General features: G+C 33.2%; 14 protein-coding genes and 3 long non-coding RNA genes across 25 annotated transcripts; 8 read left to right on the forward strand and 9 right to left on the reverse strand.

Annotated features, from left to right (window-relative positions):
* The first annotated feature begins 3,139 nt into the window (after positions 1-3,139).
* On the forward strand, positions 3,140-11,500 carry LOC146957496 (long chain acyl-CoA synthetase 1-like). 2 transcript variants are annotated; one of them, XM_085736825.1, is made up of 20 exons: positions 3,140-3,235; positions 3,573-3,737; positions 3,825-3,888; positions 4,011-4,100; positions 4,407-4,463; positions 4,573-4,621; positions 4,707-4,783; positions 4,927-4,966; positions 5,073-5,167; positions 5,794-5,961; positions 6,069-6,179; positions 8,276-8,363; positions 8,512-8,578; positions 8,923-8,998; positions 9,094-9,211; positions 9,490-9,735; positions 9,957-10,096; positions 10,205-10,387; positions 10,941-11,060; positions 11,261-11,500. In XM_085736825.1, the coding sequence occupies exons 2-20, from the start codon at positions 3,592-3,594 to the stop codon at positions 11,312-11,314; spliced, it is 1,989 nt and encodes a 662-aa protein (XP_085592951.1). In that variant the 5' UTR covers positions 3,140-3,235; positions 3,573-3,591; the 3' UTR covers positions 11,315-11,500. The 2 variants fall into 2 exon arrangements, with proteins under 2 accessions (XP_085592951.1, XP_085592954.1); XM_085736828.1 differs by having other exon boundaries at positions 3,140-3,196.
* Positions 11,501-13,334: 1,834 nt separating this feature from the next.
* On the reverse strand, positions 13,335-18,366 carry LOC146957497 (putative pre-mRNA-splicing factor ATP-dependent RNA helicase DEAH2). The gene is made up of 7 exons (XM_085736833.1): positions 17,918-18,366; positions 16,831-17,033; positions 15,614-16,698; positions 15,081-15,206; positions 14,742-14,980; positions 14,513-14,631; positions 13,335-13,915 (listed from the first exon to the last, which is right to left on the reverse strand). The coding sequence occupies exons 1-7, from the start codon at positions 18,182-18,184 to the stop codon at positions 13,789-13,791; spliced, it is 2,166 nt and encodes a 721-aa protein (XP_085592959.1). The 5' UTR covers positions 18,185-18,366; the 3' UTR covers positions 13,335-13,788.
* A 17,996-nt stretch (positions 18,367-36,362) lies between these two features.
* On the reverse strand, positions 36,363-38,700 carry LOC146957498 (putative glycerol-3-phosphate acyltransferase 3). The gene is made up of 2 exons (XM_085736837.1): positions 37,916-38,700; positions 36,363-37,471 (listed from the first exon to the last, which is right to left on the reverse strand). Exons 1-2 carry the CDS (start codon positions 38,636-38,638, stop codon positions 36,566-36,568), a joined length of 1,629 nt encoding a protein of 542 aa, XP_085592963.1. The 5' UTR covers positions 38,639-38,700; the 3' UTR covers positions 36,363-36,565.
* A 10,658-nt stretch (positions 38,701-49,358) lies between these two features.
* LOC146957499 (uncharacterized) lies at positions 49,359-52,995 on the reverse strand. The gene is made up of 4 exons (XM_085736841.1): positions 52,868-52,995; positions 52,053-52,602; positions 49,733-49,876; positions 49,359-49,604 (listed from the first exon to the last, which is right to left on the reverse strand). Exons 2-4 carry the CDS (start codon positions 52,600-52,602, stop codon positions 49,588-49,590), a joined length of 711 nt encoding a protein of 236 aa, XP_085592967.1. The 5' UTR covers positions 52,868-52,995; the 3' UTR covers positions 49,359-49,587.
* Positions 52,996-56,766: 3,771 nt separating this feature from the next.
* Positions 56,767-60,891, forward strand: LOC146957500 (uncharacterized). 7 transcript variants are annotated; one of them, XR_015023211.1, is made up of 7 exons: positions 56,767-57,188; positions 57,369-57,439; positions 57,523-57,628; positions 58,000-58,095; positions 58,513-60,030; positions 60,130-60,276; positions 60,657-60,891. It is a non-coding gene; the product is annotated as an uncharacterized LOC146957500 (long non-coding RNA). The 7 variants fall into 7 exon arrangements; XR_015023209.1 differs by having other exon boundaries at positions 56,768-57,188; positions 58,513-60,129; positions 60,222-60,276; XR_015023212.1 differs by having other exon boundaries at positions 56,768-57,188; positions 58,513-60,129; positions 60,222-60,276; positions 60,663-60,891.
* Positions 60,892-61,854: 963 nt separating this feature from the next.
* Positions 61,855-63,175, forward strand: LOC146957501 (protein RISC-INTERACTING CLEARING 3'-5' EXORIBONUCLEASE 1-like). The gene has a single exon (XM_085725866.1). The coding sequence runs from the start codon at positions 62,317-62,319 to the stop codon at positions 62,938-62,940; it is 624 nt and encodes a 207-aa protein (XP_085581992.1). The 5' UTR covers positions 61,855-62,316; the 3' UTR covers positions 62,941-63,175.
* Positions 63,176-64,897: 1,722 nt separating this feature from the next.
* LOC146957502 (uncharacterized) lies at positions 64,898-65,784 on the forward strand (the record flags this gene model as incomplete). Its single annotated transcript, XM_085750634.1, has 2 exons — positions 64,898-65,018; positions 65,054-65,784. Coding segments are annotated over 2 exons (714 nt in total), but the record flags the coding sequence as incomplete, so codon positions are not given.
* Positions 65,785-67,407: 1,623 nt separating this feature from the next.
* LOC146957503 (uncharacterized) lies at positions 67,408-70,527 on the forward strand. Its single transcript, XR_015018786.1, has 2 exons — positions 67,408-67,534; positions 70,313-70,527. It is a non-coding gene; the product is annotated as an uncharacterized LOC146957503 (long non-coding RNA).
* Positions 70,528-72,718: 2,191 nt separating this feature from the next.
* On the forward strand, positions 72,719-73,569 carry LOC146957504 (uncharacterized). Its single transcript, XM_085726013.1, has one exon. The coding sequence runs from the start codon at positions 72,743-72,745 to the stop codon at positions 73,361-73,363; it is 621 nt and encodes a 206-aa protein (XP_085582139.1). The 5' UTR covers positions 72,719-72,742; the 3' UTR covers positions 73,364-73,569.
* Positions 73,570-76,294: 2,725 nt separating this feature from the next.
* Positions 76,295-78,958, forward strand: LOC146957505 (uncharacterized). Of its 2 annotated transcripts, none has more exons than XM_085736866.1 (5): positions 76,295-76,567; positions 77,232-77,275; positions 77,706-77,885; positions 78,374-78,500; positions 78,601-78,958. In XM_085736866.1, exons 3-5 carry the CDS (start codon positions 77,782-77,784, stop codon positions 78,721-78,723), a joined length of 354 nt encoding a protein of 117 aa, XP_085592992.1. In that variant the 5' UTR covers positions 76,295-76,567; positions 77,232-77,275; positions 77,706-77,781; the 3' UTR covers positions 78,724-78,958. The 2 variants fall into 2 exon arrangements, with proteins under 2 accessions (XP_085592992.1, XP_085592996.1); XM_085736870.1 differs by having other exon boundaries at positions 76,310-76,567; positions 77,750-77,885.
* Positions 78,959-81,322: 2,364 nt separating this feature from the next.
* On the reverse strand, positions 81,323-83,288 carry LOC146957506 (WRKY transcription factor 23-like). The gene is made up of 3 exons (XM_085736879.1): positions 82,768-83,288; positions 82,186-82,329; positions 81,323-82,063 (listed from the first exon to the last, which is right to left on the reverse strand). The coding sequence occupies exons 1-3, from the start codon at positions 83,160-83,162 to the stop codon at positions 81,619-81,621; spliced, it is 984 nt and encodes a 327-aa protein (XP_085593005.1). The 5' UTR covers positions 83,163-83,288; the 3' UTR covers positions 81,323-81,618.
* A 13,230-nt stretch (positions 83,289-96,518) lies between these two features.
* On the reverse strand, positions 96,519-98,458 carry LOC146957507 (uncharacterized). The gene has a single exon (XM_085726116.1). The coding sequence runs from the start codon at positions 97,480-97,482 to the stop codon at positions 96,523-96,525; it is 960 nt and encodes a 319-aa protein (XP_085582242.1). The 5' UTR covers positions 97,483-98,458; the 3' UTR covers positions 96,519-96,522.
* Positions 97,556-98,569, reverse strand: LOC146957508 (PKS-NRPS hybrid synthetase cheA-like). Its single transcript, XM_085750643.1, has one exon. It carries the CDS (start codon positions 98,567-98,569, stop codon positions 97,556-97,558), a length of 1,014 nt encoding a protein of 337 aa, XP_085606769.1.
* A 2,450-nt stretch (positions 98,570-101,019) lies between these two features.
* LOC146957509 (heme binding protein) lies at positions 101,020-108,561 on the forward strand. Its single transcript, XM_085736883.1, has 8 exons — positions 101,020-101,578; positions 101,660-101,727; positions 102,507-102,573; positions 103,869-104,023; positions 104,141-104,217; positions 106,126-106,194; positions 107,465-107,565; positions 108,177-108,561. The coding sequence occupies exons 1-8, from the start codon at positions 101,321-101,323 to the stop codon at positions 108,477-108,479; spliced, it is 1,098 nt and encodes a 365-aa protein (XP_085593009.1). The 5' UTR covers positions 101,020-101,320; the 3' UTR covers positions 108,480-108,561.
* Positions 108,562-109,393: 832 nt separating this feature from the next.
* Positions 109,394-109,762, reverse strand: LOC146957510 (uncharacterized). The gene is made up of 2 exons (XR_015023222.1): positions 109,680-109,762; positions 109,394-109,604 (listed from the first exon to the last, which is right to left on the reverse strand). It is a non-coding gene; the product is annotated as an uncharacterized LOC146957510 (long non-coding RNA).
* A 1,293-nt stretch (positions 109,763-111,055) lies between these two features.
* LOC146957511 (pentatricopeptide repeat-containing protein At1g02370, mitochondrial-like) lies at positions 111,056-113,992 on the reverse strand. Its single transcript, XM_085736889.1, has 2 exons — positions 113,696-113,992; positions 111,056-112,850 (listed from the first exon to the last, which is right to left on the reverse strand). Exons 1-2 carry the CDS (start codon positions 113,945-113,947, stop codon positions 111,660-111,662), a joined length of 1,443 nt encoding a protein of 480 aa, XP_085593015.1. The 5' UTR covers positions 113,948-113,992; the 3' UTR covers positions 111,056-111,659.
* A 2,870-nt stretch (positions 113,993-116,862) lies between these two features.
* Positions 116,863-118,845, reverse strand: LOC146957512 (pentatricopeptide repeat-containing protein At1g02370, mitochondrial-like). The gene is made up of 2 exons (XM_085736896.1): positions 118,437-118,845; positions 116,863-118,207 (listed from the first exon to the last, which is right to left on the reverse strand). Exons 1-2 carry the CDS (start codon positions 118,686-118,688, stop codon positions 117,020-117,022), a joined length of 1,440 nt encoding a protein of 479 aa, XP_085593022.1. The 5' UTR covers positions 118,689-118,845; the 3' UTR covers positions 116,863-117,019.
* Positions 118,846-120,947: the final 2,102 nt, after the last annotated feature.

The raw sequence follows: 120,947 nt of genomic DNA on the forward strand, positions 1-120,947 counted from the left end.
GCCAGTAGGGTTTGCAGATGTGGCTAGAGCTTCTGTTGCTGCTGCCACTGCCGCTGCTGTTGCAGTTTGGACAGATGCTGCTTGGCGAGTTCTGAAGCAGTTTTAAATTCAGACAATATAAATGCATTCCATCCAACTCCATCACATTCCATCCAACTCCATCACATTCCATCAATCAAACATAGCCTTAAAACTGTTGCTAACAATGTGTTGGGGTTAGTGTGTAATCGTCAAACTTGTTTAGCTAACATGGCCTGATTAAAATCATTCATGGATTTAAATCCCAGTCCAACATCACATTGTCTCTCAACAACTTTTCCTTTCTGACCCAATGTATCCTCCTTCTGTCTTCATCACTCCCCCGCCAAAATCTGCAGATAACACTCTCTATATGGTCACATATGCTTTAGGTATCTGGAAACAACTCATGACATAGACTAGGAGAGCCTGGACCACTGCTTTAATTAAAACCTCTCTACCAACAAGAGACAACTTTTTTCCTTTCCAACCCTTCAACTTATTCCTTACCTTATCCATAATAAAACTAAAAGCTTGTTTCTTGGATCTACCAATTTGAGTTGGGAGCCCCAAATACAATATTGATTTACTTGATTCAATGTTAAATTTAAATTTGATTTATTTTTTTAATTTTTCTCGATTTATTACTGTTTTTTAGAATTGATTTTGTTACACTTTTTTCCATAATTTAATTTATTTATTTGGTATATATTTTCTATCACTATCTCATTGTTTTTATTTTAGAGCATGTTATAATAAAATCTATGGAAAAAAATTCATTAGAAAATTATTGTTATTTTTTTACAAAAGAAAATTATCATTATTGTTACACTTTTATTCTTATCAAATAAATTTTATCGTCACCCATATTTATCGATTTGACAAATTTGACCTTTTTTAACAAGACAAATTTGATTTTAATGTTTTTAATATTATTGTAATGCATTTTATTGTAACATAAGAAACAAAGATTTTTTTTCACAACTTTGAATGTAGTATAACTCTTTAATATATAATGTTTATTGCGATCTATTTTCCCCCCCTTTAAATAGCTTAATGGCTAGAAATTCACCATTAAGGCGAATAAGTGGGGAGGTATGCTCATGGCGATGTGATTTATATTATTCAAATTCAAATGTCTTTTCATATTTGTTTTAGATGTTTAGGTATTAGTTTTTTCTTTTTACAAGCTTTGAAATGGTGTCACGTCAGTATAGACCTCTAAATAGACTTTAATATGTATGTACTCATTTAGATTAAAATTATAAGACGTTTTGACTATTTTTCGCACTTTAAAAAAGATAATTAATTTTGTATGGAAGAGAGAAATTGTGTGGAAAAGATAATTAATAAAGACACTTTTCTTTTTAGCTTAATGGTGCTAGCTAGAATCATATCATATTATTATGGATCTTCCTAAGGGCATTGGTTAAGGAAACTATAAATAAAAAATTTATCTTAAAAATATAAGTTTTAACTTTTGATTGAGTAATAATTACCCCATCTTTTTATAAAAAAAAAAATTTACTTATTTTGATTGCTTAACCAATGCATATGCCTGAGTAGGGTAGAGCATCGGACGGGTTCGGGCGGATCCGGGCTCGAAAACACGATACTGGATGAAACCGAATGCACAGAATCCAGACCCAAATTCGACCGTATTTAGGCTCGGTTTTGGCGGGTCTCGGATGTGTCGGTTCGTCGGTTTATACGGGTGGGTTGGATCGGTTATAGATCTGAACAAAGGGAAGAAAATACAGAAAAATGGCAAAGAAGAAGTGAATGAATTGGCTGAGACAGCTTTTCTGGGGTGCTTGTTTCTTCTATGTTTTTCTTTTCTACAAGGTTCCTGTTCCTTCTCTCTAGTTACCTGAGTTTGGTAGTGGTAAACTCAAGTATCAATGTATGAAATTCATATACTAGTAAAATAAAATAGGTGAGAGAAACAAAGAGAAACATGACGTGCCAATTACAAAGACAAAGGCATGTCACATGTGTAGTGCAGACATTGGGTAATGTGTTGACTTCGGTATGTCCCACTCTATCACATTTTAGAGTGAATAGCTGCTCTGTTGAAAGTAAATATCAGTAATAAGCGGGTACATTCGGACACCGCTTGTTCTAGTTCTCTGAACCGACTTCGACCGTTTAAATCCATATGTAACTGATTTTATTCACCTGTGTCACCCGTGACCCATATCAACCCGCCCGATGGACTCACGGTTGACTCGGATATATCGGGTTGCGGGCGGGTATGGTAATTCTGCTCAGTCCTATGCCTGAGAGCAATGTTTAGCATTCTCCTACTATTATATATCAAACTCAAAAACAAAGCATGAAATTCAAACTTTATCAAAGAATGTGGTGAATGAACATCATGAAAGAAATAAGACACACACTCAAAAACTAGCTAATTGCTCCAACGAGAGAGTGAAACTGTAGTTGGAATTTGAGGTGTGAGACATGCAATGAGATACCATTGATGATTGAGACTTGATACTGAACGAAGTTGAGAATTTTCTTATTATACCATAAAAAAGAGGTGCAGTAGTAAATGTGGTGGTTAGAAAACAAATAAATATCAGTTCTATTTTACCAGATTATCTTTTATTACAAATATAAAAAAATAAATTAAAGAATTAAATAAAGAAAGAGTAACATGTATTCAAACAAGAAAGATAGAAATTATGTATTGAAAATTATCAATTTACTATAAAAATACTTACCCAAAATGGTTTTAAAAAACAAAAATGATAGTACCAACTTCTAAAAGTGAAGCTTTCAATGGCCGAAATGTACGAATTAGTAGCACGTGTAGTATTTTTGTTGGCTGAACTTTTTTTCCATCACCTCAGTGTATGTATGGTCACGAAATCCTACTATTGATTGTTTGTAAATTTCGTACTCTTTTGTAAAAATACTGGTAACTTTGGTCTTGGCAAAAATGGCATAACACTATTATGCTTTAAAGAATGACCAAGAATTACACTGTAGGATTCTCCGAATACAATGTTAAGAGGTGGTGTCATTACTCACTATTTATTTGTTTTCTAACAACCACATTTACAACTACACCTCTTTTTTATACTATAAATAAATGAGTACAATTCTCAACTTCTTCGTTCACTCTCAATCATCAATAGTATCTCGTTGCATGTCTCACACCTCACATACTAAGGTTTCACTCACTCTTTGGATCAATTAGCTATTTTTTTGAGTATGTATCTTATTTCTTTGATGATGTTTATTCATCACATTCTGTGATCCTTTTCATTTTATTTTAAATATAATCTAAAGTTTGAATTTCATGCTTTATGTTTGAGTTTGATGATATATATATAATAGTATGATATTTTAGTTGAAAAAATATATACTAATAGTGTATGATTCCAGCTAGCATCATTAAGTTAAAACCGTCTCTAAAAAAAAAAAAGTCAAAATAAAGATTGTGATCATTATAGTAATTTAGTAAGCAACAATAAATGGACTAGCGAAATTAATTAATTCTTTAGAATGGACTTTTTCTAATTTTAATTTCTTATTGTCTTGTTCAGATTTTTGTTGCAAAGAAGAATGAAGAGCTTTTCAATTAAGGTTGAGGAAGGAAAGGAAGGAAAAAATGGCATGCTTTCTGTTGGTCCTGTTTACCGTAACCTTCTCTCCAAAAATGAATTCCCTCCAATGGATCCTGATTTCACCTCTGCTTGGGATATTTTCAGGCAATTTATTTCACTGTTTATAAGGTTTGGTGATTTATCAATGATTTTTTATAATGTTTTTGAATGATTTTTCTTAAATAATTGCAGTACGTCTGTCAAAAAACATCCTCAAAACCGCATGCTGGGATGGCGTAAAATTGTTGATGGAAAGGTTCATCTTAATTAATTAATTTATTTTTTAATTTTTAGTGTTATGTAACTTAGGATATGTATTTGTCAAAGAGACGAGACGAGGTAATTGTTTTTTGTTTTGTATTTGGTTTATGTTCATAGATAGGACCATATGTTTGGAAGACATACAAGGAAGCTTATGATGAAGTTTTACAAATTGCTTCTGCTTTAAAAGCATGTGGTGCTAAATCTGTAAGTGGTTGCAAAAAGTGCTTCACTCATAATGTTTGATTTGAGTTGTGTGCAATCATAATCGTGTGCCGTGTGACTGCATGCATTCAACCACACTGATAATTGTTCAATCAAGATCAGACGGTCCAAATTTCGTATTCGTGTTTTAGATTGTAAATCTAGACCGTCCTTATCTTAATCAAATGGTCATCAATGTGGTTGCCTCACTAAATTGTGACTCCATGTCTATTTACATTATAGTAGATAATAAGTAGTTTCTCTTCCAATGAAATCTTCTCAATGTCTATTATTGATGGTCTTATATAGGGTTCAAAAATTGGAATTTATGGATCTAACTGTCCACAATGGATTATCGCAATGGAGGTTTGTCACTTCTATTAAATCATTGCTTTCTTAAACATTTCTCTATTAATTGTTTCTTTTATAAATGTCATCAAAATTCATAATCATGTTGTTTATAATATTGGCATAGGCTTGTTCTGCACAAAACTTCATTTGTGTGCCTCTCTATGACACACTTGGTAAGTTCTTAGTTCTACTACAATTGAAATTTCTTCTCTTTAACTTATGGTTCACAATTTTCCTGATTAAGTGCTTTTGATGCAGGTTCTGGTGCTATAAATTTTATCATAGATCATGCAGAAATAGATTATGTTTTTGTTCAAGATAAGAAGGTTAAAGAGGTAATTAAGCATAAAAATTACTTTATTTTTCCTTGATACAAATATTTATTAATGTTAGTTGTATTTCTAAATGAGTTTATATAACATAGATTCAGAGCAGCAATTAATTTTAAGTACTGACCAAAAACATATATTGTCTGCAGCTTTTGAATGCTGACTGTAAATCCTCTAAGAGATTGAAAGGTAATTTACTAAGTTTCAATTTCAATATTGGTATGCTCCAGCTAACAATTGAAGGCATTTATGTATGTTATCTAAGTTTGGTTGTTGTATGTGGCTACACTTACAGCCATAGTGGGCTTCACTTCATTAACTGAGGAAGAGAAAGATGAGGCCACAAACGCTGGAATTAAACCATATACATGGAATCAATTCGTACAAAAGGTAGGTGTATGTTATTTAAGGAATTTACTATCATTTAATTTATTGAATGATTTATGTTTCAACTTCTTTTTTATATTAGCTATTTGGAAAAATTGAAAAATAAAATAATCCAACCTGAAAGGAGTGGTATAGGGGAAAATGAATTGTCTACAATTGAGATTTCTCTGGATTAAGTTCATAAAATATGCATTTTTTTTTAATTCACAATATAGCGCCTGAAATTTATGCGATCAATGATGTTTAAGGGTATCGCAACTGGGAATCTTGATCCACAATAAGGGAGTGTAACTTTATATATTTGAAATTAAAGTGATACATACATACCTTCAATCAAATCATGCAAGTTATTATTCTATTCTTTAAAAGTTTGTATGACCCGTGAGTTTGACAAAATTAAAGTGACGCGTACTTTCAATTTAATTTTAATCTTCAATCTAATCATGCACTCCATTAGTCTATTTGGAGTGAGGTAAACGTAATTTCTTCTTTCGCACATACTCTTTAATCCCGGAGATCTTAGAATTTACTTTGTACTGGCCTTATCAAAAGAAGAAATGTCCAAACATGCATTATAATGTTTCTTCTATTTCTCTATCATTATGATTAATACGAAACAATCCTTACAGGGAAAAGAAAACCCGTCAAGTATTTGTCCTCCTTTGGCTCATGACATATGCACAATAATGTATACAAGTGGAACTAGTGGAGATCCTAAAGGTGTTGTTTTAACACATGAAAACGTACTAGCTTTAGTAAGAGGAATGGATCTTTTCATGGAACAATTTGAGGACAAGGTAACCTTAATCTTTAATTAATTCATAAGCTGATCCAATGACAAATTGAAATTAATTATACCATTTTTCATATAGTTTACATGTAACACATATTTTGCTTTGTGTAGATGACTGTGGATGATGTGTATTTATCCTTCCTCCCTTTAGCTCACATCCTTGATCGTTGTATTGAAGAATATTTTTTCCGTAACGGTGCATCCGTGGGTTACTATCACGGGGTACATTCGTCATCTTAGCTCTCATTAATGTCATGTCACAACATTAGTACTTGTAGAAAGATAGACGGCACGTTGGCCCATTTATTGACCAATTTATTTTTATTTTTTTGGGTTAAATATGTTTTTGATCCCTATAAAATTGGGAAATTTTAAGTTTAGTCCTTACTTAATTTTAATAGATTTTTTAGTCTCTACAAAAGAAAATTAGTTCTAATTTTACTCCCTGTTACAACGAAGTTTGTTTAATTATCCTTAAACTTTTAAATTTTTGAACGATTTTTTTTAGGCATGTTTAGAACACTATGAAAAATTCATTTACTAAAATTTAGAAATTTTTAACATGAAACGAATTAAATATAAATTTTTTAAAACGGCAAAAGTTAAAGATAAAATTAACAAAATCTTGACGTAGAAATCAATTTTTGCGACAATTTTTTGCAGAGAAACTTTTAGTAATGTTTTTAACACGTATGCAAAAAGTTGTTCAAAAACTCAAGAGTTTAAGCATAAATTAAACAAATTTGATTTTAGGAGGGACTAATACTGAGTGCAGAATTTTTTTTTATGGACTAAAAGAACTATTAAAATTAAGTAAGGACTAAACTTAAAATGTCTCAATTTTATAGGGACCAAAAACCTATTTAACCCTATTTTTTATGCAAAATGCTAACCGGTGCCTCGAGCATGGGTTAAGGATACTAAAAAAAATTATATAGTAATTATTGTATTGAAAATTGTATAATTAATCATGAAAAGTCAAAAAAGTTTCTTTTTGGTATCCTTACCTAGTGCGCTAGAGATATCAGTTAACATGACCCATATTTTATTACGTAATATATGTTTTAATTTCCTTTATTGTTCTTTCAATTTAAATTATCTTTATTATCTAAATTTCAGTTTTAATATTCATCATTATGTATTTGAGTCAAAATAATGTTCAGAATGTTTATAAAATTACGTTTAAAGTTGGAAAAAAAAATGTTTTTAAATAAAAATTGTAAAAGAAATATCTAATGTGGTAATTATTTTTGGAATTCCACTTAAATACTGTGTGTGTAGATTTTAAATTAAAAAAAAAGTTTGGTTGTTAAAATAACTTTTAAAACAAATATTATTGCATTTTGTAAAAAAAAAAACACAAATATTATTGCATGTGTGATGTGTCATTCTCCTTAAAAAAACATTTTGTGAAGAGTCATGAGATGATAAGGAGATAAATCATACTCATAAGAATACTAATGAGACAAAAACTCATAAGAAATGATATTGATTGATAAAAGATAGATAAAGTGTTTACGTAGTCTTATTTATAGAACTTTATGTAAAAAGAAGTCTTTCTTGAGAATGGCTCATATATAGATACAAAATAGGGACAGAGGCACAAATTGAGCTAACGGAGTGTTGGAATAAAGATCAGTTGACATCTTTAATGTGTATATTGAAAAATTTCAGTTAATCAATTATATAGTCCGTGTGACTACATTTTTTCAATTGCATGACCATATTTAGAAGTTACAAAATGTAGTCACGTAACTATAATGCGCGTGATCACTATTTTTCTACTTAGTTAACCAAATAAATTCTGAAAAAATAGTAATCACACAACTAAAAAATGTGGTCACAGAGACTATACATTTGATTAAGTTAAATTTTTCAAAGTGTACAAATAAATATGGGTGTCAACATGTGGAGGGTTGTGACTTGTGAAGCTCCCGGATAGCACTTGTGTGACATAGAGTTGGGTGACATTGATGACATTGGCCAATCACAATGTCACAATGCTTGTGAAAAAGAGAGAAACACAAGCATTGTGACATTGTGATTGGTCAATATCACCCAACTCTATGTCACCCAAGTGCTATCTGAAGCTCCCTTTATTCCTTACGTATTTGGCCAAAACATGCGTTAGGCGCACATGTGGTGCCGGTCCAGGGATATTAATCTATATATATTAATAGAACCAGCTACACTAACTAATAGAGTAAATTCTGTCTAAAAAAAAAATAGAGTAAATAACTCCTAACTAACTAACACTATAATACTTATTCGGTAAAGTGAGTTAACATCTTGTAATTTATGGAATGGTTTGCATGAAGGATCTGAATGCGTTGCTGGAGGATTTAAGTGAGTTAAAGCCAACATTGTTTGCTGGTGTACCACGGGTTTTTGAAAAAGTTTATGAAGGCAAGGTCACACTACAATATAATTTTTTTTTTTGTTTTGAAGGAATAAAATTTATTGTTTTTTTTGTACCAAATTTTTTTTTTATTGTTTTTAATAATTGATTTTATTTGGAAAATAACTTTACAATTCAATCAATTTTTTGTTGCAGGTATCAAGAAAGCAGTGGCACAACTAAATCCAGTGAGGAGAACAGTTTTTGGCATGCTCTACAACTAGTAAGTGGCTATTCTATGACCTATATTTTTTTTTTTTGACAAATTCTATGACCTATATTTATTTATAACTCTAAAAAAAATGGAGAATTCTTTCAAAAAAAAATGGAGAATTATTTTGGGTTAAATATAATTTTCATTCCAATACAATTATTAAATTTATTATTTCAGTTTCTATAAAAAAAATTGTAGCAATTTTTTTCCCATTAATACCTAATGTAACAAATATAAACGAATAGAATTTAAATAGAAATATATTAAAATTATGGATTTTTTTTTATGAGTTTGTTTGGTGATTAACATCTTTTTTTTCCCCAAAAATAAATCCTATTTTGTGTTTTATACAGTAAACTTGGCTGGATGAACAAAGGATACAAACAGAGAGAAGCATCACGTCTTGCAGATCTACTAGCCTTCAGAAAGGTTGTGTGTGTGTGTGTTTGTATATATACCTTCTCTTGCATGTACTAGTAATGTTACAGATCAATTTCTGAACCTTCTCCTTTACACACCATTAGGTCAAAGCAAGGCTAGGCGGACGTGTTAGACTAATAATATCTGGAGGTGCAGCCTTAAGCTCTGAGATTGAAGAATTCTTGCGTGTCACTACTTGTGCCTTTGTATGCCAAGGCTATGGTAAGGACCTTGGAACTATCTCAAAAATTGAAAGTTTTTTTTTTTTTAATCACTCTTGTCCTTTTTAGTTGGTCCATCGAGTCATTAAAAATGTATTAGAGGACAAATATGATATGTGATTTATATAATTCTGAAATTTAATTAATTTTAGAGGCTAAATTAGTTAAATTAACTAGAATATTATTATGACATATTCCCTCTGAACTTAATTTGGACCAAATACATACATGTACTTTTTACAATACAATGATACACTGACATTAAGGTTAATATTCCAGGTTTGACAGAAACATGTGGACCAACTACTCTTACATTTCCAGATGAAATGTGCATGCTAGGCAATGTTGGTGTTGTAACTGTATTCAATGAATTGCGGCTGGAGGAAGTTCCAGACATGGGTTACAATCCTCTTGGAACTCCTCCATGTGGTGAGATATGTGTCAGAGGCAAAAGTGTTTTCACTGGTTACCATAAAAATCCTGAGTTAACAAAAGAAGCCATAATAGATGGATGGTTCCACACAGGTTGATTTTCTCTTCTCCTACCTCAAAATATTTCTATTATTTTAGCCCATCTCGGCACGTTCTAATGTGATTTTTGTTTAATGACAAATATTAGTACGCTAGTTGTTATGTTAGTATTTTCTACTTTACGAGGGTTCAAACCCTTAACCTTTTGCTACTACTTTCTTCTTGGTATGATCTAATGCGATTGTGTTGTGTCATTGTTTGGTATATATCCTCAGGGGACATTGGAGAAATGCTTCCTAATGGTATTATGAGGATTATTGACAGGAAGAAGAATCTTGTTAAGCTTTCTCAAGGAGAGTATATAGCACTTGAGTATCTTGAAAATGTTTATACAATCACTCCAATAGTTGAAGATGTAAGTATTTATTTTCACAAGTTCAGTGAACACTTTCTGGTTTTTAGACACTTTTGTCTTCGAGAGTTTTTATTTATTTCATTTTCATATGTATGTTTTTTATTTAAGATTTGGGTATATGGGAATAGCTTCAAGTCAATACTGGTTGCAGTAGTAGTTCCAAATGAAGATGTTGCTAATAAGTGGGCATATGCAAATGGTCACATATCTTCCTTCTCCAAACTATGTTCGCTTGACCAATTGAAGAGATATGTGCTATCTGAGCTCAAATCTACAGCTGTGAGAAACAAGGTAACACATAGGATAAAGATTAAATGTGTTTTTAGTCTCTATAAAATTCACAATTTTTAAGTTAGCCCATGCATAAATTTTGTTCAATTTTAGTCATTATTTTGTTTTTGAAGGCATTAAATGCAGGAACAACAAGTAATATATTTTTTTTTGTTTTTTTTTTTTTGTTGCAAAAACTAATAAAAGTAGAGACTAAAATTTCTACAGGGATCAAACATAAAAAAAATGTAATTTACTACAAATATATTTAACTCTTAGGATAATAAAATGTAAATTGAGTAGTGACTCTGTGATTATTTCTCTACCACTATATTGAGTATATTTCTGTATCTAGTGTTATGTGGTAAATCCTGTTACATTAAAATTTTCTTTAGGTATGAACAAAGAAACTTTAAGTTCTTTTTTTTTCAAAGATTTTCAAACCATGCACTATTGATGAAATGATAGACAAAAAAGTTAAAAACTTTGATTTTGCAAATTTGTACTACCAAGTTTGGTATGAATCTCTAACTGTTTTGTTTCCTTTTCATTTTTTCTGCCTCTATGAAATTAGTTGAAGGGATTTGAACATATCAAAGGCGTAATATTAGACCCGCTTCCATTTGATATGGAAAGAGACTTGGTAACTGCAACATTGAAAAAGAAAAGGAACAACATGATCAAGTATTATAAGGTATTTGATATTCTCTTTCTTTTCCCTTACTAAGATGTTGTCTCTTTATAATTAGATTAGATATATATCTTATGTTAAAGAGGGGAGTAATAAGGTTGATATTGGGTTCGATTCTCACCTCGAACAAATAGTAACAAATTACAAATTTAAAAAGAAAGATATATGTTTATGTGCTCACAAATTTGTTGACATTGTAACAGGTTGAGATAGACGAACTATACAAAAGTTTGACTGGAGATAAGCCTAAATTTTGAGGTTTCTACCTTCTAGACTCGGATATGTCTATGTAATAGTCGTTTGCAATAGTTTGTTGTGTGATGTACCTAAAGTTGCTTGTTGTACTTAATGTTGAAAGTGTACACGAGAACAACCCATGTTTGAAGAAAACAAGTGTTTGAATTTGATAAGAATTTTCACATGCATGAGATGTGCTACAAGCATACTATTGGTGTTATGTTTGGATCCTACTAGTATGGTGCCGTGCTGTAATAGCATATTGGCTGATAGACTTAAAAGAGAAAATGAATTGCTCTTTAGGCACTATAAAGAAACACTCGAAAGGTAATTAATTACCCTTCATCACTTTTTAAATCAATTTAATAGATTTAAAGTGATTAAACCGATTTAAAAATGGACGTGAATGGTAGTTGATTGTTGTTGGGGTGATTTGAGGTGTTTGTGAACAATTACTAAGTGTCTAAAAAACAATCGTCAAAGAGAAAAACCCTTGGAATTGTTTCTTTAAATCTAAGAGTCTCTATAACGGCTGGATTATAGAAAAATACTTGTTTGGTCACAAATATTTAGACACTCCATTTTGGCATACACATAAATTTGAGAAAAGATAGAAAATAAAAGAAGTAAATAATATGTATTTCTTAAATAATTAAATAATTTGTGATCATGTAAGACTATATTATTGACATCGTTGGCGTTATACTCTGAACCAAAGACCTATATATACATGCATGCATTACGCACTCATTTCTTTTGGAAAAAACTTCAATAGCATTCTTTTGAATGGCTGTTGAAAAGACCAACTACAGCTGAGAAGGTCCCTTTGAAATTAATTTTCAACTGAATTATATCAAAAATAAAATATTCAACTGAAGGATTTTAACTATTCTTTATTTGGACAAATACTCAAGGCATACCCGCAATTGCATGTTCTTCTAAATATGAGGCAAGCCCTTGCACTGGGCATATGTGAGGCTCAACGGATCCTATTCTTTCTTTAGGACCTACAAATGTTTCAATTTAACTGCTGCAGTTATCTAATGTGATAATTAATTCTCTCATAAGCCAACAAACACATCAAAATTTCCTGCTACATGGTAGGGTGAAGATTAAATTAGTAGGTGACACTTGTTTCCTAATGCCTTTCAATTTTAAGTAGATGACATTCTCACAAAAGCTCTTCCCAGACCCTTCTCAGCTGTTTGTGTCCAAACTTGGAATTTTGGATATTCATATGGTATCAGAATTGCTTACTTGCATATTGTGAAATTCCATGATTTGCAGCGGTTGTATTGTGCATTCTTCTTCAAAACCATTATAACTTATAGGAGAAAATATCCAAATCAAATGCATCGGTTTTTTTGCAATAGACTGCACGATGTAGGATCATGCTAACAAGTGGACACTTGTGAAAGAATCTAAAAAGGAAAGTTTTGTGTTGAAAAGAATGGTTTAGATTTTTTAAGAATTGGGCACTATATTTGATTCCTTAACAAGTTTCGTCAACTAAATAGTGGATTATCATAGTATTCTGGATGGTCAACTTTATACAAAGCACTACCCTTCATTCTGACATTGCCACATAGAATTCATTAAGATATGTAAAAACATCAAGCAAGTGTTAAAAATCGCTTGTGAATTAAACAAACAATAACAGGGGAATGGCTATTCAAAGTATAAATTCTGTTACATAAAACTTGAAGGTTTAGTGATGCATCCAATCAACCACTGAAGAATGAACCATTTCATTGTAGAATAAAAAGAATTATGCCAAATACATCTTTTGATCCTTTAAGTTTGACAATTTGAGTTCGGTAAAAATATCATAGGTTTTGCGTGTTTGGTGATCAAAGAAACAACAACATCAACCTGCATCGAGTACAGTGAGTGCGGCTGCAGTTACCAACTTTTTGCCAAACATAGGCTTGATCACTTTAAAAGATGGTTCCATCAAAGAAAGAATGAACACAGTTAAACTGAACTTATATGCCCAATAGTGTTGAAAAGAAATGTTTTGGCGAATCTGGAAGAAGCAAATGCAGAAAACGGAGCTTGACATTACTATAAAGCAGAAATTTATAATTCCAGATGCTTAATTATCAATGTTACTAAATATACCAGTCGAATAATGCAAAATGATGAGGCATTTAGCCTTTGACGACACTAGCATCCCAAAAAACAAATTTGAAGCCAATAAATAAATCTGTAAGGTACAACAGAACAAGGTCGAGGAATATAAAACATGTCACTACTCTAATAGTACAAGGAACTCTGCCAATTCTTTCATTAAAATTACTGACAACCAGCATGTCCTTTAAAGGTAATAACGAGGTAGTACTAGCGAACATTCCCATGATGATATTTTGATGTCAACTTGCAGAAGATGAAACATCAAAATCCCAATCCGGAACATGACGACATTTTGATGTCAGGGTGCAGAATATGAAGCATCAAAATCCCAATCTGAAGGCAAAAAAGGTCAGGTAAGGCTTCATTTACGATTCCGGGCTTCATCCTTTTCCTTCTCTCGTTTCTTGTAAAGCTTTTCAAGAACACGCTTCGCTTCACATTGTGGAAAATTAGACAAATCATAGTAATGTGGTGCTATATCAACCAACCTGTCAGATAATAAATGATCAGAGTTAAGTACATCTCAATAACATCAATGAAAACAAGAACCACAAGATCCGTAGTATTATTACTGGCTCTCTTGTCTTGCAACATTAGATCCATAGTAATGAGTAGAATTCAAAATAACAAATTGTGTCTACTTCTGCACTTAATATACTCAAGTTAATTCATGATAAGAATTACCACCAGATGTTTCAGTAATTTCGGATTATAAACAATGGTCCAGTTCAATAGCTTACGTATTCATTTTCCAACTAATTAAAAATATTTAGGTACTTGAGTAGAAGTTAGATGAGGGACTTTGGAAAAGACTTGAGGTATACAAACTGATTTAAAGTTCTGCTAGAAGCTCGAACACTTAAAATGAAATCAATCTTTCTTTCCCCATCAAGGCTTGTAATTTTTTTTATCTAAACTAGGTCCAAATTTCAGATTAGCTTCAGCATATTTACTGAACACAAGTATCCCAGTAAATATCATATAAAAATAATTTGCATTTTGCCAGCTCAAGGTTTCAAAACTAAGTCTTTTTCTAGGACAACCATAGGGTCGGGATATTACAATTTACAACAATAAAATCTTACCATTCACCACGAATATCCGTCACAGTACGTATGAAATTCCGACTCGTAAGAACATATTCATTATAGATAACCCACTCGGGCTTGTGGTCCAGGCAATTTGATGGATGCAAGTGTACCACCTATACCAGAGCAGAATCGTTAAATATGAATGCAAATCTTCGGCTTAGACAAATAGCTATTTTGGCAATACAAAATGAAAAACAGAGGAATATAAATCAATTTAGCAAACCTGGTTGTCTTTAACTGTCAAGTAGTGTCCTGTGCGCTCAAGATGAGCCACCTGCATGAAATATCCTGCTAGCATTGCCTTTCTTATGTTGACGTAGTAGTCGCGACTATTGAAGTCAGTGCTGCATAACTTCAGGTTAAACCTAGCCATGATACGCACCAGCTGTTGTCGAACATTATCAGCTGATTTAAGCGCCCTATTATTAACGAAGTTGTCGTAGCACCAAGAAGCATCCTCGTCTGAAAAGCCATTTGCATACATTTAATAAACTTCCAATCAGAAAAAAAATAAACAGCAAGATTGAGAATAAAATGAAAAAAAGTAGGAGTATGCACTTACTGTTTTGCTTGTAGGCATGGTATACATTCAAGAGTGTGAGATGATCTCCATCGATGTGTCCAAACCTAGCTTTGGCTTCATCCGCAGCTTTTTGTGCCTCCCTAGGCCGGATAAAGCAATTGGGTACTAAAGAAAGAAATTGATTATCACAGACGAGGTCCACGGAAGAAGGTCAGCAGATGCATAGAGTCGAGAGCACACCATTTTCTTCATGAGAGAATACTGAGAAACTGCAACTATCTGCATCAGCACTTACTTAGAATCCTATGGTACATGCCAACCGGGGGCATGGAACCCAAAGAAGACAGCTGCTGATGACTACCTAACTGGACACACTCCACCAACCGCATTCATGTGCAACTGAGCACACATGTAAGCAGTTAAACATCTTGATCATGTGCACGGCATTGCCCGCACACATGAACAAATGCTGGGCTTCCATTTCAAAAGAAGCCTAACTCAACTAAGTTCCCTTAGCATTATGGTGGGACTCTGGACAGACACAAAGCAATAATAATAGAAAAGAATCATACCTGATAACATTGCAGAAATAGAAAGAATCTCATTCGAACAGTTGAACTCCGGACTAACAACAAGCATCTTTGACATCTGAGGGTCCAACGGAAACTCACTCATAATCTCACCAAGCTTTGTTAAGTTACCTTCATCATCCAGTGCACCCAAGTAATTCAACACTTCCAAAGCACGCATTAAGGTTTCAGGGGCAGGAGGGTCCATGAAGTCAAAATGAACTAAATCATCTATGCCCAGTTTCTTCAATGTAAGAACTGTGTTGGCGAGATTAGATCTCAAAATTTCAGGATAAGTCTGCGGCTGAAGATCATTATTGAAACTTCTTTCGGTATAAAGTCTAAAGCATTTCCCCGGTTGAGTTCTTCCAGCACGTCCAGACCTCTGGTGTGCACTAGCTTTTGATATTGGAGACACCAACAAAGACTCAACCCGAACTCGAGGGTTATAGACCTTCTGCTTAGCAAATCCGGGGTCAATAACATAGACTATGCCATCAATTGTCAAGGAAGTTTCTGCTATGTTTGTTGACACCACAATTTTCCTTCCAGGGGGGCCTCCCTCCTTAACTGGAGGTGGAGCTGGCTCAAAAATCTTCTGCTGCATAGCTGGGGGAAGAGTAGAATACAATGGCACAGCTTTCACAGGGCCCACCTGGTCCCCCATATTTGCAACTTCTTTTGATATTTTGCGGCATGCATCTTCTATCTCTTCCTCTCCAGTAAGAAAAACAAGTATGTCTCCAGCAGGTTCACACATGTGAATCTGCACCACTGTCCTAATAGCAGCCTCCAAGTAATCTCTTTCCGGTTCCTGAGTATAAAAAATTTCCACTGGATGCAGCCTTCCAGGAACTTTCATAAGAGGGGCACCAAAAAAATAGCCCTGAAACTTTTCAGCTTCAAGTGTTGCACTCATAACCACCAACTTCAAGTCAGGTCTGTTTTTAAGAACTTCCTTAAGAAGACCGAATAGCACATCAGTAGCCAAAGTCCTTTCGTGAGCTTCATCAAGAATTATTACTTTGTATCGCTCCAAGAGTGGATCCGTCATTGCTTCTCTCAAAAGCATACCATCTGTTAGATATCTGCGGTGGGGGAGCAAAAAACATTACATTTCAGAATAAAAGAGATGGGGAAAACAATTTAATGTAAAAATAGTATAACAATGAGCTTCAAATCAATTACACAACGTAATTTCAAGGAAAAATAAAACATACTTCAAAACTGTCCTTGCACTACTGCAATCTTCAAATCTGATGCTATAACCAACCTCTTCCCCAATACTCACATCCATTTCTTCAGCCACACGGCGTGAAACAGACATGGCAGCCACTCTACGAGGCTGGGTGCATGCAATCATCATCTTCTTGCGCTTATCTGGAGTCTCTAAGTCAACAGCTTCTAAAACGAACTGAGGGATCTGTCACCCAAAATTACACACCAAAGAAATTAAATTAGCAAATTACAAACTTAAATAACCGATCTAACCCCATAAAAGGACAACAATTAGCTACCAAATTCTCCTCTATTTTTTTTTTTTAATATATATACAATTCCACTCTAATTTTTAGTGCCAATTTCAGCGGAATATATCATCAATATTAGAAACCTGCACACTTATATAACAATTCTTATCCCATAAGATATCTAGTATTCACTCCAAGCATCTTATCCCATAACATATCTAGTATTCACTCCAAGCCCCAATCCTACAATTAGCTTTTTACTTCATCAACTTCAATTTTTAGTGCTAAATTGAGCTAAAAATATCACCACCTATCATGAAACGACTACATAGTAATGACTGCATTTTAAACACGGCGCCAATTAGTGTTCATATAATTTTTAGTTTGTGTTTATATATGATTTTGTATAGTTTAGGAACTAAATTAATGGATTTCATATACTTAGGTACTACTTAACGTATCAGCATTAAGGGCCTGTTTGGATTGACTTATTTTTGTAGCTTATGCAAATAAATAAGCTTTTATGTATCATTCAAAAGCTTGTGGATGTAGTTTATGAAAAATCAGCTTATGAAGCCACAATTTTGGTTTGTGAGAACTTATGAATTAAAATAAAACCAATATTTATTTGCATAAGCTATTTTTCATAAGCTAGAAAATAAGCCAATCCAAATGGGCCATAATTCAAAAACATATAAACCCTAATCAGCGCCTTGTTAAAACTGCAGCCATTACTTAAAGGGATTAAATCTATGGTTTATTCATTAATCAGTTATTTCCAAAATGATCTAAACATAACCAAATAACAACAAAACGAAGTAAAATCTTTGAAACAAACCTGTGTAGTTTTTCCACTACCAGTTTCACCAACAAGAATCAAAGTCTGATTATCCTTCAAAACCTTCAAGAAATCCTCTTTCTGATGCCAAACAGGAAGAGTTTTCCTCTTCTCCAAAATCTCATGATACCTTTGCGAGTAAGGTTTTCCATTCCAACGGTTAATGAGATTGTTACCGATTAAACCGCCGTTAGTTTTGACCATCTTCGCGGCAGCGTCGTCGACGACGTCGAATAAACTCACCTTCCTCTTCCTCTCTGTACCCATCAAAACCCTAATAATAATATTCTTGAATTTTTCTGCACCGTTTCAATGAAATACGAAGAATATGCGTTTCACAGATTCCACAATAATAAATTGGGAATTGTGAGTGAAAATGAAGACCCTACAAAAACACACGCAGGCCCTGGTTTAAGGTTAGGGCTAAGTTGTGTTTGTGAAGACGAGGCAGTGGCTGCTCCGAAATTTTAATGTTTTGTTTATGTTTCTTTGTTTTTTGTGGGCTTTTTAGTTTGGGCTTATGCTTTTGTCTTTGATTTAGAAAAAGAATTACTATTAGCTCCCTTTTTATGCACCACAATTTATTCTTCGTGCTTACCATTTAGATATTTTTACTAATTGAGCTACGATGCCGAAATTCTATATTTCAACTAGCAAAAAGATTGAAATTGTTAGGTCAGATGTTGTAGCTGGGTTCAAACTTCAGCTCATCCACTTGTTTTGAGTTTTTAGTAGTTTTGTGTTTTTATCTATCTAAAAAAATGTATAATATTTTGTGCTAGCAAACTATTTTTTCAAATTTCATTATTGTGCTTGGACAATTGAATTGAACATTCTAGAGAATTTCAAAGTTTAGGTAATTCAAACAATTATGTTAAATTTTTGGCCTATATATATTAGATAGAATGATTAAAATTCTTCAATTTTCATTTTTCTTCCTTTGGATAGAGTAATTTCATACTTTAAATTTTGCGTTTGTATACTGTAACTAAAATTCTGAATTAAATTTAGTAACATATAAATATTAAAATTTGATATTATTTACAATTGGTTCGTTTAAAAAAACAAAACTAGTTGGGTAAAAAATATAAGTAAATATCAAAAGAGAACTCTATTTGGGTAAAAAAAAAAAAAGTAAACATCAAAAGAGAACTAGACTGAAATAAAAACATAATGTTTCAAAATTAGATTAGGAATAGTTGAGGGACCAAATTGTAAAATTTTAAATTATATCGGGACTAGTCTACAGAATTTGAGAAAATAGAGACTAATTTGTAAATTTTGAAAAAAAAAAAATGGGTTGATGTCCAATTTTTTGAAGATGAATGAAAAATAGGAATCAAGATGAATAAACAATATAAATGATAATATTATTACTGTAACTTATGAGGTATTGCATTCACTCTATTTATGTAGAATTTTCTAGGGGGCGACAATGAAGAAAATACATCTTGGAGTTTTGAGAGAAAATTTGTTATCCTAACCATTTGGGATTGTTCCAACCACCTATCTTTTCGTGCACCTCCATATTTCGAAAGTACTTTATTTCGCTTATATCATCCAAACACATTTTTGAAGGGTATGCATACAAGGTTACTTAGTATGCAAGTTACTTAGTTTGCAAGTTGTGTATAAGGCTATATATAGCCAAACCCTTGAACAATAATACACTTGAGTATTTTGCAACTCAACAAGTGGTATCAGGAGCTTAGAAGGGCCCTGATTTCTTTCTCACTTCAAAAGAAAAACGCAGTTTTGTTTGAAGAGAGAGAGAGAAACAGAGTTTGTTACGACGGTTAGGAGAGAGAGAGAAAGAGAGAAACAAAGTTTGTTACGGTGGTTCTCAAACAGTTACTGCGGTTTCCACCCTTCTTCATCTTCTACCTTGGAACCATGACGGAATCTTCATCGTTTCTCCAACCTGCAATACCAAAGTTTGACGGATTTTATGATCACTGGTCCATGTTAATGGAAAATCTCCTTCGTTCCAAAGAATATTGGAACCTGATTGAAAATGGAGTCACGGTTGCACCTCCAAATGCAACACCAGAACAGAGAAAGCTTGCAGATGAAAGCAAACTTCGTGATCTGAAGGCGAAGAACTACCTCTTTCAATCCATAGACAGATCAATCATGGAGACTATTCTTGTTCGTGACACTGCCAAAGATATATGGGATTCCATGCGAAGGAAGTATCAAGGCTCAACAAAGGTAAAACGTGCTCAATTGCAAACTTTACGTAGAGAATTTGAAGTTTTTGCTATGAAAGAAGGTGAAACTGTGAATGAATACATCTCAAGAACTCTTGCAATTGCTAATCGTATGACTGCTCATGGTGAAAGATTAGAGCAAATTGTGATTGTAGAGAAAGTGTTAAGATCTATGACTTCAAGATTCAATTATGTTGTGTGTTCAATTGAGGAATCAAACGATGTTACAACAATCTCTATTGATGAGTTACAGAGCAGTCTTCTTGTTCATGAACAAAGAATGCAATCTCAGCTTGTTAAAGAAGAATAACAAGCACTAAAAGTCTCTGGAAGAGGTAATGGGCGTGGAAGGGGTGCAAGAACTGGATCCAGAGGTCGTGGAAGAGGAAGACAAGGAAAGGAATATGTTGAATATTTCAAGTGTCACAAACTGGGTCATTATCAGAGTGAATGTCCAAGTTGGGGTGAAAATGATGCAAATTATGCAGCATTTGATGATAGTGAAGAAATGCTCCTTATGGCACAGCATCAGAATCCAGTTCAGGCCAAAGATGAGGTATGGTTCTTGGACTCAGGGTGTAGTAATCATATGGTAGGGTCTAAAGACTGGTTGTTTGACTTTGATGATAGCTTTAGATCCTCAGTGAAGTTAGGAAATGATTCAAAGATGCATGTTATGGGAAAGGGTAATCTAAAATTGTTCATTGGAGGAATAGTTCAAGTGATAACAGATGTGCATTATTTGCCTGGTTTGAGCAACAATCTTCTGAGTATAGGTCAGCTTCAACAAAAGAATCTCACTATTGTGTTTCAAAAGGACTCTTGTAAAGTGTTTCATGAAGAAAAGGGATTGATAATGTCTACACATATGTCATCCAATAGAATGTACATCATATATGCACCTGTTATTATCCCTATGTGCTTGAAGACATCAAGCATAACTGAGACAAAGTTGTGGCATGATAGATATGGACACTTGAGCTTTAAAGGTTTGAATACATTAGTGAAGAAGGAAATTGTGAGAGATTTGCCTGTACTGAAGGAAGAAACTGATGTGTGCTCTGATTGCATGATGGGGAAGCAACATAGAGAGTCAATTCCTAAGAAAGCAAAGTGGAGAGCCTCAAAGAAGCTGGAGTTGATTCACAGTGATGTGTGTGGACCTATTAATCCACAATCAAATGGTGGAAATAGGTACTTTGTTACTTTTACAGATGATTTCAGTAGAAAAACATGGGTTTATTTTCTGCATGATAAAGCAAGTGTTTTTGAAGTGTTTAAGAAATTTAAAGCATATGTTGAGGGTGAATCTGGATGTAGAATTCAATGCTTAAGAACTGATAGGGGAGGAGAGTTTACTTCTAATGAGTTTAACAACTTCTGCAGCAATCAAGGCATCAAAAGACAGCTAACAACTGCTTACACACCTCAGCAAAATGGTGTCTCAGAAAGGAAAAACAGGACTCAGATGAACATAGTGAGATGTTTGCTTAATGGAAGAGGTGTGCCTAAGATGTTCTGGCCTGAAGCAGTCAAATGGGCAGCATATGTGATGAATAGAAGTCTAACCCTATCAGTCAAAAACATTACCCCAGAAGAGGCATGGAGTGATGTCAAACCCACAGTAAAACACTTTAGAGTGTTTGGTTGCCTTGCATTTGTCCACATTCCAGATGTGAATAGGAAGAAGCTAGATAGCAGAAGCACAAAATGTGTTTTGCTTGGTGTCAGTGAAGAATCCAAAGCCTATAAACTCTATGATCCAGTTTCAAAGAGAATCATTATCAGTAAAGATGTGATATTTGAAGAATCAAAGGGTTGGGATTGGGATGAGAAAGTCACAACTAGAATGATAGAAATGGAAGACAGCTATGAAAATGGTAATGATGGCAACAATGAACCCACTGGTGATGAAGAAAATGTAAATGAAGATGATGAACAAGTCAGCAGTGAATCATCAGACAATAATAGCACAGTTGGGGAAGATTCTGAAGCTGAAACCAGTAATCAACCAGATGACAGAAGAGCAAGAAACAAGCCAAGGTATCTGCATGATTATGTCACTGGTCAAGAGCTAGAAGATGAGATAGAACAGCATAATCTAGCTGTGTTTAGCACCAATAATGACCCTATTACTTATGAAGAGGCTGTGAAGCATGAAGAGTGGAGAAATGCAATGGATTAGGAGATTGAATCCATTGAGAAAAATGAAACATGGGATCTCACTAGCTTACCTTCTGGTGCCAAGAAAATTGGTGTTAAATGGGTTTATAAAACCAAGTTGAATGAGGAAGGGAAGGTAGAAAAGTATAAAGCTAGATTGGTAGCTAAAGGTTACTCTCAACAGTATGGAATAGACTATAATGAGGTTTTCGCACCAGTTGCAAGGTGGGACACAATAAGAAGCATATTGTGTGTTGCTGCTTGCAATGACTGGAGTGTATATCAACTAGATATGAAGAGTGCTTTTCTTCATGGTGAGCTGACTGAGAATGTGTATGTAGAGCAGCCTGAAGGGTACCAAAGAAAGGGAAATGACAAAGTGTACAAGTTGAAGAAGGCATTGTATGGTTTGAAACAAGCTCCAAGAGCTTGGTATAGTAAGATTGAAGCCTATTTCTGTCAGGAAAAGTTTGATAAGTGTCCTCATGAGCATACCCTGTTTGTAAAGCATGTTAAAGGTAAAACACTGATTGTCAGCTTATATGTAGATGATTTGATCTTCACTGGAAATTGTGAAGAACTGTTTGAGGAAGTTAAAGGCTCTATGAAGAAGAATTTTGCAATGACAGATCTGGGAAAGATGAAATATTTCCTTGGAGTAGAAGTAACTCAGAATGCAAAGGGTATATTCATACATCAACAGAAATATGCAAGAGAAATTTTGTCTAAGTTTGGTATGGAAGTTTGGTATGGAAGGTGTGTTGATGTAACCAGCTTTAAGCAAATGATAGGGAGCTTAATGTATCTTCTTGCAACAAGACCTGATCTAGCTTACTCAGTGTGTTTAATAGCTAGATTCATGGAAAAACCAACTGAGATTCATCAAGCTGTTGTGAAACGTATTCTTAGGTATCTTAAAGGTACTGTCAGTCTTGGAATATTGTATGAAAAGAAGAAAATGAGTTACAGACTTGAGGGATGGACTGATTCAGATTATGCTGGGGACTTAGATGATAGAAAGAGTACCTCAGGCTATGTGTTTAAGCTGGGAACTGGAGCTTTGTCATGGTCATCCAAGAAGCAACCTATTGTTACCCTATCTACTACAGAAGCTGAGTTTGTTGCAGCCTCATCATGTGCCTGTCAAGCTATATGGTTGAGAAGGATTCTTCATCATCTCAATCAGACACAGGAAGAGAGCACAAAACTCTTTTGTGATAACAGTTCATCCATCAAGCTCTCCAAAAATCCTGTCATGCATGGAAGGTGCAAGCACATTGATGTCAGATTTCACTTCTTGAGGGATCTCACAAAGGATGAAGTGGTTGAATTAGTTCACTGCAAGACTGAAGATCAAATTGCTGACATATTCACCAAGCCTCTGAAGTTAGAAAGCTTCTGCAGATTGAGAGCCAAGTTTGGAATATGTGATTTTGATAGTCTAGACTGTTAATATGTGTTTCTGAGTTGTATTTTTCTGTTGTGTCTTTGTTTGCCTTAATCTGTAATTTTTCTAGTAGATTTCAGATTAGGGGAGTGTATTGAAGGGTATGCATACAAGGTTACTTAATATGCAAGTTACTTAGTTTGCAAGTTGTGTATAAGGCTATATATAGCCAAACCCTTGAACAATAATACACTTGAGTATTTTGCAACTCAACAATTTTTTGGTGGTTTTCAAATTATATGATTTCAAAAATACTTGGTAGCATGGCCACCCCACCACCCCTCCCTTAAGACGATAAATCATCTCTCCATGAACCTCGTGCATGATCTTCTCCAAATTCAACGAAGCTTAACTGTTGCGCTCCTCCTGACTACCACTTGTGATCCCTCATACTTGATCTTTGATGCTCCCTAGTTTTGCACCTATCTCTAGCTGATGGTGCCTCTATGTTGCTTAGCAACAACCTTCTCAAGGGCCTTCTTTTATGGCAACCTCGAAGCATGTACATTATGTGGTGCATGTATGATGTATGGATGTGAAATGGTAAAATATCATCTCATGTATATAGTTGTTGCCTCTATACCAGTCATGGCAACCTGGCACACGTCTTAGTCGAACAACACATGATCAAGATATTGTAAGTAATGTTGAGACACCTCTTGTCGAGTTGTCATAGGAAAAGCAGACTAATACAAATGTTTGAAAATGGCGTGCACATATCCAAATCGGCACAAAACACACCCAGGCATATCACAGACCATGTGAGGTCCGTGTTTAAATCATTATGAATAGACAATGATTCGTTCGAACGAATGTGTCTCGCGATGTGCATGTTACCGGTAGAAGACAACGTTAGTAGCCATGCTGCGATCTAGGTGTGATCTTGTTAGATATGTGACAACTCGACCCTTAGTGGGAGCAAACAACATGACACGTGGGTGTCGATCCTCCATGTAAGCATTCTGATAATCCCTATCCTCGACACCTCAAAGTGTTTAAAGTTATCTATGTTTGCTTGACAACTTTTAGTAATAGGTTTCCAACTAAGGATAATCTTTTAAAATGATGTATTATTCCTTTTGAGTCTACACTCTGCGCAAGTGGGTGTGGGAATCCTGAATCAAATGATTATTTGTTCTTATCTTGTGCTTATTTTGGTTCTCTTTGACATTTAGTTCGCAATTGGCTTGGAATTTCAGCGGTAGAACCATCTAGAATTTCGGATCACTTTCTTCGTAACTTAGCAGGGTTTCTGAAATCAAGGCGATCATTGATTGTTTGGGCATAAGTTAATTTGCTTGTTATTGTTGTTTGTGAGACTGTGATATTCTACTCTAGTACACCTTGTGCCGGTTAGAATGCTTAAAAACATGTTCATTAATCGAAACAAATCAACATCTATAACGGAAATGCCGCCGAAAAACCAGGGAAAAAAGTTATGTCCATGTATTTGTAATCACTAAACTGCCCTTTAATTTAAAATTAATTTGAATAGACAAGTAAAATACAAGTGGGTGTAGCTTGCTAACTTGCACCTTAGTGTTTTTAGGTGGGTGCAAGTTAGCAGTATAAATAAGTAATTAAATATAAATTTTAAATTAGTATAATTGGTTTTTTTATTTTTAGGAAAATAAATATGATAATTTTTTTTAGTTAGAGAATAATTTATACAATTTCCTTCAAAAAGAAAGTTATACAATTGATGCAGAAATGGAATAAATTGTTTTATGGTAATTTTTTCACCTCCAATTATATCCCTAGTAAATTTACCTCTGTATGAATGATATATTGTTGGTATCATTAAAAAAGATAAGAAATTATATTATATTTCTTATATTGTTGGTGTCATTGAAAAATATAAATTTAGTTACAGAAGCGCAAAATATCTATACCTATATTTCAATTAAAATATAAATAATTTTAATTAAAATTTTATAATAACTAATTTTCCTAATTTATATGCATTAGCGCAATAAAAATATCAGCCATTGTCTACCTAAACGTGTGTGTGTTAAACATAAAAAAATAGATGATTGATCAATGTATGAGAGTGTATGATTCTTTTTGGTTACAATGAGAGTGTATGATTCAAAAGTGGATGATGTGGATATAAACCTAGAATTCTTAGGTTTTATTTATTATATTTATTTATTATCTCGTAAGTGTAAATCGAAGAGGTGAGGTGCTTGGGATGTAATTGTGGTAGGCAATGGAAGTCATAATTGGAAACGAGTCATTCGATTTAGTTATACTACACTTATGAAAGAAGAATCTGAAAAATTAATTTTTGATGGAAAGTTCAAATAAAACGCTCAAAGAATTGAAATTCAGTGTGATTTGGTTTTGCTGACGACATGCGTGCACATATTTTTTTGTAAGAATGTGTTTAGAGAAAGGAAACGCCTAAAGGTGATTCACGAGAAGTGAAAAAAAAACCTTAAAGCCATTGGATGAAAGAGAATCGAGGATTTGGAGGACACACACATATTTCAGTTTTCTCTCGTTTGTTTTTATGATTTCGTCATCTATAACGACTTTGTTTATTTTGATTTTCGATTTTTGTGCGGTGTGTTTTTGATCTCTCATCTTAGTACGATGTTTATTTGATTTAGGTTGAAAGATTAGATTTGATCAAGTGCAGATTCGATCAACGACTATTGTGTCGTCCATGCTGCAGATCCAGAAACATGAGCATTTTAGTGGCTTGAAGATAGTCATATTTTGTAGACATATGTACTCTATCATTTTATGCTATTAAGATAAATGTTGTGAGTTTGTTCGCAAATTTATCTTTTTTTGTTTTTAGCGACTTTGAATTTATATTGTATGGACATGCTCTGTCAATTTGAATGAATAAATATTTTTTATTTTCATAAAAAAAAAACGTGGTACAAGTTAGTTGAGATACTCCCCAATTGAAAACAAATAAAAAAATGAATGAGAAAGACTTCTACAAAAAAGAAGAATGAAAAAGACATAACATTTTGGTAGTTAGTTAATTAATTTCAAAATAATTTAACAACGGACAAAAATACAAATAGTGTGTAATTGGTTTGAGAGAATTCGAGTTCTACTTATGATTGAACAATTATTGATCATTAGAGTATACACTTACTTTATAATCTAACTTCAAATTACCAAGATTCACTTCTCTAAAAACCGATGGTTAGGAAGAAGAAAAAAAAAAAAGATCAAACCACCAATTTGGTTCATGTTTTTATAAGTCACTCTCAAATTAGTCTATAACTTTACTAATATTTTAAAATAGTCTCTGTCTTTATCAAATGTTTCTCCATTAGATCGTTGTCTCTATGTTTTTAATTGAGAAACTTTCGACAAAGACTATTTTGAAATATTATCAAAAGTTTTTCAATGAGATCTTCGTATCTATGTTTTTATCACACGACGAAGGACATAATTAAAAAAACTTTTGACAAAGAAAATGACTATTTTAAAATATTAATAGAGTCAGAAACTAATATGAGAATGACTTACAAAAATAGGGACCAATTTGATTGTTTACTCGAAAAAAATATGCATGTTATAAATCCAAGCAAAAAGGTGTAGACCTTTCATATTTTGTTCGTAATACAGTTCCCAAATTCGTAACGAGATTTGTGGGGATGCATGTGTTTTACAATCTTTGAAAACTAGAACAAGTTGGTGGTTGTTTGAAAAGAATGGAAAGAATAGTTGGGGGTTGACGTATAAACAATTGCCTCCTGTTTGATCATTTCCAAAACTGATTTCCCACTATTTTGATGAATTCGTTATTTCGTTTATTACGGACTCTGCTAAGTATCGTCATCTGTAGCTGAAAGTTCCATTCCATCACCCAACCATAACGTACGTAGCTTCCAAGCCCGTGTGCCACATGCACATGCATTTATATGTTCGTTATAACATTAACATCACTTTCCTCTCAAATATCAATTTTTTTCTTCCATCAAATATCTTTTCAAATAATTTGAAATCATAATCGACTACAGTACTCTTCTTACTTTTATTAGCTTATGACGGATATTTTGATAAGCTAATTCAAGTAGCTTATAACAAGTTTGTAATTTATCATTTTGCCTCTCAATTTTACTTGTTATCTTAATTGAAAAAATTAAATATTAGTTATGCCTCTCAATTTTACTTGTTATCTTAATTGAAAAAATTAAATATTAGTTACAATATGTTTGATTAATATTTAACTTTTTTTTTTCATCAACTATTCGTGCAGTATAAAAGTACATTTGTTATCAGCCGGTTGTTTTTATCAAATATAACCTTAATTAGATGTTAGTTATTTTGGTGGTTATGGATACCATTTTTCAGTGGTCGTTTCGTGAAGGAGTCTGTTTTAAGGGGTGAGGTTTATTTTGGTGGGTGTTGTATCTCAGGATGTTGAAGGTAGGGTTTGGCTAGATGTTGTGGGTTGAAGTGTTTTTTATGGTGTTTAATTTCGAATGTTCCGCCTATATACGACACTTTTTGTTTCTATTTTCTGAATCACTGGTCTCTATTCGTCTTGAGCAGGGATCTGGTTTTTAATAAAATTTGCTGTTAAAATAAAAATAAAAATTAGGTGTTAGTTAGTTGTATGGATAGTGCGTCTTTGTTGAACTCTAATAACTCTTCTATGTATTTTTAATTCTTTGTCCCCCAAAAACAATTTTTAAATGGTTATTTTCATTAATATGAAATAATATTTTACGCTAATTAACAATTAGTAAAATTTATTTTGTCCAAACGCATTTTTTTTCTTTACATAATTGATACTTCGTAATGACATTAACATTATTTTAATTTTTAGCGTTTAATGGTCATACACTTTTGGTGTAAAAATAATTTTATATGTCCTCGTGAGCATAGCTCAGTTGGTATGGACAATGCATAATATATGCAAGGTCAGGGGTTCAAACCTCGGCCACCACAATTTTTTTTTTTATATATACATCTAATGAGAATTATCTTATTGCCACGTAAGCCTGTTTTATACCCGTGTTTTAGAAATAACGGTAAGTTGATACTCTTGCTTAATAAATTGATAAATTAACAATCATTTTAGGAAGTAAAGAGTTATTTAGCAAGGTTTATATGTTAGAAAACGTCATTTCATAATAAAGAATATAATTTCATTGTTTATAAAAAATCATATTAAATTTTTAACATTTTCTCATAAAAAATACTCAATATTCTTCGTTATGAGTAATAAAAATTAAAAAAAAAAAAATTATTTCGTCGACGCTTTTGAGAAATAAGATTTAATTTTTATAATTGTCAATGATAGAAAATATTTATTTTTCTTAAAAAAACAATTCATTTAAATATTAATTTAATTATTTGGTGTACCAATACACTCAAATTTTTTGGTGTACCATAGAATTTGCCTTATTTTATTATTAAACGTCAGATGTAAAACTATTTTACATTTTAATGGTACAATTTTTTTATCTTTTTTGGAATAGACGTACACAACTTAAATGTGGACACTTGGATGTAATTGCCTCCCCAACAAAGAGAATATGCAGACTTGAGGTGTTAACGTTGCACGCCCCTTGCCTATATACATGTTGGGAACATGTGACTGAAAATTCTTGGCACTTGTTCTTTGACCGTTCTAAGTGTTGGTAAAATGAATCTCTTTTGTCAACAATGAATGATCTAATACCCTACCCCATTCGAGGGGTTTCTTGATTATCAAATGTCTATGTTTGCTATGTTTTGCTATGGTGGAAGGTGATTATTTGTGTACTAGATCTGCTCAACTCTTGACAACATGTGCATAATAGGACTCGAACTAAGTTCAAATTGCATGAAAAGTTCCCTCCGGTCCGTTCCCGGGTTGGGTTAGGGGAACATCCGAGCGATTGCCTTCGCGGATCCTATTAATCATTGGTGTATTTTCATTGTCATAAATGCAACAGGGAAAATAGTAACTTGAGAGTAAAATACATTTATAACTAATTAGTGGAGACAATTGAAAAAAAAATAGTAATTTATTTTATCAAATTTAAAATTACATTGGGAATTAACGGTGACTGTTTTCGATTTTTTTGTGTTTCAAATATGATAGCTATTAGGGGGTAGTATATAGTGCTGTTGGTTACGAAAGATTTTTTCCAAGTTTAAGGTGATCAAACTTTGATCAGTAGGATATATTTAAGAAAGAAGAATGTATACAAATAGAAAACTTGATCGGACGCTATAGAGATCGATAAACCGAATTTTAAAATGATTGAGCAAATGATTAAGTGACGATTTTTAAAAGCATGATGCTAAGTATCGCGAGAGGCACTTTCATGGAACCTTCGCGATACGTTGATATGGCAACATAACACCACTGCCCCATGATTTTTGTAAAATCCGGTATTATAGTAAATAAAATTGTTTTGCTCCAGCACTCCTAATTAACCCTTTAGAATTAAAATTAATAATATTATTCTGTCACAAAACTCCTATTTAACCACAATACAAGCCTTCTTGAATATTTTGCGAAAAAATATTCGCTGCATATAGCAGCGCTCTTTTTAAAATGTCGCCAAACCATTAGTTGCTAATATAGTAATATGACCAAATTATTGAACTTTAAATCAATAACTATATGATTTTTTTTCCCAGTTATAAGTGTTACATGTTGCTGCTACATTAGGTTAATGTTTTACTTACCAAACTTGTCTAACAAGAAGCATTTTTTTAATACTACAAAGGAAGTATTATATATTTATGAAGGGTCTTGTAACAAGTGTCCTAAATATATTGTTTAAAGAATGTATAAAAGGAAATTTTGTCTTTGAAATTCAAGTCAAACACATGTAAAAGTCATAACTAAACAATTTTCTATGTAAAATTGCTACTTTTGAAAACTTGAACAATGCTCCAAAAATACTTGTTAAAATTTTCCGAATGACAAATAAAACAAGGGTAGTGTTAACTTGTAGCAAAGGAGTATTGAGTGAGTTGAAGCCTAAACTTATGGATCTTTGTATCATTTGAATGCATGCATATTACAAACTTATATTGCAAATGCATGCCGTCACATTCAATACCATCACCTCAGGTTATTAATACTATATGACTACTACTGGCACAGACTCACTTACTAGATCATCAATATTTGATGTAAAAGCTTTGAAGCCTTTTTTTAATATATAAATTCATAATGTTGAAAAAATTAGTTACGTTGCAACTTGGTCTCAATAATCTCTCCCTAGATCTGCGGCAAAAGTATATCACATTTCACATTATAAAAGTTCTTGTGCGGCTATTACAGCCTTTGGAACATGGTTTTGGTTTATACTACTACTACACAAAAAATATATGCATTCGTTGCTCATAGACTCAATGTTGCGAGATCGATATAAACAACATAAATGCTCGGCCATATGTAATGTTAGTACCTAATTAACTTCCATGTTTTAAGCTAATACCTTTTTTTATGAGAATTTATGCTTATATACTTCACCACAAGGTAGGTGTGGATATAATATTTTATGGGTCATGCTATCGATTGTCTCCGGAACATTGGTTAATGATATCAAAAAAGTAAATTACACAATTTTCAATTCAATAATTTTTATATAAATTCCCTTCGGAAGCACCGATTATTATTTCCCATGTTTTATTTATGCACAGAGTTGAAATATTTATGAATGAAATCGGTATATCTTTTCCCATTTGGCCATTCCCATCCTCTCCTCATATTGCGATCTATCTGTGTGCAGGTTCGCATTTTAAGGGTGCATCATTTATGGCAACATTTATAGAGTTGCAAGGTCACGTATATTTCTCAAATTGTTCTTGGCCGCAGGGTCAATTGGAGTGTGTTTGAACTTTGAACTTGCAGTAGTAAATTTTAAATTAATTATTGTTTTAAAAGTTAATTTTAATTAAATTAATTATTTTATGGGTCTGGCTAACAAATGCCTTTAATTTTTTTTTTTTGCCACTTGTGACATTTTTTTATCATTACATTTCTTAACCATATAGCAAACGCCCAACGGAAATTTAACGAGAGCTAGTTGCAAAGAGCATTTGTGAATTGTGATGAACTGGATACATACATGTAGCGACAAAACTGTAGTATTGGACATACTAACTGAAAGCAGTATGGATAGTTTAGGCTAAAATGAAGTAACCACAAGTACCTAAAATACCTAAATACCCCTGTTACTTGCTACCCAAGTAACCACAAATCAGGCCCATAGAAGACTATAATAAATACAACCCTTGAGAGCACTCTCAAGGCATGACCAATATAATACAAACCCTAATACGATTATTGTACTTTTTAGCAAGTACAGTTGACGCCGTCTGTGGGTGACAGGAGGGTGTAATTTTATGAGATGTTCACCAGTACACTATGCTACATACAGTAGAAACTCTTTAATTTAATACTCGGTAAATTAATAAACTCTCTAAAATAATAAATTTGTCCGGTCCCGACTTGGGCCAATGTAAAAAATTGAAAAACTCGATAAAATAATAAGATAATAATTTTTCGGGAGATCCCTTTATAATTTTTGGTCCCAAGAAAATCATAAATTAATAGTTCATAGAAACTGAAAAAAAATATATTAAGAATACATTAAACACATTTGTTCCTCTTGTTTACATTTACTGTACTTCAAAAGTCATTATTGATTTCCAATGCATATAAACACAATAGTTACTAATTTACGTTGAGTCCCAAGGTTCGCTACAACGTAATTCTAAGAGGCATAGACTAATTTGCCTTTTTGTTTGGTATGTACAGTATAATTACTTAAAAACTCTTTAAATTAATAATTATTAATTTATCGATAAATTAATAACTCTCTAAATTAATAAATTTCTTCGGTCCTGACATTATTAATTTATAGAGTTTTAACTGTACTAATGATTATGAAAACTTCACTATGTTTCATGTGTTGCTTTGTTTTCTGAGCATGTCGTCCCCATCCGACAACCCCATCTCTGGTGATGCCTCTTGGAATCAAAGAATTCTACAAAACAAGGTTTAATCAATTTCAGATAAGAACATTATTTTTGCGCTCAACAATTTTTTTTTTGAAAGATTTTTTGTGCTCAACAATTGTTTAATCAAATAGTATATTTTGAGACTATATATATTATTTGATTTGAAGAAAATTTATTGCCAAAATATCTTGAGAAAATATAGAAAATTTATCGCCTAATATATTTTGAAAAAATATACTATTTGATTTGAATTTATCGCCTAATATATTTTGAGAAAATATACTATTTGATTTGAAGCAAATTTATATTTCGAGGAAATATACAATCAGTTTTACAAATATCCAATTCGCAAGACAATGACAAAGTTACGTCCACGACGACAACAACAACAAACAAATGGGCATATTGGTACCACTTTAATAGGAATGGGTGAGCTACTCCTAATTCAATAAGTAGGCGAGCTAGTCCTAGTTTAGTATGAGAAGGATTAGACATCTGTAATAATATTCTATTAAATTGAAGTGTAAAACAAATGTCATCGTTAGGAAAAAATTTCATCTACTCTAGATATCCTGTGGGACAAGTGAAGCGTAATATTGTTAAAAGGTCGCATAGGAGGGTTCTGTCGAGGAAAGCCTTGGTATTTAAGTGGTTCAGATGACCCACCTCTCTTTCCTAGGAACCCCTTTTATGTACCATTTACTTTGCGAGCTGAGCTCACTGCTTAGTAAAAACAGAAATAATAAATTAAGTAGCTTCAAACCCACGTAGAAGAATAAAATTGGGCTGAATACTTAGTTCTAACTTCATAGGAAGAAGTAAGACATAGAGGAAAATGGGGTAAGGGAGTCAGTTTGGATTTAATAGGAGCATGGTAAGTTAATGGGCGATGTAGTCATGAGTTATTAGGAGAACAAATAAAATTGAATAAGATATTTCCAATTTAGTAGGAGAATGAAGAGAATGAGGAGCAAAAAATATAGGCAAGTAGGAGGAAGACAGGGAGTAAATATTAAATATGATTGAGTATGATGATTAAGACTCCTTTATTTTGGAAGTTCGGAAGTAAAAGTGATATTTCAGATAAATCAAGCTTGGAAGGCAAACAAACCCGCCAAGGGCGAGATCAAACAAAAGGAAGAACTCGTCGAAAATCACGCTAGAATGAAATGTAGAAAGCAACCGTCCCACCATTAAGTGCCAAATGATAATACGTGGAGTTATTCTAACCTTTCTCGACCGTCGATATTTGTTTTGCAGGTTTTTAACGAGGCGCCCTATTTTCTAAAAACTACTCGCCATGTCTACTTTATTCTACATGGAAATTTTGCAAAGACTTTGAAGCATCCTGTCAACCCCCCTGTGGCTGTGAAAATAAATACGTCAACCCCCCGTAGCTCTGAACTGTACGTCCTGTCAACCCCCCGTGGCTCTGAACAGTCTTTTCAACCCACCGTGGCTCTGGAAATAAATATGTCACCCCCCGTGGCTCTGAACGTCCTGTCAAACCCCCGTGGCTCTAAACAGTCTTTTCAACCCCCAGTGGCTCTGAAAATAAATACGTCAACCCCCCGTGGCTCTAAACGTCCTGTCAACCCCCCGTGGCTCTAAACAGTCTTTTCAACCCCCCTGGCTCTGAAAATAAATACATCAACCCCCCGTGGCTCTGAACGTCCCATTAAACCCCTCGTGGCTCTGAACAGTTTTAAACGTCAACCCGACAAGTGGGCTCTGAACGTTGACTCGGAAAAATACGTCAACCCGACCAGTGGGCTCTGAACATTGACTCAGAAAAATACGTCAACCCGGCCGGTGGGCACTGTACGTCGACTCAGAAAAATACGTCAACCCGACCAGTGGGCTCTGAACGTCCTCTGCAAAAACGAGCAACTCACCAAAATTCTACACAACATGTTCGCCTACAAAAATACAATTGTAAAAAATAAAGCACAAACTATGCTACAAGATTCTACGCAACACCATAGAAAAATTCAACTCGTCAACATATTCTCCATAAACACCACAAAGCATCAACAATTATCAAAAGATAAATCGCCAGCAAATGACTGAAGGGAAGTAGCATTTGCCAACATGACTTAAATTGACGCACCACAAAGCTAAATAAAGGTCACAATAAATAACCGGAAACAACATTGTGATCGCCCAAAGGAAACCGAATTAGAGATACCATTGAAAAACAATCGACAAATCGAAGTAAAATAGAGCGCGACACTACAAGAAACAAAAAATAAATTGCAGCACAAATAGGAGACTAAGAAATACTAAAATACAAAGGACTAAGAAAGACTCGCCCGCTTCAAGTTACATCAAAAATAAAAATCTCAAGTATTTAGGACGCCATGTACAAACTCGCCCCGATAAATTACATCAACAATGAAAGTTGTAGAGTACTGTAGCACCAAAAAGGGCTCGTCCAAGTTACTGAGTATTATATCGCCAAAAAAGGCTTTCCCATACCATACACCCACGAACCCGCCGTAGGACATGCAAATGCAGATATCGCCCATCTTCCAAAGAGCAACATTATAATTAGTCACTTCGTCTTGTCCCAAGACTCGTGCTTGGGAGCTGTGGACTATCGACTATATAAATCACCTCTCCTTGTCTCAAGACTCGTGCTTAAAGAGTTCGCCTTGTATTTCTTTCGCAATCTCGCCATGAAAAGTCGCCACAAGTGATTCAATTTATCTTGCCAAGACAAACCACTTCGCCTTCTCCCAAAGCTCGTGCGTAGGGGGCTTGGGAGTAGTCAACCTATAAGACAAATCGAATGAATGCTCCCTGGGGGGACTCCGAAGATAGGTGTAAATACCCTAGGGGGGTTCTCCAAGTTCAGATGATAAACACCCAGGGACGTACACGAAGTATAAGACAAGACATATGCAAAAAATTTAAGTAAATTAATCACTTCGCCTTGTCTCAAGACTCGTGCTTGGGGGGATGTGGACCGTCAATATATTCCCGAGGACCTAAAAGACCTCCAGAAAGACTTTTAGACCCTTCCAGAGGCCTCAACGCCCTCTATAAGGCTCCTAGGGCCCAAGGCGCGCCCTCTACAGGGCACCACCTCTATCTGCTTCTAGAAGTCTCTAGAACACGCCTAAAATACCTAAATACCCTTGTTACTTGCTACCCAAGTAACCACAAATCAGACCCATAGAAGGCTATAAATACAACCCTTGAGAGCACTCTCAAGGCATGACCAATACAATATAAACCCTAATACGATTATTGTACTTTTTAGCAAGTACACTTCCTTTGATCTTATTTATAAGAAACTTCTAGGCCAACAAAAGGTAATGTATCTGGTTAAGAATTTAGACCAAATACATTAACTTTTTTTGATCTAAATATCTCTTATAAATAAGACCGAATGAAGTGGTTGTTATCTTAGTTTTTTTTTCTTCATCAGAAACTATTTGTACTTGGATGCGACGATGGTAACTAAGTCAAGAGTTTGTTAGTTATGATTTATGAATAATTAAGAGAAGGAGGAGGGTCCTTTTCAATCGTTCAAATATTTTATTATTCACTTATTACATTGCGTTAATTACATTTCTACTTTATCGTACGTTTAGGCGGTGGCAAGCCCCAACCATATTAATTGCAAATTAAACGATTTTATAGATTTTATTTTGACAGATAAAATCAAAAAGCATTATTTAGATAAGAATCAACATTGCTTTTGCATTATGTAGTAGTAGTACAAAATATACAGCACAGATTGAAAGAGAGAAAAAAACCAACAATCAATTAAATCAAATAAAGAAAAGTAGAAGAAAAAAAGATGAACATTATTTTCTCTAGGTCCACGAAAGTAACCCTTTCATTTTCATTTCGTCACATCTAATAATAAGTTGGTTATTGTTGACTGTTGCGTGGTTTGCTGTTCCTTCTGTTGAAAACTACCCCTTCATTACCAGCTAGCATCAAATACTTATCTTTCCTTGTAAGCTTAGTACACTCAAATCCCAAAGTGTTACCAATCTCCGCTTGGATATGGTTCGCCACTTCAAACCTACATTCCTCAGCATTCTCGCTAACGCGTGGAAATTGTGAAGGACGAACTTGGGTCAGTAACTCAACCGTGTAAGCCGGGAAAGGATCGGCGAGGAAAAAAACCGGGTCCAATGCCTTTAGACCACTAGCAGTTGTACCATAAAACATGCTGACGTGTGTATCAACAGCAACTGGTGTTATCTCATCACACATTTCAGAAAACAAAGGGCTAAACCTTAATAAATAAGGTTCTCTACAAGTGGTCCCTTCTGGACACACAACTACATCCCCTTGTTGTAACAACGTTTTCATCATTTTTGCATCAATATCTCTATTTCTTGACAAACGCACCGTTTTAATTGGTGCTATTATCTCAGACATTTTACTTAAACTATAAGTTACCGCAATTAATTTCTTGTGTAATGAGAATGAAATGTAGAGTGGGTCTAATAAGGTTCTATGGTTACACACGTAAAGATGACCGTGACCATTGGATTTATGGGCATTTTCGGGAATTGATGATGTGAGACGGAGTCCACTAAATGTTAATAACGGAGTTGAGATTTTGAATGGAAGTGTGAATGCAAGTGTGATTCTAATAACGGAAAGGATTATTCCGTATGGAAGCCACATTAACATTGCTAATGACTTTAATGGAGTTGGTGTTAGGGCTAGTCTTCCATCATGGAAAATAAGAGATTTTGGGTATTTTTTTGTTGCTAGCTTTTTCCAACCTCTCTTGTCACCTTGTGAGACAGCATAGACTTCCTGATATAACAAAACAACTTATTAGTTTAATTCAAGGTCCAATATATCTAGAAAAGAAATTAAACAATAAAATATTGTTGTATTTTTTTTTTTAAGGAAGAAATATTGTTGTATTGTTTAATTGAAGTTCCAGTATACCTAGAAAATAAATTAAACAATAAAAATATTTGATTAATGTTTAAAATAAAAATTAAATTAATAGTTGGACACAAATGGTTAATGTACTATGGTTAAGGAAAAATGTTTGACGGAATTAAAATTTGTTATCAAAGTAAATATAATTTTATTCTCAATTGAATTTTAGATTATCAGATTCATTTTTATAAACAAATGTATTTATTATTTTAACAAATATTTGTCTTGTATTTCATCCTTAACACGACTCAAATAATTAAAATAAAATAATTGATTGGAGAGTGTAGTAATTAATTAAGAAAAACAAACCTTGCAAGAAGAGAAAATTTCATCATCATGAATGTTATTGAATCTAGTAATACCAATCATATCTAAAGAGCCTTTCCCTTCATGAACTTGTTTCAAAGCATGCATATTTTTTGTCTCATCCATCAACCCAACATAGTAACCACAAACCATTTTCAGCTCTCTACCAGCAACAAAATCAATTTTCAAATACTCTTTCAAGAAACTCTCCACCATAACACTAGGTAAATTACTAACACCCACTTTCTTCCCACCTTGATTGATCACCTCAAAAATTTCTGAACCAACATCTTCCAAGAAGAATTTTGGCAGAACTGATCTTCCAATTCTAAAGTTTTCTGCTTTGAGACCAAAAAAGCATATCATGACCATTATATTCAACCCCATTTTTTCTCCTGATAAAAAGATTAAAGGGTACAAAAGCACTAGCACAATGGCTCTAAGTAGTCCTCCAGCTTCAAATGCTACAAGCATGAAATATGGAAACAAAGAAGTGGATTTAAGTAAAGTGTTTTCGACGTCGAAGACTAACGTGTGATCATTGAGGTCTGATCGGTTAAGAAGAGATGAAAATTTTTGGTATTTGATATGTGATTGTGTTGTATTAGCAAAAGTGTTGCTAATAGTTCTATGGAAGACTATTAGGTTTTTGAGTTGCCTAAGGAGAAAACGGTACCAAAAGATGAAAAGAGATTTTAGGAAATATGCTCTAAACAATTTTGCCATATTTTGATAAGGGAATTTTCAGTAGTAGTTATTTTAGGTATGGTTATATGTTGTATGTTGCTGTTTTGTGAAGTGGGAATACCATGTATTTATAGAACTAAACTATACGGATACATCTCATTTATTACAACGAGTAGCAACTTGAGTCTCAACAGCCAGCTTGACACGATTTGGCCACTAGTGTGTAATGTATACTTTTCTATTTTTTAATTTGTTGACCAAGTTCCTAAGTTCATATACTAGATTATTTTTTGGACTAGTTCATATGATATATGAGCAGCTTTTTCTTAATGGTCTCATTAGCTAGATTTTATTTTATAATTAAAAATAAGCCATTGTTGACTATAATCACTGTCATCACACTCCCGGTTTCGTAGAGAATGAGTAATGAATAATCCATGCAATTTGATTTTTATGTAGATAATAAAGAGAAATAATAATTAACTGTACAAAAATAAATAAATTAAATGACTAAGTCGGCAAGTGGCTCTTATAGCAGGCAATTATGCATTGTAATAGAATGATTGATCATGTTTCCAACAGTTTTTTTCTTTATTAAATTTTCATGAGTGTTAATGATTGGAAATTTTGTAAAAACAAAATAGTCATTGGAAATTTTAACAAATCAATTTTATTACAAGATCATTTTTGTTGTTATGGGTTTTTCTATAACAGACGTCTTAAGAACATTATTAAAAAAGGGAAATGATTGTTGGTGCGACTTAGGTTCAACGAAAAAAAAACGAAGGTGGAAGATCAAAACCATCACCCCATGTATTGTCAGCATGCCCATGAGTTCTGCAAAAACCTCTTTGACCATCCAATACATTGTAGGCACATCATCGTTCGTCGTTTTTCGTTGCTAATTGCCTCGCACCAAATAGCAAAGCTGATTAAAAAATCATATTAAATGTTGTGTTGAAAAAAGTATTAATTTTTAAACTTTTAAAAAGTTTGATACATAATTTCTATAACAATATTTATATATTTAATTATTTAACATATGTCTTTAAGATACTATTTTTTTAATAAACAATTTTTCTTATTAAAGGAAGTACAAAGGGGTACTCCAACCCTTCCCGCAAAACAGAAAATCTAGGTCGAACACCATATAGTAAAATCTACCCACCTTCATAAACGGTTACAAAGTTTCCTTATGCCAATTTGTTAATATTTGGTTTTAGGACCCTTGTGGGTTAAAAAAAGGTGAGTATACATACAACTTTGTTTTCTGCATAAGCACAAGTTAGAGATTGAATTATGACCATCTGTTTAAGATGTCCGAGTATCAAAACGTTCAGACCAATTTACCACATGTTGTAGACATTTCTTTTTCTTCTCAAAAGTCTCTTGTTAGTTGTCTAATTTTGTAATAACTCTAAAGTTTCATTCTATTTCTCCAAAAAAAAAAAAAAAAAGTTATATTATAATATTGATTAGATATACAAGGCATCGGTAGTGTAGAGCTATTATATATTAATCAGCTAAGCATACCTAATGTCGAACATTGACCAACCAAAAATGGAAAAGCTATCATGGCATTATTGGTTTTATGAAGAAAAAAATAATTATTTTTTGTATAAGCAAAGAAAAATATTAATCACACCATTTAGTATACTGGCAAAAACACAAATTTACAACACACCAGTAATATATAATATATGTCTCACCTGCTCAATGCCAAGCAAAGGAAAAAGGTTAAAATAGAAACAAATTACAAATGTTTCTGAATTATGCCATAAGCTTATACCACATTTTTTGTTTTCTCCCTTAGAATTCAAGTCAGTGAGGTCTTGAAATGATTTAAGGTTTATCTCCATGTGTACATGCTTTTGCACTGGGTTGCTCAATGGTGCAAATGTCGGGTGACCGTTTGATTGTTTGGAGGGCTCAAATGGGCTCTAAGTACCTTATTTGGTGCTTCAGGGCTCTTTATTAGTACATGTGATATGTGAGTGAGTTTAGGCGCCTCATTGAGCTTTAACTAAATTTGTGAGTGGACTTTAGGTCCGAGGATTATGCCTTGCCTAATTCGGAACAAGAGGGTTTACAATTTTATCCTTTTAAAAATTACAATTGTAGTTAATAGGTAATAAAATATTTGTTGTGAGATTGTAGATGTAGGTATAAAGTGTCGGACCACATTCAAGTTGTGAATTGTATTTTGTGGGTGGGCTTCCTCTAGCGTATAGATTGATTTTGTTGCTTTCCCAACAACTCGTATCAAAGTCGAGGTTTTGATCACCGGAGAAAGATAATAAGTTTAACGTGTTGTGTTATTCATTTGAAGAGAGGTTAAATATTTTTAAATATACTTGTTATGGCTACACATTGAAGTTGGATATTCCTTGTTAGGTGAGAATGCTCTCATACTCTTATAAAATGAAGGTGGTGATAAAGTGAAGACATACGAGTCTTTGGATGAAGGGAGGATTGTGAAATTATGGATGTAGGTATAAAGTGTCAAAACACAATTAATTTGTGATTGTATTTTTTTAATTTCTTTTTCTTTTGTATGAGTGTGCTGCCAGTGTAGATATTCCTTTTGTTGCTTTCCCAACACTTATAAATTTCAATTAGCTTCCCATGATGCCTAATTATGAAAATCGATTGCAACATATTGAAATATTTTAACCACATTTCCTCTTTTGATTACAAATAACTCGTACTTAATATGAAATTATCGTTCTCTTGAAAAATCAAATCACATTCAATATCTAAAAATTTATTTGTTTGGAGTTTTCATTAAATTATTACAGTTTATTTAAAATATAACAACGTCCCTTCATTTGAGGCTGAGGGGCTCAAGAGTGTGTCAGCTCTTGAGTTTGACATAAGTTCAACCTCTACCTAATGCGCTAATGTTATGAACCTCCAATGCATAACATTGAGTTTTTGAAGTAATATCCGCTTTGGGTTTTATGTGAGCATCTCACGATTTTGCCTTTTATAAAACACGTTTCGTAGGAATAATTAGTGTGTACTTGCAGTAAGTACAATATTAGAAACTAGAGTTTAAACTATTTATGTGATTCATTGAGAATGATTTTAAGGGGTATTTATAACCCTTTGTGGACTTGTTTTTACGTGACTTAAGCCCCAAGCAAACTGAGTCTTAAGTCTTTTTGCTAAGTTCTAGATGCTTCTATAAACTAGTTGAGGCAGGCGGCGCCTCTGGAGGGGCGTGCCTAGACCTCATGAGCCCTTTTGGAGAGCGCCTAAGCCTTTCTAGAGGGTATTCGAACCCTTAGAAATATATTGACGGTCCACAACCCCATAAGTACGAGTCTTGGGATAAAACTGAGTGATTAATTATGGAGTCAATAGTCGAAAATGTGTTGTTTATAAACTACTTTTAAAGTCAATTTTCAAGCGATGCAAGATTTTTTGGTGTATCAAAGCAAACTGTATTTAGGTAAAAGAAAATCTGTATTGTTCTACTTCTCCTGCTGGCTCAATGCGTATCAAAGCACGGGAGATAAAGACAAAATTTCTATCTCCTGCTCGGATAACATCAATGGAAGGTGCATGAGAAATTGTGAATGTCAACGCAAAATAATGAAAAATAAGCGGTTACGTTTGTGCCGACCACGGTTTGAAGTATCTGTCAAACAATGCGCATGGGTGCTGCTTGCTGCTGGAGCTGGCAATTCGATATGGTCTTATGAATTTGGATGGCCAATTAAAGGAAAACACAATACCTCTCATGTGGGTATAGCTGACTAGCCAATGGCCCCATGCTTCTTTAAATACAAACATTGAAGGATTATTAATGCTTCATGAGTAATCCTTGCTTTTTTTTTTTGAAAGGGAGTAATCCTTGTTAAGAGTTATGAGATGTATGCTACGACTTATTGAGGAGCCCACAACACTAAGCGTGTTTTTGGTTGTGCGGTTGAAGAATTGATTTTGGTTAAAAATAATTCTGAATCAAAAGTGATTTGTGTTTGGATACATTCATTTAAAAGTGAGTTGAATTATAAATTTGTGTGTGAAAATCAATTTTTGATTCAGAAGCTACAAATCTTAGTTTCTAGCATAATCAATTAAGGAGGCAAAATCAATTTTACTTTTCACAAATAATCTCAAAACGGTCATATATTTAGGGATGAGATAATAAATGATTAAGAGTAGTGTAGGTAAAATATAAATAATACTAATATCATAAGTAATGATATTATTAGTTGTTTTGGGACTTGTAAAAAACTACAAAACGACACTTAAAAAAAATAACAAATGGAATAACATACTAACATTGACTGTTTAGAAAGAAAAAAAATCATTAGACCAAGAACAACCAAAAAAGTTAGTTTGAAAATCATATCTTCATCTAAAATCTAAGACATTAACTATATCAGCCTTCTCACATATGTTGTTCAACCTTACTCTTCCGTCCAATATGTGATTTCCAACTCACACATCAACATTCTCTCTCAAGTATGAGACTCTCCACATTCATGATTCATCGTCAAGAACTCCTCCCACACCTTCACCAAGTTGATTCAGACTATCATACTTCAGTTAGGACTTCTAGGGGAGCCAAAAAATATTGAGGCGAATCATCACATTATACTAAGAGCAACCACAAATGAGTTTGGACACCATATATTCATGCAAACCCCATAAGGGTGTGGTTGGGGGTTTAAGAGAGGATGGATGAATTTGAAAGAAAAAAAAAGGAATGATGAAGTGGAAGAAAAAAAAGCATTACGTCGTATATATATTTTTATTTTATTACATTTGAAGATATTAACTTTGATTTAATTTATTTTAGGTTATTTTAATTTTAAATTTTTAAAAGGATTAAATTATTAAAGGGACAATTTGTAGCTGAAAAATGTTCACCTAAAGGAAGGTTTCCTATAATTTTACAATATATTTAAATTTGAATTTATATTTGAAAAATTGAGTTGGTAATAATCATTTTGTCTAGAGAAAGATCCGACAAAAAAATAGTTTTTTTTTTTAACAAAATATAAATTATTATACAATAGTAGTTAACTAATAATCAACTCTTGAACTGTCTCTTTAAAAGAAACTATTGAGTTGTCTTTATATAATAGTATAAATAATATGGATGATCCTGTTGATACTAAGTTACTAACCGATATTTGATATTATATAATAGTATAAATAATATAGATGATCTTATTTATACTAAGTTACTAACCGATATTTGACTTTCTTTTTTTGTGGTGGTTGGGGTTTGAACTCCGTTCTTTGCATATAATATATATTGTCCATATCAACTGAACTAAGCTCACGAGGACACCGATATTTGATTTATTGATATGACAATCACACATGATTTATAAGTAATTTTTTATAACTTTCTTAATTTCAAAAAGAAAAATAAACTCTCCACTATTCCCAAAATCAATTGAGTTGAAAAATATATTTAAAAAAATCTAGCAATTAGATTCAAGTGGTTAGTGAACTCCACCAAAGACGAATTATTTAGGAGCTTCCGATTGAACTCTAGATTACAAGTCTCTTTTACATGAAAATCGCAGGTTTAACAAAAAAAAATATATAAAAAATAGAAAATAGAAAATACTAACAAGGAAGGACACTTATTAAGATGTTTAAAGCGAACAAAAATAACTTTCATACTAAGTGTCCTAGCATGAGTGCATGTCCCAAAAATTATAGGAAAATCTATGAGAAGATATAGGGCTGGGCAAATACGGGTCAACCCGAATTTACCCGATGAACCCGATCCTAGTTTACACATTCGGTTCGGGTTAAAACGGGTTACGGGTTAGACGAGTAAATTTTACGGGTTAATATGGGTATATTCGGTTCGGTTTGATGTTTTAGGCCCGTTGGAACCCGAACGAACCCGATCAAACCGATATAATATTAGTTTAATATTTATTATTAGTTTTTTCAACATAGCTTGAATAAAAAATTCGTTTCACAGCAAGGCTCAAATATGTTTAGGTCTTGCAACAAAAAAAATATTTGTTTAGGTCCAACACCATAACGTAAAACAAAATCACCAATTAGAAAAGAAAAGAAAAACTAGATCTAGATCTAGAACTAGATCCTTTTGTTTCTCTCTCTACGATTTTCTTCTTATCTGCGTTCCTGGGAAGCACTTGGGTGACATTATGTCACCGTGACATTAAATCTGGGTCACACAACACCCATTGCCACACAACATCTGGGCCACACAACACATACAACACATCTGGGCCACACAACACAACACCTTTGTGTGGCCCAGATTTAATGTCACAGTGACTTAATGTCACCCAAGTATTTTCCCTGTGTTCCTCATTTCTTATTTCTTCCTTTGCTTCTATCATTCTTCCTTCTTCAACGGTTTCTAATTTTTCATTGATTCCTTTCCTTCTGATTGTCTATCTCTCTCTGACATTTGATTCATTATTCTTATACTCCGATTCTTGTTTAGGTTATCACAGTTTCAAGTGAGGATTTACAAATACTTGTGTTGATCTACAAGTAAATTAACTTGTGTGAATCTAAAAATAGTTGGAAGAAAATACTGGTTGTTGTTTCTACCAAAGGAGGGGCTGTTTGAGGAGTAATCGTTGTCCTGTTGTTTTTTCTGGATTTATGGTAGTTATTGGATTTGTCACCATCTTCACCAACCCGTTGACCCGAACCGTTTCACCCGAAACCCGATCTACCCGAACCCGAACTACCCGAATAAAAAACTTGGTTCAATAGGGTTATTATTCATAACCCGTCGGTTTGGGGGTTTGGACCCCGAACCCGAACCGAACCGATGCCCAGCGTGTATTTCATTGACTTTTATTAAATTGTTATTATAATTGTATTGTATTAATGGTCAGAGGAGGAAATGGTCCAACACGGGTATATGGCCATGCTAATATGGACCATACACACCATAACGTAAAGACCATAACCCATGAAAATGGATTGAAGAAGGATCGTGGATTTTGCCTCCAGTTTTCCCATTCCTCTTGGTGTTCCTGCTGCTTGAATTTACAAGGGTTATGTACCATAATTAAACCACCTTATGCATCCATCCCATCAGTTTATCCTCATAATAATATAGTAGTAGTAATTACGTTGCTTTGATGTTCGTGCCACAATGTATACTCTAATTATGGGGCACGAAGTGTGTATTAATATTCGTCCATATGCATGAGGAATGGATATTACAGGCTTTAAGTATACATGAATAGAAGAACTTGTCCCAAGTTTTGAAGCAGATATACTGAATCTATTGTTATGAATGTTATTGAGTTGATTAGCATATATGAATTCTCCTAAGATTTGAAGCAAGTATTATACTGAAAAGTTCTATTCATATATTATATACTTAATAACGATAACTAGGTTGTTTCTTGGGTGAAAAGTCATATATCTTGGGTGAAATCTTTTTTTCATATACCTCTTGGGTGAAAACTAGGTTGTTTCTACTTGAATGAATCGAGTATGATTTATTAAATGTGAAAGGTAAATAAAATCAACCAAAGAGTTTAAATAACCGAAAATAAAGTAGAGAAAAAACCATCAAACCTTTTTGAATTTTGAGAAGAAATTACCTACATGAGAAAAACAACTAGGAATCGAATCCTTTCATTGTCCCCCTTTTTTGACGCACTTGTCTTCCTATGTAACTAGTTACACTCAATCACATCATGAAAAATGATTACTAATCAACGAAAACGGTGTGTATTTTGATTTGAGTCATGCTAACCCGTGCCCCCGAACATTGATGAAAGAAACCAATAAATAAAGTTTTTAATTAAAAAAGACATTTTATTTTTTACTTTTAAAGGATTGACTGCACAACTTCTAATGTAATACTTACTATATTTACTTTCTTATCCAGTGCTCCCGAAACACCGGTTAACATTTCCCTTTCAATTTTATGAAATCAAAATGTGGACATTTTTTTAAGGGGAAATCACAATGTAGACTTGTGAATGGTTAGAAACTCCAAGAATTTTGCTCTTCACCCAACACATTTTGCTCATTTCCAACTGAAATTTCAAAAATACTTCTGCCTGAGTTAACTCACACTAGTGTTAAATCTGCGTGACTTAACTCACGTTGTGTGAGTTAACTCACACAGCGATTTACAGAGTTTTACATTAGCGTGAGTTAACTCACGCATGGACATTATAGTCATTTCAGTTGGGAATGAACATTTTCTGTTGGGTAAAGAGCAGAATTCAAACTCCAATTAGTTGCTTCATAAAGTCACGGAGAAAATGTTATTGGAACATGAGAATAACCATGCTAACACTCATCCAAACGAAGGCTAGGTTCAATTCACTTACTCGTAACTCCTTTGTTGAAATAAGATTTGTCAATATCTTAGGTTATTCTTGATTTGATGAAGCATTGTACAAAATTTTGTTCCTATAATTAACGCCTCCTTTTATACAATGCGGAATTGATGACCTACGTATAAATTAATCAGAATTCTTTGGATTTGAATAAAAAAACCAACTTTGCTGACAATTATTTGTTTGGTCAGAAGAGTCCTCCAAATATTTTAATCTTGTATTGGTAATCATTTTCAAGATGTTTCGAAATAGAGAAAAGAGGATAGGCTCATTCGATAATAAAGATAGGGAAATTTCCTATAAGGAATTGCCATAGTCTATAATCATGTTAATAAATCTCAAATCTAATCCTACGCCCATCCAATCGCAAGGTAGATCCCACAATCTATTTGTTTGGGGGTGAAAGAGTGCTAGATGCAATGCTTCTTATTGAAGGAAAAAAAAAACCAGTTTTCCAATTGAAAATAAAAAAGGTCCGAAAATAGTTTATAAATGATGGGACTTCGACGGGAACAATATTAGGTTGGATCATCATATTGAGTTACTAGCAATCAATTCATCTTCATCCAAAACTTTAAGACATTATGTATATGAATCTTCTTACTTATATGTTGTTCAATGTTTCATTCCCACTCAAGTGTGTCACGTCCTTGATCTAACACTAGGAATCCCTTTTGCTCCTCGATCAAGTCGAACCGAACACTGATACTACTGATAGGACTTCTAGGGAAGCAATATTGTGTTGGATCGTCACATTAGTTAAGAGCAACCACACAAGTGAGGTTGAACACGACATCTACATCAAAAATCTTAATGCATTAAGTATATGAATCTTCTCACTTACATGTTGAATATCTCTTTGTTCTTTCAACATGAGACTTTTAACTCACTTGATAGATCAATGATAAAAATATATTACTAGTTCTCATTTCGGATCTCTTCAGATTTTCGGTGATCTATATGTATATTTATCCTCTTTTTTTTTCTTTCTTTCTATTCTTTGATATGTAGAACAACTTCAACGGTGGTAGCTGAGACACTTTATTGGTGGAAAACCCCATGCTTGTTGTAGTTTGATTTCAACCTCAGATGTTGTGCGTGTATGCCGATTTTGTCTTCACAATTATTGGTAGAAACTCCAAAATATCCTTTATCCCTTTAAAATATTCTTTTCTCAAAAAAAAAAAATCATATTTTTCTTTTGTTTTCTAAAATACCAAGTTTTGTGAGTTGTCTGAAGCAAAAAATCATCTCGGACAATTTAAAATTTGAGCTTTAACACCAAAATTTCAAAAAGCTCAATCTAAATTGTTTGAAACAACATTTTATATTAAAAATATTTAGCCACAGTTATAACCTTGGTAATTTGCAAAAAGAAAAGGAAAAGATTTTTTTTTTAGTTATTACTTAAAAATTATAACCTTGGTAATTTGCAAAAAGAAAAGGAAAAGATTTTTTTTTTAGTTATTACTTAAAAATTCTGAAAAACTCATTTCAATTTTATGAATATAAATATGTTACGAGAAACTCAAATTTATAGCTATCCAAAAACATATATTTATTTCCGGCAAAATGGAGAAAGGAGGTGAAAATTTGGAGAAGGATAAAATTTGGATTTTTGAAAAATATGGGGGTGGGAGATAAATTGTGGAGGCATAAAAAAATTCTAACAAATATGCATCTAAGTTTTGGATTAGTCTTGAAAATGAACCAAAGGGTTGAATCTCCAAATACGTGGGCTTTATAACCAAAAAGAACAACGTGAACTTTGCATTTTTTTGTTGTAACTTCTGTTAGTAGTTTGATTGGTCCACCCATTGCTTAATCGAGATAGTCTAGTCGACTAGGTGTAGTGTGATATTTGAACAACTAAAATTTGACGATTATTTGAACAACTAAAATTTGACGATTATTGGGGCACCGTATAAAAATACACCTAAAACAAGTGTTAGTTTGATTAACGAAAAGTAAAATTATTATTAAAATGATAACCGTACAAAACTACGGTGTCGAAAAACTTTTAGGTTGTCAAAATAACTTTTCCTTTTTCTCATACTAATTATATCCAACTATTCTCTGACATGCACAAGGAATAATTTGTGAAGAATTTTACACAGTAAATTGATGATTCAACAAAGCATTTTCAAATGCCAAAAACAATCCAGTCTAAAAAAAATAATGGCCGCAAAAAAGCAGAACTTCTGCATTATGGATTTATGGTATTCTACAAATCATAGTATCCTAATGTTGTTTGAATTAGCCTATTTTGTATTAAAAGTGACTTATAATCAAAATCTTAACCAAATAAATTTTAAGAAAAATTACTTGGAACATGCACACTTCTTAGGAGAAAATCAAAATCTCACCTATTGAAATTTAAAGATAAAAATAAACTACCTAAAAATTAATCAGAACTAAACATGCAATCCTTAAGAGAAATCAGCAATGTCATCATCATCACCAAGGTGGATCAAAGACAACAATCTAATCAGAAGTCCTTTTTTTAAAAAACATTGCCAAAATTACCAAACAAGTCACTGTACAAGCAAACTAACTGAAATTCCTAATGGCTGTACAAAAGCACATACAAATCAAACTAATGAAAAATAGCCTAAACTCACATTGTGAACGAAGGAAAGAATCTTCAAAATTTCCATATCATCCTTCCTGCATGCCTGCATCAATATAGACAAATGAAAAAAACTAATTAGTTACTGCAATCTTTATACAATTACGTCACCATATATACATAATTTTTCACATTGCACAGCTTTGGAAAAGAATTATATAATCGAATACACACTTGGAAAGTGAGAGCCAGGTTCGTCTCCATTGCTGGTGTTGAAGTTCGTAGGATACTGAACTGAAATTAAACCTTCGTCTGATGCAACAGCTGACTCAGGGGAAGCTGTTAACCCAACAGACGCACTACTCGCAGATTTGATTCCTGAAAGGAAAGTCTTAGCTAAATCAGTATTTCATTAAGAAAAAACTTTGAAAAGAGATGCATCTAAAACTTGAGTTTGATGCTTATTAGAAGACAGATACCAATTGAGTTTGAATTAACTGAAAGTTTCTTGCTAAAAGCAAGATGCATTTGTGAGAGCAATGTCAGATGAGTTTGATAGGAAACTATTTAACAAAACTGATCCTAGACATCCAATTATCCTCTATGAAACACAGACATGGACACCTAACACGACGACACGACACTAACACATCGGCACCGATAATAATTTGAAAAAACGAAAGTGATTGAATGTAACATGTGTCGGACACTGACACGTGTTAGGCACAGCTTCAATCAAAAGTGTAGGTTCTACATAGTTTATCCTTATCGTTGCATAGGGATGGGAATAGGCCAGGCCGGCCTACAGGGGCCTATGGCCTAGCCTACGACAGGCCAGGCCATGCCAGGCTTTTTTCTTAAATAGAGAAGGCCTAGGCTTTTTTAAAAGCCTATTTAGCTTAATAGGCCAGGCCACAAGCCATTCAAAAAGCCTTTTTGGCCTATTAGGCCGGCCTATTTAAGTAATTATGAATAATATTATTTATTATTATATTATATTTTGTACTTTGAATTAAAATAAAAATATGTTAACTTTTTCAGTAATTTAAACTTATTAGTATACATTAATTTTTGCATATCTAAATGTATTATTATAAACTAGAATTGAAATATGATACAATATATAGCCTGAAAACTCATGTTGATTATCAAAAGAGAGTTTAATCTAATTGATATATTAGTTCGCTAGTGTATTTAAACTTAGATCACATTGCTAATTTAAAGATGTTCATATGAAATAGGCTTTTAAACAGGCTAGCAGGCCGTATCAGACTTTCAGAAGGCCAGGCTCAGGCCTAAAAAGTAAGCCTATGACAGGCCGCAGGCCAGGCTTAGGCCTTCTAAAAAATTGGCAGGCCAGGCTCAAGCCTTACAAAGCCTAGCTCGGCCCAGCCTATTCCCATCCACTTCAACAAAGTAGTACGACCATATGTTAGTGTCCTTTATGCTACAACTTTAGGCCCTTTCAGAGCAGAAAGACAACAACCACAATGAAAATTTATAAAGGAATGTGTCATTTTCTAACACATTGAAAGAGTATCAACAAGTCCTTGGCACTGTAGTAAGTTTCTGATGTCTCAAGATGTTCAATCAAGATTGAAGAAGGTAATTCACAATTACAGAAGTGGAAATTATCTAATTTATGTTTAGACATAGTAGTTTCCTTATGATATAATGTACATTCGTTACCACAAAATCCACTCTGTATAATGTGAAATGATTATTCAGTATCAGGGTACACCCTCATAGCTATAAAACAACTAATATAAAATCCATTGCAGATTCAAGACAAATGTGAGCATGAAATGAATATATCGAATCAGATATGAGACTTCTTTGCAAAATACATACATTAAACAAAATAACAATCAGAAGTTGTGTCATCTTTGTATGAATCCTATGCAGATTTGATTTCAAAATAGAGCTTGTTATTGTAACGATGACCTTATAAGAGTTGAAAAAGTAAAAAGTTTGTATAGGACATCAACAAAAGTAACTCAAACCCCAAGTGATATCCTCTATATCTATGTGATGACTAGGTTACACAATACAATCAATTTGAAAATGTTTTATCTAAGTTAAGACTTAAGATTGATGTTAGTTGTGGTAGTCAGAAAAATTAACCATATTTTGAGATGTAGCAGAACTGAAGCAACTGATAACAATTTACAAATACAATTGAATTCTAGGATACCTTGCAACTTAACACAAGAATTAAATATGATATAGAACACAAGAATCAGGTGAGAAATACATGCATTCAACCAAATGTTAGAAGAGCCGCATGTGAAATATATATGAACCAAGCCAATGTACCGATACAGGCAGCTCTATGCTACATTGACAATTCAGTATTTGTAGAGAGATTATTTAGCTGTTCTGTTCAAATACAAAAGATTACGTATATGGCACAGCACCAATTTGAGATGTAAGCATATGTGTAATTAGAGAGAATAGATGCTTGAAAGTAAATAATCTAAAATTTAATTGAAACCAAATGAGCATTGATTACAGCATATGGAACACAGACCCAGCAAAAGAACATGTAATTTACCGTGAAATATGATGACGAGGAAGAAAAAAATAGTGATGACCATGGCAGAAAGATTTGTATATGTCGAAGACGACGGCGACTTGCTTGCTTTCATCTTTTTAACTGCATTCATTTTCTTAATCCTCGCACGCTTCCTCAACGCAAGCTCAGCTAATTCCTTCACAAATTTATGATCACCAGCATCCAAAGATGGACCTCTAGGAGGCAAAGGTGGCTTTTGAGGCTTTCTTGGATTAGTAAACTTAATCTTCTGTTTTCCATGATTTCCATTAACATGTTCTAAACCTTTATCCACCAACAATTCTAGATTACATTCATCTACACCAAAAACATCACAAGAATTTGAAGAACTGCTACATGATGCTTCAATTCCATTTTTACCCTTTTCTGATCCATCTAAATTCATAACCCCATTCCATGACCAAGGAAAACCATTCTTTGAAGTTGAATCTCTCTCATCATTGCTTGTATCCTCTTCGCTCGTGTTTTCACCACTTTCAATGTCAAATTCAACCTCTTTTTCTTTTTCTCTTTGAATAGCACGACCCATCTAATTAAATCAATTTCAATCAACAATTAAAACAAAACCCATCTCATAATCATGCTAAAGATATGATTTTTAATAATGAAAAGCTTGAACAAATTACTCAAAAACAAAACCCATTTCCCAATCACGCCAAAGATTCAATTTGTAATAATGAAAAGCTTGAATAAATAGCTCAAAAACAATGCATTCAAAAATTAAGAACGTAATCAAGATAGCAAATAAAAATTGAAAAGAAGATGAAGAAAGAAAAGGAGGGTCAAGGAGGTACCTTAAGTCAAAGGGAAGAACCCTAGAAACGATGGTGTTGTTGAAACATTCTTAACTAGGAATGTATTGATGCACGCAGGCGCACTCATACAAAGACAAAACATTTTAAAAAACGAAATAATAATAATAATAATAATAAAAAAAGAGACAAGAATTTAAGGTTTTTCGGTTTTATTAATGGCCAGTTGTTTTTCTCACTTTTTGTCATTAATTTATTTAATTTAAAAGACAAGAATATAAGGTTTTTCTTTTGTCAATGGTAACGTGAAAAGTTGTTTTTATTCGGAAAAGAGTCAACAAACACACTCTATCCTCCCAATTCTCCACGAGAAGACAACAACGGTTATTTCCTTGTTATATCCATATCCATTATCTATCGCTATTTATCAATTCGGTCCTTTTCACAAAAAAATAGTAAAATTTGGAAAATTACTCTTCTCCCAATAAAAAACTCTCATACAAACTGACCAAAATACTCTCACGTTAGTTAACTCACACAAGTGTTAAACTCAACGTGACTTAAGTCACGTTCGCTATCCATGTGAGTTAACTCACATATGTTATATTTCAGCTTACCGAGTGTGAGTTAACTCACACAGAGGGTGTTTTGATCAGTTTGTATGTGAGTGAGTGTTTTTGTTAGGAGAAGAGCAATTTTCTAAAATTTGGTCATGGTCATGAGTGTGAAAGAACCCAACTATCCATGAATTGTTGATTTTTGCTGGCTATATCCCTGTATATTCTAGTTTCATCCATTTGACACATTATGTATGGGAAATACTGACCAGACCTTGGGACGCTCTTTAAGAGCCTAAAATAGTATATTCTTATTAAATTTTGTGTATTCAATGCATTAGAAATTTAAGTAATTGATATTTGTAAGAAATAATTTCTTAATTTGAAATTCTTATTCGTTAGAAGTCCAAGTAATCTTGAAGGGATTTGTTTGTCCCTTGGATGATAGCTTCCAAGGTTTCTAATGTCTTTTATTGGAAATAAGAGACAATGAAGTGGGAAATGAACATACATCGTAGTTCCTCCTAAGAGTTTATGGATCTCCGAGAAGCCTCTTGCGCGAGGTAATGATCCCTTTTTTAGTGCGAGGGTGAAAATTATGCAATTCACCACTCATCACACTCCATAATAGTCTTCAACGGATTCCACGTTCTCTATGTGCTCGTCAAGTTCGATGGTCCCATTGTACTTGTCAATGTTATATGTTTTCTCCAAGGTAGTTGGAATGAGACATTTCAAATTTTCCTCATCCTCCAAACATTATTTTGGAGTTGTTTGGACTAGAGGATGTGGAATGTCGTGGCAGTTTATGAAAAGGTTGATATCATATATGATCGACGTGGAATTGTCATGACCTCAATCTTTCTAGGCGTAATCCATTCCTTTACGTGATTGCAGGAATGTGTGTCAATCCAACGATGTGTTCACTTGTTACAACTAATAAGTACCTTTGGCTTTCCACCTGTTGCGACCACATGATTTGATCTTGAACTATTTGGTCTAATTTTCGCATTACCTGAACTAACTTTATGAGGATTTCTTATGTTCTTCCTATCAGCATTGGTGGTGCAACCATTTGTCTGGGTGTGGTGAAAGGTGTGTCACAGATGTTCTATTGTCCCTGGAGTGGGTCGGCGAATGATGCTGCTAGGATGTGTCTACTGTTCTTTGGCCATTTTGGGGTGTTTAGATTTTTTAGGTGGTTTTATCTAAGCAAAAGAGATGAGAAAAACCAGTTCCCACAGATGATGCCACCGATCTAATGTGATTGAGAATGGTTGGTCGAGTTAGAACATTGATTTGTCAAGTTGAAAGTTAAGGGTGCTACAAACACTTTGACGCTGAAGTTGGTAAAAGATCAAAACTAAGACCTATATTTGGTAGAAATGAAGGGATGCATTTATATAATTGCGGAGACAAGTATTGAGGGAACCTCAACAAAGTTGTCATGAACAACTGGTTTCAACGGTAGAAATCTTTTATTGTTGGAGGCGTTATAAACAGGGGCGTAGCCCTTCAAATGGATGAGGTAGCCATGGCTACCCCAAAAAAAGTATTATTCTTGAATGGGTTGGTATGTTGGTATATTTAGCTACCCCAAATAAAAAATATTTAGCTACCCCAAATAAGTTTATTTGACGAAAATAAGCATAGATAAGAAACTAAAAAAATGACTACATGATTGATAGATTTATTTGTATTAGTTTTACACTTTTAGTCTCAAAAATAAATATAGAGAAAAATTTTCTAAGAATCAAAATTGTCAAAACAATAATCAGGAACAAATTAAACAGATAATGAGTTTCTTGTAAATAACTTATTTGTTTAAAGTGGAAAAGAAATTACTAGTCTATTTAATATACAATCAATTATAAATAAAAGGGTTAATTATGTTTTTGATCCCTACAAAATTGCGACCTTGTAAGTTTAGTCCTTAATTAATTTTAATAGCATTTTTAATCCCTACAAAAAAAATTTACTTATAATTTTAGTCCCTGCTAAAATAAATTTTGTTTAATTATCCTTAAACTCTTAAATTTTTTAACGATTCTTTTTATACAAGTTTAGAACACTATGAAAGGTTCATTTACTAAAATCTATAATTTTTTAACATGAAATAAATTAAATATGAATTTTTTAAAACGACAAAAGTTTAAGATATAAGTAACAAAAATATGGACGTAGAAATTAAATTTTTGCGATATTTTTTCGGAGGACTTTTTAATAACGTTCTTAACACGCCTGTAAAAAATTGATGAAAAACTTAAGAGTTTAAGCATAAATTAAACAAATTTGGATTGAGTAAGGACTAATATTGAGTGCAGAAATTTTTTGTAGGGATTAAAAATGCTATTAAAATTAAGTAAGGACTAAACTTACAAGGTCGCAATTTTGTAGGGACCAAAAACATAATTAACCCTAAATAAAATTGACTTTTTGAAACGTGTTGTATCCAACTTTTCCAAATAGTTATTGTCAATTTTTATTTTCTTTGTTATTGCTTTAATTTACATTTCATGTAAATAAAAATTATTGTGATTTTTTTTTTAAACATAGTTGTTATGTTTAGGATTAAATCTGGTTTTAGTCTCTGGAACACTCATAATTTTTAAGTTAAGTTCCTAAGATGAAATTTTTAAGTTCAGTTTCTAAGATGAAATTAGTATTAAATAGTAGTTATGTTTACTATTAAATTTGGTTTTAGTCTCTAAAACACTCATATGTTTAGCACTGTCTCACTCTTTAGGATTATATTTGGCCCCGGCGTAAAATTTCAGCTAGCTTCGCCGCTGGTTATAAATTGCAAGTATCTTATGCATTGCGGTGTTTAGATCTGTCGGATTTGTGTGCAATGAAAATGGGAAATGGTCCGATCACCAACATTACGTTTCTTTAACTCTTTTAATTTATCTTTTTCACTTTTTGATATCATTAATCATAAATAATTTTGTAACGATATAATTTTTTTTTTTATAATATCCAATATATACTCACAAACAATTTTTTTTATCGAGTAGTGCTATAAATATTATTTCGGTCTCTGTTATAAGAGAATGGCCACATTTTAATTTCATTCAATAAATAATGTATTTATTTTATATATTAGAAATTAAATACATTATTTATTGACTAAATCTAAAAAGTAGATTTTCCTTTTATAATAGAGACGGGGGACTATTTTTTAATTTGTATGGAATTTAAAGGGACTATCCTTATTATCTAATCCTAAGCTACAATGTAAACAAAACTTGCAAACCCTAATCCTAGCATTTGAGCGGGAAACCTTTGCTTTAACTACATTTAATGTCAAATTCAAATTTCAAATCTCCCTCCCACATATTCTCACTAACTCTGCATTAATTGCACACACGTTTTACCAAAGAATACAATTACAAATACAACTAATTGGTAATTACCGAGACATGTTCTTCTTTTTCAATATGCAACCTTTTGATTTCCAACCTCTTTCCTCTCTGTTCCAAGTTTATTACCTACAATCTCTCTTCTTCCCATTCTCTCTATAAATCTCTCTCAAGGATCAGAAATCAACTACATCTCTTTTCTCTCTATCTCTCTCTCACGAATCAAGAAAGCTTTTGCGCCGGCGGATTCAGCGGTGGATGCGTATTCATGCGATCATTTTGAGATTTACGAGTTCAAGATACGAAGATGTGGATATTGAAGGTCTCATGATTGGACGAATCAGAATCAGAATCTCCCGTTGCGAATCAGAAATCAACCACACCATTCCCACCATGTCCTCTCCGTTGCGAAATCGAACACCTCTTCAACGAGGTCACCTCCAGGTTGAACATTTATCACTAATTTCTCCTATTCATACTGTGATAGATTTGTTTTGATCTTCCTTTAACCATTTCCAATTTTTTAGGGTTTTTTGTTTTTCTCTTCCTGGAAACAAAAATTTGCATCATTTTCTCTTAAACTCATGTGCTTTTTTTTTTTTTTTCAATCGGCATATATTATAGGCCAAGCACCAGAAGTGCAAAACTGGCAAGCTGTGACAATCAGTTAAAAACTCGGCAAGCTGTTATAATCAGTTAAAAACTCCTGCATTTGTATTTCTTTATCAATCTTTCACTTTTGTTCCAAAGTTTAATCTATATTGTTTCTATTTTGTAGGTTGCTACTTGCTTAGTTGAAGAGACTTTGATTTGTGAGAGGAAATAAATCTATGATATTAGCTTTGATTCATGAAGTTATACTGCATTTTGGATCATCTCCTACTGTATGCCCTTTCAATTTGAGCTATTTTAATTTTTTTATTGTTCAAGTTCAATATTTCCATTCTCAATTTAAGCTATTTTAATTCTTTATAGTTGCAGTTTTTCAAGAACATCCCATTTCCAATATTAAAAATATGCATGTTTTGGTAGGTGCATAGATTGAATAATAAGTAGTACAAATTGATTATTGGTCATATGTCTATGGCTTCCTTTTTCGTGACTCATTTCCTTTATTTTATTTTCCTTTCTCAATTCTCACCATTTGCCTCTTTCTTCTAATCTCTTATTCTCTTAATTTTTTGTATTTTAGATTTTTCTTCTTCTTTTGCTGTTGTTGATATCTTTCCTGTTTTATTGTTTTAACAAGTTTCAGATCATGGTAAACAAAGTTATTTAGTATGAGCAAATGGTGTAGAGTTGCAGCAATAAGGTGCATAGACAAATTAGTGGAAAGTTGTAAAGTTGAGGGGTATTAGATCTTGACCATTGCTTTTTTTCCTCTACATTAGATTCTCACTGATTCTGAATTTAAAAGTCATCTGCAGCTTCATCGAACTTTATTTTCAATTTATTCTATATCCCGATTTATGTAATTCTGTTATTTCTTTTCGTTGTTGTGCCAATTTGAAGACTGTATGAGATTTTCTGTAAAACATGTAGATCATGATACACTATAGAGATAAATACCAGAGCATCGTATTTGTTTGACTAAGTGAAGTGATACACCAAGTATAATCGCTTTATTTGTTTGACTATGTAAAACATGTAGATCATGATACACCATAGAGATAAATACCAGAGCTTTGTATCTGTTATTTCTTTTATTTTATTTTTTTTGAATTTTTTGAATCTCTTATGATGCTAATTGAAATTTTTACACTGACAGTGTAAAAAGTAGTCAATATGTTGTATCAGACACAGAGCATTTCTTTCGACGAAAGCTACTGTGCATTCTAAGTGTCTGGTAAAAGGACCACTATAACTCAGTTGAGGTTTTCTTGATGGGAAGTCTCATTCTTATTTTCTTCTCTATGCATTTTCCTAATTTACATATCTGTTGAACTTTTGACATCAATTTATGCTTTGATTATAGATTATTTTGATATTTATATCCATTGTAGGTAATTTTTCGAATGTAATACAGTTGAAGAGAGCTTAAAGATGCAAAGCAACTAAGGGAAGAGATGTGTTCAGTGAAAAGTCTTACGGTGATGAACTTTTGGCAGTTTCAAGTATTAAAAAATCACTTAGCAGCAATTTCTGACAATTTGGTGAGCTATCTTTATTTTGCCTATTGTGATATTGTATGTTTTTGCTGCCATATTGTCCTTATTACTATATGTTTTAGTCCCCGTTATCTTTCTGTTGCATGGTTTGGGTGCAGGGTTTTAGACTTGAACTTTTGTTTCTTTCTTCATCTATACTTTTTGTAATTTTTGATACAATTTGTAATATGCTAAAGATATTATCAAATGCAAAATCTATTTTATAGACATGTAAAACAACTATAAACCTCAGGAATGTTGGTACTGCACATGTTAGCTAGATTTCAAACAAACCATCTGCAGAGAGATGGCAAATTGCGGCACTTGACTGTTTGCTCATGCCATGACGGATCATTTATATGATTAAAATTGCGGCACTTTGACACTCTAAAATTGTGGCACTTGACTGATGTTATAATCCTTATATAACTTTGAAAGAGTACTATAAGACTAAATTTTGGATTCTACACGTACGTTTCATTTTTAAATGGTTGTATATCAGCGATTATAATGGATATAAAGGTGTCCCTTCCTAAATTCCCCACAAGAAGTATCACATTCATCCCTTTTCATGTTTCTATATGGCTTCCACGCAGAGATCATTTTTCTTTTTTTTCACCCCATACAACTGCTGGCAGTATCCATTAATGTCTGTAGTTGCTCAAAGTGGGACAGTGCATCCATGTGATCGATGACTCGCTAACTGCCATCAAACACTTGATCACATGGATTGGTTTAGTTGCTCAAAAAAATCAATGCATTAACCATGTTGATCTGCTCAGGATGATAGGTTAGTTAGGTAGCATATTTCCCTCATCTCTACTCACTAATGCACAGTCAACCTCTCTCTCTTTTTTGTGTGCTCAAGGTGATATTGTGCTAAGATGCCACAGACAGTTAAATTTAATACACGCCTTTGGGACGTGCAACTAGGGGACATCATTAACTACTTTGTTTTTTGTGTCTCAGTTTGTTTAATACATGCACATTTATTGAGACCCCTATGTCATTCCTTAAAATTCATGTTCCACTTCGGTTTCTATGGCCATTGTCATCTGATAGTTTAAGCAAATACTAAAGTTTAGTAGAAGGGATTTGATTTCTTGAACTCTTTTGAGACGCATCCATGGCTACCAAAGGTCTGTTGTGGTGTACATTTAAATTCAAGTGTTTTCACTTGCATTCCATGACGAATGAACTGCTTTAATCTAACTGGAAATTTAATTTTTGTTTTCCAGGTAAGGCTCCAAAGATCGCCAAATTTATGTTTCCACTAGCATAATGAATATTTGTTTCAGTCTGAGTTTTTTTTTTGCTTTTTGTGTTTAAGGGATGTTGATGCTAAGTTAGTTGGTTGCACAAGCTACAAGGGAAGTTTTAGCCAGGTTTGTCTTTTGTGTTTGGGTATAAATTGATGGTGGTTCCTATTTTATTTTCATCGAGAACACCACTTTAAGTTTTTTTTTCTTAATGATTTGAATGATTAAAGTGATATATTATGCTTTATCTATATTAATAATCCTATACATGTGTAAGATGCATGGTTTTATTTGATTATTGTGCTGAGTGCAAAAGTGCCCTAAATAATGAATAACATAGTAAGCTTTGTGAATGGATCGAGTCAAGTTCAAATCAGTAAACAAGAAATAAAAGTTTTGGAATTTTTTTTAAACATGTGACAAAGTAAAAGAAATTCTAGCTAAAAGATGTGTATTACAGTTTCAAAATGAACTATGATTGATACGGTTTTGACAATCTATGGCAGGAACAGGTGGGCATTGTGGAAGGAGTGTGCAGTTTTGAATTTTGATACATTAATATGTACTACTATGGAGTGGTTTTTGGGTCAAGTATAAGTTTAACAGGGTGTTTGATGTACACTTTTATTTTATTGATTGTAATGATTATACATAAGAGTTTGATTTTGAGCTTCTATGTAAGCTATGCTCTATACTGTACGCAATTATCTAAATATTCATGTAAGCGATATCTTTTTTTAACTTTCAAAATCTTTGATTAGTGGTAGTAATGCATTGTTTAATTCAATTTGAGAGGACAAAGACAAATTATGTCAGCACCAAAACCCATTTTAATAACAATAAACACTATGCTTAGTGTTGTAATATACTACAATATAGAAATGGTTTCCAATGCAAACCTAGCACTAACACTTCAATCACTTTTGTGCTATTATATAAGTGCTTAGATTATGGCTTTATGTTGCAATTCCAAATTGCTGTGAAACTTAGTGCATGTTTGGATTGACGGTAACATTCTCATAATCTCAGTGTGCTACTGCAATTTTAGCTAAAGTTACAGTTTGGAACTTTTACAGCAACAGTGTCACCATGATTTTGGTCAACTCACCATTCATCTAAACATACTTATTTAAAAATAGAGTTTCAATAAGAAAGGTTCCAAGTAGGTTTAGGTAGTCACTCAAACATGTTGGTGTATACCTTCCACAGTCCGTCTTCTCACATAGTCAATTGTATGTTGCAATGTCGAGAGTTACGTGACTTGAAGATTATGATAATCAATGACGATGGTGTTTGCGTCAATAGTACTTCACGCTAGAGGGTGAAATTCTAAACACTAGACTAATCGATAAAAAATAAAAAAACGATTTATCGTGTCATGTTTAATGGTAATACAATTTTTTAATGACTTATTTAACATTAATGAATGTATATACAATATAATTTATTGGTGTCTATTGTAAATAATTGTATTATTTCCATTGTATCTGCACCATAAGAACATTTTTTTTTTATATTATTTGAATGTTTTGTTTCCAGTAATTATGACCCGTGCGGCAGCACGGGTGCAAGGTCTAGTATATATAATTTAGAAATCGGTATTCTTTTTGAAAAATAGGGAGAAAATATTGAACGCGTTGCCAAGATGTAAAAGCCTGAATTTCGGAAGTAGGAGAAAATATTTAAGATATTGAAATTGAAAAATGCTAAAGTTCCCGACAGGTTTTTATCCCGAATCAGCCCCAGCGTGTATTCCACACAGCCACCTTTTTTGACTTCCTCCTTTTTCCATATGACCTACCATGAATTGTGGGAAAAGCAAAGCTTTCATTGGTTGCTTTTAATTCTTGATGCCCTCGGGATGGATTTTTTCGGGTTGAATAGCAATGCTGATTGAAATTTACGGATTCCCAAAAAAAAATTGACATAATCTTCCCGAGTTTTTTTTTTTGAGACGGAATATTACTGAGAGTTGAATTGCTTCTATTTCCTATGTTTCTCGAGCTAAATGCAATTAAACTCCGTGATGCAATCCTTTTGATATTCTACAAAGCATAAACTGCATGATGATGTGAAATAACTCCTATAAATAGTCCTCGTCTTTTTTTCTTCTGAATTGTGTTCATTTGTATTGTAGAAGTACCGTCTTGTTTCTACAACACACATATGGAGACCAAGCAGGGTTACGAGGATATATCTAACTTCCTTCGCCCTTCTAATAATCATCAAACCAAAGTCATTGGATTTGATGCCGAGTGGTTTATATTCCAAACTGATAGTAGACATAAACTCGGAATTTTTGCAAGACCCAGATGTGCAACCATACAACTCTGTGATGGAAACTTGTGTCTTATTATTCACCTACATCATTTTCGTATGTCTGATAATTGGAGTGAGAATTTCGTCCACAATTCACTGGTTAATTTTCTCAATATGCCGCAGTATACCTTTGTAGGAGTTGGTATCAAAGAGAATTTGGCAAAGTTGGAGAAGCACTATGGGATTGGATGCAAAAATGCTGTGGAACTTGGACATTTAGCTGCTGCTGCTATGAAAAAGCCTCGTTTAAGTTTTTGCGGTGTTGACGAGTTAGCTTTTGTGGTGAATGGACTTGATCTTCAAGAGCACAGGCCAAAAACAACGGGCTATAATTATACTTGTCAACCCCTCAGCAAAGAAGTTGCCAAACTTGTAACTGTCAATGTTTATTCTTATTACAAGATTGGGAGCACACTACTTCAATCTAATGTTGTGGGTGGACTTGATACGGGTCTTGTTCGTCTTTGTTAGTTGGTGATCTATGTTGATGAATGTTTGTCATGGAATGGATTAATGGAATAAGCTAGCTCAATCTCTAGGAAAAAAGTCAGAAGACACTCTATTGTAAAATAGTGTGGTTAAGTGAAAACATTAGAATAGCCTAAGTTTTTTTTCTGATGCAAAATGGGTATTTGGGCTTAATATAATTCAAGCTAACATGAATTGCCATGATAATACATATCATGATTTATAAGCTTTTATTTAATTTTTTACATATCATGACCCAATGTTGTCCTCTGAAAGAATATAAGATTTTGTGGGCTAAAGATCAAAGCAACTAATCGGCAAATAATCAAGTGTCACACCTAATAAAGGGGGATATGTAAGATTAAGATTTTTTAAATGATGTTTCTGCTATAATATGTTGTATTTCCTAAAGAAGATTAGAGTTGTAACTGTAAGGAAATTGAGGAGGGAAAAGATAAACTTTATGTTTCTATCCCGTCATTTAAACTACTCACACCATCCGCCCAAAAAATAGACGAACCTAATAGTGAGTAGAATACTAAAAACCTTTTTAAAATATTCAAACAACACTTCATTAACCCTCCTCTCGTTGAAGTCCTGTCACGAGTCATCTTTTTTGAATGTCATCGAGAAAACGATTTTGATAAAGGAGTTGAATGTCCTAACTCTTAACTAATAGTGAATAGCTTCCCAATTTAAAGGAAGTTTTTTTGTTTGCTTAATAGGAACTATGAACTTAAGGAGTATTTTTTGTGATTTGATGATAATTTAAATCCATGTTGTTTTCAGTTTATAAGAAACTCGGTATATATGGGATAGTTAAAACCAATCGATACAATCTTAACACTTACGGATAATTCTTCCAAACATCTAGAAGGTGTTTTAAAAGATGTCCGAGATAATGTTTGGAATTTAGTAAAAGAAGACGATGATTGACCAATCTTTATGGGTAAACCTTTTCTCGCTTGTGCCATATCAATATTTGGTGTTGGTTTGGTGGGGTTGGCTTTGGTTCTTGAAGTTTGAAATCTTATTAATCTCATACTTGTGAGTGTATGCATGAATGTAGTACTCCCTTTGGTCTCGAAATGTAAGCAAAAGCCTACTATAATTATTAGTATATTTGATGTTACTATTCCAAAGTTACCGTTCAATTAAATCTATTATAACTATGGGAAATGTTAACTTGTGCCCTTAAGGCACAAGTTAATGCATCAAATATAGAAATAGTTTATTGGAATACGTGTATTACATTTAATCTTTAACTTTTTAATGAATTGAATGCATAAAATTTTAGAGAATATTTCTTTTTTGGGTTTCTTAACATGTGCCCTAAGGGCACAATTTCATCACTTTCCAAAGCACTTCAAGGATAAAATTGGAAAGATGTGGTTTTTTATAATGACTTAAATGCATCTAAACCATTTTCTTAAAAAGTGTGCCTTTTTGGTTTTTGCTTTACATATGTGACCGAATGGAGTATCACTTAGCTTATAAATAGGCTTATGTTCTCCTTTTGGTTTGACATCATTTACCACCAAGAACACTTGTACTTCTACATTTTGTTTCAATATAGTTTTTCTCTTTTCTTTTCTTTTTTTGTTTTCTTTATTTTATTATGTTTATGTTCTTCACCGTGAAGAGTGAGTAGCTTCCTTAGGTCTTGGGGTAATGAAAAATAGTTGCGAAAATTAGATTGGTTTGTACCGAAACTGAAGTTGATAATGAGAACTGAAAGATTTTAGACATCATAATTCATTAAAATCTTAGGCAATCTTCTGAAAGCAAAGAGAGGTTGCCAAAAGTACACACAAGGTTTGAAGTATGACTTATGAGAATAATCTAAAACATTTTAAAATACAAAAATGAGTATTCGGACTTAATAATAAACTGACATGGTATTTAATTTCATATGTTCCCGAGAGTTGTACTCCTATTTCCTACATTGGACAAAACCTGAATTGGGCTTGATGCTGAATGGCTTCTGTTACATGGCACAGAGCCAGGAACCGTTACCAAATCCAAATGTGCAACACTGCAACTCTGTGATGGACACTCGTGTCTTATCATTCACCTAAATGGTTTCAATTGCTATGAGAGTTGGGCATATGATTCTGTTTCAATTGCTATGAGAGTTGGGCATATGATTCTGTCCACAAATCACTGCTTAATTCTCTTCGTCTCCCAAATGTTACATTTGTTGGAGTTGGAATCAAAGAGAATTTGGCTAAGTTGGAGAAGCAATATGGGTTTGGATGTAGAAATGCTGTTGAGCTTGGACCCTTCGCAGTAAGTGTGATGAAGATGCCTCATTTGAGTTTTTGTGGTGTTGATGAATTAGCTTTTGTGGTATGTAAGCTTGATTTAAGGAAGTACAGGCCTTTAACCACGGCATATGACTGGGGTTGCCTTAGCAAAGAACTTGCTAAACTTGCTACTATTAATGTTTACTCTTATTACAAAATTGGTTGTAAACTACTTCAATGTGATGTTGCAGTTGGGCGTAATGCTGTAAATGGATCCTCTCAAGCGGTTGCAAGAAAGAGAAACAAAAATAAGAAGGTTGTAAATGGAACCTCTCAAACAAGTGCAAGAAAGAGAAAGAGAAACACATTGAGTAGAGAGAAAAGGCATGTAAATGGTACCCCTCAAGCAGCTGCAAAAAGGAGAAAGATGAAAAAAAGAATGATTAACGAGGAAGATATATAGTCTCAAGAGGATGAATGGGAGGGGATGGGATGGATAGAAACAAGAGATCAAACCCATGTAAACGGGGCTTATTTGTTTTTTGTAGTTGGATCTATCTATATTATTAATGATTTAAGTTAATTAATCTTATAATTTTAATGATTTTTGTTTTATTTTGTTTCAGGAATGTTAACTATGCAAGACATAGATTTAAATAATTTCCTACAAAACTTTTCTACATCCCTCTTACAACATTTAGTCGAATTCTCTCCTACATTCTCTGCACCCTCTGCAATATTTCACTTCTTTACATCCCTCTATAATTTACAACTTATTTCTCTACGTCAATTCCTCTCTCTTAATCACCTCTTAATTATTTTTCCATCTTCTCTCTCAATAAACTCAATTTCATGTTTTTTTTTATAGCAAATTTCATGTTTGAATCATAAGCATTTTCATCATCAATCAATTTTATGTTTCACAAATTGGCCGAAACTTGCATTCCAACGAATAGGAATCTTATCGACACTCTTTTTAATACTCTTTCTAACTTTTATTCTCTTATTAGATTATACTCTATCAATGTATGCTACTTTAAGTGGAATTCATTATTAAAGTGTGAGATTCACTTCTGTTTAAATCAATAAAACAGTGAGTTGATAGGCCAAACCGCAAGTGCACGGTCTATCGAAGTAATAATAGTAGTAAAGAGTATCGTTTCGCTAGGGAGTTGTTAAATTCAATTAACCTTTAAAGAATGATTAGAGGAGGAGAAAGTTTAGTAAGAAGGAGGTTTGATTGCTGAAGGTAAATAACAATAATAATAAAGAGCCTTGGGATCATTGGTTTGTCATAATAACAAATCTTTCACTAGACAAGACTTTAACTTCTAATTCCATGATTTACACCGTAATTTCTTAAGACCGGTTTCCCTTTAGCCCCTCACCTTTCCGATGAAAGTCCGGTGAGAGTTTACTTCTAGTAACCAAGCCTATTTCGCTGACTTGATTACTAGAAGATGCTTATAAGGATTGAAACTACTTGTGTCTCAATAATTGCAAGGACTATTTCGCTGTCTTGCAATTATTGTCTAGATTCACTTGTTCCAACATCAAAGCTCCGCTCTCGCTTTATGAATTGATGTTTGGGATAATGGATTAACAATTATCAAACCCTCCGCTTTCGCTTCCACAGTTTGATAATTGTTAATTCATGTTAAAACGGTGAATCTAAATTAGAAATTACGGCTACATAGAATTAGGGTTAAAGCTTGGTTTATTAGGATTATGTCATTAGACTTTTCCAACAATCCCAAGACAAAGAAGTCTACTTGTAACAGCCGATTTTCGCTAGTTTTATTTTATTATTTATTTATGTGTGTTATATGTGCTCTTATGTGATTATTTGCCTCTGTGTGTATTTTTGGTTGGGAATTGTAGAATTCGGTGTAGAAGGGTATTTTAGTCATTGTGAACTTAGGGGCGTTTTGGTCATTTGAGGGCAGTGGCAATTTTGTAATTTTGCAGAAAGTTATTATTTTTTTAGTGCTTAGTAAGAGTATTATTTTACCAAGTTACTAGAGAGGGGGTAGTAATTATTTTAATTATCATTAAGTGACCGTTAGTGTTATAATTTACCATTAAGTGAGTAGTGACATTTTGGGGTGTTAGAATAGAAATGGGTTAGGCCCATTAAGGTTTAAGAAATAAGCCCAATTGAGTAGAGCTAGTATATAAACTCTAGTTGTTGGTAAAACTAGGTTTTACAAACATTATTCATTTCATTTCATTTGGGAAGAGAAGAGATAGAGACTAGAGGCAACAACAAGATCAAGGGTTAGAGCTTGAAGAGGGGATCCATCATCTAGGAGCTCAATTGAAGCTTGGGTTAGAGATTCTTGGTGCTAGAGGTAAGAGGGTTAGGTTTCAACCATAATTCCTAACTTTTTCTTTTTACCCATTTTATGAAAATTGATGAATTGAACTTAATTAATTGTGAAATTCGTGCTTATGTTGTGATGCAATGTTTGGGTATGTAAATTGAATGCTAATTGAGTTGTTGATGATGAAATTGCAAGCTTAAATCATGTACATATGTATGCTTTGTGTTTTACCCAAAAATTGTTGATATGAGATGTTGTTGTTGATGAATTATTGATGAACCCATGATTGGTTGTTGTTGTTGTTGAGAGATGTTGTTGTTGATGAATTATTGATGAATTCATATTTGGTTGTTGTTGTTGTTGTTGAGAGATGTTGTTGTTGATGAATTATTGATGAATTCATGTTTGGTTGTTGTTGTTGTTGGTGAGAGATGTTGTTGTTGATGATTGAAACCTTGGGGAATTATATTCATTGAGCTTGCTATGAATTTGTGTTGTTATTTTTGAAGTTTATGAAAATAGGTCAAATGATGATTTTTGTTGTAAGGATGTTTTGATGCAAGTTTTACATGATTTTGAATGTTTTTTTATGTTTAGAAATGTTTAAACAAACTTTGGGATCAAATTTGAGCTTTGGGAAGTCAAAATTGGGGTTTTGGGGTGAAAAAGTGAGTTTTTCTAGTAACAGGACTGTCCGAACTCGCCACAGCGAGTGGGAGGCGAGCAGGAGGTGCTCACGGTGAGCTTACTCGCCTCGCGAGTAGATTTACTCGCCACGGTGAGCTGCACAGTGGCAGCATCCCCTGTTTCGCGTTCTTGCGTCTTTTTCCCTCGTTTCTGTTTTGAATTGGCTTTCGGTGTAAACATGAAAGTTGTAGATAATTTTGTTAGCTTTCCAATGACTTTGGTTTGACTTGAAAATGATTCTTGGTTTTTGAGTTATGAGGCAAATACTCCGAGGAGGTCTTAGAGAAAATTTTACGAAAAATCCGCATAACTATTTCTAAATCGACCCAAACCCTTTGGATTGTTTCCAAACTTCAAACTTATGTTTTATAAGTTCAATTAAGGTGTTTAGTAGTATTTAAACTATGATGTGAGGGATTTAACTTGTTTTGCTTAAAAAATAGAAAATTTCTTGAAAAGTGTTTCGGTGAGACGAACTTTGTGATTTTTATGAACTCATCGTATTTGGCCAATGAAATGCTTATGTAACCTCTACTGCACATATGTGTGACTTGTGAGGATACATGGCATAGGAAATTGAGCTCGTTTTCTTGGTTTTGGCTTAGGTGCTCAATTATTTTCAACGTTGTGTTTTTTGGAGACGAACTTGGTATAAAATGATTTTTGAGAGTCAATTGCTTTTGAACCCTTTATGAATAGATTAATATGACTATGAAATGGTGTATGAATGGTTATTGAGTGATGAATATGATGTTTGTGATCATATGTTGTATTTGTTCCTTTATTTGGATTGTAAAGAATTATATGGAAATGTGGCAACTATATGTCGATTTATGTGGAGATGATTGATGATGTATATATGTGACAATTATATGTTGATTGAATTGTGGATGTTGTTGGTGATTGTATAAATGTCAACAGGTGGTGAATTGTTGTCGATGCATATATACTAATTGAATGGTGATGAACATGTTTATGTTATGTTGTTTGTTGAACATGTTAAATGTTGATTGTTGGTGGTGTAATTATGTGACAACTTCATGTTGTGTGATTTTTGATGTTGTTGGTGATTGTATATATGTTAAATTGGTGGTGAATTGTTGATGATTGCATATATACAAGTATTGGTGATGTTGAGGTGATTATTGTTTGTGTGAACATATGCATTGAGTCGAGTCATATGTTTATGCATTCATGACTGATGGTGGTGGATTTTATATCCAAGACTGATGGTGGCGGATTTTATATCCAATTGAGGTGAGTACGATGTTTTTGTTGCATCGAAGGTGACGACCTTGAGGTGTTTTGGTACCACATGCATCTAGAGAAGAGTCTAGAACATTGCATGCATTTGAATAATTGATGAGTTGTGTCATAATTGAATATATGACTTGGTGAATTTGTGTATTGGTGAAATTTGGTGAATGTTGTGATTATGTGGATCGGTGTATATGTACATTCGTGAATTTTGTGGATGGTTGTGACTAATTGTATTATGCTCTAATTGCATGTCTTAATTGTTTGTGCTTATACACTTGGTGAATCAATTGATGATGGTTATTTTAATAATAATGATGAGGTGAGATTTGTATATGTATATATACATATATGATGTGGTGATGTTCTTTGATAACGATGATGGCTTGCTTATAACTTCGATATGATGAATTGTACTCGTTGAGATAAGCATGCTAGATGAGTAATGAAGTGAGTAACGTTTTCATTGATTGATGTTGATAAATGATGAGCTTTTGTTGATGACTTGATTAGAGGTTGAATATGCATGCTATGCTATGATAATAATGTGATAGCTTGAAAGGTAAGTGATGGGGGATAATAATGATCATGTGATGCTAGTGTTCTAGGAGGGAGGGTTATGTATATGTGATACGTGTATGATACACTTGCTGATATGAACTTGGAATGATGATATGGAATGGTTTGAATGGTATGAGAATCATGAATACTGTGAATACATGTATGGTTTGTTATTTTGTATTCTTGAATATATCTTTCATTTCCAATGTTCTTGTTTAAATCTTTTATGGATTATGATGATGTAATGCTAACCCTCAGTGGTCTATGGTGGACCGCCTACCTCTCTGTATGGATGGGTAGACGGCGTGCAGGTGTAGTTTAGTTGTTTGCTTGATGATGCCGAGGAGTGGAGTTCCTCTTTTTCATGCAAGTGTCTAGATTAGGGCTCTGATCTAGGGTAGTTCTTGCATGTTGGTTTTTATTGAACTATGTATTTGGAGTTGAGATGTTATTTGTTGTTGAGATTTGGATGATACATTTGTATTTAGTTTGGAGATCCAGAGATTGTTTATGAATTATATGTACGTTCAGCTGCTATATTGTGTAACATGATCTTTATGCATGTATGTTTTATGGTTTATTCGGAGACGTAGCATCTATTTCTAGAATATGTCTGATGTATTCGCGCGTTTTACCGCTTACTAGAAATAGGGTGTTACACTACTCACTCATGTTCATCGTAGACATGGGGGAAGAAGAGAGAAGACAATAAAATAAATTGCGAAAGAGAAAGTAAAGGAATAAAAGACTTTATTGAAATAATAACTAAAATATTCTAAGCAAAGGTAAGGTGAATGTTTATGGTGGAGAGCTACTCTATTTATAGCTTTACAATCGACTTAGAAACTAAGCAACTAAAAGGATAAAACAGTAAAGCTGCAACAGGGTAACTTGGGCCCGAAGAAAAAGCAGCAAAAGAGGGTTCTGGGACGAGCACGGCCGTGCCACATGTTGGCATGGGCCGTGCCAAGCTTCTGGTAAGGGGGGATTATATTTTTGTCCCGTATCTTCGTATTTTCGCACTGTATTTGCTCCAGTCCTCTTTCTTTTGCTCCAAGACACCTTCCACCATATATTCGTTCCTAAAATATAATAAAAAGCAATTTAAAGTAAAATATTCAAAAAGGAAATAAAATGCAATAAAATAAAATCAAATCTTAATTAAAACTAAACTAAATAAAGCATTAAAATAGACTATTCTATGACTCATCATGAGTGTTAGAAATAGTGTTGCTAATTTCGAGAGTGAGGCGGGGGTATGCTTGGTTCTTGCAAGTATGATTCAGCTCATTGCTTGTTGTCATATAGGTTTTTTGGGGTGGTGTGTTCCGTGTATATGCGGCATCAAGTTGTATTTATTTTCCGTTCTTTCCGCGAGTTTTTAGTGCGTCTTGCACCTACTCGACGAGAACAAAATTTGCCATTTCAAAAAAAAAAAGTGTTGCTAACAAAACTCACAAATAGAAAAATTTATTTGAGCACAATCATTTTGTTGTATGGAGGTACCAATCCTTTTTCCAATTTTATTGTCTACAATTTTCTAGTACATTCACTATGACCAAAGGAAAGATATATACGTACCAATTTTACCAAAATAAACGAAATATTCATATAAATTTTTTTTTAAGGAAAATATTCATATAAAAATTATCTACCGATGTGTCATTTAAAATATTTGATTCTCTTATATACTACACTCAAGTATTGATGTTGTTTTTCTTTTTATATCCATAACTAATACTCTCTCCGGTCCTTTATATAAGAAACAGTTGACTTTTTAGATACATTAGATAATTAATGTATTTGATCTATATTCTAGACTAGATACATCAATTATCAAATGTATCTAAAAAGTCAATTGTTCCTTGTATAGAGGATCGGAGGGAGTACTATAATTGACTATTGTTTTTACTATTGAAATTTTTATTTCTTATACAATTGATTAGAGGTGTTCAAGGTGTTTTTTTTTTTTTTTGGGTTGTGTGTTAACCAGTGTCCCGGGGCACTAGTTATGCAGCTAAAATTGGAAAGAAAAAGCAAAGTTAACATTAAAAGCAACACTTTTTCAAGTTTCAAAAAGTAAAATACACAATTTCCGAAAAAATATTTCCTTAACTCATGAATGGATCTTTTTTGTGTTTAATTCATTTCTTAAATTTGGAAAGAAAAAATAGGTAGTGTTAACTTGTGCCAGGGTTCCACTTTGGTGTCATAGTTGTGTGCCATTGGTGCCATTGGTGCCATCTCCACCACACACACACACATCACACACACATCCCCACACCCATCAGCACACATCAACGGCCAGGATTGCATCAATGGCACCAATGGCACCCAAGCAATGTCATGGAAGTATTTTCCCTTGTGCCCTTAGGGCGCATGTTAATAAATCCAAAAAAAGAAATATTTCCTTAAACTTTGTGCATTCAACTCATTAAAACATTAAAGATTAAATTCAATGCACGCATTCCAATACATTATTTCTATATTTGAATTCTAAACTTGTGCCTTAAGGGCACAAGTTAACATTTCCCAAAAAATAAATGCAACTATGCAAGAGCCTTTAGAGAATATAAGAGGAGAAATTCACTTGATTTAGAGTTATGTACATATTTTATTACGGCCCAAGCCCATAATAAAACTCATGCTTAACCCTAAATCAATTATTTATCATTATAGAAGCCACGCCGTATCTGCTTCATTTTCCTATTCTTCTTTTTCCGTCAAGACATGGCTGTAGTTGAGTCGTTCAATCTGAACGGTGTTTCCATCAATACCACTGTTGTATATGATGGTGTATATGGTGAGGATGAGCAGCCTGTGGTTGATGAACATATCTCACGTTTCATGAGCCCAGCCTACGACACAACAAAGGTTTTTGGGTTTGGTGCCGAATGGCATGTGCCTCCTTATTCATCGTCGTCCAAATGCGCCGCTGTGCACCTCTGCGATGGAGTTTCCTGTCTCATTATTACGTTAGGTGGTTGTGAAAAGCTACCCCGATCACTGGTTAGTTTTCTTAATCTTCCAAATTACACCTTTGTTGGTTTTGGTATCAAAGATAATGTGGCTAAGTTGGAGGCAATGTATAGCTGTGGAATCATAAATGCTGTTGAACTTGGAACCTTGGCTGCTACTGCCATGAAGAAACCTCGTTTGGCTTATATCGGTGTTGATGAACTGCTATCTGTGGTCACTGGGATTTCTCTTCGAAACCAAAGGCCTTTAAAGATTTTCTATGATTGGGGAAACGCTGAACATTACACAGAACTTCTTAAAACCGCTACTATTAATGTTTACTCTTATCAAAAGATTGGGAGAAAATTGCTTGCTAATGATTGGAAGTTGTAGTGGTTTTCTAGAGGAGCTTATGATTGTTTTTTGTTAGTAATGCTAGTTGTATTTTTTTTTCTCTCTATTGTTTGCTGGTTTACTTGCTCATCAAGGTATTATTAGGGTATTCACAATTCACCAATAAATCATTGCTCCACAACTCTTTGTTTTAGGTTATTTATTAATTGAATTTCTGTCTAATGCAATTTCTATAGCTGCGGATAGATCTTCTTTTATTCTAGTAATTGTTTCATTACTGTTTCAAGAAGTTGAAAACCTTCTTACCTTTCTAGATCTTCTTTTATTCTAATTGGTTTATAATTGTTTTGAAAATTGTTCTGTAGCCCCATTGAATTTACCAGGCCCAAATTCTGATTCATTAATGAAAATCTAAGTTATCTTACTTGTAGTGAGGTCGAGACATGGCTATAAAGAAAAAGTAGAGGAAACAACTTGCTTAAGGCTTACCATAAAAATAAAAATATACGAATGTAATTTAAGGGTTTGTTTGAGGATTTCTAATTTAAGAGAGATAATAATGTAATTTTGATACAAGCAAGGCGGGATCGGAGATAGGTATTAGTGTCCCTAGTTTCCCCCCAGCTCCCGTCTTTTGAAATTGGGGAAAACCCAAATCCAATCAATTTGTGTTTTGCTCGTCAGAGACGGGGCGGATTCGGGAGTACCTGCAAGTATAGGTTCTGATGTCGTGTCTGATGAGGTCCAACATATGGTCACGATCTGATGGCATGTTCAAGTTTTCTGTACTAATTACACTTATGTAAACTTATTTAAGAATGTGCAAGTAAAATTAATTAAAAGACCATTTATTATGTTACCTATTTGTACTTGTTTTGTCCCCTTGGATGTTTAGAATATCAATATAAAAACCATTAGTCATTTCCCTCATTTTTTTTCCCATAGTGAACAATTAGAAACTTCTATGTTTAAGAAATGAGTAAATGTCCAACTCATCCCCTCACCTTTATAGGGTGTATCAATTTCAGTATCATATTGGTGTCTTAGAAACGTTGTCATCACATATTGGTCCCTGAAATTACACCCATAACAAATTGGTGTCTGAAATTACATAGTATCAATGAGGTGCCATGATTAACAAATACATGATGAAAGGACTAACATGACAAGCTTTATGCAAAATGAGGTACTAACTTCACATTTTTTGAAGGGGGACCAATGTGAGGGTTGGGTATTTACTTTTTAAGAAACAGATTTAAGTTTTCACATTGAAAATGTTGAAACTATAAAACAATTAGAATAACTGGACTTTTTGTAATTATTACTAAATCTCACTACTAGAATTTTTCGATTTTCCTGCGGATTTTCCTGCGGAATATAATCCGCAGGAATACTTGCGGAATTTCCTGCTGTTTTCGATTCAATGAGGACATTTCCTGCGGATCCAGTAACCGCATTAACTTCCGCAGGTAACGCTAACTTTTGCTGAGGATTTTGCTGCGGAAGTTATTGCTCACCTTTCCTGCGGAACTTCCTGCGGTATTTCATGCGAAATTTCCTGCGGAAATTTTATTTTTTATTTTTTTAATTTCTTCATGAATTTTTTTTGACAGAATTTCTTTATGAAACTTTAAAAATTGAAAGATTTTGAGTATATTATTTTTTTCTCTTTACATAGTGAACATGGACGCTATAATTTTAAATTTAAGTTCAAATAAAATATCAAACTATTTTGTCTGTTGTGATTATTTTTTCATAAATATTCAATGTTAATATATTTTGAAAAATAATATTATTTTGACATATTTGGTTGCTGTAAGAAAATTAAAAATTTTGTTGAAAAGTAAATTAATAATTTTGTATGTTCTTTTTAAAAAAGAATAATGTATTTTTATATTTAAAAATGAGTAGTGTATATTTATAACTTATACCAAAAAAATAAGCCCATTAAATCTCAACAAAATAGTATTTTGTGTTGGGAATGAGAAAAAATGGTGTGAGAAGAGCAATTCACTTTAATCTCCTTTCAGACATATAAGCCCATTTATCTTTAAGTCCATTTAATCTTTCAGACATAACGGCTCTGTTTGGTAAAAATAGCGGATGACTGATAAGCTAGCTGATAGTTTATAGCTGATGACTTATAGCTGATGACTTATAGCTGATAGCTTATAGCTGATAAGCTATTTGAAGTGTTTGGTAAAATTAGCGTTCAACTAGCTGATAAATGTAAAATGACATAAAAGGACATTTTTAATTCATAATAAAGTTTATATCAACTAAGTACTTAAAATTTAATAATTTAAATTTATTAATTTAATATTATTATTAAATTAATTTTTAATCCCTAAATATTAATTTATATTTATTTTCCTTTGTCTAGAAAAATTACATATAAAGTGTTAAAAATATATTAACAATAAATAAAATTACATCGCTTCAAAAACAAAATTACATATTTTAAATGTAACAGTAGTTTGTACCTTCTTTAAAATAAAAAGTAGTTTGTACCCAAAAAAAAAAAAAGTAAAGCGTAAAAATAATGCTATGCCGTAACAATATAGCGATAGTAAATATTGAAATAGTTACCAAAAAAAACATAACAATTGTAAAAACAAAAGTAGCGTAAACGTAACTGGAAAAAAATATCTTTCATTAAAAAAAGAATCATTCATATATGCATGTTTAAACCATATGTATTTTAATTTATAATATAATGAATGTTAAAGGGCAAAAAATGAAATTTAGTTAAACTAATAAGGGTAAAAATGGAATAAAAGATGATAAGCTATAAGCTATAAGCTCAAACGCTACTTGGAATAGCTTCTGAAAAATAGCTTATAAGCTCGTGGAAATTCGTGAAATAAGCTATAAGTTCGTTGTAAAAAATGTTACCAAACAGAGCTTATTTTGTCAGACGAGCTTATAAGCTATCCGCTATAAGCTATAAGCTCTTTTCATGGTCTTACCAAACAGAGCCGACAAAAAAAAAAAATATGCTCCTATCTTTCTCCATTGCAATTTTTCAGACCAAACGCGATTTTTCTGATCTGAAGGAAGAACGATGGATTCCGTTGAAGCTCGAAAATGGCAATTGAAGTTCCATTGAAGCTCGTTGAAGCTCCATTGAAGCTCGTTGAAGCTCTCTTCTCTGCAACGTAGCCGTTTTCACTTCGCAAATTTCATCGAAAGCTCCGATTGAAGCTCTCTTCTCTGCAACGTAGTCGTTTTATCTCTCATAAGGTATTTCGATTGCTTCGAAAACTCTTGATTAGGGTTTATACTCTCAAACCCTAAGGATTCTATATTCAATTGTCATAACTTTTGCTAAATTTGTTTGATTAATTCCAAATTCTGTTTTCGTATCATGCATTCATTAGATTTTCTAGTTATGTTGATATCACATTTCAAATTATCTGATATTGCTATCTCAGGGACTGTTTGGATTGTTTCCGTTTGAACTTATTTAGTGGAATACTTGACTTTATGTAGTGGAATAAGTTTTGTAGTTTAATAATTGACTTACTTGACTTTTCTCAGGGCATGTTTGGCTGTCTTATGAAAACTGTTTACGTCATTAATCATAAGTTGTTTGGCAGATTGATCAAACCATGTAAAGTTTCATTAGGTCAAACCCAAAATTTAAGAGCCTTTAGAATTCAGGTGTTGATTTGCGTAGTTTGAACGAATGCTGCTCTGTTGTTTTAGCTTCTGGATCAACTAAATTTCAACTAGGCTGATTTTCAACTAGATGTTAATATTGTACATGCTGTGATAATATTCTTTATAATCCGATCTGAAACTACTCGCTCGGGTTATTCCGATCTGAAACTACTTGTTGATTTAATTGATTTTTTGATTTAAGTTGAATTGATTTTTTTGTATTATCTGTGAACGAAAATTTCAGGTAATGTGAATTGATTTGAAGCTGTATAAGGAAACAAATCTCAGGTACCTCGAAAATTTTTTGTTGATAAATTTGTACAGTACAAGTTGAAGTTGATTGGCTTATAGGTAGTGTTTTATCTATGAGTTTGGTATCTTAGGGCCTGTTTGGACTGTTTCAGTTTACTTATTTGAACTTATTTACTGGAATAATTGACTTATTTGACTTTATGTAGTGGAATAAGTTTGGTAGTTGAATAATTGACTTATTTTACTTATCTCAGGGCCTGTTTGGCTATTTTTAGAGAACTTATGAAAACGGTTTACGTCATTAATCATAAGTTGTTTGGCAGATTGATTAAAAAAGTTAGTAGCTGCATGCATCACCTTGCTTTATTCTATTGTTGTGTATAATTTTGTTTCTTGCTCAGACACAAGAGCCTTAGGTACTTGGCTTTCTATCTATTTTTTTGAACTTGGCTCTGCATAATTTCAGTTTTTAATGACAAAGTGCAAACAATGTTCATTTGCACATAGTAGTTCAGTTGTGGTTGGTACTATGTGTCCTCGCAATGTGTACATTTCAAGTTATGGTCAATAGAGCTCCATCTTCAGCTAGCCATGTTAGTAGAGACACCGTTGGTACTAAAATACCAATAATTCCAGATGGTGATGGGTGAGTTTGTTGCTCCCATATAATAATGATTATTTGGCTAATATAAATATGGCTGACACATGATTCTGTTAACTTTCCTTTTGGATCAAGTAACAATGCAAGACTGTTGTGCTTGTGGTATTATGATTTTAGTGGTGAAATCTAGAAATTCATATTATTATTTTTCGTGTACATTATATTCTGGAGTTAACTTTTCTAACATTCTAGCTGTTTAAACTGTAAGATTAAGAGAAATTAAGAATCTTTAGTTGCTGAACATGCTATATATGGTGTGACGATTAGATGCTTGTAGACTCAATAAGATATTACACAAAATATGATATGTTGAAACTATAAATGTTTGTATTTTGAATTAATATCTCTAAGGCTTTGGAACATGGTTGGATGAGTTTTTTCCTGAGAAAATATTGGTGGTGCAAGTAGTTAGTTGTGTTGGTAATTTAAGACCTTTGAGTTAAGACTTTACTTGTTTGAAACACATTTTTCAGGTTTGATCACCACACATTGGTAGTTAAAGAAATTGCTCACATTATATGGTCTCAATTAGAAGAGGGAAAACCGTCATGGAAGCAATTATCAGGAAATCACCGAGATGATTTCTTTGACTCATTCATGGTAATTATCAACTAAGTTTCTGACTATGACATTACAGAACCTCTTTAGAACAGATTAAGTAAATAATGTTTGAACTTTTTTTCTTATCTGATTATTACAGAAAAAGTTTACATGGCAACCAGAGCATAAGGTAAAAGTGCGAAAAAACTTTGAAATAAGGGGTGCAGCTAAGATGTCTCAGTTGATGCAAGAAGTTCGGAAAAGTAGATTGAGTCAAAGTTGAAGGAGGCAACTACAAGGCTTAAGCAACAATTGGCAGAAGAACAAGCTGCGAGACTAAGAGCAGAAGACATTGCAAATTCCATAACATGCATCATGACAAGTTTTGTAACTAGAATGTTGTCATATTTTAGTGTTTGTTGAAATGTTTATTATGCATATTTTGCAGCTTCATAGTGATGAAGACTTTGTATTTTATGACTAGTGTTTTTGTTACAAAGAACAAGTTTTTATTGCCATTTTTTTTTGTGCATATGCTATTTTTGGATCTTTTACCTCTTTATCCCAAATTTGGCTCGAGATAGTTGCAATAAACTTCTTTGTCAAAATTAAAAATGACTTTTAATACGACCGTTGGCATTCATTAATAGAAAATATTTACAAAACTGTTTAAATGATATAGTAAATTTCCTGCGGATTTTTCTGGGGATTGGTTCAGTTTCCTGAGGAATTACCTGCGGAAATAGCTTTGCTGCGGTACTACCTGCGGAATTTACTGCGGAATTACTTGCGGAACATTCACCATAAACATTCACGGGCAGGGGAATCTCTCCCACTCTGACCAAAACTGACCTGCGGATATTACTGGCTTTTCCTGAGGAAATTTCCGTAGGAAAGTTTCCTGCGGCTTCTGAAATCCTCAGGAAACAATTACCCACGAAGGTATTACCTGGGAGTGTAAATCCTTGGCAAACTCCGCAGGAAACACGTTTCCAGCGGAATTTTGTTCATTTTTCGCAGGTAATTCCGCAGGAAAATCGAGAGTTTCTAGTATGTGCATCAAGGATGTGTATGTTCTGCCATTTGATCAGTTTTTGCTTCTTGAGACTAGCTTAAAGTATGACTCTATCATACACTATCACTTTCTTTATAAACAGTAAGTAAAAACAAATTTAATTTTATATATAGTTTATTGAGTGGCCAAGGTCTGCAAGGCTCAAGAAGCAAATGAGGAAACAAAAATTTTGTTCATGGCTGTCAAAAACAAATCATGTTTTGACAAATGACAAGTTTAGTTCTTCTGCTATTCCTGTTGGTCTTATGAAATTCCAAGATTGTTTACAATTACTACCATTGAAGTTAAGACCTTCTAAATTGCTACTGAATTACTCTCATAATAGTTTCTTATGTTTGAGTTAATCAACCCTTTATGTGGTAATATTTACTATTTAGATAACCAGGTTTTTGTTTTTGGTGCAGGGTACTGATTTAGTCATGACGTGTGTAACGTAAATCATTCCTTGCTTTTCAATTTGGCGTTTAGTGTGTGGAATTTTCTTAGGAATCATGGCTTGTGAGAATCATGGTTCAATGTTTTCTTCAATTCAACTGAATCTTGGATTTTCACCCTTTTGTCGATATTTTTTTTCTAGAAAATCCAATCATAAAATTCTTGTAAATGTTAAATTTTTTGGATTTAAAAAAATATATAATATCAAACATAATTAAAAAATTTAAATCAAGATTTCTGTGAAACTTAAAATAAATTTCCTTATCAACAAGGCATGATAAAAATTATATGGAGTTTTCTAGGCACTATACAACTTTTTCACATACAATTTTTTAAATGAATGCTCTTTCAAGTTTGATACATTGGTTTATTAAAAAAGAAGAAGTTTGCTATATTGCTTTTAATAGTTTGATGCAACAGGGATAGCATTTACTTGTCACTGGCTATGTACAGAGGAATAGAAGAATATTGACAAATTTTAAAACACAATTTTGGCATTGGAACAAAAACAACTAGGTTACTGATTGTTCTCTGCTTTATGCTAAACAAGTGAATGATTTTTATTCGATACAATGTATCTGCCATTTACCATTTAAGACAAATAAAACCAAAGCGTATAATAAAAGAATGAAAGAGACCAAGCCAAAGTGGTCCTTCTTAACGGTGGCGTGTCGTATATAATATAACCTCTACCAATACCAATGTGTTAACTTAGCATATACCTATCCGTGAACGACCATATAATTTGAATTATTTCAATTATTCTCACAAAGATATACTCTCACACACATGTTCAAATAAAACCAAAATTATAAACAAGCACGGGTTGTCTTTATTCCTTCATAAAGAAAGATAACATGTGTCCTTATCAAGATCTATTACATCATATGACCATATCACACTTAATATCCTTATAGCTTGTATAGCTTTTTCTCCTTTTGTTTTTGTTCTTCTTTTATCAATGGATTTCAATTGCATAGCGTGCAGGATATAAAGAAGCATTTAAACTTCTAACTCAAAATAGATAGGAGTGGTTGAATTATTCTTCCCTATTTATAACCTTGCTTCCATGTTGGTAAAACTTTCGCCAAAAATTCTTCTAATTGAAAAGAAAAAAAAAACATTGTTTTACAAGAACAAAACATAGTAATGCTTCTACACCAGTGGTTCCCTTTTTAAAAACCTTAACCTAACAACTGTATATCAGTGAAATCAATGCACATTCCTTCATCAAAAAGAAACAAAAATACAAGACAAATAAGAAGTCAAAATCATATGGTTAAAAATAGATATAGAAGAAAACTCTTTACTATTTTTTTACCATTTCAATTTGCCTCACGGCACAACCCCACCAATGACATAACTTTGTTCCTTTTTCTTTCAATTTTATACTAAGATACTAAAATTAAAGCAGAACAACAACCAGACCCTGCATTGGATCATGATCCATCATGGTACAGTACAATAATCATGATTATGTGGGCTACATGGAAAAAGATAAAGTGGACTTTACAAGTATGATCATCACTAATATCACCACCTATCAGTCATATCAGGAAGAAAAATTACATAGTTGTTACCTAAGTCTTATAGAAAAAGTCAGCAAGAAAATATACTACTATAAAAAAAGAAAGAAATAACATAGAAAGCAATAATGAAGTTATTTATCTACTCTTCTTTCAACATATGTGAAGGAACAACATCCTGAAGTAGCCCATTATCCCTAAGAAATGCAGTTGTCCCTTGATTACAAAGCTGTACTCTCTCTTGGGCAGTAAAAGGTGAATTCTTGAATGATGAAGAATTGTTATAAGGGTGATTCAAAGAGGACAATGTATTAACAAGTAGTTGTTGATGTTGATAGGGTTGTTGATGATATTGTGATAAGTAGTTTCCTTGCAAAACTGAACCAAAGTTAGTAGCTGGAAATCCACCCGAGACTACACCGGCGGGTCGTGGTATTTGAACTCCGGCAAAGGCGGAACGGGACATAGTTGGACTTGGATGTGTGTGTTGGCCTTCATATGTTGTGACTACAATGCTTGGATCAGTGTAAGAACGTTCCACACGTTTCTTCACATTACATGAAGCAGTGGTGCAACGATAGTAGCTCCTACACAAACATAAACACATAGCATATTCCAAATGTTATAAGTTTACTAATGTTTTTGGGTCTAAAATCTAAATTAATTAAACCAAAAGAGTGTGAACTCAAAGAATTTTTATGAGTAGTACCTTGGAAAAGGGCTATTTTTGACAGCTTTTTGACCGTACTTTCTCCATCTGTACCCATCTTCCAGATGATCAACCTCGCTTTTCGTCATGAAAGCAAATCTTGGTTCTCTCTGTCTCTTTAGATTTGTCTTCTTCGTTTTCAACCTAATCACATATATACAACCAGATCCCATAATCCATCAAATCTTGATTAGAACCTTCCTAATTAATTAATCAATCTGATCAAAACAAAATCAAAAAGCAAGTCCACACCAACATATTCATTTGCTAATTAATCTAATCTAATCGGATTATATAAAAGCACGTACGTACTTTATACCATACCACCTCAAATTATATATGTTGAAGTGAGATTCCAACAACCATTCACTTTTTTTGAAGTTATTTGTACCAACAAAAAAAAAAACTAGAGAGAAATGAAATGAAATGAAACTCAAGAAAACCATAACCCCACCAAAAAAATATGAAAACAAAAAAAAAACATGTTTAAATATTTGTCCTTTTTCATCACAGCTGAAATAAAAATGTTGAGTAAAAACACCAACAACAAAAAAGAGAAAATTAGAAGGAAAAAAAACCCACTGTTTGTTTGTCTTTTGCTTTTCTTCTTCTTCTTCATCTTCTTCTGCTTGGTTAACAACAATCTTATTATCATTGACTGCTTCACTAGATGCAGATGAAATCGAACAAGAGTTAGGAGTTGCAGGTTGTTGCTGGTTCAAAACCTCAGAACACTCTTTTTCAGATGAAGATTTAACTGTATTGTGATTATGAGTCACTGCAGACATGGTTGGTACATCAAGGAGAGGAGTATAGTCCTGACCACCAAGTAACTCCATAAACCCTAAAGAAGAACTTCTTTCAACCTCACAGAAATCAAACACGCTTGAAAATTGATAACCATTTAGCAAAGATGAGGAAGAATCAACAATAACATCCTCACTCTTCACACTTACACCCATCTCTTTCTTCTCCATATGATATCTCAAATGCACAAATCCAAATCCTTCATTTGTAGGCGACAAGGTAATAGTAAGAAGTAAAAGGTGAAGAGAGAGAAGAGAGAAAAAAAAAGAGAGTTTTGGGTTTGCAAGAAAAAGAGTGAGAGAGGTGTGTGAAAGGAACAAAGGTATAGAAAATGAAAGGGGATAGTTGACCGGCAATTGTAGGTCACCAAATTGTACTCCCTCCTCTCAATTATTGTCATATTTGGATTGTGGGCAGCTCTACAAGAAAGTAAAATTCAATAAATACAAAAAATATAATAACTGTTCTATTAGTATTTGTAAAGATATACTATTTATCTTGAGAAAGAGAAAAAAATACAAAAGTGACAAAAAAGGATTTGTTAACTCTCGTCCCCGTGAACATAGTTCAGTTGGTAGGGACATGCATTGTTATATGCATGGGCTGAGGTTCGAACTCCGGCACCCCAATTATTCACCTTAAAAAATGTGAATTCTAGCCACTAGACTACCTGACAAAAAAAAACTCTCTTTTTTTAAAATAAAAAGAAAAACTCTCTTGTTAACATGAGAAATTGGTAATTTGAAGTTTGACTATGAAAAAAGTTTAATGTGACTAAAAATTATTCTACTTAAATAATAAACTATTTTCCAAATAATTTGTCTCTTTCGTGAAGCTCATCAACCATTTAAATTTAATTAGTTGGTTTAAAAGTAACAATTATTATGAGAGGAATGAAGTATATACTTTCCCTATCCCAAATATTATAAGTCAAAATTTTTTTGTCCCAAATTATAAATAATTTTACATTATTAATAGAGAATTAATGTTGTTTTTTTATTGTACTCTTACTTATTTATTTCTTTTTTTTCCTTAATTATAATAAATTAATATTAATTTTGTAAAACAACTCATAATTTATTTTTATCATACAAAATTTATTGTATTTTTTTAATCAATGTGATATGACCGAAACGACGTATAACTTGGACGAATGAAATAAAAGGTTGAGCCGGTGGCATTCATTCAATGCATAAGAGCATCCACAATGGAGACCCTCAACTTTGAGGTCTTAAATGGGTCCCACATTGACACATCACTTTTTTATTATTTTTTAATAATAGTACCTAATAGGTACTCAACCACTACAATGGAGATCCTCCAACAAAAGGTCTAAATAGGACCCACCAATAACATTAAAAAATCAAGGTAAATTGCAATTGAAAAGTAATAGTACAATGACATTGATTATTTTAAGCAAAAGTAATGTGGGACCCACTTAAGCATTGAGGTCTTAAGTGAGACCCTAGGTCTTAGAAGACCCCCAAAAAATTTCTCCACAATGGGAGTACCTATTAGGTACCGGGTCTTAAATAGTTAAGACCCTACCATTGTGGATGGTCTAAGGAGGGAGTTGAGTCGACGCATTCATACGTGATGTTTGACTGCCTAACAGGTTTGGTGTGTGAACGGGGTTCCACATACACTGCCACGTTCTGGATTCTAACGGCGTTTAATCAATATTTTATTTTATTTTTATATTCTGAAAATGGCTAATTGAAATAGTTTTCGGTCGTGTGCATGTGAACCACAAAATCTGATCAATCCTTGGTCCACTTTCTTTTGTTTTCTTTCATTTCTTTGTTTTCAACTTTCCGTTTTTTTGTTTTGTTTTCGTATAAGAAACTTTTGCAGCACGTATCAATTCTGTATTTCCCCATGTTTTTTTTAATGGGAAGGTTAATATGTGTCTTTGGACATTAATTAAAATGTTAAAATTAGTAAGATTGTATTTAAAATGGTGTAATTATTGATAGAACAAAAGTAAAAATTTATATTTCAAAAACAAAGTTTATAGTAAAGGATTCTTAATCAATGATTTTGGGGCACTGGTTAGCAAGAATTTTTTTTTTTTTAAATATAGGCAATAAGTGTTTTTTGTTTATGCGTGGCAAAATGGGTTATGTGGTCGGATTGATCCATTTAACGTATATGGGTTAAATTGAAATTTCAAACTCAGGCTTGTAAGTTGATGTGTCTCTTTTAATCCGTCGAAGAAATTGGACGGGGCAGTTCTCAAGTTGGTTTTAAAAATAAATTGTCGATTGTACCCAAAAAAAAAATTTGTCGTTTTTATTGAGAAATTATGTGAATTCACATAAGCTCTCTAATGATCACTACTCAAGTTGTTTGTAAAGTGTTTTCCAACTTAAGAATCTCACTCAAAGACACTAAACTCTTAGTTTTCAATTTTCTTAAAAGTTTTTTCATTTAGTTTCCTAGACTACCCAAAGAAATGATGAATGAAAAGCTTGTATAGTACACAGATGCCGAAGAAAACGTGTCGTGTTTGCCCTGGATTGTGTTTCGATTTGCAGTAAGTACACATATACTTGCTCAATCGCACCGCATTATCCCAGTCGTGTCGCAATTTTTTACGAATCAAAACATCATTCAGGCACCATCAATCGTGTCGCAATTCAGAACTTTCATCACAAAGTAATTTTGAGCCAATTTTCTACATTGTTCAATCTCGACTTTACATAAATGTATCAAAAAAATAAATTATTTACGTTTAACTCACTTTTCTACATTGTTCCATCTTGACTTTACATAAATGTACCACACAAATAAATCATTAATATTTTGAAATCTACTTGTTGCAGAAGTTATTGGTGTACGTCTTTTTTATGTTTCACCTAAATATACGAACTAGGTTGATTATTTCCTACAGCATTTTTTGTAATGATACAAAGCTTCTAGAGTTTCTTATTTATAAGATAAGATGAAAGACGATGTTCTGCAACTGCATTCACAGCCAAGAAGAAGCTTTTAAAATGTTTTGGCACTTGTACATAACAAGTCACAACCAATATTTGGCCTGGTATCAACTTTATTCGGACATTTTTTTGTTCGAAAAAATGTAGAGGAAAAACTCACATGCATTAGGTGTTAAGAAATCGTGAATTATGAGTTAGAATCGGCATTCAACATATCAAATGTTAATGTCGTTAACATCTTAGTTGTACTTGCAAATTATTCATACATGCGTTTCTAAATTTTTTTAAGAAAGTTAATGGAAAATACATAGTGAAACTGACACAACCAAAAGAAAATCCAAAGTTATGAAATAAATAAAATCAAATTGTTGTATGACGTACCATAACTGTTCTTATGAGAAATCTACATTTCAGATTCACGAAAAGTCAAGTTGTCGGTAAAACAAAAGGCAGTTAATCTGCATGTGTGTGTGTGTTCACATTATAAATCACAAAAGGAGAAAAAGTAATGGGATTCATTCAACAAAAGCAAAGGAGGTTCACAACACAAGCATGCAAAAGAATTTGGAATACTTTTACGTTCGTGCGTTTCTATTTGCAAAGAACTGATCCAATTTTAGATTTGCCTGCAAAAGGATTGCCATACACTTTTGTTGGTGAGTGAATGTGTTGGAATGAAGTTAACTTTTTTAAATCGGATATCTTTCACGCGCAACTCCTGAGACTCGTCTCTCGAGGCTTGTGTGATTCAAATGTAAGGTAGAGTTTTAAAGCTGCGACATCTTAAGGCTGAATTCAAATTCAATGCATTGGTTAAACTAAAAGAGATTTGTGTCATCTCATTTAAACATTATTGGATATGTTGAAATGAAACATGATCCAAGTATCTCCGATGATATTTATTTTTTGACCAAGCATTTGCGTGATAAAAGGTACTATAAACATTTTTTATTTTAAAATTAAGATGAACAATTTTGTACTTGACACGTTTGCTTTTGTGGTCTATTTTAAAATTTTCAGTTTTACGGGATTTAGGGATGTTTTACATAAAATACTTAATAGATTATTGCTTTGATATAAAAGTATCAATTTGTTGCTGTGATTGGGGTTGCTTAACTTGCTTGTCAGATACGTTTGAGGAGCTCAATAAATAGACAAAATAAAATAACTCATCAAACAAATAAAACAAGATAAAGTTATTAATATATACAAATACATTTTATCTTGTCGTCTACATAAAATAGTTTTCAACTAATTACAGCGCCACTATGTAAAATTTTGTAGCCGTGTCTTAATTTGGATTTGTGTACGGTAACAAAGTAACCGCGTACGCATGTATTATTGCCGGCCTATTAAATGCAAATTAATGGTTAATTGGCAGCATTAGATGTTTCCCATTGCCTCATGAATCATGATTTCATGTATATTTGATCCTAGATTTCTTACCCCACTTAACCGTTACTTTTGATCACTAATGACCCACTTGGTGTGTTGAGCTTTATCCTTTTCACGATCAACTAAAATAATGAATTAAAGCATATCTTCTCTCTCAATCTGTGGGAAGACCTTCTAGAAGATTGACATAATTTAAGGCATCATTTAGCTAAATCCAATTTGTGATGGTGTCTGTGAAGCTTCGCGTTGTAGATTTTTTTTAAAAGTTCACTGTAGTAATCAACAGTGGTACAATATCGTTATTTTAAATTAAGAATCGATTCAGCGTTTGAATGAGTTTGCGTGCGTAATATAAGGTCAATGTCCCCGGTCTTCAGCGCACAGAGATGGATTGATACAATAATACTCCTTCCAGTCCTATTTACAAAAAATAATTTACTTTTTAGATACATAAATTAATTTATGTATTTGATTTATGTTCTTGACTAGTTACATATATTATTCAATGTATCTAAAAAGTTAACTTTCAATGTAGGACCTACACTTTGGAAATGGAACCCACATAAAGTGGTAGGACATACATTGATTTCACTCAATAAAAGAGTGAGTGCTAGAGAGAGTGTTGCTAGCATTTCTCATAATAGTATTAGTCGAGTTTGATACTAAGACAAATATTTGTCTCATAATTAATTCTTTTTGAATAAAAACATTTTATAATAGTCTCAATTAACATAGCTCAATTAACTTGAACATTGCATATTCTTCACCCGTTTCATAATATTTGACTCTTGAAAAATAATTTTGTTTTATTTTCCTTGTATCACTTTTAAGTTTCAATGCATGATTAATTATTGATTTGTCAACAACTAATACACTTATCAATTTATTATAGAGAGAAAAATAATAGAATGAAATAATAATTAGTTAAATTTATTATAAAAAAAATACAGAATTTCATTGAAAATAACAATATTTACTTAAGTATTGTGAAACGGGTGGAATAATATGTACGGGTTGGAGTTCGAATCTTGGATTATCCATCTATTCACTAAAATTCTAGTCATTAGGCTACTTAACAAAAAACGCCATCAAAAATTTTAAATGCCCAAATCAAGAGACAATAGAAAAACTTATATAGATCATCTTCTTCTCTTTTTTCTCATTCCTTCTTCCAACTCTCTATCTCTAATCTTAATCATACTTTCTTTTAATTATAACTAGGAATTCAACCCGTGCATTGCACGGGTTTGTTAAAACACAGTTAAATAATAAAAAATAATTTAATTGACTAAAAAACGGTAATATTGATACAATGCATTTACAATTTTTTTTCATTTAAGTACACTCAATTTTGGTTTAAAATGTTTCGTTTATAATTGAAAAAATAATGAGCATTTCGTTTGACAGAATTAAAATTAGAGGTAGTTGTATAAAAAAAAGTTGAAGGTTTAATGACACTAAGAAAATAAATAGAGGTTTATAGATATTTTTATCGTAAAACCTTAAATGCATTATATTTGATAATTTTTGTATGTTTTTCTTTTGTTATATAGAAAAGGTGCATGTTTGTAATTTTTATTTTATTTTTAAAGAATCTATTTGTTGTTTGTGAAAGACATGTATAGGAATTTAAAGGCAATTTAATTTTACCTTATTTTTCGTTAAAAATGCAATTGCTCTATAAAAAAAAATTAAAAGGAATTTAAAACTAAAAAATAGTCTGACCAAAAAAAGTAAAGAAAACCCCAAATTTCAAGGAATCATCCTGAGTGGCGGATCTTGCCCAAAAAATTAGAGGGAGGGACAAATACTAACTAAAATATTATAAGTTTTTTTTATTTTTTATCATGAGCTAGTTCAAACTATAAATATTATAAAAAAATTCTTAATTTCATTTGTGATCTCTTATGTTTATTTAAGGTTGTAAGTTGGTCTTTTATGTTTTAAAAATTTGAAGTTGTCCTTCATGTTTTATCATGAGCTAGTTCAAACTATAAATATTATAAATTTTTGGGTTAATTGCATGTGCTCTTATGTTTATTTTAGGTTTTAAGTTGATCCTTTATATTTTAAAAGTTTGCAGCTGGACCTTTTCGCCACAAACTTTATTCACATTGGAATAAATTAGTCTCTTCCATCATTTGACCGTTTAAATATTTGGGGCGACAATATGGGTAATGGAATTAGTTTTAAGTCATTTTTTAAATTTTATTTTATTAGTGAATCATTTTTCCATGGTGACAGACACAAATGAACAATGTTTGGTCAGAAACACATAAAAGGACTTTTTTTAAAATACTAAATTATTTTATTATCAATTAATTTTTTAATAGTAGAGAAAGTCTTTTAACATGTGCGTCAAATAGTAAAAATTTTTTTTGCGTAAATCGGATATTCTGCACGCGCAACTGCGGAGACTAATCGCTCGAACATTGTGAAAGAATAATAATTTATGCTTATGACCATAATAGCATTCCTCTTTAAAAAAATTGTTATAAAACAATAAGAAAAGATAAATAATTAAAATAATAGAAGAAAAAAATAGATATGAAGAAAAGTAGAAGATAGAGAACGGAAGAAGGGAAAAGAGCCACCGAGAAGCTTCCATCGTTGGTTATTCCGACTCATCTTTTTTGTTTGCTGCACATTGCAATCAAGGACCATATAGGATGTGTTTTACATATTACTGTCAGAATAAGAAATAAACATTTCAAACACAAATAGTAATAATAGTATGCTAACAAAGTTTTACATATTACTGTCAACAACATGATCATATAGGATGTTGTCTACTTACTTGTCGGTATTTCTCTAAACAACAGCCATGATTGCTTACACAGGATTGAGTGAAGAAAAAGAGTGCAAATGTGAATGGTGAAGAAGTGCATTGGATGTGTTTCATATTTATACAAAATGCTCTCCACAATTATGTGTTGATCATTCTTTTTTTGTGTGTTTAATTGCAGGTAGGGAAGTAAGAATGGCAAGAGTTGATATTTGAAAGGTTATGCACATTGAAGCCAAATTAGGGGGGAGAAAGAGGCAATAATTGTTACAATATTTTTTGAAGAGAAAGAAGCCTATGTTACATTACATGCTATTTGGTCTTTATTATAATTATGTTTTGAGGTAATTTTTAAAAGCACCTTTTTATGTAAGAGACCAATGACATTTGATATTTGAAAGGTTTGTGTGGTTTTAATTGGTTTATGTTCAATAAAGCACCACCAAAACAAAACACCTCTTGGACTATCTAAGCATCATTGTGCGTTATATTTATATGAGGAGTAGAAAGTTTTTGCTTTGCCAATTTAATCACCGATGGAAAATGATTAGGGAAATTATTGAATTAGTGATGGATAAACATTAAATTTATTCAGTGAAAGATATTAATTAATTAATAATTATAAGAAATGATAGTATAAGATTTTAGCATAGAGTAAGATGGTTTTTTAGAGATGCCACATCATCACAATGGAAGCCTAAGAATAGTTCAAGTTTCTAATTCAAAGATATATAGATTCTCATTTCCACTTCTGATCGATCACTAAACCACAAGACAATTATTTATCTCAACTACAAAATTATATAAAATACAAAAATATTCTTCCTTTTTTTCATCCCCGAATTTTATATTATATAGTCATGTAACTATTTATCTATACCTTTTTTTGTATATATCATTTGATTTGGTTGTATTGGAATCCAACCAACATAGCCCCACCTTTAACCGTCTCCTTCCAACAAGGGTGGGGGGAAAGTTTTTGTGTGCACGCAAAATTTCTGACAAATTTCATAATTTTTTAAAAACGTTACATGAAATAATTGATTGAGTAATTATTTTGGTGGTACCCTTGTCATACATATACCTTTCAAGCTTTCTGATTTTGCTACAAGAGGCTACAAACATGGAAAAAATAGTACATAGCATAAATGGTGAAAGAGGAGGAACAAGTAGCAACACATGACTTGGTGTTGGTGTAGTACTATGATTGGTTGTGGACTAGAAACTCTTTCTCTGTATATCCCATCTTGTACTTTGTGATAATGCTGACATTGGTCCACTATTTTGTTGATTAGTATGCTCCGATTAAGATAGAGAAATTAATATTTGTGTACGTACTACTCCATCATCACCCACATCAATTAATGAACTACTATGACATTTCATTGAGAAAATGCTCTAGTCACGACCGCGGTGTGATTTTAGAGATCTATACCTCACATTTTCATTGACTATGTACATGTTATTTTTTGACTAATTTACTTGTTATCTTTTCATAGGATCTCCATCGAAACAATTAAACTCAAATGTTTGATAAGTTTCATAAATGATAAATTGTTTAGAAAAAACTTGATTTTGATTCTTGAATGGAGTGGTTCTTACCATATTTAACCTATCTTCTAGCTGATTCTTTTGACTATCAAAGAGTTAACATAAAAAAATAAATGCGATTTCCTCCGAATACATATATAAAACCGTTTTTTTGTTTCCCTAAAAAATCAGTAAATAGTTTTTTATGCTGTTGGTAAAAAGAATAGCAACATGAAGAATGACAGAAATGGGAATATTGATAGAGGTAAAAATCATGTGGTGGTTAAATGAATTAGAGCTATTTAATTGTTTGACCTGCTATTTTTTATTTTATTTTTTTGGTAAATAACCTACTAAGCATTTTTGTTAGGCATTACTCCCTCCGGTCACATATATAAGCAAAAAGTAACTTTTTAGGTTCATTGAATGACTAATATATATGGTCTATAAATGTGACTAGATGCAATAATTATTCAATGACTCTAAAAAGTTGTTTTTTTCTTATAAATGTAACCGGATGGAGTATTATATATACACCCTCCGGTCACTATTATAAGCAAAAAACAATATTGTAGGTTCATTCATTTAATGATGTATGTGGTCTTTATTATAGACCACATACATCATTAAATGAATGAATCCAAAATGTTGATTTTTGTTTATAATAGTGATCGGAGGGTGTAGGTATGTGCATTTGTGAGTCCCACTTGAATTTTGAAATGCCAAATGGCGTTGGAAATGTGCCAAATCTATGGCTTTTAGCGATGAAGATTAGTAAAATAAACACCATCATGAAAAAGAGTGATCATGTGATATTGTCACCACCTAAATTTGTTAAGACTACTTTCAGTTTCATTCACCCCACCAGCCAACGGTACTCGTTTAGAAAATGATGATTTTTTTAGGAAATAGAAAAAGATGATTGATATAGTAACACTAATTTTAATGCTATATTCGGTCATTTTTATTTTTTTGGTGGTTGGGATTCGAATCCCGGACCTTGCATATATTATGCATTGTCCATACCAACTGAGTTAAGCTCACGAGGACATATTCAGTCATTAATATAAGTAAAAAAATATTTTTTCAATTTAATAAATAATGTATTTAATTTATATTATAGTTTAAATATATTGATTATTTAATGAATCTATTTTTTTAATATATTGATTATTTAATGAATCTATTTTTTTCTTGTTTATAATAGTGTTCAGAGGAAGAAGTCCCTAATTTAAATATCCATTTTAAAGGAATCACTTTTTAGCGGTGCTTTCAACCCTACCAATTCTTGTCATAAGTGTTTAATGCTTTGAAAATTCAAATATTAAGAAATTAATAAATCTAATTAATCTTATCTCAAACAAAATTCACAACCATATTAGCAATGAAAATTACTCTTTTGTCCTTTAAATAAAGCGTTTGAAAGTTACGAAGTGATCAGTTCAAGAGATAGCTCATATATGAGAGGTAATTTCTAAACTCTATTCAGGAGAAAATAGTATGCGAAAAGCAGCCCCATCCCTGGCATTTTATAGTCCTTAGGACAAGTTTGAGAAAAATTCGTCTTTATATAATTATATTATTTTTTTCTTTCTAAATGATGGATAAGACATGCATTAATTATGACGATTGACATCTCAACTATGCCGCTGCCTCAAGTCACCATAATATGATAATACAATATTTTGAAACCCAACTATGTTGACAACCCAAAACACTGTCCAATACACTTTGTTCTATAGGTTGTTAATAAAAAAATAATAACAAAACAAAAAAAAAATTGAGGGGTCGAACCAAACCATGTAATGCTAAGTAAAACGATAGGTAGACATATCAAATTTTATATAAGTTTTATTATCTGATTTGATAATTTAGCTGATTTACTACCGCTAAAATTCTCAAAAATCTTCATAATCATTTATCACCATAAATCTGTTATATTACAAAATACACAATTCCCTCAAACCCAATAATATGAAAACCTTTTTATCATTTATCAATAGAATATGATCTGTTACTTATAAAAAATCACACAAGACCAAATTTGGTGTCGCAAGCATGAAACTTTCATGATGACAGTAATATTATATTATGAAATCTAAATACAATTCAGGTTAGCTTCAATTTAAAACACCAAAAAACATCATCAAAATAAAAACAAATTTAGTCTATGCAAAGGAGTAGAAAATTTGCTTTTTACGTGTTGCTTCTGCGATTTACGTTTTAATTCTAAGTTTAGCGTTTTGGCCAATATTGGGGGTGTGAAAATGAAAGCGTTGGGCTGTGAAAATGAAATGTTGTTGAGTTATGAAATAAAAAAGATTAAGAGCTACTGGGCTGAAGTCTGATAGATAGTTAGGCCCTCTTTGCGATTTGTACCCCCTATAAAAACAAGTGTTTCTATATAAACCCCCATATATAAAACAAAATTTTGGACCCCATATACGGGCATGGGTCCCAGGCCGCCGCACCCCCGACCTATGCCTTGGGCCGGCCCTGGTGAATAGCCTTGTTAACAATAACACTTCAAATTGACAAACATAAGCAGACTTTTATATTAAAGATAGAACATAACTCAACAACAACGCTTTAAATTGAAAAACATTACACAAATTGACAAACATTACGCAAATTGACAACATAATTTGAGGTTGTTCAAATTGCCAGTGTCATTAGAGTTTGTTTAAACTCTTTCGTTGAAACAACAACTCTTCAACCAAATAGGTTAAACAAACTCTCTTCACATGCCCATTTCATGAGTCATCTCTCAATTACAATTCAAGTGTTATCTTTTGAACCAATCGGTTTATAACTCTCAAACGCTTTATTTAGGGACAGAACATAACTATGAGGAGCCTATAAGCAGTGAAGGGGGGCCAAAAGAGAAACTTTCATAGGCTAAATATCTCACAATTCTGCTATTTATTTTTGGGCCTGAAGTTTATAATGCTCCTAAATTGAGTACTTTTTGTTCCACAACATTTCTTGATTATATTTTTCTCTCAATATAAACACCATTTTATGACCATGAATAACAAGCAATCATATAGAGGAATGATATTTGTACAACCATTTTTGGGACAGCTAATTCTTCTATATTCTTTTGAAAAAAAACAATATATATATATATAGATAGATAGAGAGAGAGAGAGAGAGAGAGAGAGAGAGAGAGAGAGAGAGCAAGAACACGGTGTGGGTATGAGAGAGAGTTGTTCAAAAAGTTATCATAAAATAGAGTTCGGGTATGCTCCATTTAGGCTAAGCTCCATTTACTCCATTTAGGGTTTGGATGCAAGACATGTGGCAAAAAGATATCTAACGGTTGAGATTTTAAATTAAAAAACAATAAAAGGTTGTTGTGATATGAGAGAAGAAGGGAACATGATTTTGTTTGTTATTATTATGTATTTTTATTAAACAAATATTTGTTTTTTAATTTAAAATCTCAACCGTTAGATATCTTTTTGCCACATGTCTTGCATCCAAACCCTAAATGGAGTAAATGGAGCTTAGCCTAAATGGAGCATACCCGAACTCCATAAAATAGTTGTACAAATATCATTTCTCAACCATATAGCCACCATTTTATGCTACTTTTCACCTCGGTTTGAAAACAATCTTAAGTTTACAAAAATGTATTACTATTAAAACCTAAAAGTGTATTTTTTTTATTTATGGAATAAATTGTTTGAAAGTATACTTTTAAACAACACAAAATTATTGTATTTTTTTTTCCAAACTATATCAATTCAAACTCAAGTGGGTGGGTGTTTGAAAACAATCTTAAGTTTACAAAAATGTATTACTATTAAAACCTAAAAGTGTATTTTTTTTATTTATGGAATAAATTGTTTGAAAGTATACTTTTACACAACACAAAATTATTGTATTTTTTTCTCCAAACTATATCAATTCAAACTCAAGTGGGTGGGTGTGAATAATTATTTCTTTTGATGAAGGAATATCTATGACGCTCGACACGGGAGAAACCAAGCTCATCCAGGTTTACGATGGTTTGAGCCGAACAATACTGTTTTCAAAAGAGACTAATTATATATATTTTTATTTAAAGCAACACTTTGGAAATATGCTTATGAAAATCACCAAATTTTGCACGTTTAAATGCATGTTTTGAGACAAAATAAAGCAAGTGGAGGGAAGGGGAGAAATATGGTATAAGGAGTAAGCTTCAAAGTAAGAAAATTGCTTTTACATAGAATACTTCCTATTGACACATGTAAATTACATAATAGCCCCCAGTGGCAGTTAACAGCCGTTCAAGAAACCGGTGGCAGTTAACAACCGCTGGCAATAGCGGCAGTTAACTGCCGTTCATACCACCAGTGCAGTCTGCAATGTGATTTCCAGCCATTTTGGCATGTTTGTACCTGTAATTTAAAACGGCAATTCCGCATGAAATCAAACCGAAACAACAACATCCAGCAATCACAAACATCAACATTTCATAATTTATCAATTATTCGGTAACATTACACAAAACCGATAATGCGTCAACGTTTCACAATTGTTTGAAATTCGTCAAATTTTCCACATTATGCAACACATTACACATAAAGTACATTAATTTATAATAAATGCGAAACTCAAATATATATATATATATATATATATATATATATATATATATATATATATATATATATATATATATATATATATATATATAGTTAAAGGTCCATATTGTATTCACTCTATTATTTTGGATGAAATGAAATGAGTTAGCTTTCCTTCAAAAAAAAAATATATATAGTTAAAGGTTAGTTACATATCACCCAAAAAAATTGATCATTACATTATATATCCCAAAAAATACGTCGGCGCGTATCGACAAAAAAACGGATTAACACCGACCAAAAAGTGTCATATTTCATCTAATAAAAGTAAATCATCTAAATGTTCCAGAACATCTTCAAATTTGGTGTTTGCTTTAACCGGAGTGTCATCAAACATAATAGGATTGTCTTGATTTGTTGGTTTTTTTGGTGGAACCAGTCTCTCTTTTAGCTCAATGTTCATGAGTGTTCGGAAACGATCGTTTTGATCCAAGAATTCATCCTCCCATGTTGCCGCCTCTTCGCTCCTGTGTAGCTTCCACTCCGTGGATGATGGAGGTAGTGGGCAACCATCTTTCAACGAAAGAAGGACAAAATGATTTGGGATTAGACCAAGGCAAATCATGTTGCTTTTCGGGTTAACCGGAGGCCGACCTCTAAGTGGGAAAAAAGTCTCGGAGATGTAGTCTAACTGGGTAGTCATCTCTAACACCGGCCTATTGTAACATGATGCAACGATGTGTCCCATATCCGGCAATGTCAACCATTTGTCGGGAGGTGCAAAACTACTAGCATTTTTGGGAGGATACAATCCATCCAAGATGTATTTGCAGCGGGTTTCGCTCGCATATATCTCGATGTATTTGCTCCTATACTCTTTCAACTCTTTAATAAGTGCTCTCCGCACCATAACATGACTTTCTTCCGTCAAACCCACGGATTCGGCTATAGCCCTAAACCCACAATGTCCATCATCAATAACATCCACAATTCTCTCAATGTATGGTCTCATGAATTTTGACATGTAATACATAGGACTCGATGGCTCATAATTTCTTGAAACCGAGATAGGCGTAGGAACCAGAACCGAAGAAATGCCAATGCGAGCACCTTTTCTTTTAGGTTGTGAAGATTTTTTTCGTGGTGAAGATTGACTTTTCGGATGTTGAGAATCAATAGTCTCCCACGAAGATGGGATCCTACGTGTCGTTTTGATTTTTTTGGGAGCTCCTTTGGTTGGCACCTTTCTTGGAGGTGGTGACAACATTGTGGTCTCCGGAAACGCTAACAACCGCAAACCCTCATAGTTTCAATTGGAACGGAACTCTTTCGAGACGTTCTTAAATACCACGCCACTCCTCCGTGACCGAAAACAAATCTTCATTACTTTCTTCTTCACCCATATACAATTTATGCCAATGCGGGTGTATCTCATCCAATCGAATGGGCTTGTTGTGACGAATTTTCATAGCAATGAAGCATGCACAAGGTAGGTCATACGACGTCCTTTGAACACAACCGCAAGTTTTCTTCTCGATGCACAAGGTTTTCCTAGCATGCTCTTCTTCCACAAAAATAAAGTTCATGGCTTGTCTAGACACGTGACCCCCCAACCCGGAGTACAAAGTGACATCTTTGTATCGATTTCCCAAGACTGTAACGCTCCTACCAAACGATGATTGTATCTCCCCAAATTGGTTTGCCAACATCTCATCTATTTTTTGCCAACAAGTACCCAAATCACCCTTGGAGGTGGACAAATATTCCTTCACCACACCATGAGCTCCTTCAACTCTATTCGTGGTCCTGCATCCAAGATGTAACACAAGGTCCGTCCATGCCCTCACTAGTTTGTCCTTAAAAGGCTTCAAAATGGTTTCTTGAACATAGAGAAGAAACTTTGGATAATCCTTACAAGCATCTTGGAATTTCAATAGATTACCCGCATATAACTCTTGAGTAGGAGATTCAACCAATTTTTCCCATGCATCAAATATGGTATCAACTAACTTACTATGCTTCTCCTCGTCGACAATCTTCTTTTGCCCATCCACCACAACAACATTTTGTTTAACTTTACAATCGGTGCTGATTCTTGATCTAACATTTTTGCCAACATGGAAATAACAAAGTATTGCACTACTATCGAGGAGAACATTTGCTACAACATTCATCATACTCGTGTCCCTGTCGGTCACTACCACCTTAGGCACATCACTATTTGGTCCAAGAAGTTTAAGCAACATTTGCAAAGCCCAAGTAAAGGTATCACCCTTCTCCGACGTCATAAATGCAAAACCAACCGAATATGTCAAATAGGTTGAGGTGACTCCAACTATTTCAAACAATGTCATCCTATACAAGTTGGTTTTGTACGTGGAATCCATTATCAAAACAGTCGGAAAATTGTTAAACAACTTTACCGATGTTGGATGAGTCCAAAATATGTCTTGAACGGTTTGACTTTCCTTTTTTTCTCTTACGTAATAAACATATCAATTCTCTTCCAACTTTGAGATTAGATATTGCATCTCCGTCAAGTCACCCCTTTTTGCCTTTTTGAATTTATGACGTTCATTGTAGACTTGCTTGATATTTGTCATGGACTCTTTCCTTTTCTTCTTCAAATTTGTCAAAATATTTTTGGGTTTCACCGAAGAATCGGTCAAGTCGTACAATCTTCTTGTCGTCCTCCGTTAATCTTTCGGCAAGAAGGTGCCCTGCTACATACGGCACCATCTCATGGTTGTGAACGCCATTAAGAATAGCCAATTTCCAAGCATTGTCTTCCCCTCGACGACATATCCACGCACCTTGAACAAACACCCACATTTTCTTGATCCCGTTGCTTCATGCTTCACTTTTATCTTCAGTACTTTGTGCTCGCCGCTCCGTTCACAAACCAACTCCAACATAGCATTTCTACCTTCACAAGATCTTCTAATGATAACCGTAATTCCAGCCCTATTTGCTTGTCGACGGACCCAACCGAGCAATTCGTCTTTATCTTTCCATGTGTCAGGTCGAAAAGAAATGAGTCGTGTCCACTTCGTTGTCACGAAGTTTCCACACATCGGAATTGATGCTTGAAGCCTCAACTTTAACGGAAGCCTCAACCTTCACGGAAGCTTTGACCTTAATGGGAGCTTCAACCTTAATGGAATCGACAACTCTAGGTTTTCGATCACCCGGATCATCACCCGCATTCTCAACCTTATCTATAAATAAACAACATACAATTACTAAACTAATTAATAAACATGTATCTAATATCATATAATAACATAAACAAACAAAAAAAACAAAAGGAAACAAAATTTGGAAGAAAAAAAATTTAGGCGGTAGCACTGCCATTTGAACAATTTGAAAAAATTCTAAGTGTCTAGCGGCAGTTAACAGCCGCTGACTGTAACATCCCAGACTGCTTTCATGATTGCCGACTGACCCCACAAACCAACACGAGTCTTTTCAGCGTGCCTTGTCCTCACTTGCATGCTTACCGGGAAACTTCCCGATAGGTCACCCATCCCAAAATTGCTCCAAGTCAAGCACGCTTAACTGTGGAGTTCTTATGAAATGAGCTACCGAAAAGAAGATGCATCTTGTTGATATAGGTAGTACCTAACAATTCTTATAAGCCTTCCTTCAACCATGTAGTCCTATACCTACACGGTCTCAGAATCCCTCTCATTTCGATGTGATTTGGTTCCTCTATAAGCTGTCGGGAGCCGCTCATTGTTGTTCCTTGTGCACCGGCGATCACTCCCCTGCTCTCGTCAGTCGTGGGTGTTACACTGACTCCCAGCGGTAGTTAACAGCCGCTAGAGTTCGTGACAGTACAAAAAAAACTGCAAAACCCAATCAAATGCAAACATGTTAAAACTTGCAATACATGTTCTTTGATGCATATTGTGTGTAAAAATGTCCTAGCAATCGATCATCAATGATTTGGAACCAAGATTTTGACAAAGGATTTTTGAAATGGGGATTTTTTGAGGTATGGTAATGGTGAGGTGAGGTGATGAATGAATAGGACCTAGGGGTTTTATGGTTTTGGGGGGAAAGAAAGCAACAATTGTTAACTACCGCTAGGACCAACAGAAGTTAACTGCCGGCGGTTTTCCCAACGGTAGCTAACTACCTCTAGGGGCCCTAACGTATTTTACTTGTGTCAACGTGAAGTTTCTTATGTCAAAAAAACAATTTTCAAAGAAAAATTTGGTAATGGAACGGACTTTTTCTATAAAAGTTCCAAAAACTTATCTACCCTCGCAAATTCTCCAAGAACCACATCACGTCTAAACCCAAATGTTAGTCACGTCACATACATAGCTTATGTGGCAGAGCATGAGTCTGACTACCTTACACTGCTCCAGGTATAACAAATAAATGTTAAAATCCCATAAAATCCGTTGAAATCTATATTATAAATCCATTAAAATTATGTGTTGAAAATCTTGATTATAGAAAGTCATTAAAAAAAAGTCTTTTAAAATCCAACAAAATCAATATAATCTCACAATTTATTTTAAAATCTTCATAATTTTGTTTGCCAAAATAATCTTTTAAAATTTCAATCGCATAGACTCTCTAAAATTTTCTCTTAGGAGTCAAATAGACAAATACCCAACCCTCTAAACATTTTTTTAATACAAAAAAAAACTGTGATTTGAACCAAGATCTTGTCAAAGCACTGAACAACTATGATTTCTTATGACGATGATTATGATGCATGAAGTGGCAAGGTAGATCACAAATGGAATACGTGGGGTCTATATATACCCCTTAGTTAGCAACAAGACACAAAAGTGTAAAGAGAATGTAAAAGGAAAATGCAACAAGTGCTGGTGAAAAAAAGGTGAAATTAAAAAAAAAAAAAAAACATCATGTGTCATGTCACATGTGTGTTTTGTTGATTGAACTTGAAGTGGTGGTGTACTCTAATCTAAATTTTCCAAGCTCAGAAAAGTCAAGCACACCACAAATCGCGATCTATCAAATACAAATCCAAATCCACTTATATAAACTCGTTTTTATTTATTTTTCAATAATTTTAAAAACAACAAAGAAACACAGTTTCGATTTTCGAACAAACACATAGTACAATGTTTCGTAACATAATAGTTTTAGTTTTGTTATTGTTAGTATCATCCTATGATGTTTATTCACACGAAGAGTCGGGTCCATGGAGCTGTGAAACCGGGTCAGAGATTCATGTTGAGTCCGAATTTCAACCCGGTGTTATTACACTTGATGGTCATGCCGATGATTGGAAGGACATTGATGGGTCCCACTTCTCTCTTCTTCTTGCTCTCGACCCTGATGCTGAAAATGAATTCAATGGCGGAAAAATGACCGTGAAGGTATTTCTTGCTTTGTCCTTTTGTTATTCACATTCAAGTATTTATCTGTTTATCTTCTTAGTGTTTGTTGTTTTGTTGCAGAGTGTGCATGATGGCCGTGATATTTTCTTTCTGCTTCAAGTTGATGGTGATTATGCCTACTCTAATGGGTAAGATGTGTGTGTCATGCAGAGAAAACTGAATCTAGTTCTAATCCATGAGTTTGATTTATTGAGCTTAGTTAGTGATAGTTTAGTTTAAGTTGTTTGATTTTTTCGGTAATCATGTTATCGGTGTGAAGTATACACCTATTTGATGACTAATCTTGGTCGGGGAAACTCCTTACTGGGCTGGCCACCTTTCATGAGGTCTCCCCGCTTAACCACGTTTTTCCCATCCACAAGTCTCGAACTCGAGACCTTGTTTTAGGGATCCGAGTCCAATACTGGGATCAAGTTTGAGTGGTTAGTCTCACATCGATTATGAGTGATAAAAATGTTGAATATATAAAGAGGTGACCGGTATATTTAGTGGCTTAAAATTTTGGGTAGAGATGTTGCGTCCTTCCTGTGGTTTTGGAGCATTAACCCGTTGCTACCGACTCCCAGTAATATCCGTTGTTGATAAGCGTCTCAATGATTGATATTGTTTGGATATTCATAACAAATCATGAGTGGTTAAAATATCAACTCTTGATTTTAGCGGAGTCAATTTTGTTTCGTTCTACTTGGATCAATATAATAGTGGTTTGAACTTTAAGTTCTTTGATTACTGAATTAGCTTGATTTATTTATGTTGACAACGTTATAAGTAATGATATTTTTATTGAGGGTCCAACATGATGGGATATAAGAGTAGATTTATAAACAAACAAAAAAACAAAATATAACTTTCTCATATGATACTCTTTTAATAAGTTGGTGCATTTTTTGTTTTTGTGATGATGCAGTGAAAGCAAGAAATGTCCCTCTGTTGCACTTATGTTTCAAATTGGAGATGGTGCCTCTTATCATAATGTAAGTTGCTGTACTCAACAATGTATTCTTTGAGGGTCTATTTGCGAGTTTGGATGGTAGGGGACGAGAGGGTTTTGGGTGGAGGGGTGTAGAGAGAAAGAGAGAAATCTTTCACCTTTTTAGAGAGTGTTTTTGTAGATTATATATTTTTTATTTTGTGATTATTAAAACAACATAGATTGGATTTGAAGAATTTACCCAAGTCCTCCAAAACCTAAAATATCCTCCTTCAATACATTTTGAGTTCCCTCAAATTAGGGGGATTTTGTATTATGAAGAATAAAACTCCCGAAAGCTCTCCCCTCCCAAATCCCTTCATACCTTACACTTTCTCCTTCCTTTTTCTCAAATTCCCCCTCCTAAATTCCCAAAAAACTTCATCGCTTCATGTTTTTCAAATCTAAGGGGCATTTGGATAAACAACTTAGGGCCTGTTTGGATGGACGTATATGAGTCTATCTAATGACATAAACACTTGTGACTGTTTGAGAGAGTTTATGGAAAAAACTTATGACATGTCCACCAGTTGTTTTTAGCTTATTTCCATAAGCTCTTCAAGATAACTTATGAAAATAGTTTATAGCTTATATATGAAAACATTTTGACTTTATTTAATCTTTTGGTATAGAAATAGCTTATATGATAAAAGATTATGATATAAGTACTTAATTAAGTTGTTTATCTAAAAAGAAACTTAATTAAACACTTCCAAAAAGTGCTTATGGTAATCATATTTTTGTATAATCTGTTTTAGGAATGTGAGAAAACTTCGTAAAAGCTTTATATAAAGTATTTTTTTATGCTATCATGAGGAGCTTATGAAAATAAGTTGAAACAATTTATGGACACATCATAATTTCTTTTGAACACTTATGTAAGTGTTTTTGTATTATGATTGACCTAAATAAGTTAGAGAAATTCTTAGGTGAACTCTCACCTAACATGTCATTCTTACACCTAGCCAATTAAAACCCAACACCTCATTAAAAGAATTAAAAAAATAAATTAAAATCAGTTAGGGGTGGTGGTGCTGATCAGTTAAAGAAAGTGGGGAAAGAAGAGAGAGAAAACATCAGGAATAATATTGAAAAAAATCTGATTTTAAATTATTTTTTTAATTATTTTAATGAGGTGTTGGGTTTTAATTGGCTGGGTGTAAGAATGACGTGTTAGGTAAGAGTTCACGTAAGAATTTCTCAATAAGTTATTGTAAAGTGAAATCATCACTAATCCTGATCTTTATGAAAGATCTCTATGAATCGTGATTGATAAAAAATTGTCTTAATTGTTGTAAGATGGGTGGCTGTGAGGAACATTCAACCTCGTGCACAAATAAGACCTGCAAAGGTCATGAAGTTGACATTATGCACTTTTCAATTGGAAATGCTATTCCGGGACGGCTTTATGGCGGGAATCCCATTGACAATAGAGATGGAAATGGCGGTGACAGGTGATTAACATAAAAGCTCCTTAACTTTAACCATATCGGCTGACAATTTATGATGACTATAGTGGAGCTATTTTTCATGAGACGTGGTCATTCAGTTTCCTATAATCGTTCATACAGGTTTGGCCATTTGGTTGATCTTTATGCCTGGAATCCACACTGCAGATACTTGGATGGCACTGGTCCTTCAGGTTCTGGTATGCACAAATGTAACATCTTTAGTTGGAATTGTATGTTTATATGATTAAAATAAAAAAGGAGAATGAACGAGATTAAAACAGCAAGTGGAAGTATCAGCAGGTTCAATAAATGAGAATTTGCTCAACTTTTCCATCAAGTAGTTTGCTTCATGACTTGGAAGTTCATGCTCCTTTTTAAGTCTAAAGAACTTTCTAAAATCTTTACGCTACTTGTCTGTAGCAATAGTGAATCCGGCCATTGCTTGAATGACTTCACTCTTGTTCACTAATTGAATTCTCCTTGATAACTATGCCTTTTATTTAAGGGTTGGTGCATTTATTTTATACTATTTGTACTCAAATCCCATTTCTCACCTGAAAATGTTTTATACATTTTCCATTATCATTTTGCTTTTCTATTTTCCTTTTAACACTTATCTACCTCGTATTTTCTGTTTTACTTTTTTTAGTTTGCTTATTGATATCTTTCATTAGAGATAGGATGTTGTGTTGGATGTGTGGTAAGACTAGATGAGATAAGATTAGAAATGACAACCTTAGAGAGAAGGTTGGGGTAGCACCTATCATAGAAAAGATGGTGGAAACTCGGCTTAGGTGGTTTGGGCATGTAGAGAGAACACTTATAGATTCCCTAGTGAGGAAAGTAGATTAGATGGAGGGAAGTCAAATCATTAGAGGCAGAAGAAGACCTAGAAAAACTATAAGAGAAATTATTAAGAAAGATCTAGCGATTAATTAGTTGGATAGAGATATGGTATTTGATAGAACGTGTCGTTTGGTACATGTAGCCGACCCCACTTAGTGGGAAAATGCTTGGTTGTTGTTGTTGATATCTTTTACATGCTTCAGCCATATAAGAAACAATGACATATTGTTTTAAACCTTGCATGAGGATGTCAATTATTTTATTCCTTTAGCTTAGCCATGTCAAATCAAGGTTTGCGTTTGATATAAATCTTTTCTAACTTTACATTATAATAAAGTTCATTTACAAAAAAAAAATAAAAAATTGTTAAATAAATTTCTTTGCCCCACACACCCAATTTAAAATTTGTGCCACTTCACAAAATGATTAAGCAGTGATTGGATTTGAGCATGAGCATAATGTCTTAAGTTACTTTAAGATTGCTTCTTCCACATTGGAGGAAAAGATGAATTAATTAAGGCATCTGTATAGAAGGGGACAAATAGATGGAGGGATTATGCATATTCTATATTAAGATTACACAGACAATTTATTAGTGCCTAACTTGGATAAAGATGATAAGCAGATAATTATGTTTGAAAATGACATACAGAAGATTGACAAACACATTTGTTGGGACCACAAACCAGGATTCTCAACATAAGAAGTATTTCATCATAATTGTTTTTTTCATCAATTCCTTTATTTGTCTCAATGGGATTTTTGCAATCACTTCGTTCTGTTTGTGGTCAAAATGCGGCATTTCTGCACAAAATAGGAAGCCTCATTATGCCAAACCAGATTGTGTCCTTTTCTATATCTTTGCAAAACATCATTTCATTGAGTAACTTTTAAGTTTGATTCCTATGTGAATAATGAATTTACACATGTAGATTTTGTGCATATAATTATTGGACATGTTGTAGCGCTGTTAATGTTTATGAATTGGGAATTCAACAAATATCCCATTGTTTCATACTTTCATATGATTTGAAGTGGGGTGATGATAATGTCTCTTTTTAAAGATTTAGAGACTTTCCAAAGAAGATACGTCTCACATTGCGACCATATAATTGGATATATAAGCTATAACCCTACAATGTGGGTTAAACATCTAATCTTCTCTTCAACTCCCTTCATTTGTTGATAATTTCCTAGGTTGTTGTCTAATTTTTATTTTAGGGATATACATTAAGCATTGGACCTTTTTCTGTTCTCAGTTAATGATTCTAGTGCACAGAACGACTGGAAAGGTGCTTGGTGGCATAGCAGCTTTACAGTTCACTCAGGTAATCCTTTTACTGTTCAAAAAGAAAATTAAAATGTCCTATCAATTAACTATCTTCCGAAGCTGATTTTAACTATCTTCCGAAGCTGATTTTAGAATGAAATATTGGTTGGTAGTGTAGTGGAATGAATCCCGAAATCCCTCCATATAGAATTAGGTAAACAATCATGTAATCATTTATTTATCTCAAATATGATTTCAGATCCGATTCTTAATGATATTCATACCAAAGAAATATCTTTCAACATAATGTAGTTGCTACTAAATACTAAAACTAATAGTATCAAAGATAATTTGAAAAGTAAATATACCAATATATGTACAATATGTTTTCTGGTCTCCACCAACGTTTTAAAAATACCACTTTGCTGGGGTGGAAGATGTTTGTTTTTGCGGGGTGGGTACATAACATTTTTTTTTTTTATGGAAATAGTTGTTTTCAAACTTTCTTCTTATAAATATAATAGTTAATACATAATGTTATTTTAAAAAGAAATAAATGCACAATATGTATATATAAAAAACTGAAAATATAGACCATGAATTGAATGTTAAGCATATAGTATGACATAGAGCATGTCCATACATCATTTATGTCCTCAGGAAACATGTCAGCAGCAATTTTTCATATGTGTAATTACCTGCTGCTTTCAATAATTTATAATATAATTAGTGCTGTTCCAACTAGGTAGGTTAATGTAATTCCCACTAAGTGCCAAAAGTTTAGTGATCCATAAAAGAAGCATGACTGGTTTGTTTCTTATGGATTCATTTATCCACAAGAATTTCCTTTTATAATTATTTTAGAAAAACCCATTTTTTCATCCTTGATGGATATTGAGTCTCTCAATGTTTCAACGTATCTAATACTGGGCTAACTTTTACTCGACTCCAATGGAATGGGGAAATGAGCTGAAGCAGATAGTGTAAGAGAGCTCTAATTTAGGGACTAATTTGATGACATTTTGCATTATTTAGAGACTATAACGATGATGTTTTACATTATTTAAAGACTAAATTGATGACAATATCATTGTTATGACTAAATTGACGATACATGTATGTAGAGGACAAAAGTAAGGGTTTTTTTCTATTTTTTATGTTAAAGTATATTATGGATTCTATTGCAAGTTGCAACCCCATATATGATATTAAAATTGGCCTTAGTCGCAGCACCTTAAATGCGAGCTTTCTGCATTGTTCTACCCTATCATTTAGTTATTCTGGATCATTTTGCTGTAAATTACTACTCACATGATTCTCTATAACAGGTTTTGTAAAGGATGAGAACCCTTATGCAGAAAATGGAAAAAAGGGCACATATTTTTTTGAATTCTCTAGGCCTTTGAGGACTATGGATCATCTGCAACAGGTTAGAAGTTAGAAACCTTTATGATGCATTTAGAAGAGTTTTATTTGTTTAGATATTACGTTGATCTTTCCTCTTATGTTTGAATCCCTATTTTGAATTAACTGAGTTCTTGGTCTGTCAAATCCTTCTAGATAACTCATGGACTACATATGAACTTCATTATTTATTAATCATAATGAATTCTGGTTCTGGCATAGAGTACCCCAAGTCACATACTAAACTACAATTTTGTATTTCTGATATTATGGATCTATGCTATTTTGTCAAACAGTTTTGGCTTTGGATAAGATATCTTCTACCGGTTTGTTTTGCAATACCTTCTTTACAAAGGAAACTTGCCTTCATAAAAAATATTTCTCCGCCATGCCCAATAGCTAAAACAACCAAACTTTAAAATGCGGTCTTTTTTATTTTTGTGGATGTAGTTGAAGTGGAGGGAATAGACCATAAGTTCTCTCAAATATAATGTTTATGTTAAACTTAATTCTTCATATGCAACGATTCATTTTATAGCTTTGTGAGAACTCAAAACCAACACATGATGCAAACACGCATGAATGTCATTTAGGCGATAACAAACAACTAAAATCATGCAAATTTATACCTTACAGGATGTGCAATTCACCATTGGCGGATCAAGCAAGATGTCTGTCGGATTCTGGTATCCAGTAGATGGTAAGCCATGGCACGGTTCCGGACACTACTCTGTTAACTGTGATTGGGTTCCGATTGATATATCTCAGAGCAGTTCATTGAGTGGCAAGTCAGTGGACTCAGCATCAAGTAGCTCATGGAATTTTGCAAGCGCATTTTCGCTTATACTTTCAGTAGCAGCACTTTGTGTGTCTGTGTTTGTGAGTTATCGGGTTTTACATCCCAAGAGTGTAGCCTTTACTCCAATGGAGAACCTTTAAATAGTGTATCAAACAGCTTGAGTTTGGGATTGTACTATTCATTTACGATTGTACTATATAGGTTTGTAGTTTGTACTGTTTAGTGCTTTCTCTTGCCCTATTTTTTAATTCTATTTGAAGCATTACTTTAGTTATTTTACTTAGTGTCAGAAAAGTTTTTAGTTCAATAGTCCAAGTATAATGGAGTTCCATCTTGTGCTTAGTTGTTGCAACGTGCAATTTCCTTTCACAGGGGGCTATTTTTCTTTTTTAAAAAACTGGAGTATACTAATATGACATTGTCAGTCAACTCATAAGTATTTCAATAATTGAACAACATTTTCTTGTTTCATCACATATTTTGCAAATTAGAGAAGAAAATGAGACATTGGATGAAATGAAACTAATTGTCTCATTCTATTTATTCTTGCTTGAAGCAATCAATAAATAGTACTCCATCCGTCCCGGAATATCTGACTCATTTACTAAAAAAAAGTGTCCCAAAATAACTGATCCATTTCAATTTTCAATACAACTTTCATCATTCTCAATACAATATAATTCTAATTAATATTATTTTCATCATTCCCAATACAATATATTTCACTTTCCTCTTTATTTATATATTTTTTTTAATCTGTGTGAAAAACCAAATTGGGCCAGATATTCTGGGACGGACGGACGGAGTATTCAATTTCTTGTTATTCTATTCGATTCCTTTTCAACTATACTTTTATCGTTTTGTTTTAATTCTTCAACATTAACACTCTGTTTGGTACGCGAGAAATAAAGAGGAGAGAAACATTGAAGAGAGAAACAACAGAGAAATGTCACACTTCTCCTGTTTGGGAGACAGAAGAAATAGGGGAGAGAGGCTTATTTCGCGTGGGTCCCACACTTTTTATCTTCTCTGCAAAACTGAGAAGAAAGACGAGAGAAGTTCTCATTTTCTATTTATTTCCTTTTCTACCCTTGCTTTTTCTTCATATGAATGACATATTATTCTCAAAGTTCACAACACTGCTGGGAATTGTTTGGCCACTGATACACCGTGAAGAGGAAGAAGACCAACCACACGCACTCTTATTAATAACTGGTTGTGTTTTTCTTTTTATTGATTTTGTTATTGTTGTTGTTAGCAGTTACCTATGAATCGAATGTATAATAACTGGTTGTGTTTTTCTTTTTATTGATTTTGTTATTGTTGTTGTTAGCAGTTACCTATGAATCGAATGTATAGAAATAAAGTTAAGGTTTTTTATTTTTGTGATTGGAAATACATAGATCTGATCTGATAAGTTATGGGTTTGTGTTATTTAACAGTTGATTGATTAATTAATTTTAGTGTAATTTTGGATTTGAAGTGAACTCAATTTGAATCTAGCATGAGAAAAATTGGGTTTTCAGTTTTTTTTGGTTTGTAGAAGTGATAAAATAATCACCAAATAATGAAACTGACCGAGCTTGTGTTCAAACTAGGAATACCGGAACTGTTGAGGCCTAGAGGTGGTAGAAAGGAATGACTAATTAGGGAGTGAATTGGCATGGATACCTCAACAGTGGCGGTGGGAGTCATTGATGGATTTGTTGTAATTTTTTTTTTTTTAAATATTTTTGAAATTTAAAGAAAACCAAGGGTATTTTAGTACTTTTATAAACAATCAACACTTCTTTCTTTTCAATTTCTCTCATCTCTCTTCCTTACCAAACAATACATTAAATCTATTCTATTTCTCATCTATTTCTCTCTTTTCATTCTCTCTCTCACCTATTTCTCTCTTCTTACTTTCTTCTCGCAACCAAACATACCCTAAGGGAGGGGCGCCCTAGTAATATTCAGCTGAGAAATATATAAATCTTTTTTTTATCGACACTAAAATAACGTAAAAACAACTGCTATAAATATATAAATTAATAATTAGGGGTCGCTCATATATTGGTTGCCTCTGAAATTGGCTAATTGATATACTAGTACACTTATTTATGTATTTTGACATTGATATTTTTTTTTTGTTAAGCCTCTGGTTCTTGGGGAAGGCACCGGTACTACGGAGTTTTATCGTGTGTAAGTATAGTCTGATAAAAAATTGTTCCATTCAGGAATCGAACTTGGTTTTTCCTCAACGATTCGTTATTTAGTTGAACTCATTAACCATTTAAAAAGATTTGGGACTTGTTAATAAGTGACAAAAGGATTTTGTTTAAGGATTCCAAACAAAACAATTATTCATTAAATAGTTAAGTATGTACATTATCTCCTTTCAATCTATTAAATACACATGTCACAGGAGTTGATATTAGCAAAACTTGTTTAAGAGTTAAAAGAGTTGGAGAACTTGAGGTCAAGCAGGAGAAGCAGAAAAATAACAACTAACATTTGTGTATATTGAAAACAAAAATTATACATTCCCTATAAACAAAAAATACCAATGTAATTCACCAAAAAAATTAAAATAAAATAACAATATAAACCAATTTTACACTGCCATCCAGTAAAAATCCAATATTTTGCTTCATCATATACATTTTTGACAAATGTATTTTGCAACTTATGATATGAAATGGAAAAATAGATGTTTCTAATTGGATGTAAGGTATAGAAGAGGAATGTAAATTGTATTCAAATGCAATGAAAAAGAGAGAAAAACTCTAAATACAAGACTACCAAAGCTAAGGCTCGTCAGAATGGAGAAAACAATTCTGTCTCTGCCTACAACCAAGGGTCCTAACAGAATAATGATGACATGAGTGTTCTAATACTCAACCTACACCATCCTTATTGGAAAATCCTAACTAATTGGCCAGATGCCCACTTAACACTATCCCTCCTTCTCTTTTCTTCTTCCTCTCATAGACTATTCATATTTTGCGCCTATCCTGCCTTAAGCCCACAAGAACATTCCCTCCTATTGGACTGAGCTCATGCAGCACTCTACAATGCAAGTGTAAAACTAGTTTCCACCGACAGTTTATGTCTTTTTTAAAATTCAACTTATAATCACCATAGCAAACAAAACAACTAGATTGATCTTTCAAATTCTGAAAGAATTTGAAAACCAGTACTTATCTTAAGGAAATAATCAATCCTGATTATCAAATCATCACTAGCTCGGAATTAACAGTACCTACATATGATACACATGTGATTGTTTTTTCAATGATGGGTGCGGTGTGTATTCATGGTGAACATCAGCTCCCAAGTTACAAATTCTCGTGGGCTTGGTTGACATAAGAATCTTCCTTCAATACTGTATGAATACCAGGAGATGATTCGGATGCAGTAATGCAAGTTTTAATAGAGGATTCATCAAAATTGTGACTCCTAAGAATCTTGCTTAACTCATCAACACCATCAAGATCTGTTTCTTCTTCATAATACTTCAGAAAAGCACTTACAGCTTGTGGTGAAGGTTGGTATTTATAATCGCCGACTTCTGAAAGTGCGGCCTCTAAGTGGCTCATAGCACCATCCAATTGACCTTTCTCCAATAAAAACACCATGAACATTTCCCGAATCCTAAAGAAAGGTCCTCTGCAGCTCTTGAGAGCTTCCTCAAAGACCGACACAGCTTCCTTGTCCATGTTTTGACTCAAGTAAGCCTGCACTGCAACACCAACCAACCTAGAATCATAACTAACATGCCTAGATTCCCACTCCTTAAACAATTTTATTATGCCCTCCATATCATTAAGCCTTCTAAGGTTAGAAAGCATAATAAGATAGCTCCGATTGGTCACCGGGGTGATCTTCTTGAGGGTCCCCCACACTCTATAAACCTCTTTAACATTACCAGTCCCAGCATAAAGGCTCAGCAAGAAATGGTAAGTTTCGCGTTGGCGCGGCTTCATTACTTCTTCCACCTTCTTAAGCATCAACTCAGCTTTCTCAAAAAATCCAGCTTTTATATAGATAGCAGCAAGGTTGCTATAAGTCTTCCAGTCAATTTTGTCTTCATCTTCTCTTTTCATCTCCTCATAAACACGTTCAACCTCACCAAGGTCATTCAAAGCAGCACAACCATTCATCCACAAAATGTATGTAAATTCAGTCATGTGAATTTTCCTCTCCTTCATAACATTAACCAACTGAGGAACTTTCGACGGTTGACCTAGCCTCATATACATAGACATCAAATTGGTGAAAGACAAACTAGTCAAATAACCTAATTCATCCATCTTATCAAAATGAGACAATGCCTTGTCTAGCATTAGTTCCTTGCAGTAACAGTTTAGAAGAGAACCGTATGTGTACTTGTTCTTAGCAGGAGGAGGAAAACTGTTGAAGTGATTCTCAGCTTCAACCACTCCTTTCACTTTGGACACAAGATCTAAATACACTGCATAGTTATCCCATGAAAAATTAATTTGCCTCATCATCATCCATTCCATTATCTGCAACCAATCAAAACATCATTATAAAAATTTAAAACATCACAATCAAATGAAAAATATCTCTAATTACAGCCACAACCAAGTCTTATCCCACTAATTGGGATCGGCTACATGGATCAAACAACGCCATAGTGTTCTATCATATACTATATCCCTATCCAACTTGTTAATCTTTAAATCTTACTTGATAGTTTTCTTTGTAGTTTTTCTAAGTCTTCCTCTGCCTCAAGTGATTTGACTAACCTCCATCTGGTCTACTCTCCGTACTACAAAATCTACAGGTCTTCTCTCTACATGCCTAGACCACCTAAGTCAAACTTTTACCATCTTTTTTACGATAGGTGCTAACCCAACTCTCTCTAATATTGTCATTTCTAACTCTCTACTCATACCACACATCCAACACAACATCCTCGTCTCGGCTACGCTTATTTTATTCTCATGTTGGTTCAATACTTTGTCCATACAACATCACCGATCTTGTGACTACTATATAATTGTCCCTTCAGCTTGAGTGGTACTTTAGTAAAACCACTAAGCCAGTTGATTCATTTATTAACAACAAAATATATCTTCCATTACACAGAACATAATTAGTTTTGCCTTGTCTATGGATTGTGATGATAAACTATGAAGCATGGACACTAGACACTGACGTGTCAACACTGATAATAATTTGAGAAAGTAACGTAACTCAAAATTAGTTAGAGTCGTTTAGGTGTCAGACACCGGCAAGTGTTGGACACGGAACACACCTTCAATCAGAGTCGATGTTACAAATATATGATAAAGCTCAACATGAATCAAAATTTAGGGTGGAAAAAATTGGTGAAAAATTGCGATACCTCGAATGCATGATGGAATCTACGATACTTTCGAAGCTCCTGGACGCATCTCTCGAGTTCATCTTTTCCTAAGGCTTTCCCTTCGATTATATACTGGTTCAACGTCTGCGACACGGTTCCTCCGGTCTTTTCTAGGTCGGCTAGTCTTCGGTAAAGGTTTGCCTTCTTATTTGGAAGCTCAGCCGCCGTCGCAGCCGTGCATAGTCGTCGGAGAAGCCTTCCTCCGCCGGAAATCAAACGGCCGTAATTCATCTCAGAGTCTCTATGATCGAACCACAGCAGGGATTTTGTCTACTTGTTGTTTCTTGAAGGGTTTTGTTAGGGTTTATCAAAACGCGAATTCTGGCGTCGTGTTGTCTTTCACTAGAATTTACCGGTAACCGGTAAAAAAGTGGACAGTTAAAGTGAAGTGTGGTAAATAAGTTCATCCTTGAAATTGAAGTAACTATCAACCTAATCTTCTGCCATAATAATCTTTGAAATAATTAAAAAAATTAAAATATTATTTAAAATTGCAAGATGTTAATCAAGTTTGTTTCTCACATAGACAGAGACGACATAGAAAAATAAATTAGAACCATAACCCACTTAAATTCGTGTTGATTTTGATAGAAACCCCACTTTAATCAAATAAGGGTGTGTCGATTTTAGTTTTTCCCAATATTCATAGTCGAGGATGGGGTGGGGATGTAGATATTTGCCCCGTGCCCATCCTTGAACACGTCACATTAATAAAAAGGGAAAATTACATTCACCTCCCCTGAGGTCTATGAAAATGACACTAACACCCCCTCTAGTTTTAAAACTTACACTAACCTCCCTTAAGTTTTTGTTAAATAGACAAACACCTCATTTGCTATCAACACTGTTAATTTCTTCTGTTAACTCAATTTTTTTTAGTATATTCAATTAACCTTTAATGGAGGAAAACCTCCATTGTTGAACTTAAATCAATTTAAGAAACAAAATTCAAATATGAGTATATCAAACATTCAAGAAAGCTATTCCAAACATTCAAGAAACCATAGGTTATGGCTTTTTAATTTCACATCGATTCCCCATTTCATTCTCACTTTTCCTCTCCTCCTTAATTTAATTATATATGTTGCACTCAGATTATGGATTATATGATTATGCTCACTCTGATATAATCATTAATTTGTCATTAATCCTTTCTTTAAACCGTCAATTCCATTTCATTGATCTTTCAAAAAAAAAAAAACAATCCATTTCATTGATGCTTACTCTCGTAATTGAAATTATCTTTCATTAGCTTAATAAAATCAGAATTTCATTGTCCTTAGAAATCAATTTAGTAGCACAATGGTGGTGAAAGCATACAAACAAGAACACATTTGTAAACGTCTATGAAAAGAAAACGGAAAAAGTAACAGAGTTAATAGCAAGGGAGCTATTTGTATATTTGAGGAAAACTTAAGGGAGGTTATTGCAAGTTTTAAAATTAAAGGGGGTGTTAGTGTCATTTACATAAAGTTCAAGGGAGGCGACTGCAATTTTCTCTAATAAAAAAGTATGATTTAATTTATTTTCCTTATACACATGCATTCATTTTATGTATATTTAATTATATATTATACATTTTAATCTCTTCCAAATAGAAAATATAGTTTTAATATGATTTCATTTTTATTTTTTTATATGGCAAGACGAGGAAAACTGACATTCGTTGTGGTGGGAATGTAGATCTAATTTTAAACCTCGACGAAGAACGAGTGCGAAGTGGGGAAAACCGACATCCATATGAGGCGGGGTGTCTTAGAATGTGGGTTGACATTAATCTATCATTACAAAATCAGGGGTGTCTTAGAATGTGGCATTAATCCATCATTACAAAACCAGTTTGTAAAATGAAGGGCACTTCTATTTATAAATATTTGTTCATGTCATATCACTTTCAATGTGGGTCTCTTAACACCAACGCTCAAGACTAGACGACTAGATCATGACTGAAGTGACTTGATAGCAGAAATTTGATAGTGGATGACCCAATAAATCTTGGATAGGTTTTTATAGCATCTTGAAATTTGTGGTTTGACCTAACACAATTGCACAAAACCGACTTGTGAGATGAATATAATCCCCACTTGTAAATATTTGTTCAAAGTCATATAACTTTCAATGTGGGACAAACAAAAATCGTCCTCAGCCCGCCGGTGGACATAGTAGACCTGAAATTGGTATTTGAAGGAACTATAAAGATATTAAATTTGTAAGATGTTTTTTTTTTTTAATTAAGTGAATAATGACAAAGATATATCAAATCAAGATAGTGAGATGAATTTGATTAAAGCCCCGTTTGTATGGATAGTAAATAAATGAAGTTATCTAAAAAACACCCTGATATTTTAGCAATGAATAAATTATATTTCACACATACATAATGGCTCTTACATAGAAGCAAAAGGAAAAAGTTCCCATAAAAAAAATGTCAAGGGTTGAGGTTATGTTATCAACTTTGTGAAACCTTCCTCAAGGTCAAGGGTAACCATCTTAATGACAAATGACTTAGCCTTGAGCCAAATAGTACACGAAACTGTGTATGTTTGGGAACTTGTTCGTGATTTCGTGTTACCGTCACAACAAGTTTGACTACATTTCACCGTAGAAATGCATTAGCTATAGCTTCACAAGCAACACACATCCACATTTGGCCAACCCTCTGTACAAACATACATACACTAAATAGATTTTGTCAAGCAACGAGTCTCCTAGCCACATATGGTCTTGCTAATAAGTGATATAAAGATATTTATTAAGATTCCAAACAAAGTAATCATCAATTGAAAAGTTAACGACTATTTTTTTTAATATATTAAATGTACGACTTTTCATAAAAATTACTATTTTATATTTGTTAAACAATGTTCTTGAAACACCCATCGTCATTTATCTAATAATTAAAAAGATATGTCTTGTCGGTGCAAACTAATTTTACATTGATATCCAATTGAAATCCAATAAGTGCTTCGTCACACACTTTTCTAAGTGTAGTTTGAAATTTGTGGAGCGACAGAGAAAAATAGAAGTGTATCTCATAGTCATATGTATGATAGAGCAGAGTTTAGAAAGATAAAAGAGGAATGAAAATTGTATTCAAATGAAATGAAATGAAATGAAAAAGAAAGAAAAACTCTCTATACAAGATAACCAAAGCCAAGAGTCCTCATAAGAGAGAAAACAATTCTTTCTCTTCCTACCACTAAGGATCCTAACTAAATAATGATGACATGAGTGTGCCAATACACAGCCTACACTATCCTTATTGGAAAATCCTAACTATCCTAGTGAAAACCAGCTTCTAAGTTACAAGTTCTCGTGTGCATGGTTAACATCAGAATCTTCCTTCAATACTTGATGAATACCAAGAGATGATTCAGATGCAGTAATGCAAGTTTCAATACAGGATTCATCAAAATTGTGACTCCTGAGAATCTTGCTTAACTCATCAACACCATTAAGATCTGTCTCTTTTTCATAATACTTTAGAAAAGCACTCACAACTTGTGGTGAAGGACGGTATTTATAATCGCCGACTTCTGAAAGTGCGGCTTCTAAGTGGCTCATAGCACCATTCAATTGGCATTTCTCCAATAAATACAGCATGAACAATTCCTGAATCCTAAAGAAAGGTCCTCTACACCGCTTAAGAGCCTTCTCAAAGATCGACATAGCTTCATCGTCCATGTTTTGACTCAAGTAAGCATCCACTGCAACACCAACCAACCTTGTATCATAATTAACAAGCTTAGATTCCCACTCCTTAAACAATGTTATTATGCCCTCCGTATCATTAAGCCTTCTAAGGGTAGAAAGCATAATAAAATAGCTATGATTGGTCACCGGTGAGACCTTCTTGAGCGTACTCCAGACTCTATAAACCTGTTTAACATTACCAGTACCACCATAGAGGCTCAACAAGTGATGGTAACTTTCGCGTTGCACTGGCTTCACTATTTCTTCTAACCTTTTAAGCATCAACTCAGCTTTCTCAAAAAATCCAGCTTTTATATAGATAGCAGCAAGGTTGCTATAAGTCTTCCAATCAATTTTGTCTTTGTCTTCGTCTTCTCTTTTCATCTCCTCATAAACCCTTTCAACCCCACCAATGTCATTCAAAGCTGCACAACTATTCATCCAAACAGTGTATGTAAATTCAGTCATACGAATTTTCTTCCCCTTCATAACATTAACCAACTGAGGAACTTTTTGGGGTTGACCTAGCCCCATATACAAAACCATCAAATTGGTGAAAGACAAACTAGTCAGATAGCCTAATTCATCCATCTTATCAAAAAGAGACAATGCCTTGTCTAGCATTAGTCCCTTGCAGTAACAGTTTAGAAGAGAACCGTATGTGTACATGTTCTGAGCACGAGGAGGAAAAGTGTTGAAGCGATTCTCAGCTTCAATCACTCCTTTCACTTTGGACACAAGATATACATACGCAGCATATGAAAAACAAATGTTTTTCATCTTCATCCATTCCATTATCTGCAACCATTCAAAACATTATTATAACAATTTAAAAATCAGAAACAATTGAAAAATAAAAAAATATCCCTTGTCTATGGATTGGATTGTGATGATTAATTATGAAGCACGGAAAGCGGACACTAACACTTCGACACGGATGATAATTTAAGAAAATGACATAAAATGTGTTGGCAGGGGACATGTCTTGTGTTATAATAAAGCTCAACATGAATTGATATTGTGATACCTCGAATGCGAGATGGAATCTGCCATTCTTTCGAAAGTCATGAATATATCTCTCAAGTTCACCTTTTTCTAAGGCTTTGCCTTCGGTTATATACTGATTCAACGTCTGCGACACAGTTTCTCCGGTCTTTTCCAGCACCGCTAGTCTGTGGTAAAGGTTTGGCTTCTTCGCCGGAAGCTCAGCTGCTGTTGTAGCCGTGCAGAGTCGTCGGAGAAGCCTTCCTCCGCCGGAAATCAAACGGCCGTAATTCATTTCAGAGTCTCTTCTCTATGATCGAACCTTTGCTGGGGATTTTGTCTATTTGTTATTTCTTGAAGGTTTTGTTATGGTTTATTGAAATGCAAATCCTTGCGTCGTTTTTCTTTTTCTTCACTTGAATTAACAATAGTAAATCAAAAAGTAAAGGGTCACCGTAAAGTTACTTACTCAAGATTAAATACAACAAATTAGTTTTTTTTTTTTTTTTTTACTAGAATACAAATTAGTTATGAACATGCACTTTCGTTATCATTTCAGTAGCTACTTTGAAAATTTCTGTTAAGTGATGAAGTGACAAATATTTTGTGCTGACAATATGCATGAGGTGTCACGAGGACTAAAGTGAAAGTAGAAAATTGTCACTTTGCTCCTTGAACCAAAAATCAATATCCCAAAATTGAATCTCAAATTCATAATTTCCAAATTTAATCTCCAAATCCATAAATCTCATATAATTCCCTCTTTTGATCAAAATCAAATCTTTCATTAAACACCAAAATCAAATCACACGATGATAGGTGTTGGTGCGAATTTGTCCCAGCAAAGTGTTGCTCATTCGTTAAAAACTTGGTTATCTTTTTTGGTAGTGGTTGGAGTTTGAACCTCGGACCTTGCATATATTATGAATTGTCCATACCAACTGAGCTAAGCTCACGAGGACAAAAAAAAAAACTTAGTTATCTTCCCCAATGAAGTTGTCATGAGCATATAGAATAAACAAACAGAAAACATAAAAATAGTCATTAAGGTCTCATCCTATTGTGCACAAAAAAAAAAACTTAGTTATCTTCCCCAATGAAGTTGTCATGAGCATATAGAATAAACAAACAGAAAACATAAAAATAGTCATTAAGGTCTCATCCTATTGTGCCAACTTAATGTCTCATGTCTCATAATCGGTCCGAAGTTTTTTTTTGTGCTCTAGGCTAATAAATAAAGTAGTATCTTTATCCCCTAAAAAAAAGTAGTATCTTTATAATTATTTAAATTTCTTTCTTCTTTCATTTTTTGTTGTAAAAGATTCATTTATAATCAATGTTCTCTAAAAATATATTATTAATAGAACTAATCAATACAAGTTTATAATCAATGTTCTCTAAAAATATATTATTAATAGAACTAATCAATACAAGTTTAATAGAAACATATCTACATAATACTAACTACTAAGTAAAAATAATAATTTTGGTGCCCTTTAAAAAACGGTGTCCTGGGCTGTCGCCCTTCCCGCCCACCCTCAAGAATAATTTTGCTTATTCTCGTCCAACGTGAGTTAACTCACGATGAAAAATGTACCCGTGTGAGTTAACTTACGCTAGGATATTTTGACGGGAACAAGCAATCACAATGGAAGAAGAGCAATAATCCTCAAACTCCATCCCCTTATAACAATTTTGACGGGCTAAGTCCATAGAAACTATGCTACATAATAAGACTAATTGTAACAAACTAGCTCATAAACGAGGTGTGACTAATTATTACACATGTATTGTCCTACTCATTTAAGTGAGGTGCCACGTGTACGTTGACTGGGTCAAAATTGGACTAATGGGCCAAAACTGTAAAAAAAAAAGTAAACTTAAGGGGCTGATTTTTTATAGGAGGACAAAATCACAAGATTGTGATACTTGGGAGGCCAAAACTGCAATTAAGCCTAATTTTTATTATGTCAATCCTATGACTCTTAAGGAAAAGTGCTTTTTATAATCCAAAATTCGACGCAAAAATAAGTAAAATCCAATTAATAATTGTTCCCACCTAAAAATGAAAAATAACTCATAGTTTAACAAAAGTAATATATCTCATTTTACAATAAATTAGATACAAGTTAGCAAAGTAAAAAAGTTGATCAACATAATTCAAAATCATTTTTTGTTTTGTTTTGTTTGAAGGGTGTAAATGTTGCACCTTAATGGGAATGCAAAACTCTCTTGATCGGTAATTGTCCATAGTTCAAATTCTGTCAAAACAATTAACATACTTTTCATTTTACGTAGGTTAGAAACCAATTAAACCGGTAAGCGGTCCCCTTAAGCTTTGTTTGCGAGTTTGGAGGGGAAGGCTTGGGAAAAAAGGAATAAGCAAGTGAAAGAAATAGAAGAAAATGCGAGGGGAGGGCTTCGGGGGGTTAACTTTTCTTCATAATACTAAACCTTCATCATTTGGGGAACTAAAAAATTGTATTGGAGGAGGGTTTTGGGGGGTTTTAGAGGGTTTATATGAATTCTTCAAATTTAATCTATGTTGTTGTAT

This window comes from Medicago sativa, chromosome 1, assembly GCF_051527215.1.
Source record: "Medicago sativa cultivar Bolivia chromosome 1, Bolivia_mono, whole genome shotgun sequence".
NCBI classification, from domain to species: Eukaryota; Viridiplantae; Streptophyta; class Magnoliopsida; order Fabales; family Fabaceae; genus Medicago; species Medicago sativa.

Excerpts from the sequence above, each read along its gene's own strand:
- LOC146957496 (XM_085736825.1), top strand. The coding sequence starts at position 3,592 with ATGAAGAGCTTTTCAATTAAGGTTGAGGAAGGAAAGGAAGGAAAAAAT. Across the intron at positions 8,579-8,922 it reads TTTGGCATGCTCTACAACTA|TAAACTTGGCTGGATGAACA; the intron begins GTAAGTGGCTAT and ends TGTTTTATACAG. Across the intron at positions 10,097-10,204 it reads TCACTCCAATAGTTGAAGAT|ATTTGGGTATATGGGAATAG; the intron begins GTAAGTATTTAT and ends TTTTTATTTAAG.
- LOC146957497 (XM_085736833.1), bottom strand. The coding sequence starts at position 18,184 with ATGGGTACAGAGAGGAAGAGGAAGGTGAGTTTATTCGACGTCGTCGAC. Across the intron at positions 17,034-17,917 it reads GTAGTGGAAAAACTACACAG|ATCCCTCAGTTCGTTTTAGA; the intron begins GTTTGTTTCAAA and ends TTTGGGTGACAG. Across the intron at positions 14,632-14,741 it reads TGACAGTTAAAGACAACCAG|GTGGTACACTTGCATCCATC; the intron begins GTTTGCTAAATT and ends GCTCTGGTATAG.
- LOC146957498 (XM_085736837.1), bottom strand. The coding sequence starts at position 38,638 with ATGGCAAAATTGTTTAGAGCATATTTCCTAAAATCTCTTTTCATCTTT. Across the intron at positions 37,472-37,915 it reads AAATTTTCTCTTCTTGCAAG|GAAGTCTATGCTGTCTCACA; the intron begins GTTTGTTTTTCT and ends TTGTTATATCAG.
- LOC146957499 (XM_085736841.1), bottom strand. The coding sequence starts at position 52,602 with ATGGGTCGTGCTATTCAAAGAGAAAAAGAAAAAGAGGTTGAATTTGAC. Across the intron at positions 49,877-52,052 it reads CCTCGTCATCATATTTCACG|GAATCAAATCTGCGAGTAGT; the intron begins GTAAATTACATG and ends CTTTCCTTTCAG.
- LOC146957501 (XM_085725866.1), top strand. The coding sequence starts at position 62,317 with ATGGAGACCAAGCAGGGTTACGAGGATATATCTAACTTCCTTCGCCCT.
- LOC146957504 (XM_085726013.1), top strand. The coding sequence starts at position 72,743 with ATGGCTGTAGTTGAGTCGTTCAATCTGAACGGTGTTTCCATCAATACC.
- LOC146957505 (XM_085736866.1), top strand. The coding sequence starts at position 77,782 with ATGTGTACATTTCAAGTTATGGTCAATAGAGCTCCATCTTCAGCTAGC. Across the intron at positions 77,886-78,373 it reads ATAATTCCAGATGGTGATGG|GTTTGATCACCACACATTGG; the intron begins GTGAGTTTGTTG and ends CACATTTTTCAG. Across the intron at positions 78,501-78,600 it reads ATTTCTTTGACTCATTCATG|AAAAAGTTTACATGGCAACC; the intron begins GTAATTATCAAC and ends TGATTATTACAG.
- LOC146957506 (XM_085736879.1), bottom strand. The coding sequence starts at position 83,162 with ATGGAGAAGAAAGAGATGGGTGTAAGTGTGAAGAGTGAGGATGTTATT. Across the intron at positions 82,330-82,767 it reads AAGCAAAAGACAAACAAACA|GTTGAAAACGAAGAAGACAA; the intron begins GTGGGTTTTTTT and ends ATATGTGATTAG. Across the intron at positions 82,064-82,185 it reads AAAAATAGCCCTTTTCCAAG|GAGCTACTATCGTTGCACCA; the intron begins GTACTACTCATA and ends ATGTTTGTGTAG.
- LOC146957507 (XM_085726116.1), bottom strand. The coding sequence starts at position 97,482 with ATGTTGTCACCACCTCCAAGAAAGGTGCCAACCAAAGGAGCTCCCAAA.
- LOC146957508 (XM_085750643.1), bottom strand. The coding sequence starts at position 98,569 with ATGACATTGTTTGAAATAGTTGGAGTCACCTCAACCTATTTGACATAT.
- LOC146957509 (XM_085736883.1), top strand. The coding sequence starts at position 101,321 with ATGTTTCGTAACATAATAGTTTTAGTTTTGTTATTGTTAGTATCATCC. Across the intron at positions 101,728-102,506 it reads GATTATGCCTACTCTAATGG|TGAAAGCAAGAAATGTCCCT; the intron begins GTAAGATGTGTG and ends GTGATGATGCAG. Across the intron at positions 104,024-104,140 it reads GATGGAAATGGCGGTGACAG|GTTTGGCCATTTGGTTGATC; the intron begins GTGATTAACATA and ends TCGTTCATACAG.
- LOC146957511 (XM_085736889.1), bottom strand. The coding sequence starts at position 113,947 with ATGAATTACGGCCGTTTGATTTCCGGCGGAGGAAGGCTTCTCCGACGA. Across the intron at positions 112,851-113,695 it reads GATTCCATCATGCATTCGAG|ATAATGGAATGGATGATGAT; the intron begins GTATCGCAATTT and ends GATTGGTTGCAG.
- LOC146957512 (XM_085736896.1), bottom strand. The coding sequence starts at position 118,688 with ATGAATTACGGCCGTTTGATTTCCGGCGGAGGAAGGCTTCTCCGACGA. Across the intron at positions 118,208-118,436 it reads GATTCCATCTCGCATTCGAG|ATAATGGAATGGATGAAGAT; the intron begins GTATCACAATAT and ends GAATGGTTGCAG.